This window comes from Phyllostomus hastatus, unplaced genomic scaffold, assembly GCF_019186645.2.
Source record: "Phyllostomus hastatus isolate PE091 unplaced genomic scaffold, TTU_PhHast_1.1 phas_scaffold_345, whole genome shotgun sequence".
Classification (NCBI taxonomy): Eukaryota; Metazoa; Chordata; class Mammalia; order Chiroptera; family Phyllostomidae; genus Phyllostomus; species Phyllostomus hastatus.
Genome location: NW_025334024.1, coordinates 15,888,971 through 16,033,149, shown reverse-complemented (window position 1 = coordinate 16,033,149; position 144,179 = coordinate 15,888,971). Strand labels below are relative to the sequence as shown.

At 35.4% G+C, this 144,179-nt stretch overlaps 1 protein-coding gene across 10 annotated transcripts; it reads left to right on the top strand.

Annotated features, from left to right (window-relative positions):
* Nucleotides 1–24,527: 24,527 nt before the first annotated feature.
* Nucleotides 24,528–142,539, top strand: NFAT5 (nuclear factor of activated T cells 5). Of its 10 annotated transcripts, none has more exons than XM_045818399.1 (16): nucleotides 24,941–24,983; nucleotides 26,653–26,737; nucleotides 77,367–77,492; nucleotides 91,651–91,712; nucleotides 92,166–92,305; nucleotides 97,413–97,605; nucleotides 100,119–100,309; nucleotides 102,006–102,178; nucleotides 116,139–116,273; nucleotides 116,400–116,452; nucleotides 121,871–122,003; nucleotides 125,952–126,032; nucleotides 133,674–133,822; nucleotides 134,549–137,054; nucleotides 137,917–138,160; nucleotides 138,825–142,539. In XM_045818399.1, the coding sequence occupies exons 5-15, from the start codon at nucleotides 92,166–92,168 to the stop codon at nucleotides 138,150–138,152; spliced, it is 3,990 nt and encodes a 1,329-aa protein (XP_045674355.1). In that variant the 5' UTR covers nucleotides 24,941–24,983; nucleotides 26,653–26,737; nucleotides 77,367–77,492; nucleotides 91,651–91,712; the 3' UTR covers nucleotides 138,153–138,160; nucleotides 138,825–142,539. The 10 variants fall into 10 exon arrangements, with proteins under 10 accessions (XP_045674347.1, XP_045674349.1, XP_045674346.1 ...); XM_045818397.1 differs by having other exon boundaries at nucleotides 125,949–126,032; XM_045818395.1 differs by having other exon boundaries at nucleotides 92,166–92,724; nucleotides 125,949–126,032.
* The last annotated feature ends 1,640 nt before the right edge of the window (nucleotides 142,540–144,179 follow it).

The window sequence follows — 144,179 nt, the reverse complement described above, 5'->3', positions numbered from 1 at the left end:
CTGGCTCCTAGTGGGTAGAGGCAGGGGTGCTGCTAAATATCTTCCAATGCATAAGACAGCCCCACAGCAAAGAATCATTTAGTCAAAATGTCAGCAGTATCAAGAAACTTCCCAAAACACTCTTTAACACGTTTGATCAGTCATAGCACCTCCTCCATACACTGCACAAATCTTTTTTTTGTGTTTCAGTTGTATTTTTTACCTTTCTTGAAATAATAATAGGCCAAAAATGTTGCATATTTTTTATCTTCAATGTTAAAATGGCTGCACAAAAATTCACTGATTTCGATAATTTTTTTAAGTGTACACTGATATGGCAATTGTCACAATACAGTCTAACAAAATTGTTTCAAATGAAGTTAAAGACAACTAAGTGCTACTAGAGCCATCGTACAGAAAAAACTAAACAAACTTTTTGGGTAATCCAATATAATTGGTACCAAAAAACTAGACTACAGAATAGAGCTTCCCAACCTGGAGGTCCCTGGAGATCATTTAAACACACTGAGAGCAACCTGTTAGTAGCTATGATTTGGGCTTGCCCAACATCCATCCCTCCTTTCTTCTGGAAACAGATCCCTGATTGGTCCAGAAAAGCCACTGAAACTAAGCTGAATTTTTCTAACTGTATCTTCCAACTGATGGAAAAGAGAATACCACCACTGATCACCACCCATCCTTTTCCACACTTTGGGGATTCAAATTGTAAAAATGGGACCCTAGAGCTGCCTTTGCTCCTTTCCTTTCCTGTGTGAGAATCCAGCCTGAAATAATGAAGCTAATTTGCAGAGAGAACCTCGAACAAAATCCTAGGTGGGGCACAGACCAGGTCTCCGAATCCTGCTAACCCTGGATCCAGGCATCCAATTCCAGTGTCCTGCAGTTCGATTACAGAAGCCATTAAATCCATATCTCTCTCCTTCTCTCCCTTTCTCCATCTCTTTCTTTCTCCTTCTCTCCCTCTCTCATTCTCTCCCCCTCTCATTCTTCCTTCTTTCTTAAAGTGCTTTAGATTCTATTTCCGTTACTTGCAACTAGAATTTGTGCTCGAGGGTCAGTTCAGTAGAAAACACCTGAGTCTGCATTCTTCTTTTACATTAGAAAATGACAATACTTTAAGCTTTATGGTAAAACAATGTAGATTATTATAATTTATATTACTATGATTTTTAATAAAGAATATCAGAGAACTGATGGTGCTTTGTAGACACTAAAGTGTGCCTACCTTGCACCATTTGAAAAGAAGCAGCCTAGGGGCAACTTTTTAATGTTTCATCTCTTAAATTTATAAGCTCTTCAGAGATTAGAGCAAATCTACACCAAGGGTTGCAAACCTCAATGCGACAGGGACCAGACGTGTAATAATGAGTGAAGTGGATGGGTGGGTGTGATTCAAGAGGGCGTAATGGGGACTGTGGCAAAGTGCTTGATTCATCTAAAAGAAGCTGCCAACACCCAGCCCCAGCCCATTGTTTCCGTGTGCAAATGTGCGCACAGAGTTGCCGGATCCTGCAGTTTTGAAGAGGTTCTGGACATTTGGAATGTTTAACGTGAGCTTCTAAATTTTGCACACTGGCTATGAGCCTCCTTTTCAGAAATGGGTGTATAGGTGGTATGGCCAACTGTCCCAATGTGCCTTGGACTAGGGGTTTCCATCCTAGGGGATGTGGCACTTTCACTGCAAACCAGGACAAGTGGGTCACCATACATGTAGGCCACACAGAACTCATGTGAGATCTCTGGCTTGCACACAGGGTCTCATTGCTCCCCAGTACAATACAGCAGGGTGGTTAAGCAAGGCACATAGGTTTTCCCATCCCCACAACCCAAGAAGGCACATGCCATTGTTATTGGCACTTTACAGAGAGTTGCAGGCTGCTACAATGAGTGCAAGGCAGAGATCTATTTATCCCGTGACCCAGTGATTCCCTCAGCTCCCCGTGTGGGCCTGGCTTTATGTGATCAATAAGTTCCAGGCCTCTTCCAACCGTCTTTCCATGGCTGTAGAATTTCTTCTCTTCTTGGAGAGGGTAGGGCTCTCTGGGCAGCCAGAAGATTAAGGAATTTTCCCCATAGCTCCTCTTCTTCAGGCTGAGAGAAAGGCTGCATTTATAATTACACTCCTTATAGTGAACTTGGACCTGGTCTACTTGCATGAATGTGGAAACCGAAAGGGCAGAGCGGGAAGTTGTGTGCTCGAAGTGTTAGTGCACAACACGGTGGTAGTAGAAGCTAACCTCCAGCGTCGTGTGTGCTAGCTTCGTGCTTGTGTCCTCTGTTAAGGAAGCGAAAGGGGACCAGTATTTGCTGACTGCCTGCTAGGTGCCAGACCCCATGCTGGGCACTCATATAGCCCTCCTAATACCCAACAAACTCCTGAGGGAAGGACTGGAGCCCCAAGCCTGTGCCCTTTCCAGGCCACCACCCTGCCAATCCAGGCATGCCAGGACGGCGTTCGAAATTGCCAGGTTGTCATTGCGAGAAGGGAGGGGCATGCGGCTCAGAATAGAGTGAAATAATAAGGGTCACAAATAGCCTCCGTCTGCACGATGCTCATCAGGTGTTGGTGGCTGTGTGGGTGGGTTACAGGGAGAGACAGGTCCACCCCCTCGTGAAATCGTTCTCTGATGAGATGATGCATGTTAAGTGAACTATAAACTTTTAAAGAGCACATTCCATACCCACTCATAAACATTAGCAACCATTCCCTTTGGGAAAGCTGGTATTCTTGAGGCAATAGAGCGTACTACCAGCCTAAAGGGGCCCCTGCTAGGATCTCAACCAGAAGTTTGAATTCTTGTAAGGGAGCCAGAATTAGAAAGAAAGTGAGGTTTGTGTTTTATTAATACCTGTAGTCTTTACACCTTAAGTGTCTCTGACCCATTTTAACGGAGCAGCAGAAAGACAGAAAAGACAGAATTACATTGTGGTTACCAGAGGAGGTGCCCCATCCCCACTCCTCCTGTCAGATCTGAGTTCAAATCCCGGCTCTACCACTTATTGATGGGTGATGTGGGAGACAGGCTACTAAACCTCTCTGGACCTCAAATTTCCCTCTGAGAATAAAGCTAACAAGGCCAGGGCACGGGGCTGCTGTAAGGGTTAAAAACAAGATGACACACACTCTCCATTTGACCCAGCAGTCCCACTCCTATGCAGTTACCCAGGAGAAACGCAAATGCATGTTCACACAAAAATCCATATGCAAATGTTTATAGCAGTTCTAGTCATAATTGCCCAAACTACAAATGGCCCTAATGTCCTTCAACTATGAATGAATGGACAAGTGGAGGTATAGTGGAATACAACTCATGAAGAAATGAGGCATAAACTACTGAGATGCACAGTAACACACACCACAATAACATGGATGCATCTCCAATGCAGTCAGCTAAGGGAAAGAGGGCAGACACAGAAGATTACTTACTGTGTGATTCCCTGTATACGACATTCTGGAAAAGGTGAAACTCTAAGGACAGAGAATGTATCAGTGGTTACTAGGGGCTGGAGATGGAAGTGTAGATGGGGTGACTAGAGGGTTGTGGATAACTACAAAGGGACATGAAAGAATTTTGGGGGGGATAATAGAACTATTCTGTTTGTTGACTGTGGAAGTGGCTACATGACTGGACACATTTGTCAGAACTTGCAGAACTGTCCATGAAAAGGGTAAATTTTCTTGTATGCCTCACTAAACCTGACTTTGCAACGTGAAAACAAAGGGAAAGGGCCTGACTTAGCACGCCCAGGGAGAAAGTGGCTATCGACTCCACTTCACTAATGTGTACTCTCTCCAGCATTTTCACTTTTTTTTTTTAAGATTTTTATTTATTTATTTTTAGAGAGGGAAGGGAAGGGAAGGAGAGAGAGAGAGAGAAACATCAATGTGCGGTTGCTGGGGGTTATGGCCTGCAACCCAGGCATGTGCCCTGACTGGGAATCGAACCTGCGATGCTTTGGTTCTCAGCCCTCGCTCAATCCACTGAGCTACGCCAGCCAGGGCGCATTTTCACTTTTGTGAAAAAAGCCTGAAACTTTTATAGACAAAGAAAGGTGGTGGTATGTGTGTACATGTATTTGAACTTTTTTGTATATGTATAAAGAAACTCTTAAAAGATGTCCAAGAAACTAATAACAGCAGTGGCCATGGGGTGGGGCCGGAACTGGGCAGTTGGGAGACCAGATAGGAGGAAGACTTTTCAATATAATGCATGTGTGAGATACATTCACATGGTTAAAAATGATATGATACATGTTATTTTATACATATTTATATATGATGTATATAATTTTTGAATCAACCTATAAAACATTAAGTTACCAAAAAAAATGAAAAAGGTTTAAAAGGAAGGGAAATGCTTAATCCCTAGGCGTGACTCTTCACTGGTGGAATCCGTGAGGGGGTGGCTTTCTGTGGCAGCCACGTTGCATGCATCTGCTTACTAGGCCTCGGCCCCACCCTCCCTGCTAGTAGACTGAAGGCAAGAGTTGGCTCCTTAAGAGGAAGGGCTCCTGTTCTCAAGAGAGAACAGAACCGAGAACGCCCTCTTTCTCCCCCAGATATCTCTCCTGATGGCAGAAACTCCTGTTAGTCTTCACCCCACAGTCGGAGCAGGACTTCATCCACAGATGCTCCTTGACGGAGAATTATAGGCCCAATGTGTAAAAGTCTGCTGTCAGACTCTTAGACTTTTCCCCGGACATCTTTTGGAGGAGGGAAAGCAGACCACTTATACGTCTCAGGTGCCTGGGCCATCTCAGTCAGGGCACTTGAAATGCAGGGCAGTGGGAAGACACCCACTCATTACAGCTTGGTCTGGTTGGAGGGCAGGGTAGACGGAGGTGAGAGCCCCAGGAAACACAGAGTGGTGCGGTCCTGCCACATTGGGGAGTACAGTCTTTGGCGTCATATCTGAACTCGAGTCTCACCCCGGCTTCTTCCTTGCTGTGAACCCTTGACCAAGTTTCCAAATTCTCTGTGATTCAGTTTCCTCATTTTCAAAATGGAAATGCTCCTAACCCCTGTGTTGTATAGGGAGCCATGAGGGTGAGAGGAGATCGTGTGGTAACCATGAACGACGCACCTTAGGAGCTCGGCACCCAGGACAGGAGTCCTTCTCAGCCGGATCTGCCCGGGGCCATCTCAAAACCACACATGTGCTTCCCGGGGGGAAAGGGTGACAGACAGAGAAGTGAGGTGGAACAATACCAAGAATGAAAGCAGGGCGGTGGGGCTGACTCACTGGGTGACTCATTTCCTTGCCCAGGGATGTTCTAAGCATCCATGGAGCTGCTTCTCACACTCCTCACACCCTCTGTTGCTTCCTTTTTGTGGCGAAGGCCGTGGAAGATGCGAGCACAATCTCAGACTTTCCCCTTTATGCCCAGGACCAAAGGAAAGGTCAGCAAGCTGCAAAGTCATTTTTCAATCCACAAAATAACAGTCCCCATATGATGTAATCATTTTAACAAAGAGCAGTTTTTGCCCTGAAACCCAGGACAGATTCTAAAGTCATCGTGCCCTTTTGCAGATCATCCCAGGGGTAGCAACACTCCACAGAACATTTGGAAAGCACCAAAAAAGAAAAAAAAGAGTAAAAAAGCTCAAAAACATTACCCAAAGTCCTATCATTTAGATTTATTCATGGTGATGTGTTTGGGATTTTTCCATTCTATTTTTTTCTCTGTATTTTTTTTTATTACACAGTCAAGTTTATATTGTTTGTATCAGCACTATTCAAAAGAAATATGTGAACCACAAACAGGAGCCAAATAGGTCATTTTAACTGTTTTGGGAGCCTCATTAAAGAAAAATGAAAACAAGTGAAATTATTTTAATAACACATTTTATTTAACCCAATAGATTCAAAATATTGTCATTTCATCATGTAGCAATATCAAAATTGTTAATAAAATATTTTGCATTCTTTTTCAGCCTTTGCATATTTTTCTATACTATAATGTATCTCAGTTCAGACTGGCCACATTTCAAGCACTCAGTAGCCAATGGGGCTGGCTGTTAGCTGCTGTATCGGGTAGCACAGCTTGACACAATTTCTATCTTGCTTTAGTTTTTGCTTAAATTGCATCTTAAATTAAAATTATTTCCTCGTGTCATAAGATTTCTTTGGAAAAAATAAGTTTTAGAGTTTGAATAACATGTATTTACTATCTAATTCCAAAGGTGATATATTGGTTTTGGTTTTGTTCTGTTTCTCCTCACTCAGGGACAATTTGTCTCAACCACTTGTTATAATTACTTCTAGACTGTTTTCTCGGCAGATAGTCCTATTGCACAAAAATTGGACACACTCTCTATGTTCTATTTTATAAGCTCTCTTTTCACTTAATGGTACATATGAACAAACACCAACACTAACAGTGACACGGTCACCTTTAAGCCTCTACAGAGAGCCAGGCGTGTCCAAGCACCTGTTCACTTCTCAGCAGTGGGAGAGGGCGTGTTTCCATCCCCATCTCTCAAAAGTGGAAGTGGAAGCTCCAAAAAAGTAAAGTGATTTTCATTATTGCAAAGTTGGGATTCAACCCAGATCTCCTGTTTTTTTTTTTTTATCTCCGGAGCCTTTCATTTTCACCATATGGTCCCCTTCTGGAGGGAAGCAGGCAGGGGATCTAAGATATGCCAAAGAAGCAATTTACAAATTAACTTTTGGAGTAGGATTCACAGTAAGTTGGGGCTGTCTCTACCCATAGGTTTGCCTAACTACCAACCTTTATAATGATCCAGGTACATCCTCTTTCCTCCGCACACTCATGCCCCCAAGGCTGCCACCTTCTTCTTGTCGGACCGCCCCCCCTCCCCCACCCCCCAGGTTTCTCCTTTACTTTAACTCCCAAGAAAGAATCCTGAGGGTTTAAGTCAGTTTCTCAACCTCAGCACTGTTGACATTTGGGCTAGTTTATTCTTTGTTTGGGGAGGTGGGGGGCTGCTGTTTTGTGCATTATAGATTATTAAGCAGTATCCCTGACCTCTGCTGAAGAAATGCTAGTAGCACTCTCCCTAACCCCAGCTGTGACAATCCAAAATATCAGCAGATGTTGCCACATGTCCCTGGGAGTGGGTACGGGGTGGGAAATATCACCCCTGGTTGAGAACCACTGTTCTAAGCGTTATCAGGCGGAGGGGGTCTTTCCTCTCAGTCATTTGATGTAACTCAAGACGAGGTATGGCAATTACTTTCTATATAGATGGTCATCCTCACAAAGATAGGAACGTTTTCTCTCTACCGCTGAGTCTCCAGTATCAGCATCTACTAAGCACTCAAGAAATGTATGTGCAATGAAGGAAACTAGTGCTTTTTTTGTTGTTATATTTTACATTAGGCTTTTCAAGACTAAGCTAAATGCACCCAGTACATGTCCCAGATGCCAGTGCCCTATACAGATCCTTTCCTTCTGGCATTCTATGCCTTTCTGATTCTGATATTCAATCTGTTATTTTCCTATGCCAAAGAGAATGATATGCAATTTTAGCATTTACATCACTAAGCATCACTTTACATTTGGATTGGGCACATATGTACTGTGCTGCATTGATAAATATTTCCATGAAGCCAAGGAAAGATAATTTTTAACATTTGCATCATATGCTGTCTTTTTAGCATATGGCATTATGTGCCATAATCAACTGTTTGTCTAATCTGGGGGACTTAGTCTGTTTCCAATTTTTCTCATTTTAAATAACACTGCAGTGAACATCTTTGTGTATATATACCTGCTGTACACGTAAAATAAAGAAAATCGATACTCCATCTATGGAATCCAAAGGAACAAATCCTTTCCTGCCAAACAAACACACAGACTCCTGTGCTGAATTTTACACCTGCAAACTGCTTCTCTGATTCAGAAAACAAATCTCCAGCACTAACTGAACTGCTAAAATTTCATCAAATTCAGCTCAAGTTGGCCTCCATCTTTGTGAATGTAACTGGAATAGTGGCTTTGTAGACAAACTGCAACTCTTTGAGCTTCAATTTCCTCATCCGTGAAACGGGAGTAATTTAAGAGTTTTTTCATGGATTAAATGAGATAATGCATGCAAAGTTCTTGGCACCTACTAAAAACCAATTAAAAGTTAAAAGGATAGTAAAATGTTGATGAATCTAGGTAGAATCTAGGTGATGGGCATATGTGTGCCCCTATGAAATTCTTTCAACTTGTCTATATGTTTGAAAGTTTTCATAATAAAATGTTGAAAAACTTCATAAATGTAATGTTAGTTGATACCACAATAGAAAGGGGCGAACCTTAGAGAAAGTCAGGCGCTAGGTAAACATTATACCAGGCTTGAAGTGTGAAATCTGTCCCTTGGGTGCCACATCAAATGTATTTAGATCTTCCAGTGTAGAGAAGTGTGACCAGAACTCGTGTGCGTGCTGGCAAAGACTGTTGGTTTTATGTTACCATCTGCTCTCTGAATATAAAACACAATATGGGGATAGGACATACTGTGGAAGTGATTAATTTTTTTTTTAATTTAGGAAATTGAAAAATTTATAGTTTGTTTGCAAAGTTACTTTGAAACATTTAGATTGAGGAAACACCTGCTTTTGAGACAATGCACTCGGGTTAGCATCCTTTCTCAGCTGCTTAGTTGTGTGACATTTGGGCAGGTCACCTCCTCCTCTTTGGACCTCAGTTTCCTCGCCTGTAAAATGGGGGTGATAGCAGGACCTCCCTCGCAGAGAGATGTGAGGACTGAGAGCACAGGAACGTGCTGAGTGCTGAGCTTGGCGCAGGGCGAAGGCTCTGTGCAGTGTCTTCCTTTCTAAGAGGCAGCACTTGCGGGTCCTTTTGCCGGTGAGTTATTCCGAATGCTGCTGTGGTAAGGTGGTTTTTCTGCTGGGAGGTCACAAGGGCTGAGGATCCTGAACTGCCCACATGCTGGTGTTGAAAAATTCAGCATATTGTTATTCCTGATTTCCTCCTATTCAGAGCCCCTGAACTGGTGACTGGCTTTGTGATTCACTGAGATCCCACCCAGATATTTCACTTTGACCTTAAATGTGTGAAAATTCCATTCCTGGCAAGTGGAGTACTTTACTTTGGGGAAGACAGCTGAACATATTTTGTGTTTTGAATCTCCTGATGTTGGTTAACATCAGAGGATCCAAAACACGCGCCCATCATCTGCAGAATACTGGCTTGCTATAACATATGAAATTCCACACCCCTGTGTTTCCTGATATTTACAGAATACACTCCTCTTTCCATCCTCCACAACTGGCAACAGGAAACACATCCAAAATCACACTCCCTGTTTTCTACAACAATAATGGTCATGGCTACTGTGGCTGTTCTCTTGGCATAGGAGCGAGGGAAAGGGGAGGGCTGCTGTTAGTCCCTATGGAGCCTTTGTGCCAAGTAAAAGAAGCCCCTGCTGCCTCCAGGCAGATGGAGCCCTGACCAGAGCACATCACTTGGGGACCATAGAGTAGATCCCATTCTCCCCCTGAGCAGAGTGCCCTTGTGCAGGGCACAGCCTTGTGGGCCCCAGGAACAGCATGGAGTTTGGACTTAGGTAGAGCGTGCTTTGGATATAGTCCCAGACATTTACTAGCTGTGACCCTGAGCCAATTACTTAACTTCTTTGAGCCTCAGTTTCCTCATTTGATTGTAATGCCAATTTCATATGATTATTTGAAGGGTTAAATGAGATAGAATATTTAAAACTGTATGTGTATGTTTACATAAACCTAAAAGAAAGTGTCTGAAAGGAGACACATTGAGCTATTAAATTTAGGGGCAAAATTACAAGGCCCCATTTGGGTTGTTTCTTTAAATACTTCTGCTTTGTTTGAGCTTGTTCTATTGCACCTTTATTCCATTAAAATAATAGTATTGGGGAATTATTTAAGATTTACATAAGGCATGCAAAAATAGTTCAAAGATTCCTTATTCCTTGTACTCCTTACCCACATTCCCCTATTGTTAACATCTATACAACCGTGGAATGTTTGTCAAAACTAAGAAACTGATATTGGTACATCACTACTATTATTCTGACTTCACTGGTTTTTCCATTAATGTCTTTTTTCTGTTCCAGGATCTCATCCTCCCCGCATTGCATTTAGATGTATCACTTTTGAGTTTTATACATATGCAATTTTAATGTTATATATATATATATATATATTTTATTGTGTTATATATTATATATTATAATATATTATATATAATGCTCCCCTATATTTGGGAGCAACAAAAGAATGTATGTAAGTATAAATTTATTTTCTTCTGTCATTCCCAATTGGAGGGGAAAGAGGAGGTTAAGAGGATAAAGAATGACTCTTTCATAAATAGCTGTGCAACTTTGAGCCCTTTGCTTGCCCTCTCTGTGCCCTAGTTTCCTCATCTATAAAATAAATGAGTAGGACAGGAGATTTCAAGCTCCCTCTCTCACAGTCCAGAGCCACAGCTTTTCAGGGGAGAAAAATGAGGAAGTCAAAGTAGGATACCAATTCACTTTTAAAACACAATTCTCAAAATATTAAAATATGCCTTAGCTCCAAGGAGTCCCTTTTGGCCTAGTTAAGGAAAGGAGTGAAGATCTGATTACATCTTCTAACTGGGGACTCCTTACTCCTGTAGCCACGAGGGATAAACATGTTTGGTGAGCTAACAGGTCTTTGCCATTTCTCTCTACTAGTATCTATCTTTGTTGTGAAGCCTAATGAAGAATTTGTACAAATTCTTAGAGAAATGAGAAACATAGTGAATCCAGATTCTCATTTTAGTTTATTATTTATGACCTCCAGATCTCTGGTGAGGAGAACAGGACCTAGGGGGGCTCCATTTTTTTTCCAGCTGCTTTAGTCTTAAATTCATGGCAACCTGCCCAAGCTGTGCCAGGTGAGTGAGCTTTAGATTGCCAGGTCTGAAATGGACACTACTCATGCATCAAAATCCAGCCTACAGTAGCTCTCCTGGAGAAACCTAATATCTCTATACTTTCACATCTGATTTCCTCAGACCATTGGCATGGACTTATTTATTCAGAACTGTGTCTGTGCAGGCAAGTTCTTTCCATGTATGGCTGAAAGAGCAGACAGTATTGTCCTCAGGGAAGCATTCCTCCTCTACCCCTTAAAGATTACGTTGGGTCCCTGGTAAATGCTTTTAAAGCATCCCACACGATGCCATCACAGAGAGAAGTCACACACTTGTCATTGTTTAAGTGATTTGTTAAAAGTTGATTAATGTTTTTCTTCCCTTATAGTTCTCAATGGGAGCGATTTTGTCCCCCAGAGGACATTTGGCAGTGTCTGAGGACGTTTTTGTTTGTTGCTCTGGGGAGTAGGTACCAGTGGTATTTGGTGACTAGAGAGCAGGGATGCTACTACACATCCTACAGCTCACAGGTCCGCTTCCACAACAAAGACTCACCCACCAGAACGTTTGTGATGCTAAGAGAGAAGCCCTGCTGTGGAGTGCAAGTTCTAGGAGGAAAGGGACTTTGTCTTGTTCACCACTGACCAGAGGCTTCCCGTAGAGTTGGCTACGGAAAAGCGTTTGGTACGTGTTGGTGACTGACAGACTGACACTTTTCTAGTCTGTCCTCTGGGGCTGGGTTGACATTGGGCTGAATTTTGTTTCCTAAGAGCTGAACCCTGAACTTATCACGTAGTCAATAAGTGATTATAAATAAATTAATGAATCCTTTCATCTATCCGTCCATTCATCCATCCATGAATAACCCGAACGGGTCCTCATGCAAAGAACACTTCAGTAGTGGTCTCCTGATACCAGTTTTGGTTTTACTACTACCCAGCTATGTGATCTTATGAACTCAGCATGTATTTTTTTTAGAGCAACATTGTCCAATAGAACTTTCTGCAATTATAGAAATGTATATCTGTGCAATCCAATATGGCAGCCACAAGCCATATGTGACGACTGAACACTTGAAATGTGGCTAGGGCTATTTTATTTTATTTAAATTTAAATAGCCACATGTGTCTAGTAGCAACTATATTGGACAGCATAATTCTAAATACTTTAGATTTTTATTTTCAGTATCATATCACATATTATATATTTTGTACCCATGTAAAAATAGTATTGTATAAGTTTTTATGTAAAGACTTGTCACTGTTTTCTGCAACTTGGTTCTTTGATTCATTCTGTTTCTGATATCTATTCACTTAGACCTAACTCATTAGTGCTTCATGGTGTGAACATTTTGTTTCATTCGCCATTCCCTACTGATGGACATCGTGATTGGCTTTGTTTCATTTTGTTTGTTTCTGATACAAACTATGCTGCAATGAACATCTTTGAGTGTCTCCGTAGGCTTCTCCTTGATAGCTCTCAAAAGTCAAATTTCTGGGTTCTAGTACATGCCTAAGTTTAATTTCATGAATTCCTGGCAAGATCATGCCCTAATTTTTTTCTGCAGGAAAATTAGAGGGATTCAGTGACTTCTAAGTTTTCCTTCCCCAGCCGTAAAACCCAATCATTCCAAGGCAAAGGAGGTGAGAATCAGACTTAAAACTTTTGGGCAATGATCTGGTATATGCCATGCTCAGTCAGATGCCGCAGAAACGGACACTTTCCAGGGTCATGTGTTTCCCTCTCTGGGTCCCTGGGAAGAGAAAACGTCATAAAACACTAGATCAAATTTTGGTTTAATCCTCCAAGTAATGAAGTGGATAAAAGTTTCTGACAATGGAAAACTCCAATTGTTCCGTTAAATTGAAATAAATCTGTCACTAGATGTGGAAACTCAAGCTTTGCTTGCTCAAATAGCTACAATAGTGAAAAGGTTTCCATGCTGTGCACAATTTTTCTAACTTCCCCCATGTGATTGTGATTTAGAGTCATTTTACCCACTCACACCTGCTGTTACCCAACTGTTAATATTCATGCACTGAATGATAAAATGGATTGTAAGAGGAACCCTAGCTAATCCCAGTAAAGACCACATTTCTACTAATTTTGAATGGATCCATTGTGTCTGGGTAGTAACTACAATTCAGGATATTAGTATATGCCCACATTTAGGCAAGTATACATTCTGTTCCTTAGAAGTTAAAGACACAATAGACTTTGACACCTTGTGCCTGACTCATTTCCCTGAGAGCATTTAAACCCACTTATCTGAGTGGAGGAATAGCGTTAGGACACTATGGGCTTCTCCATCACCTGTTTAGTTGTAGATACTCACTACTCGGGAGTATGGTAATAAGAACATACATAAAAGTACCTCAGATAGCTCAGTGTTGGTTCTATACTGGCATTAACTACTGCCAGATATTAGGGTTAAGTTTGCTGAAAACAAAACTTTAGAACAAGACAAAGCAATTCGGTGGTTTCCCTCCCATTATAGATTTGCTGATTACAAAATCTGTGGAAAATATAGAAAAGCAGAAGGAAGAATGAAAGGATGACCACTATTACTATTTTGGTGTAGTTGCTTCCCATTTTTAAAAGAAATTGTTTAACAATTTGAGAAGTTTTAAAAAATATAGGAAAGTACAAAGGGTAACAACAAGGAAAAAACCCCACACCCATATTCTCAGCATTAACTGAGAAATAACCATTAACGTTTTGTAATACTTGCAATCTTTGTTTTGTTTGTTTCTTTATTTAAAAAAAAGAAATATTGAAGATAAAGCTAATGGTTGATTTAACCACAATCCCTATCACGCTGCTGGAATTTTCCTTTCTAGTTCATCTGTGTATGGAGAGATGTATACATATTACACACACACATACACATTTTATATGTATAACAAAACATGAGTGGGATTTAGAATTTTTATTTTTATTTGTAGGGGTCTTTTTTATGTATGGTGTGTATGTGTTGTTCTGGTACACTGATACTGATACTCTATTGATTGTTTTGCATCTTAACATTCCCCTTGAGGAATGGGAATCTGAACAGAAAGGACTATAAAACCCCAGTTCGCTCATCTGTAAAAATGGGAACAGTAATAACACCTACCTCATAGAGTGGGTGGGATGATTAAATGAGATTGAAGGATAATATGAACGTTGAGAACTCTATGCCTGACACATGTGCTTCCTCCCGTTTCCCTCCAGCACAGGCTGCTCGCTTCATTTCCAACTACTTCTTATGTGACCTTGAGCCATGTGCCTGACCCCTTTGAGCGTCACCTTTTTCATATTTATGATTCAAATAATAATATAATAATAATAATACATATCTCTAGGTTGTAACAAATGTAACAAAAATGCATTTGTATGCAGAATATATTAAAGATGCTAACAAAGGACAAACAACTCAAAGGAACAAGTGGGCCAAGGAAACAAACAGAAGAACTTAAATGGTCAGTAAATACCTGAAAGGATGTCAAACTTACTGGTAATAGGAAACTGCAAACTCAAACAATGTGATACATACATGTTGTAAAAGTACAAAACAAGCATGGGATGACACATTTCACCGATTACAACAATTGCTGGTAACGTTTGTGTTACAGTATCATACTTTACAAAGCACTTTCTCACAGTTTAGCTCATTTTCTCCCTATAGCTCTGTGAATGACATTTTGCAGAGGAGACTGAGGTTTCAAAGTGATTAAGAGATGTATGCATTTAATAAGTGGCAGAGTGGACACTCAAAAGGAAATACTCTGCTTTTTTCCACTTGTCCTAGTAGTTTTTGAGCTCCACCAAAGCAGATAATGCCAACTTGTTCCCAGTTTAGAGTGAGAAACAATTAATGGGCCAAAATTTCTCAATTATAATTTTTTCTCTGATTTTTTTTCTTAAATGGATATGTCATGTTAGTCTGTGCTAGATGCTGGAATAGGATAATATCTGATGTAGCATGAAGATAATATGTTTTGTGACTTTAAGCTTATCAGCATTTCTACAGTGCTCTGCAGAGAGCGTGGATTTCCAGGTGTTGTGTCATGGGAATATATTTTTAAATTGTTGCATTGTGTTATGCTGAGTAAGCCCTGGAACCTGTAAGCCAAATACATTTTAGGTCCAAAATAATGGTAAAGAGCTACTAGGGACTTCTTTACTTTCTGCCGTTAAAAACATTGTTTCTCCTTAATGCTTAGCAAAGTAAAACTTACTGAGGGCTACAGCCAAAGGAAATAATTAAGAAAAGGCTATAAGCACAGATTAGCTACAAGGATGTTCCCCTCAATGGTATTTACAAAGATTTTCAAAGAAAATAAACTAAATGCCAAAAGTAAGGAATTGGTAATAAGAGTACTCCTCTGCCATCATACATTATCAAAAATATTTACTGATGTGTGCCGAGGTTCACAGTTGCATCAAGAATGCAGGATAATACTATACACAGTGTACCCAGTTTTTACATGTGTAATACAAATATGCATAGACAAATTCCAGAATGATATATAGTAAACAATCTTTTCTATATGATTTATGAATTTTTAAAATAATTCTCATTTATTAACCTCATATTTATATGTTCAGCTATTATTTTTAGTTTATACAATGAACACATAACACTTTGCAGTATAAAACCCCCACATAACTTATTTTTTATTAAAAAAAACCTCCACTCAGGCCTTTATAAAGCATTAGTAAACATGTTACCTGCTGTGTTCTTTCAAAGTAGAGAGCAAAGGAAGAGGAAATGGCATATACAGAATTTAATTTAGACATAAGAAGAATTTCCTGAAGGTAAAACCTTTAATCTGTTCAAATGGGAAGGGGCTTAGGTGAAACAATTAGGTGAAGGATGTGGTCAGGGTGCTGACTCCTGAGGCTGAGCTGAATGTACAATGCTGGAGAGGATTGAAAGGTGGAAAATAAAAGTCTTTCTAAAGCTGGCTTCCTGGGATACAAATTGCCTTGGTAATGACTCTGAGATGCAGTCAGTTAACAAGCATGCATTGGCAGAGTTCTGAGGAGAGAAAAAAAATAGGAATTCAGATTTCAATTATTTATTCATTCCTTCATCCTTTGCTCAATCATTATCAATTGCTCACTCCCAATCCAACATTTTGCCAAGTGTTGGGCTCTGCTCTTTACAAGTTTACAATTTAGTTGGCTAGATAAAAATCATGGATATGAAATCATTTGAGAAGGATTGGAAACCAGAAGGAAAAGCCAGGTGACTTCGTTTGATTAAGAAGCGATCAAAATAGTTGTGATTGGTAAGAATAGGCTTCCAGAAGATTGGAATTAAAGAGTTTAATAAAGTTTCAGGAAAGAGATAATAAATACAAAGATCTTTTGATTAATAATCTGATATCTCACATGTACCAGTTGTCATTTCATTTATGAGATACACGTCTGCTTCTCCAAAATTTAAGATTAAAAATGTGTTCCCTTCCCACAATATATTTAGCTCTTTTCCATTAAGAAAGGATTAGATAACTCACCCTGTCTGGAGCAGCTCAGTTCAAATGTCGTCCTGATAGACAAGGTTGTGGGTTCAATTCCCAGTTAGGCCACTTACTGGAATCAACCAATGACTGTATCAAGTGGAACAACAAATTAATGTTTCTCTCTCTCTTTCAACCCACCTTCCTCTCTCTAAAATCAATAAACTTTTAAAAAGTAAACAGAAAAAAAATGAGATAAAACAAGATAGAAAAAAGTTAGAATTATAGAACTTTAGAGAGGGAGGTTACTTTTGCTGTTTTGTAACTAGTAGCAGATACTGGAATCTATTCTACCTAACCTCTGTTCTCCCCCTCTTCCTTGTCAACTGACCCCCAATTGTGTTCAGAGCATCAGTGTACTCTTCTAAAAATACCCACACATTTCCCAACCTTCCTTTCAGATGGAGTGACCATGTGACCCAGTCCCGGCCAATGTGATTTAAGTAGAAACCACCAAGTGGGTCTTCCAGGGACCAGAGCTGTCCCTTAGGCCTTTTAGCTTGCCTTCTTCCTCGTGCCTAGAATGCAGACAGGATGCCTCGAAGTGACAGGCGTCTTGTAAGCATGAGCCCGAGAGCCACTTGGAAAGCTGGCAGAGGGGAAAGCAGTGTGCCTGCTGGCATCATGGGACTGCAGACTTGTCCTGGATTGCCTAATCTAGACTTCTCATATGAGAAAAATAAAACCTCTAAGCCACTGGTGTTTGTACTAGCAGCCAAACACAATGCCTGTCTGATAAATAATCTAACCCACTTATTTCACAGAGAGGAGACAGAGGCCTAAGAAAGCCAGGTTCCACAAACCTGGGCAGATGGTAAGATTGTATCAAATTAAGTCTTTCTCACTTTGCAGTGACAGAAAATCCAAACCTCTTAAGAAAAAAAGGGGAGGGGATTTATCAATTCAGATAATTGAAGTAGTCAGGCATGGCTTTCTCCAGAGACTTCAGTGATTTTTTTTTCCCCCAGGTTCTGGTTTTTCTCTCTCCCCATCTCTAGGCAATGCTTTTTTTGCTCCCTCCACGTCACACAGGCTCTTTTCTCTTTGTGGCAAGGTGGTGCCAGCAGCTCTAGCCTCATCCCACCCAGGATTCAGTCCAGAGGGAAAGCAGAAACTCCTTCCTGGAGGGAAGTCACACTGTTCAGGAAAAGTATGACTGCCTGCTGGGAGTTCCAAAAGTTGACATCCTTGAACTAGAACTCTGAACTCCTGGTGCTAAATCAGTCCAGGTTCTACTTCATCAAATAGCTACTGCTAGACTTAACATACATATATGTGACATTCATGCAAAATACCTATCTATCAGATATTTCCTTGGGTTGTGGGAATGGTTACATGCTCCTTTGGTAGCTTTTGACCACTGAGGTGTGTGAATACTGTAGGGAAAATACAAGGTTTATGTAGAAGAAATTAGAATTCATTGGGCACCATATCTAAAGATGGTCCCCAACACTGAAGACCAAGTCGCATTTGGGGCTTGGGGCTGACTGGACTGCTCATGAGTAGTGATACAGATTACATTTTTCTCTTTCCCTCTGGAGGGAAACCTACTGGAGCAACTCTCTATGGGCTTGCACCCAAGAAGGTATTTATTTAATAACTACAAAGGGCAGATGATCTACTTGTTCCTCATGATTCCCACTCATGTAGTCAGGGCTGAGTTCAGAGTTCCTTCAGCCTGTTTTGCACATATCTTTTTTTTTTTAATTTTATTTATTTCTTTTTAGAGAGAGAAGACAGAAGGGAGAAAGAGAGGGAGAGAAACATCTACGTGTGATAGAAATGTCAGTTGGTTGCCTCTCACATGCCCCCAGCTGGGGATGAGCCCTGCAACCCAGGCTTGTGTCCTAGCTGGAAATCAAACCCGCACGACCTTTTATTTGCAGGCTGGCGCTTAATCCACTGGACCACACCAGGGCTGCACCTGGTTTTTAAATGCTCTGGTCTTTGGTCCAGGTCTGAGAGAGTAAACCTCAATTCTATTATTATCTAAGTCTTCCATGAATGGAAGGTTCAAAGAATTGATCCTCTTTAAAGACATTGTGGCTGCTTTTTCTTTCTAGTAGCCCTTTTGCTTTTTTTGTGAAGAATTTTTGGCTTTTAGCATTCTTGAAATTCTTCCACATTTAGTTACTAGGAAAGTGAACTTTAATAGGCCTGCAGGCTAATGCTCAAGTTTGTTTGGAGTAAAAACTGGAAATGCATGTTCATGTAGACTCAGTTCTCATCAATTTATTCTTTCACTCAGTTTCAGCAAATTCTGTTTTCTTCGATTTCCTCCTATGGTAAAATGTAAATCTAGGCTAACATCTAATCTGGTTCGAGTTTTTGCTCTTCCAGGTAACCAAGTATAAAGTCTCTTGGGTGATTCATGTTTAGTGATGTTTGTTTCTCTGGTAGATTTTTTTTTGGCAGGTTAAGTTACTGGACTCCCAAGGATGAAGAGCCAATATTGGTAGATGTTTCAAACCTTTGTCCCACTATCTCCTTTTCTTGAATATTCTGACTTTTCTCTCTCCCTCACTCTCAACATTTAAGCAGTTTCTGAGTTCTTTCGATTCTCTTTCCACAATGACTTACATCTATCACTCCTTTCCATTTTTTCCAAGCTCTACTCGTTAGGGCCTTTTTCCAGGCTCTCAGCTGCCAGTGTATGCTCCACATTATTGCCTTAGTTACTTTCTTTAAAATATATGTCTGGGCAGGTCATTTCCCTCCTCAAGAAAACAAAAACAAAAAACAAACAAACAAAAACATTCAATGGCTCCCCAGTGTCGATAGGATAAAGAACAGAAGCCTTAGCACAACATTTGAATCCTTTCACCCCCACCCTTCATTTACCTTTCCAGTTTCTTCTTGCATCCTATTAATCTGATGTTTAATATGATGTATGATGTATCTAATGTTTAATTCCTATTAAGATATCAACAAATGGCTTTAGATAGTTTATTTCTTGCTGCCTAGGTGCTGAATTTATGTGCTCACAATCAATTATAAACTCTTTAAGGCAAGGATGTGTTTTATTTATTTTGACCTTCTTAGAGACTGTACAACCAAGTGTTTACAATATATTAGACACCATGAACTGTAATTCACTGTGATGATTGTTCTACCAACAGTTTGGTCAAAATGCAATGGAAACCCAGAAGAGAGGACAATTAATATTGCTTGGAAAGGTCTAGGATGAATTCACAGATGAAACATTATCTGAACTAGACTTTGAAGGATACAAATATCTGAATTTCTTCAGATAGAGAAACTGAATGAGTAAATATACACGTGTGTTCTCTTTAAGCCTCGTGTTTTAGAATTAGATTTTAACGCCTGGGGGCAGATCCCTTGCATGCCTCTTCCCTGTTTGGAGCTGAAACAAAAGCTTCTCAGGTGGAATATGTTATTTCTAACGTCAGCCTAGTTTATCCAATAACTTCAATTTAGCCCTTAAATTCTGGGGCTTAGTTGTGGATGACCAATTCAACTATTTTTTATCATTGCATACTTAACCAAAGTATTTAGCCATAATCCTCAGCATAGCTGAAAAAAGGACACTCCGTGTTTCTTTGACCATCCACTGCCAAAGTCCAATGAAGCTCAGGTATTTCTTAGGATATTTGTATCAACACATAATAGCTGTGATGCATCACAATGTAAATATTTGTATGTCAGGACTTTGCGCTGCAACTGTCTAACCTCTTTTAGTCACTGTAGGACATTGTGTTTGCAGTGAAGAGAAATCAGCTGTGGGGACAGTGGATGAAGAAGAAAGAGTGACGTGTGTTGAATGACATTCCTTCCTCTTCCCCTCTGTCAGCCCACTAAGAAAGCAAAAGGATAATTTACTTCTAGATACCTGTACAGAACTCTAGCATAAAACCTTTCACAATCTGTGTGTTTGCTTACAGGTTATTTCCTCTGTCAGGCTGAGAGTTGACATCTTAATACTCATATTTGTGATTTCTTTATATTTCCTGCATCTACTGTAGTTTCTAGAGCCCATTTGTGGAAAGAGGGAAGAATGGATTTGCTTCATGTAGAATTGGGTTATGTATCTTTTTTCCCACAGAAATCTTATGAGTTAAAGACATTCATTCCAAGGGAAAAGATGCATGTAGGTTGAAGTTTGCAAGAATTTGTGTACATGTTTGGAAACCTACAGACCTCAGGTTAAAATTCCCTGAATTAAGAGAGAGGGTAATAAGAAATTGTAAAATAATTCCTCATTCATATTCTTGGTTAAACTAATGTCACAGCTGAGGTGGGGCTACTAGACTCAATAAATATTATGATTAGATGTGGAAAGAGCATCTTACAAACCTAAGGGCGTGGATATCAAGGCCAGTGTGAATAAGGACTTACATACAGTTTACCTAAGCCTAAACTGCCTACTGTTGGGATGACCTAGAGACATCCTCCTTCCTTTCTTGGTTTAATGGGTTTAGGGATTTCTATTTTCTCATTAAAATTTCTCCTCCCTAATCCACCCTTTGAGCTTCTCAGGTATTCACCTCCTTTCTCACTGCTAAGTGCTCCAGATTCAAGCTGATTGCATGCTATCTCAGGACTTGGAATTATTCTAGATCTTGAGAGACAGAACTGGTCTCTAGAAGACTTCAGATGAGAACTCTGATTCAGACCAAGTTATAAAAACAGGAGTACTTCATCAAAATGAATGAGGCGCCTGATGATCAGATTAAGGCCCTTTGACAGACATAGGGAGTGAGAATGTTCTAAACCCGTTGGCAAAACTATCGAAACTAATTTCTCCTTCAGAAATATTTGCTAGAACATTTCTAAGGATAAAAACTGACACACAATCACATAAGACTTTGGTTATAATTTCAACACAAATTCAGTCACTGCAATTTCCCACCACTATCGAATCTCCATTATTATTGAGTGCTCCCAAGGTGGGGCAAAGATAATTTGCAGTCTGCACATTTTTTTTGTCCATGATTTGAATCTCTCTGGAAATTTTCCTTTCAGATTTTGTGTTTGTTTAGTAGGTTCTTTACAATATGCATGTGACTAAAATTATTTTAATAGCCTTAACTGTATTACAATGACAAAGATTCTGTAGATCTTGTGACAACACATTCCTCTGTTCTGTACAAGTTTATTTAATTCCTTTTCAGTGGTTGATATTTGAACCTCTTTCATTTATAGTGGATCGAGCCGCACAATTCACTAAGTGCCTAAACAGGTCCAGGAGGGCTTAAAGAACACACCACCAATATAAAAACTGCCAATCTGTTGTGTAATCTACACAACCTTGTGGCTAAATTCTGGGTTCTTGTGAAATTTTAATCAAGTAACTCCAGGATTGTAATATGATGACTGGGAAGTAATATAAAGAAATTCTACAGACTACTGAGTTTGCTTTATATCGTTTCATAATTCTATTGTAATTTCCAATGAGAGGAAATTTCCAAATTTTAGGGCTGAAAGTGTTACTTTTTATTGTGCACAGAGAAAGTTTTATGAAGACATATGTTTGGGGAACGGGGTAGTTTTTAAAATACAGTATGAGCCCTGGCAGGTGTAGCTCAGTGGATTGAGTGTGGGCCTGCAAATCAAGGGGTTGACAGTTCAATTCCCAGTTGGGGCACATGCTTGGGTTGCAGGCCAGGTTCCCAGTGGGGTATGAATAGGAGGCAACCACACATCAATGTTTCTCTCCTTCTTTCTCCCTCCCTTCCCTTCTCTCTATAAATAAATAAATAAATAAATAAATAAATAAATAAATAAATAAATAAAATCTTTTAAAAAAAGAATTCCTTAACTAAGATGATACAGAATGAAGATTAAATAAAAAAGAAAACATTTCTTTAAAAAAATAAAAATAAAATATAACATGAGACTATTTCAAATATCAGGTAAAAGGGAAAGTAACTGAGACATTAATGACTATAGAGGGAAATAACATTGGAACTAGGGTTAGAATGTAATTTACTAAAGATAAAATGATCAGATAGTTATTTTTAATAACCTTGAATATCATGTAGATCATATCACATTTTGTGATAAGAGCTGAGCAAACATTGTTTACTAATTAATTTGTGCTTTTAGTCACTGAAGTTTTAAGGACAAAATGAAAATCTAGGTTTTTATGCTGTTGCAGAACATGGCCATAAAAACTATCCATCCCAGCAGTTTTTGAAAAAATGGATCACTGTAAAAGGACATGGAGAGGGGGAATCACTGAGTTTTCAAATATCCATTTAGAGATGATCACTGCTTGTTACAAGAGCTGATGGGGTGGGGCCTGAACCCAGAGAATCATAGTCTAGGAGAATTCATAGTCCATGTCAAGTCACACTTTGGGAGATCCCTCTTCACTTTCCTCTTAGCTAAGTAGGGGAAATCTCATGAACATATACAGTAAAACAGTTGTAGTAGGGAAAAAAAGAGGAGAAAGATATTTTGCCAATTCATGACTACTTAATTAGGGTCAGGAGAGTATCTAGGGATTTCCTATATCCTAAATTTGTTAAATGATTACACAGGTGTGGGGAAAAGGGACATGCTCAGAGTGGTTCACCTAACTTTTCTTAGTATTGGGGTTCTGCCTAGCAATTTCCTCTCCTGGCATTATGTATTGACTCACAGAGGGGGTAGGTCTCTAAGAGGTGTGACTCCTACTTGGATTCAAAAGCCTTGGCCAGTTGGGCAATGTGAGATTTAAGTCTTTCTGTCTCAAATAATTGGGTCTCTGACCATTATGAAGGGAATTACCTCGGGTTTTATTACAGCAGCATACCATGGGCATAGATATTTGAAGGTAGCTTCCTGTTCTGTTTTGCCATCTTGGGTGGCTTAAAAAAGCTTTCTTACCTCTGACAGTAAGAAAATGTTGACAGGGTTGACTAATTACTACATAGAATGCAGTGAAGATAATTGGGCAACCTCAGTCAGATGTTCAGATAGAAAGACAGGTAGACTGTGAAGACACAAGTTTAAATTCTAGGTCTGTAGGTAAAGCTTTGTGAAGGTCCTTACACCAGGGCTTCTTTGCTGAGTTTCTCCCCCATCCCCAGCACAGCAAGACCAGATGAAGTGCCTGAATTGCTGGGGAAAAGGCTCTCTCAATCAACCAATCAATCTGTGTCTGTGTGTATTACAACAGATTTTTTTTTATGATTTGTAACTATCTTTGTAGATAATATAAAATCAAAACCAACTCAACTATCTTAAATCCCAGGTGGCTGCTGGCATCAATATTCTACATAAGATTAAAATTATTTCCCAATGTGCATACCCTGCACTCCAGTTGGTATGCTAATAGCTTGATTAAAATTTCTCAGAAGTCTTATTAGACTCAGGAAACAGTCTGCGGTGTAGGTGAGGATTTTCAGTTTTTGCAATGGAAACTTTTGGCCCCATGAACAGAATAGAATGGCAAATAATCAATTAAAGGTGTTCTTCCTCCATCCTTGCCTAGTCCAAAAGTAAAAAATGAAGAAGTGCTTGGAAAAGAGTGATGTTTAGGTTTTTTTCCCCCTTTTTTTTCATTCAGAAGAGCCAGGTGGATTCATATGATCCCATTTTTGTCCTCCATCTCCCACTCTGAATAAATCGGGCCACCCCAGAACAGTCAGATTTTTTTTTTTTTTTTAATTTTCACCCTCTAAAGGACGTTGCTGGGGTGGAGTGGGGGAAGGGCAAGGGGAGGAGAAAGGAGAGAAGATACTTTAATTAAAAACAACCAATAACTCAAGGTTTCTAGAATATGGAATGTCACTTCCTAATTAAGAAATGAACTTGACAGTCCTTTGGCCAACTCAATTTAGACATTGCTTTGAAAACCCCAAAGGGCTGGTGGCTGTCCAAGCAACGAGACTCTATCCCCCTACGAGACTCCAATCCACCCGCCGGCGGCGCCGGCCCTGAGGTCCTTTTCCTCTTCGCGCAGATATCTCAGATCCTCAGGTCTGTCTCTAGCGCTCAGCTCGGCCATGCGAGAGCCACCTCAGGCTCGCCATCAGGTCAGTGCAAATACATTTTCCTTCCCCAGGACCCCAGACGCGGACACCTCCCGCCTCCCTCCCTCCCAGCCTGCCGGACGGATTCGCAGCAGTCCTGGCTGAGACGCGACGGCAGGAAGCAAAGCCGCTGTTGATGCTGTTCCACGGCGCGCCTTCCCGCCCTCCGGTGGCCATCCGGCTCTTCCCCTCTTTGGGGCGCCCCCTCCACGCCTGCGCAGTGCGCGGTGGGAGGCGGAGCTCAGATTCCTGTCAGCAGCGGCGGTGGCGGCGACCGTCAGTTTTCTCTCAGGAGAAGCTCCAAACAGACCCGTTGGCTCTTCACCCGCCCTTTCCCCGCCCTGAACCCCCCTCCTGGCTCGCCAGGATTCAGTCCCTGCGGAGTTTCCCCTCCACCCCGCCGCTTTGGTCTTCGTCTGGTGGGAGTCACTGCCCTGGAGGAGGAGGCAGCGGCAGCCACCCTCACCCTCGCCTGCCGCCCCCGGTTCGGTGCCCGCGGTCTCGGAGAGGAGTGCCGCCGCCACCGCCGCCCCCCCCTCCCGCTGCCCTCGGGCCGGGCTGGGTTGAGCTGCGATGCCCTCGGACTTCATCTCATTGCTCAGCGCGGACCTAGACCTGGAATCGCCCAAGTCCCTGTACTCGCGAGGTGCGTCAGGCTGGGGGCAGTGGCGTGGGGGCGGGGAGGCAGGGCCCGGGGGAAATGGAGGGGTCCCCGTCTGGAGGGACAGCTGAGCTCGGATGGCCTGTTCTGGGGGGATGGGGCGAGTCCGACGGGGTTCGGAGACCTTGGAAGCGGCCCCTCCCCCGCGAGGGCTCAGGCGCTGGGGGGCCCAAATGCCATCGGCCCCCTCTCTGCGGCACCGGTCGCTCCCAGCGTCCCCGTGCCAGCCCGGCCCGCCACTCTCCTGTAGCGGCCAGCACCGGCCTCCCCTGCTGGGGGATCGCCCCAGACTGGGCCCCGCGCTGGGGCCGCCGCGCTGCGTGGGGCCGCGGCTCCGCTCACCAGGACCATCCTCCCCATTAAAGTTGCCCGCAAACAGGCGGCGTGGCCTGGAGCTGGCTCTGGGTGCAGGGTCACCGTGATCCCCACCTCCAGGCTGTTTGTGCGTCGTTGCTTTACCCCCCTCTCCCTCCGGCCTAGTCCACTCCCTCCCCTTGTTGGGACGGCCCCCCTTGACCAGGCGCTCTGCCTTTCCTCGTCATCTCTCTGCTGGAAGGGGCCCGAATTTTCTGCCTCTTCCCCCTTTCTACCTCTGTGGCATTCTCATTACTCACTTCTGCCTCGCATCTACAAAGACAGGGGTGCTCCCTGTTAGTTTTATCCCTCCCCTGTCCCAGGGGTGCCAGCTCAGGCACAGCCGCTGTCCTTTGAGAATTTTCTATTTCGTTGCTGTTCAAGGGCTCGGTTCAGGGAGGGGGCGCATTGGGCAGAGATTCCCATTTAAAAACTCTTTTGGCAAAAGCCCAAAGGGGGTTCCCAGGATTTAAAATATTAATACTTGAGCTAATCTCTACTGGGGTTGAATTCCTATACTGGACACCACAAGAATGTGTTAGAACAGGTTCCGTGTGCAAGGGGCATCACACCAAAATGCTCTGACGGCACTCTTCACCACTTCTTAAAGTACTGGGAGGGGACAAAAGGCAGAGCTGGGTTATTAATGATTTCACCGTATTTTAAAAATTGCGTGCCATTATCAACTTCCTTCCTGAGAAATTCAGTTTGGCTTCAGTTGTTGGTTTTATGTATGCATCGGATGATTGCACCCCCTTCACATTCATGTATTTGAATTGTTTAAGTGAATCCGAGTGAGATGGTTTACTCTGGAAGGTACTGGACTTTATAGACTGACGACTGAGTTTGTACACAGAGTCCTAGTTAGTAACTGTAGCCATTGTCTGTTGCTCTGATGACTTTAGTTGGCAGCCACCATCCTGTAAGATGTTTTGGGCAATGTTACCTGAAGTAGTTAGGAAATATTGTAGCTCTGAGAGTCAGAAGTCGGTGTCAAGAGATGATTCTTAGAGGAGGCAAATGTGGTACAATTGGGTACTAAAAATAGTCAAGACATTAACACCATTTGTGCAGTAATCATGAGATAATTTTCCATGAAACAAATGCTTTATGAAAATCTAAGTTTAGCATAGAGACCATTGTAGAGGCAATTCAACCTTCTTTCGCAAAGAATATACTCACAAATATGGGCTTTAGCTCTTAAAAATACATGACAGTTATGTAAGAGATGAATGCTATCCTTGGCTTAAAAAAAAGTCATTCAGCATAAAAAGTACTTAATGCTTTTTGTGTTTTTCAGATTCTCTGAAGTTACACCCATCACAGAATTTTCATAGAGCTGGACTATTGGAAGGTCAGCAGAGTGCCATTTTAAAGCATATTGTGTGAGTATGCAAAGGCTTTCTCTGAAATGGAGTTTAAATGAGAAAGTGTGAAACTTTGCAAACTCATACAATGTAGTTTTCCCCTAAAGAGCCTGATCCTTCTTTTAGAGCAGCTGAATGTTTCAGTGGATTTTGTTGCTGTGTTTGATGTGCTTGTTAGTTATTGTATCTGCTTTGAGAAGCCTTGAGTCCCCCCGCTTATTCCCCCCCCCCATCATTAAAAATTGTATGTTGAGTATTCTTCCTTGGAATTCCGGATTTTAACAAACAAACTGAATATGAAAGGGCTCAAACAAGACCATAAATATAACTAAAAGTGTGACACCAAACACATATTTAGTTTGAAAATTCACAACTTTTGTATGCTAAGCATTACAAAATGATATATTAATTATTTATTACAAAGGCATTGATGTCATTACTCTTGCATTGTTTTTAAAGATAAGGAAAGCCAAGTAATAGAGATGACGATTGAGCTATGCTTAGAAAAAGGTTTCAGAAAGTTCTGGAAATGTTAATAGAGTATGTGGAATAATTCAGACAATTTGATTACTTCAGAAAACTTTATTTCATGTTGTTTCTTTTAGCATTTTAAGACAAAATATCTCTTGTTTTTATAATTTTGAAGTGATTTCACATAGATTATTCTTGAATCTTACAATCCTGGAATTGGACAGCAAGGATATTCATTTCCCCATTGTAAAGATGGGTAACCTGAGGTTGAAATTAAGAGACGTGGCGGGGCGGAGTCACAGTAGCAGAAACAATGCTTTTTGTGTTTTAGTTGGTGCTCTTGACTTAAAGCCAAGCTACCACTGTAAAATATATAGGTAACCAGTGCCCTGTGGAGGGGGAAGGGGTGAGGCTCAGATTTTTAAATATTTTGTTATCCACTTAAAAAAGGCCCTAAATATTTGTTTGTGAGTGTAGGTATTTGCTTTCTATAAAGTAGTTTGGTATAGTGGAGAAAAATGTGGGTTTTGTAATTGAGCTTAAATTTGAGCACCAGTTTAGCTACTTATTAGCTCTGTGACCTTGGCAAATAATTTTGCCTCTTTAAACTTTAATATTTCTATAAAAATATATATAACCACTTAAATTTAGTGAGCTAATGTGGTAAAAATGCCTGGCTTAATAAATGTTTTCTTTTACTATCAGCTGAATTGTTTTAACTATAGAGAATATAAGAGTTTCTCAAATTATTGATTATATTTACAAGAAGGCTATAGATATACATTAGTGGAAAAATCAGCTACAATCTTAGATGAGAAAGTAGTAGAAGTGTGTCTTAGTGAAGTAGATATCTGACTTTTATTCATGATTTTCAATTTGTGACCATGTTGTGGAGTCATATTTGTGTGTACAAATCCATCCATTCTCTGGTCAAAAAAACCAGAGGCTGGAGAAAGATGAAAAAAAGTGTTAATTGTTTAAGCAAATATTTTTAACAAGTTGATGGAAATGTAGAAAACCACTTATTGTTTGTGCCTAAATATTTCTATTAATTTTTCACTTTGGTTAAGAAGATACTCAAATATTTAAAGTAAGGTCACCGTTTTATAGATGATATATAAAATGTGTAAGGTGATATATAAAATACATAAGTATCAAGTAAGTCATATACTTTTATATCTTTGATACAGGATATCATAAGAAAGTTTGCTTCTGTAATGAAAGTATTTAATCTATGCAACCAATTTTTTCAATGTTTTTAAAATATTCTTAACTTTTTAAAAACATTTTTAAATGCCCTTTTATTATGGACATTTTAAAGAATATGTAAAAATAGAGATAATAAAATAATGGATCCCCATGTACCCATCATCAAGCTTTAACAATTATCTATGGATGTTTAATTTTGTTCCTATTTTCTTCTCCCCTTCCCCAAGCTGTATTATTTTACAACAAATATCAGACATCATGTCATGACATACATAAATACTTCTGTATTATAGTGACATTTCTTATATTAATTTTTTACTTTTTAGATTCTATTTATTTATTTTTAGAGAGGAGAAGAGAGGGAGAGAAACATTAATGTGTGGTTGCTCTTCACATGCTCCTTACTGGGAACCTGGCCTGCAACAGCCATGTGCCTTACACTGGGAATAGAACTGGTGACCCTTTGGTTCACAGGCCCGCACTCAATCCACTGAGCTACACCAGTCAGGATTCCCCTTCTCTCTTTTCAAGGGGGAGTAGGAGGCTACTGCTTCTAGTGTATAGTATAATTTCTAATCTGTGTTGAAATTGTAGCCATGCAGTCAGATTTGGGTTCAAATCCTTGTTCTAACATTTGTGTGTGCCCTCAGCTTAGTCATTTTATTTATCTTTTTTGTGCTTCAATCTTCTCATCCTTAAATGGGAGCATAAATAGTATCTTCATTATAGGTTGTTGTTGGGGCAAATTCATGTAAAGCATTTAACCTAGCACATAGTAAGGTCTCCATAAATGTTAGCTGAATTAAAACATTTTAAGCAATAACCATCTATATAGTGCATACTTTTTCCAAATTTAAGTTCTTTCTTTAGGAAAATAAGGTAGGGAAACCAGTAATTGGGTGTTATTAAGCTTTAAAACAGATTTAAAGTCTCTCTACCATTTAATTAAATATCCTGCATTTCAGTGCTGGATATGGTTCTTCCTGCTACTCCCTTTTTTTTTTTTAAGATAGGAAATTAGTTTTTTTAAATTGAGGTATAGTTGACATATAACATTGTGTTAATTTAAGGTATACAATGTAATGATTAGATATTTATATATATTGGGAACTGGTCACCACACCACAATAAAGCTAGTTAACTAGGTTGCCATACATAGTTCTGCTACTGCTTTTTAAATTTAATGTGATGATTATCTGACAATGGAAAAAGAAGGGGTCTAGCTATTTAATGCAATCAAACATAGCCATTAAAATCATATTTCTGATGAAGCCATAATTATACATGAAGCTAGGGGTGGGCAGGGTGGAGGGGAGTGAAGGTGGAAAATGGGACAACGGTAATAGCATAATCAATAAAATATATTTAAAAAAAGAAAAAAAACCTACAGAAACCTAAAAAAAAACTTCTACTAAAATTAGTAAATAAAAGATACTACTACAATTATTTTAAAAATAATTTGCAAAAAAATCTTGGACAAAAGTATATGCTACTAGTATTCACTTTTTAATTCTATTTTTGCATTTCCCTACCTTTAAAGAAGATAGTTTGTGTATGTTAAAGAAATAAGATTGTGTACAGTTAGGGTGTTCAGATTTGAAGGGTAGTATTCTTCTTCGGGGTACTTAGAGAAAAAGTTCAACTACAGAGAAAAAGTTAACATTCCTTACACTTTCTATATTGAGAAATATTGATTATGGTATATATTGTGTACCATATAAAAAACTGAGATGAAAATTAAACTGTGAGGAACTATACAAATAAGATTAACCAAGAGGTCATTCTAGAAATATAGAAATGTAAGATAAGATCAATCAGATAACACAGGAAAAATAAGCAAATTGGAAAAATTGAGTAATAAAAAATGGATTAAAATTTTAAAATGCTTTTAATAGCATGAGTTAGGTTACATGATGGATCAAATTAAAGAACTGGTTAAGTAAGAACTAAATACCAATATTAATTAAACATTTAAGATTGGTATTTTTAAAAAGAAAATATGAAATATTACAATGAGGGTAAAATAAACTTTTTTATTATAATCCATCTATTTGATATGGTACCATGCATAATTATATTTTATAGCTCACAAATGGAAATCCTAAAAATAGTAGCAGTATCTTACTTGACTTTATGGAATATTTCTAAATTGCCATAGGCCTGATTTATTTCTTTTCCTAGGGTCTATGTTAGTAAGGTAGTTAGGCTATTAACTCTTACCTGATGAAATGTATAAAAATACCTTATTGAGAAGGATTTTTTGAAAATACTTAACATTAAAAATAAGCTGTTGGGTTCTTGTTTAGTATTATTAATTTCTATTGATCCATATCTAGTAAATTAAAAATACTGTTATGGAAATAATTATGAAAATGAAGTTTAAATATATGACAAAAGTCATACCTAGTTCATCCCAACTTCTTGCTTCTAGGATCCATCTCTGGTTTGCTACCATTTGTTTTTGTGTCTGTTCCTAAACTCCACTTTCATGATTTTTCTTCAATCCTATAATTCTATTGTTTATTACAGTAAGAGGATAGAAATTCATATTTAATCAGATGGTTCTTGACCTGCTCTTAATTGACTCTTGACTGCACTGTAATTATTCCAGGAGTCTCCCAGAACTTGAAAGTGCTAGTACAGAAAAACATTTTCTTATTGTAATCAATATAATATACAGGGTGGGGCAAAGTAGGTTTACAGTTGTTTGTATGGAAATAATACAATAATTAATAAATGATCATTTATTTGCCCCACTCTGTGTAAAACAGCCAATTTTATTAGAAAAAGTTAACTCATCAGATTGTTTTCTATTAAGAATTAACGGGTAATTAGAAAAAAGAAAAGATCAAATTAATCTGAGACATCAGTTGGGCCTGACTAGGTAGTGACAAGAGGATAGTCCTGTTAGCTTGAGAGTGTGGTAAAAGGCATTCTGCAGTAGAAATGTTGCTTATTAAACTTATTGTCTTTTCTTGTTAAGATTTTATTTCAGGTTAAATAAAAAAGATTTATGTCTCTTTTATATGCCATTTTAATAAAAAGGTTATAAAAGGTATATACCAATTATAAACATTTGAATGAAAATGTACTTGAATGAAAATGTAGAAATTTTCTTTATGGATTAACTGCAGACAATGATTTCAGCTTTCATCCATAACTAAAACCTGATGTGATAAAGGATCCATATTTTTTATGATTTGAACTGGAGATGTGATTTTTTTAGTTACTTTTATTTATAATAACTATTGAAAAATAGATTTTTTTATCTTGCTTTTAATATCATAGTCCCCCTCTTATCCTCAGTTTTACTTTCCATGGCTTAGGTCTGAAAATATTAAATGGAAAATTCCAAAAATAAACAATTCAAAAGATATTTTGAGACAGACCACATCCTCATAGTTTATTACAATATATTGTTATAATTGTTATTTTATTTTTAGTTATTGATCTCTTACTTTGCCTAATTTATATATTAAACTTTATCATAGGTATGAGTATATAGGAAAAAAACATAGTATATATAGTGTTTAGTACTCTCTGAGGTACTGGACATGCACTGGAGGTCTTGGAATGTCCCCCCCTTGGATAAGGGAAGAATACTGTATTTACTTGATAAGGAGGTGATGATTATTACCTCTGGCCAGCCATGAATGTTTATTGCATCTTTCCCATTCAAAAATGTTATGGTTAGTCTTTTAGTACATTTGGTACTTGGTTTTGAAGGTGAGACAAGAACAGAAGAGCTTCTAATAGTTAGCTAAGTTATTGATTATTCTTATCTTTATAAATTTAGCTCTAGTTTTAAAAATCTTCTTAAAGCAATCTTTGTAGGGCGTTTTAAAAGAAACAATGTTGGTAGTTAAAGAGAAGAAAGAATAATGAATTCAGTGTTAATATAATTGAAAACATTTTTGAGCAAGTATATGTATCAGCATTTTACAGATATTTTTCACATTTAATTTTCAGAAAACTCATATGAGATAGTATCAGTATCCATACTTCCTAAATGATCATACTGAGGTACAGGGGATTAACTAATTTTTCCAAGGTCACATAGCTAGTGGAGGAGTCTGGAATTTGAAACCTGACCATTTTACCCCAGAAGTTTGATCTTTCCTGGTTTTCTTACAGTACAAACATTTTTTAAAAATTTTATTTATTGATTCATTTTAGAGATAGAAAGGAAAGGTTTTATTTATTTGATGATTGATTTTAGAGTAAGAAAGGAAAGAGAGAAACATTGATTTGTGTTTCACTTATTTATGCATCACTGGTTGATTCTTGCATGTGCCCTGACTGGGAATCGAACCTGAAACTTTGGCATATTGAGACAGTGCTCTAACCAACTGAGCTACCTAGCCAGGCACAGTACAAACATTTTATGATTGGCATTTACACTTTGGGCCCTAATAAGTTTACACCACTGTTCATATGGTATAAAAAGAGAGTACTTTGTATAGGATTCTTTAGCTAAATAGCTTCCATAAAATCATAAGAAATTCTATAAGCAATATGTAAAAATCAGCAAAGAATATGATAATGACCCTTTTGGGCAATATTTTAACACTCAATTAGCAAATTTTTGCCTGGCTTTGATGGGTGTCTTTAAGATTTAGCTGAAACACATTGCTGGTTGAACCATCTCTGTCTTAACTGATGATGGTATTCCGAAGTGAAAAGTAAGGCAAGGGCAAGCAAGCCACCCCAAAAGGAGGATTACTTTAGAAATGGAGGATGCCATGGGACTCTCGATATCTTTGGCAGTAGTTTTATGGAAAGCATAGTAATCATTTTACCCTATTCTGCTCGTATATTTCAGAGCCTAAGTTTGTGAAGAAATGAGCAACAGAAAAAACACTACTAATAGAGCCTCAAGAGTTGGTTTTATTTCTCGATATGGTTGGTTTTTGCTTCTAAACTTCCTAATACTACTGTTAGGTATTAAAAAAGAGTTTTAATTCTAGTTTGGCCTTGAGACCTCATGGAAAATAGTGTAAGCATTCCTTTTCTTGTTACAGACTAAAAAAAAAGAATCTAGAGTGGTTAGTTAAATTAATAGATACTAGGGCCACCATGGATAGTGGAGAAAGCTAGAGATGTGATCTTAGTCACATTTTTTTTTTAAAAAGTCTTGTGTTTATCAGAAAATACAATTTTTCCCAACAGGGGTTTTTTTCCTCTGTGTTTGGGAGGATTTTGGGGGGAAGAAGTCAATCTTAATTTTTAAAAGAGTTTTGAAAAGTCTGTGCCCTACAGTACAGAATAACCAATTAATATGAGGTGAATGTGAAACTGCAAATAGACCTATTTGCTCTATATCATCTCAAGTCTTCTAACTAGGTATACTTTCCCTGGGACTTAAGTAGATTGAAGTAGGGTATGTGTGTAGGTACATGTAAGGATCACTCCTGTCAAACCCCAACCTACAACAACTATTAAATTAATCTTGTAATTTTTAACTGTCATATTCCAGGAACAAACTTCATTTTAAAAACATAACTCAATGGGAAGTAGGACTTATTTATAGATAGATTTTTAAATACCTATGTCTTTCTATCTGTTTCATGTGCAGAAACAATGCATGGAAATTTTTTAACTTTTAATTTCTGCCCTGGCTGGTATAGCTCAGTGGGTTGAGCGTGCACCTGCAAACCAAAGGATTGCCAGTTTAATTCCCAGTCTAGGGCACACTCCTGGGTTTTGGGCCAGGTCCTTTGTGGGGAGCACGTTAGATGCAACGACACATTGATGTTTCTCTCCCTGTCTTTCTCCCTCCTTTCCCCTCTCTCTGAAGGTAAATAGATAAAAATCTTTAAAAAAAATTTCTGCAGGGTCATTGGAGCAGTATAGCATCTAAAACACTACCAAAACTTGTATTATTCTACTGCTTTTGGAATAATTGTGTTGAGTTAAGAATACTTTTTAAACATTTTTTTTCTGGTAGGGATTAGCCTTTGAATTAAGAGATTTTTAAGTACAGAAGAGTTGGAATTTTTGTTTGGGAGTTTTTGGTCATTTTTCCCCTATGGTTAATATTCTTTTTTAAATTAAAACATTTTAGGTATAATTGACATATTAACATTGTATTAGTTTTAGATATGTAACATAATGCTTTGATATATGTATATATTGGGTGTGATTACCACAATAACTTTAGTTAACATCCATCACCATACATAGTTACAATATTTTTTCTTCTGTAAGAACTTTTAACATCTACTCTTTTAGCAATTTTCAAGTATACAGTATTGATAACTATAGACACCATGCTGTACATTACATTCTCAGAACTTATTTATCTTTTTTTAAGTTTTTTATATTTATTTATGTATTTATTTATTTTTAGAGGGAAGGGAGGGAGAAAGAGAGAGAGAGAGAGAAACATCAATGTGCAGTTGCTGGGGGTCATGGCCTGCAACCCAGGCATGTACCCTGACTGGGAATCGAACCTGCGACACTTTGGTTTGCAGCGCGCACTCAATCCACTGAGCTACGCCAGCCAGGGCTAGAACTTACTTATCTTATAACTAGAAATTTGTACCACTGACCACCTTCACTTATTTTGCCCCCCCCCCCACCCCGTACCTGTCCCCAGCACCCTGCTACTGGCAACCATCAGTCTGTTCTCTGTATCTATGAGATCAGTTCTTTGTTTTTTGTTTTTTTAGATTACATATACATATAAGTGAGATCATACATTATTTGCCTAACTTAGTTCCTTCTGTGGTATATCCATTTAACAGAAGACTATTTGGCCATAAAATGGAGCAAATTACTACTGATATGTATTACCACATGATGAACATTGAAAAGATGCTAAGTGAAAGAAGCCAATCACAAAAGACCACATATTGCATAATTCTATTTATATGAAATGTGCAGAGTAGGCAAAGAGATTAGTGGTTCCTGGGGATATGTTGAGGGTTGAGGGATTAGAGGGATGATAGTTAAAGGATTTGAGGGGTGTTTTGGCGGGAGGTGAAAAGGTGTTCTACATTTTAGTGCTGTGATTGTTGCACAACTCTGTGAATATACTAGAGCCAAGTGTCTAAATACTTAGAGTGAAATATTATTCCCTACCTTAGAAAGGAATGAAGTTCTGATACCTCTTATAACACATGTGAACACTGAAAACATATGCTAAATGAAATAAGCCAGGCACAGAAGGACAAATATTATATGATCCCATGGCTCCATGTGGTATCTAGAATTGAGACAGAAAGTTGAATAGCAGTTACCAGGGAAAATGGGGAAAGGGCAATGGGGAGTTATTGTTTAATGGGTACAGAGCTTAGGTTTTGGATTCTGAAGAAGTTCTAGAATGGATAGTGGTGATGGCCACACAGCATTGTGAATAAAGTTAATGCTATTGAATTGTACACTTTAAAAGGATACATTGTTAAATTTTATGTTATGTATATTTTTATCAGAAAAGTATATGTTAAAAACGTAGTTAATTTTAAGAGTCTGAGCTATATGAAGTGTTTTGTAAAGTTAATGAAACAGATAATTGTGTGGTGGCACATGGAACAGAGACTATTTTCATTCTTCCGTTTTAACAGAGTATATTTTAGTTGATTTATGTTTAGTCCTTTTATGGTTTTCTTCCATTTTTTTTCTTTTGCTTTCTACATGGGACCCAAAATCTTTAGCTTTAAATGTAACTTAAACACCATTAAGCATGTAACATCTTGGATAATAACAAATTTTTGATGAGCCAGTCTAGACTACAGATGACTTTGTGAAAAATTCATGAAGTAGACACATTAACTTCATTTAGATTGGCAAATTTTTTACTATTAGTACACATGGTTGATTCATTTTGTTGATTTCTAGAAAGCAAATGTTTATAGTATTTAATAGTAGCAAGAAGATTGTAGTTTTCCAATAAATGTCACAGAACTGTGGCAGTGAGCCAGGAAGAAGAAAAGCTGCATTAGTGAAGTGAGACAGACTTCTGTAGCTATGGAAACTGTAAACCCTACTAAGTCTCAAAAAGGTATGCTTTTTGTATTTCTGTTATTAATTAGACATTAGTAGATGTTAATGAGGACCCTGGATAACTGATTAAATATAGGTATAATGGTATTCATTAAAAGGCCTGGGTAAGAGGAATTGTTGGGCAGTTTAGTATTTGTTCGTGTGAACATCAAAGTATTTAATTTATCTCTAATTTGATTTACTGTGGCCTCAACTGCTAGAATATTTTCTATATAAAAGGATGTTTTGGCAGATTATTGCCACAGCTCAAGTTTTAAGTTTATCTAAGAATAAATGAGAGAATGTGAACAGAATTCAATTTAGTAAAATTAAATTAATCTTAACTGGTACTTATATGTTTATTGGTAAATGCATATTAATATGTGCACAAGCAAATTTTTTTGCTATATGTTATATTATTCCAATTGAAATCCCAACTTTTTTCATAGTAGCTGAATATTTATTATAGTATTTCTTTATCTTTTTTTATTATTATTCTGTTACAGTGGTCTCAATATCTCCCCCTTTACCCTTCTCTGCCCATCCTGCCACCCTCCGCCCCTGCTCCCACAGTCAATTCCCACACTGTTGTCTATGGCTGTGGGTCATTCATACATCTTCTTTGTTTAGTCCCTTCCCCTTCTTTTCACCATTGTCCTCCTCTCCCCCCACCTCTGGTCACTTTCAGACTGCTCCATGTTTCTAAGCCTGTGGTTCTATTTTGTTCATTAGTTTATTTTGTTCATTAGATTCCACTTATGGGTGAGACCATGTGGTATTTGTCTTATCACCGACTGGCTTATTTCACTTAGCATAATATTCTCCATTTCTATCCATGCTGTTGCAGAAGGTAGGAGTTCCTTCTTTCTGCTATGTCATATTCCATTGTGTAACTGTACCAGTTTTTTGATCCACTCATTTACTGATGGGCACTTAGGCTCTTTCCAGCGCTTCATTATTATAAATAGTGCTGCTATGAACATAGGGGTGTGTAAGTTCTTTTGAATTGGTTACTCAGTATTTTTAGGGTATACTCCCAGCAGCAGAATCTCTGGGCCAAAAGGCAGTTCTGTTTTTAGTTTTGTGCACAAGTAAATTTTATGAATAAATACCATTTTAGGTATAATTGGCAATATCAGTAATTTATGATAGTTTTTATATTGTAGAACAACTAGTGCTATTGGCAAGTAATAATTTCCTGATGGATACCCTGACTAGCCTATAAGCTTAATATTTTCCCCAATTATAGAAACCAACTTACTCCTAAGAATATTTAAGATTAGGTCTGTAGTCAGGGTTGTCTATACTTATTTAGTGGAATTATAATGGACTGTTTGAGGTGGCAAGCCTCAAAAGGGAGATGGTGGCTAATTCTAAAAAGAGGAAGGTAACCTAGAACTGAAACATAGCCATTGAGTAATTGTGTTCTCACCATTCTAGTTTGCTTATTTGTGTGTAAGTCAAAAGGTGCATTTTCCCTTAAATTTAGTTGTGTTTTGTTCTTATATACTTATACTAGGAACTGTTCCTTCAGCTTGCTTGGCTTTTTCATAAACATCAACTGTCAACCAGACATAGAAGCAAATGATATTTTAGAATCTCCCAAATCAAACAGATTTAGAAGTAAAATTTAGCAGTCCTTTATTGTATGAGGAAAATGAAACAGAAAAGCTCTTTTGGAAAAATCATTTAAGGTTGGACCCTATCATAGTGCCCAGAAAAGAGAATTTTGGAAATGCCAAATTGGTGAAGAAAAGGTTTAAGGACTTCTTCTATTGAGGACTTTTAATCTTCACCACTCTACTTCTGGAACACAGATTGACCAGAGCATTGGAGAGTCCTTTGTGTGTTGGATCTCTCCTTTTCCTCCTTCATTTTGGTAGAATGTTGTTCAGCTACTTGTCCATTAATTGTATATTGAAGAGAGATCATGGGCTGTAGTAAGCATAGCTCTTCATAAAGGGACTGGATGGTGAGAAAAGGATTTTAGTAATACAAATATGGATATGGTATACTAGGACAGATAAGCACTCCTCATTTGGATTATAAAAATTTTTAAAGGTAGATAAAACTTTAACTCAGAAATTCAAAGGATAAAATTTAATAAAAATAAGAGTAAAAAAGTTTCATCGGTTAAAACAGCTAGAAATAGACAAAGTAAAAAATCAATATCCCTAATTTTGGTATTTAACTAAAATTGAATAGAAACTTTAGGTCTAGAGTCTGTACCTCAGCTTGACTTACATTACCCCTTTGAGTCTTCAGGGTAAGGCTTTTGCAGGAAGTTATTTTTCATGATACTGCATTCCTTTGTTTTTCATTTTTCCTTTATTGTATATTTTGTCTTCCATCATAAGTGACTTTGTCACTCCAGGTTATCTAAAGAGCTCCTTACTCTGGCATTTATAGGACTTCTCAGTACAATTTTTAATGAATGCTCAGTACCAGGTACCTAAACACGAGTGTTCTGAATGAACCAATAAATTGACAAATCTTGTTTTAGACAGTTGGGCTATGGTGTACAATAAAGTGGTTTCCCAATAATTTTAGGTTTGAGCATTTATTAAAAAAAACTATTGGTCAAAATTCAGTATTTTTCAGGGAGAGGTTTTTCACAGTACACAGCAGTATTTTTTTCTTTGTATCATTGAAATAAAACGGTTGAATTTGAATTTGTAAATATGAGAAAATTGTCATTGACAGTTAACTTTGCCTTAGGATAGAACATTGTAAGGAGAAAATAAATTCTGAAGTGGTTTAGACAAAAATATATTTTAAGTTTAATGTCCTACAAATTTTAGGTTGTGTTCTCTATCTTTTTCTGGCTCATTTTCCCCTTGACAGGATACGAAAGTTTGTCCCACATAATTATTTTTTAGTTTTTTTTTTTAAAGATTTTATTTATTTTTAGGGAGGGAAGGGGGAGGGAGAGAGAGAGAGAGAGAGAGAGGGAGGGAGGGAGGGAGGGAGGGAGGGAGGGAGGGAGGGAGAAACATCAATGTGCGGTTGCTGGGGGTTATGGCCTGCAACTCAGGAATGTACCCTGTCTGGGAATCGAACCTGGGACACTTTGGTTCCCAGCCCACGCTCAATCCACTGAGCTATGCCAGCCAGGGCTTATTTTTCAGTTTTGCTAAACATTTTTTAAATGGCTACCTTTGGCCAAGGGTAAAAAGACATTGAGTCTCTCTTGCCTCAAAGGTGAATTGTTTTCTAAAATTGTTGTCTATTGCCTCACTCTATTGAATAGGATCACTAAGAAGTTATGTTGTGGGACCCTGTTCTCTGTTTTACAGCAGATCCAATTCCAAGGTCTAAGGTCCAACTATATGGGAACATTTACTGTCCCACTTTGTGGGGCCTTGGAGCAAGACTGCTTGGGTACAGGTTCTCGTTACATTTTTCACTAGTTGGGTAACAGCTTGGAAAAGTTAATTGACCTCTCCATGCCTCAGTTTCCTCATCTGTAAAATGCTATTGATAATAGAATTTACACGATAGGGTTGTGAGAATTGAATGAGTTAATATAAGTGAAGTGCTTAGAATGGTGCCTAGCATAAGCTACATAAGTTGCTGTTGTTATTTGTCTACATGTTTTTTTAAAGGTTCAAAAAACATAGTTTTATTCTCAGATCACTAGTGCCAAATAAAAAGTAGAAAACATCACATTTTAAATAAAGAAGAATAAACATCAGCATTAGTCTTTTGGGCATTCTGTGTTTGTGGCCATTTTCCTTTAAGTGTTTTTTTTTAAGATTTTATTTTTTTAGAGAGAGAGAGAGGGGAAGGGAGAGAGAAAGAAAGGGAGAGAAACTTTGAAGTACGAGAGAAACATCTATCGGTTGCCTCTTACATGTGCCCCAATTGGGGACCTGGTCCACAACCCAGGCATGTGCCATGATCGGGACTGGAACTGGCCACATTTCGCTTTGCGGGATGACACCCAACCCACTAAACCATACCAGTGAGCACCTTTGAGTGGTTTCTTGATTGTAGGAATAATAACAGTGCCACAGTTTCTCTGGGTTTAAAAACAACAATTTGTGCTAGTGCAAGAGCAACTAATGCTGTCGGCCACCTCTTTTTAACTAATGATTTGTACTGACAAGGATATCTGGTCACTAAGGCTCAGTTTTCTTACTCTGGGTGTATAAGATGAAGGGGAAAAGCTTAGTCAATTCCAGGCTGGCCACCTCAGGAAAATTATGTTCTGTTGTATCTTATTTACAATTCAGTTGATATAAGGGAAATTGTGTAGTAAGGGGAAAAATATAGAATTTGTAGTCAGAAAACATTGAAATGTCAGTTTCACATTTTGCTAGTTGTATTGTTTTCATCCTTTTATTCTCATTTCCTTTTGAACAGAGTTATGAAGTTTATATGAAATAATGGTTTTCATTATTTTCAACATTATTTGAACTTAAATTTCTAATTTGCTCTGGATATTTTAGAAAGAGTCCAATATATATTTCAAGGAAAGAAAGTTAATTTTTTGAGATAAGTCATTCTTTTTGGGTATTTAAAGTATTTTTAGTAATTTTTTTTAATTGAAAGTTTAATTTTTCAGATATAAAATTGGGCCATTGTGAAAAGTATAAAGCATATAAAGTAGAAAGGAAAATAATATGTAATCCTTCCACTGAGGGATAGCTATTATGCACATTTTGACATACAGTATATCATTCTGTACTTTCCGTCTTTTCTGTGTATATATGGACATTTCATATTTATTTTTCTAAAATAGGATCATATTGTGAATTTTGTAACCTGCTTTTTTTCTTAGTATGTTTTGAACACCACTCTAGGTTTATAAATGGAGCATAACTTAGCTTTATTTTTATTATAAAAATGTTAAATAATATCCAAACAATAAAGAATAAAGTAAAAATCACAAAATTACATTTCATAATATTTATTATATTTCTATGCATATGCATTTTACATAAATGGGATTATTTTTATATGATTCTATACCAGGGGTGTGAAACTCATTTTCACTGGGGGCCTCATCAGCCTCATGGTTGCCTTCAAAGAGCTGAATGTAATTTCAACTCCTTAATAGTTAAGGAGTAGTTACATTTGTTTATACAGTCCTAAAATTATTTTGGCCCTTTGAAGGCAACCACAAGGCCATTGTGGCCCCTGGTGAAAATGAGTTTCATGCCCCTGTTCTATGCTGTTTATAGCCTTCTTCCTTCATTCAACAATATTTTCTGTTTTCTATAACCCAAGTAGATCTATGTATGCCCTTATTTTTTGTGGTACATTGTATTTCCTAATATTGATGTACCATCATTGCTATTATTTATTTAATGTATTCTATTAATGACATTTAGGATGTTTCTCATTTTGTTTTTGTCAGCAATGCTGTATACAGCATTCTTATTGTATGCGTGTCTGGATACTTAAAATTTTTTTTTGTTACTTTAACTTATAGAAGTGTAATTACTGGGAAAAGCGAATACACAGAATTTTGGTACCTATTGCCTCCAAAAAGTTTTTACAAATTTATATTCATTAGCAACACCAACTTTTCTGAACTTTGTCAGTACAAAGTATTATCTTTACAAAACTATTACAATTTCATATTCTGTGCTATCTTATTTTAATTAACACCATTACAATTGAATACTTCTCATGTATATATTGGCCATTTGTGTATCTTTTTGAATTGTCTGTTCTTATCCTTTACTAATCGTTTTCTGCCCAGTTGATTCAAAAGTTCCCTAAGAAGGGAAATGACAACTAGTTTATTATGGGTAGTATGTGCTACTTAGTTGTCACTGATATTTTCCCATCAAAAATTATTATAGTATCTATAAGCTTATAATCATTTTAAACGCCAATGGTCCACAGTTCTTAAGTAGTTTCCATGTACTTTACAAGATTAAGATTAACTTGATGTTCTATTGGTTCCTCATAATGTTACTTAGCTTCAGGTTTTAAATGGCATTAATATTTATAAAGGTGACAATTTTACCTCTTCTAATCACTCTCCTCAACTCATCCTTCTTAAAAAAATACATTCTAGTTAAAAAGATAAAGTTGTTCATTTTTAATAACATATTGATCCTTTATTGTGAAACTAATGGCTGCAGATACTATATTCTTTAAAGCAAATAATGTATTTAACTGATATATTATAAAATCTGAAAGTCTTCAGCTGCTGTGATGTTAAAGATTAATTATTTGGGATTTTTAAAAGATTTTATTATTTTTAGAGAGAGGGGAAGAGTGGGAGAGAAACATTGATCGTTTGGCTGCCTCTTGTATGCCCCCAACTGGGGACCTGGCCTGCAACCCAGGCTTGTGCCCTGACTGGGAATTGAACTGGTGACCTTGCCGTTTGCAGGACAGTGCCCAACCCACTGAGCCACATCAGTCAGGGTGATTATTTGGAATTTTGGAAATTTTATGCCTCTCCCTTTTTTAAGGTATACATCATTGGTAGAGTGAATTTTCTTTTAGTTAATAATTTCGTGATTCTGTTAGATTGCTTCTTTGTTAGCCTCAGTTTTAGGTGCTTGCTATTTCAGAGACAGACTGAGATACTTGTGGTAAAATAATAATAATTTCCTCAGTAGTACCTTGTGTCATACTATTAGTATACTAAGTGATTAATTAATGTAAATCCCAAAGCTTAAGTAATTGTGCTGATCTAAGTATACTGCTAAGTTCTCAATTTCTTTAAAATGTTTATTTAGATTAGTTAGTGAAATTTTTAAGTAGAATAATTTACTTTTGGAGTATAGTAGTGTTTATACTTGGGAGTTTGAAACTGGGTACAGAGGCATATATATAAGAATAAGTTCCCATCCATTTTCTACTTGGGTAATTTAGGACTGTAATCCTTTTTAAAATTTAAAATTAATGATAATTTTATTTTTTGAAGAATCATGAAAAAACCAGATTTAAGTACATATTTTTGCCTGGTGCCAAAAATGAATAAACTAGTTTTAGGTGTTTAATGGGTTTTGAGTATTATAAATATGTACATATGCTTATTAAATATGAATAAATTAAACAACAAAATCTTAGGCAGAATTTTATTTTAACTGGTCAAAAAATTTTTTTAAAGATTGTATTTATTTATTTTTAGAGAGAGGGGAAGGGAGAGTGAAAGAGAGGGAGAGAAACATCAATGTGTGGTTGCTCATGTGGCCCCCAATGGGGACCTGGCCCACAGTAGTGCAGGCATGTGCCCTGACTGGGAATTGAACCTGTGATCCTTTGGTTCATAGCCCACGCTCAATCCACTGAACTACACCATCCAGGGCTTAACTGGTCAAATTTTAAAATGTGACTTTTACTGAGTTCCTGTATCTCTATCTTTCTAGACGATGTTATTGTGAAATATCTAAGAAGGAAATTAGAATGACATTTGCCATTGGAATAACTTTAATGCATCTCTAGTATTGCAGCACAGTTACATTTTAACGAAGTAATTTTGAGAATACTGATAAAAATGGTTATAATTGTAAAACAGGTGGGTGTATAGAATAGGGTGATGAAAAGGAAGAAAATGGTAAATTGAATTTTTGAGTTCATTATTACAAGAAACTATGCTATTTTTGTACAGTATAAGGATATATCAGGATTTTTAAAATATAAAATCCTGTGTTTTATAACCTGTTTTCATGTTAGAACATTTTTTGAGATGCTATTTTCAGCTGTAGCTGTTAATGGGCTGGATTTATCCCAGTCTTTCTGGTTGTCCAATAGCCTCTTAGCACTTGACTACTTTTGTAGGTTTGAGTAAATCTACTATGTGTTTGTTGAAACTGCCAAGGAGCTGGAATTAGAACTAGTCTACTTCTAGTATATATTCCAAATTTAATTTCATTTTGAGAAAATGAACTTTAATAACTTCTTAACAGTCTGACTTTATAAGTTATAATAAACAACAAATAGGATTATTTATATTACAGGACAGTGGGCAAGTAGATACTGTATTTTTTGGACTATAAGATGCACCCTCCCAAATTTGGGAGGAAATGGGGGTGCGCCTTATAGTCCAAATGTAGCTTACCTGGCTCGCTGTTGGGGGGCAGCGGTGGAGCAGGGTCACAGGTTATTAAATATTTTGCCACATTTTTTGCTTCACAAATTTTTTTTCCTCTTTTCCTCCTCTAAAACCTAGGTGCATCATATGGTCCGGTGCGTCTTGTACTCCTAAAAATACGGTAGCTTACACTAGTGTTATATTATTCTTTGCATACTACCTTGTGGAGCACTTTGGTATATATATTATTTCATTTAAAATTTTTGACACCTGGGAGGTATACTTATCATCTCCATCTTATAGATAATAAAATCAAAACCCCAAATGATTAAGAGACCTGCCCAAGTAAACACTGTTAATCAGTAGAAGAGGTAGGGTCTTTTTTTTTTTAAGCACATAATCTAACTTCTGATTATTCCTTTTTTTAAAAACCTTAATCAAGATCATTTATCTACTGTAACTGCAGATAAAATGGTAAAAGACAAAAATGTAATTTCTTTACCCTAAGGTTACCCTCTACTTGGGGAAATAGACCAGTAAATAATTAATTGACAATAGCATGCTAAGGGCTCTGAAAAGGTAAGTACAGATTGATGAGGTGGGGCATGGGAAGGTGCTGATGTGCCAGGGAATCAGAGGACTTTTGATAGAAGGTGACATCCAAACTCAGTTCTGAAATCATAAAAATTAGTCAAGTAAAGGTGAAGGGGCTGCATTGAAGGAAGAAAGTTCCAGGCAGAGGGAAAAGTATGTTGGAAGATTTGGATGTGAGCAAGAGCATAGTATGTTGGAGAATTGAAAGAAATTCAGTATGGCTTGATCCATAGAGCTAGAAATTGGGGAAAGAAGGGGAAGATAAGGGAGGGAAAAGGTATAACCATGAAAGATATGGTCAACCATACCAGGGCTGGATATGATAGGAGCCTGAATTAGCTCAGGGATACAAGAGCCTAAATTAATAGTAGTAGAGCAGAGAACCTCAGGTATCACAAAAAGCTGAATTGATATGATAGAAATATTATGTATAGTCAACAAATGGTATTTTATACAGTTATTATATGTCTCATGTTTTCTTTATATAGTAGAGGGCATATAATGCTAATAGTTAAAGACAGATACCTCTGCACTATTCACCATGTTAAACCTTGGAGATTGGCTTTGGCTATTAGATGTTTTTGCTACCATATTTAGCCTGCAGGGGGACTACTTTGGTATGTCTAGGTTAATCTTCCTCCAAGGTATTCTAAAGTAGATCTTGGACCTAAAGTTAATAAAGAATAGATAAGTGAGACTTACCCTTGCTAGACTTTAACCTCTGTTGTCTAGTGAAGAAGGTGTTAGGGAAAAGCCAGGGAGAAAGTAGGGATGGAGGGGTGGAAGTTATGACTTGATATAATGGTATTTAGTTATTAACTTAATATCTAAGCATAAATTTAAGTTAATACACTGAATATTAAAATACTTGAGAAGGTGGCCACTTACCATTCGTTCAATATATTTTGTTCCCCGTGCTTAAAGTATAAAGAGGCTCAGCGTTGTTAATAGAGCAGATACACACTTTGTAAGTGCTACTTTAAAATAATTGTTTCGCCCTGGGTGGTGTAACTTAGTGGATTGAGGGCCAGCCTGTGAACCCAAGGGTTGCTGATTCAATTCCCAGTCAGGGCTCATGCCTGCGTTGCAGGCCAGTCCCTAGTATGGGGCACATGAGAGGCAACCACACAATGATGTTTCTCTCCCTGTAAGTAAATTAAAAACAAATAATAATAATTGTTTCATACTAAAAATAAGGCAGCAGAAAATAATGAGTTTAGTTTTGTATATGTTGAAATGAAGATGCTTGTGGAATAATGAGTATCTGCTATGCACCAAGCACTGATCTGGGTCCTGAGGGTACAGAAGTAAAGAAAACAAAGTCTCTGCCATCACCAGTTTATATTCTGGTGGTTGGAAATAGACAAACAAATAATTATCAAATGTCAGAGGGTGAGAATAACTAATCCATAGAGACAGAAAGTAAGTTAGTGGTTGTTAGGCACTCAAGGGATGAGAGAGTCAGGAATGGCAGCTAATGTGTATAGGCTTTTTGGGAGGGTGGTTATAAACATGTTCCGGAATTAGGTAGTGGCGATGACTGCAAAATTTTGTGAGTGTACTCAAACTGCTGAATTGTACAGTTAAAAAGGGTTACCTTTCTGTTACGTGAATTATATTTCAGTAAAAAGAATGTCAGGGAGTGAAAAAAGCAAAGCAGGTTTAGGAAAAGAAAATAATAGGGAATACTATTTTATGTAGGGTAGTCAAAGTGTCTCAGAGAAGTGGTGCCTCATTTGTACAGAGACCTGAAGGAACTGAGGGAGTAAGCAAGCTATGGGGTTATCTAAGGAAAGAACTTTCTAGATGGAGGAATGGCAAGTAGAGAGAATTTGAGATTGTGAAGGTGCTTGGCATGTTCCAGAAACAGTAAGAAGGCCAGCGTGCCTAGAGCAGAGTGGGTAAGAAGGAGAGTTACAGTAGATAAAGTGAGAGAGGCATTGGGGTGCTTAAATCATGTAAGGACTTTGGGTTTTACTCTAAGATGGGAGCTCAGGAGTGATGTCATCTAAATTAGGTTTTAAGTGGATTATTCTGGTTACAGTGTAGATAATAAACTATAGGAATGAGATAGTAAATCAGTCAAAAGGCATTGCATTAGTCCAGGTGAGACAGATCAGGATGGTAGTAGTGGATGTAGCAAGAAGTGGTGGGATTTTGGATATATTTTGTCAGAAGAGCAGACAAGATTTGCTTATAGATTGGATGTGAAATGTGAGAGAAAAAGATGAGTGAAAAATGATACCAAAATTTTTGAATTGAACGACTAGAAGAAAGGATTTCTCATTTAATGAGATGCTAAAGATCTGATGGATGGGTAGGTAAGTAAATTAAGAGATTGGTTTTGGACATTTTAAGGATGAAATGTCTGTAAGTATTCAGATGGAGACACTGAGTAGGTATTTATAGCTGCAAATCTGGAACTAGAGGCAAACATTGATCGTCATCAACTTATGGATATCATTGGAGTAATGGTTGAAGTTGAAATTAGCAATCAGAAGAGAATGAGAAAGAAGATTGAGGATTCATTTCCCTGGGACAAAAACCAAAATATTTAAGGAGCATGCAAAAAGGAGTAGATTAAAGAGGTGTTAGTGAGGGAAGAAAAACAAACAAACAAACAGAAAGAAGATAGTGAAGAGAGGAGTTTTCCAGAAAGCAGTAGTCACTAGTGTCAAAAGTTGAAAGTAAATCAATTAGGATTTTATTGATAACAGAGAAATTTTAATGAAGTTGTAGAACAGGAAGCAAGTAGTAGTTGGCTGAATAATAAATGACTAGAGGAAGTGGCGGCAACAGGCAAGGACAACTTCTGTTGTACTAAGTGTGGTTGTAAAGGAAGCAGAAGGTGGAAACTAGGAATCTACAATAGGAATAGGAATCTTGTAGAGAGAGAGTTGAGGATAAAGGACAGGAAAGAAAGTTTTGGAAGAGCACAAAAGAAAAGAGTATTTAGTACACAGGGTTACTTATTGAGTCTGAGGAAAGAGGTAAGGATAATTTGTATCTGGGAAAGGATGAATGGGAAATTCATGCCTGTGTTCTCGTTGGAGAAATAAAGTCATTTGCCAAGCATGATAGATATAGGGTAGTGGGTAGTGGCTTTAAGAGAACCATTATGAGAAGTGTGTGTGTGTGTGTGTGTGTGTGTGCGCGCGCGCGCGTGTGTGTGTGTTGGTGCTGGTAGGGGAGCTGAGGAAGAATAAAGAAAAAAAAAGTTGCCTAAACTACTTTAAGGAAGATCATGAATTTATAGTGGTACTCATCTGTGTGTTTTTCTCCATAAAAACTTAGAAGTGATGCTATGTATGATGCCAGATAGGTACTGCAAATAGCAGCAGCAGGTGGCGAACACTTTGTAAAATGTGTTTGTCTAACCACCAAGCTGTATACCTGAAACTAATACCAAATAATATTGAATGTAAACTGATGCTGAAAAAATAAACAAAAAAACCCTTAGAAGCCATGGTTCAGGAATGTCAAAGATAAGTGGTTAAGGTCATTGAGGATTGAGCATGATTAGCAGGATGAGTATGACAGAAAAATAGGGTGAGGTAAAGGAATTATTCAAGAAACAACCTCATTTTTTCCTTGAAGTTATCTCTATTGGTCTTCTTCATTTTGTACTACTTTTCTCTGCTAATGCTGCCTTATGTTTAATTTATTAGAAATATATATTTTTGCGCTGGCTGGTGTGGCTCAGTGGCTTGAGTGCTGGCCTGCAAACCAAAGGGTACTGGTTTGATTCCCAGTCAAGGTACATGCCTGGGTTGCAGGCCAGCTCCCCAGTAGGGGGTGCACAAGAGGCAACCACACATTGATGTTTCTCTGACTTTGTTTCTCTTTCTCTCCATTCCCCTCTCTCTGTAAATAAGTAAATAAAATCTTTAACTATATATATATATATTCATTCCTACCTTGAATTTTAAAAATATGGAAAAGTATAAAACAAGGACAAATCACATGAGAAACCCTGCTACGTCTATATATGACCATTGTTAATATGTTGGTGATTATTCTTTCACACATTTCTGTGCATGTATACACATCTACTTACATTTTAAAATTTTTATTATTTTTTAATTACAGTTTACATTTAATATTCTGTATTAGGTTCAGGTGTATAGCATACTGGTTAGATAATCATATGAATATACTTTACAAATTGTTCCCCCTGTTATTTCCAGTACCCACCTGGGACCATACATAGTTATTACAATATTATTAACTATATTTCCTATGCTGTACTTTAACATCCCGATGACTGCTTTATAACTACCAATCTTCTCAATCCCTTTACCTTTTTCACCCAGTCCCCAACATCACTCCCCTCTGGCAACCATCAGTCTGTTTTCTGTATCTATGAGTCTGTTTCTGTTTTGTTTGTTCATTTACATTGTTTACATTCCACATGTAAGTGAAATCATAATTTACATGTTGTTTTCTGACTGATTTATTTAACTTAGCATAATACCCTGTTAGGTCCATCTGTACTGTCACAAATGATAAGATTTGGTTCTTTTTATTTTTAAATCCTCACTTGAGGACATATTTATTGGTTTTAGAGAGAGAGGAAGGTGGGAGGGGGAGATATGAAAGAGAAACATCAATTGGTTACCTCTACTACATGCACTGATTGGGGATGGAAGCCACAACTAGGTATGTTCTTTGACTGGGAATTGACTCACAACCTTTAAATGTATGGGATGATGCTCCAACCAACAAAGCCACCTGGGTAAGATTTTGTTTTTTTATATGGGCAAATATTATTCCACTATATATATATATATTACCACAACTTTTTTTTATCCACTCATCTGTTGATGGGCACTTGGGTTGCTTCCATAATTTGACTATTGTAAATAATATTGTGATGAACACAGGAGTGCATATATACTTTTAAAGTAGTGTTTTGAGTTTCTTCGCATATATATACCCAGAAGTGGAATTGCTAGGTCGTAAGGTAGTTCTATTTTTAATTTTTTGAGGAACCTTCATACTGTTTTTCATTGTGGCTGCACCAATCTCCATTCCCACCCATGCACAAAGGTTCCCTTTTCTTCACTTGGTTGTTGATTTGACAATAGCCATTCTGACAGGTATGAGGTATTATCTCATTGTGACTTTAGTTTGCATTTCTCTGATGATTAATCATACATTTTTGTATATACATATGTATTTGTACATTATGCATAAATGAGATTATATAGTACATCTTATTTTTTTATCTGCTTACTGATAGTAAATACAGGGTGGTGCAAAAGTAGGTTTACAGTTATTCATATGAAAAGTAATACAATAATTAATAAAAATAACACAAGAATAAACTCTGTGTTTTGCATACTCACAATTGTAAACCTACTTTTGCCCTACCCTGTATAGATCTAATATAATAGCTGCAAAGTATTCCATGGTTCAAATAACAAAATAAACTTAAATCAGTCAATTTTTTTATGATGGAATATTATTTTATTTTTTAACTGTTATAAACATCACTAGAACAAACATACAGTTATTTTTACTGTTATGGGTATTTCCCATGAATGAGTGTGCTAATATTTATGTAGCATTTTCTCTACTGTAAGCACTGATCTAAGCACGTAAGTATATCTTTTTTCTTAAATTTCTTCTATTAAATTTTAATTTGAATCCTTCGGACTTGCATCTTTCAGTGTTATCTTGAGAATGGAGTAACTAAATAAAACTACTTGATGTAATTAGATAAGACCACAACCAAACCATCCTATAATATAGTGTTGGGGTTAAGTGCTTAGGGCCTAAGCCTTAGGCTTTGTTGTTGGAAGGGAATCTGGATTCAAATTCTCTCCTGCTACTTATTTTAGTTGTAGGACTCTACACTTTAGTTTTCTAGTTTGTTAAATGAAAGGCATATAGAATATAAGACCTTTTTTATTGAGAAAAATTTATAACTAAGATGAAATAATAATTACTAAAATATTTTCAGCTAATTAAAATCTTTTTAATGTTGCTTTTCTCTTCTAGGATAAGGGAAGCTAGAGAAATCTTGGTTATCATTTTTGTTTAAATGCTCATAAATGAAATCTATGTTATTATAAATCAAAGATACTTAATGATAGAAGAAAATGTTCATTATGATTGTTAAATTTTTTAAAAGGAAGATATAAAACTATAACCCTACTTCTATTTTTTAAAAAGACTGGTAGGAAATAGATTAAAATGTTAGAATGACGATCTTTGAGAATTGGCATATGAAAGGACTTTATTTTCTCCTTTGCCTATCACTTTTATAACTCAGTAAAGCATAAAAATCTTAAAATAGAAATCTTCATATTTTAAAACATTCTTTTAAAATTATTTTTATTTTTATTTATTGGGGTAATATTGATTAATCAAATCACATAGGTGTCAGGGGTACAATTCTATAACACATCATGTATATATTGTATTGTGTGTTCACCATCCCAAGTCAAGTCTTGTTCCATCACCATTTATCCGCCCCCCCCTTTACCTTCCTCTACATTGGCCCACCCACCTATCCCTCTGGTAATCACTGTAAGTAGCAGAGTGAAAATTTGAATCCAGATCCTTTCCAACTACAAAGCCTAATCAAAGTCTGTCTGTGAGGTTTTTGTTTTGTTTTTTTGCTCAATCCCTTCACTCTTTTCTTCCAGCCCCCCAAACTCCTCCCCGCTGACTGTTGTCAGTCTGTTCTCTATCTATGAATCTATTTCTATTTCGTTAGTTAGTTTATTTTGTTCATTAGACTCCACATATGAGTGGAATCATATGGTACTTGTCTTTCTCTGACTGGCTTATTTCACTTAATGTTCTCTAGGTCCATCCATGCTGTCATAAAGGGTAAGGTTTCTTTCTTTTTTTTGTGGCCAAGTAGTATTCCATTGTGTAATTGTACCACTGCTTTTTTACCCATTCTTCTACTGATGGGCACTTGGTCTGCTTCCTCATCTTGGCAATTATAAATTACACAGCAATCAATGTAGGAGTACATATAATCTTTTGAATTAGTGTTTCGAGTTTCTTCAGATATATTCTCTGAAGTGGACTGGCTGCGTTATAAGGCAATTCCATTTCTAATTTTTGGAGGTAATTTGATGCTGCTTTCCACAGTGGCTGCCCCAGTCTGCATTCCCATTAACAACAGTGCACAAGAGTTCCTTTTCTTCCACATCCTTGCCAACTTGTTTGTTCATTTTTTTGATGATAGCCATTTTGACAGGTGTGAGGTGATATCTCATTTGGTTTTAATTTTCATTTCCGGATGATTAGTAATGTTGAGCATGTTTTCATATATGTATTGGCCATCTGTATGTCTCTTCGGAGAAGTGTCTATTCAGGTCCTTTGCCCATTTTTTTTAAATTGTGGGGGTTTTTTTGTGTTGAGTTTTGTAAGTTCCTTACAAATTTTGTATACTAACCCCTTATCAGATGTATCATTGATGAATATGTTCTCCTATTCAGTGGGTTGTCTTTTCATTTTGTTGATGGTTTCTTTTTAGTTTGATGTAGTCCCATTTGTTTATTTTTTCTTTGGGTTCCCTTGTTTGAGGAGCTATATCAGAAAAAATATCGCTCTGAGAAATGTCAGAGATTTTACTGCCTGGGTTTTTCTAGGAATTTTATGGTTTTGAGTCTAACAGTTTAAGTCTTTAATCCAGCTTGAGTTTATTTTTGTGTATGGTTTAAGAAGGTTGTCTAGTTTCATGTTTTTGCATGTATCTGTCCAGTTTTCCCAATGCCATTTATTAAATTGACTATCTTTACCCCATTGTATATTTTTGCCTCCTTTATCAAATGTTAATTGACTATACAGACATTGGTTTATTTCTGGCTCCTCTGTTCTCTTCCATTGATCTGTGTCTGTTTTTATCCAAGTACCATGCTATTTTAATTAAATATCAGGTAGTGTGATTCCTCCAACTTTGTTCTTGTGTCTGAAGAATTGTGTGGCTTTTGAGGTCTTTTGTAGTTCCAGATAAATTTTTTGTAATATTTGTTTTAGTTCTGTGAAATATGCCATTGGTATCTTGATAAGAATTGCGTTGGTTCTATAGCTTGGTTTGGGTAGTATGGACATTTTAATGATATTATTTCTTCCTATCCATGAATACTGTATATATTTTCATTTATTTGTATCTTCAGTTTCTTCAGTTTGTTATAGTTTTCCAAGTATGAGTCTTTAACATCCTTGGTTAAATTTATTCCAATGTATTTTACTTTCTATAAGGCAATTGTAAATGGGATTTTGTTTTTTAGTTTCCCTTTCTGATAGTTCATTATTGGCGTATAAAAATGCAACTGATTTCTGGGTACTTATTTTGTATCCTGATGGTGAATTCTATCTGTTCTAGTAGGTTTTTGGTGGACCTTTAGGGTTATCTATATGCAGTATCGTGTCATCTGCAAATAATGACAGTTTTACTTCTTTCTTTCCAATTTGGATGTCTTTTATTTCTTCTTGTCAGTTTGCTATGGCTAAGACTTCCAGTACTATATTGAATAAGAGTGGTAAAAGCAGACATCTGTATCTTATTCCTGATCTTAAGGGAAACATTTTTAGTTTTGCCTATTGAGTATGATGTTGGCTGTGGGTTTGTCATATATGGGCTTTATTACATTGACATATGTTCTCACTATTACCCCTTTGCTGAAAATTTTTATCATAATGGGTACTGGATTTTATCAAATTTTTTCCTGCATCTATTGATATGATCATGTGGTTTTTTTATCCTTCATTTTGTTTATGTGGTATATCACAAATTATTGGTTTGCAGATATTGTACCAATCTTGCATCCCCAGAATAAATCCCACTTGATCATGGTATATGGTCTTTTAAATGTATTTCTGGATCCAGTTTGGTAATATTTCATTGAGGATTTTAGCATCTATGTTTGTTAGGAATATTGGCCTATAATTTTCTCTTTTTTTGTAGTTTTTATCTGGTTTTAGAATTAGGATAATGCTGGACTTGTAAAATGAGCTTGGAAGTCGTCCTTCCTCTTGAATTTTTTGGAACATTTTGAGAAGGATAGGTGCTAGTTCTTGGTATGTTTGGTAAAATTCACCTGTGAAGCCATTCAGTCCAAGACTTTGGTTTGTTGAGAGTTTTATTATTGTTTTTATTTCATTACTTGTAATTGGTCTATTCAGATTTTCTGATTCTTCCATATTTAGTTTTGGAAAATTTTATGTTTCTAGGAATTTATCCATTTCATTCAGATTGTCCAATTTGTTGGCATACAGTGGTTTGTAATGTTTTCTTAAAATCCTTTGTATTTCTTTGTGTCAGTTATTCTCCTTTTTGATTTCTGATTTACTTATTTGGGTCCTCTTTTTTTTTTTTATGAGTCTGCTAAAGGTTTGTCAATCTTGCATATCATTTCAAAGAACCAGTTTTTGGTTTCATTGATCTTTTGTATTGATTTTTTAAGACTCCATTTCATTTATTTCTGCTCTGATCTTTATTATTTCCTTTTTGCTACTTGCTCTAGGTTTCGTTGTTCTTTTTCTAGTCCCTTTAAGTGTAAAGTTAGATTATTTTTTTCTACTTTTTTATTCTTCAGTTACACTTGTCCCCATTTTTATCCCATTACTTTCCCCTGCCCTACCCACTACCCACCTCCCTAAAGTTAGATTGTTTATTTGAGATGTTCTTGTTTCTTGAGGTAGGCCTGTAATACTATGAGTTTCCCTCTTAGGACTGCTTTCACTGTCCCCCATAGATTTTGGGTGGTTTTATTCTCATTTTTGTTTGTTTAAAGGGATCTTTTGATTTCTTCCTTCATCTCATCATTAACCCTTTCATTGTTTACTAACATGTTATTTAGCCTCCATATCTTTGTATGTTTTTCAGTTTTTTTTCTTGTGATTGCTTTCCAGTTTCATACTATTATAGTCAGAAAAGATGCTTGATAGGGTTTTAGTCTTCTTAAATTTATTGAAACTTCTTTTGTGTCCTAACATATAGTATATACTAGAAAGTGTTCTATGTCTACTTGTGAAGAATACATATTCTGTCTGCAGCCCTGGCTGGTGTGGCTCAGTGGATTGAGTTCTGGCCTGTGAAGCAAGGGGCTGCTGGTTTGGTTCCCAGTCAGGGCACATGCCTGGGCTGTGGGCCAGATCCCTGGGAGGGGGCACATGAGAGGCAACCACACATTGATGTTCCTCTCCCTCTCTTTCTCCCTCCCTTCCCTGCTAAAAATAAATAAATCTTTTTTAAAAAAGTATGTATTCTGCAGAACATTTTAGCTCTGAAACTTTTATGATACCATCTTTGAATTTTTACTCACAGATTTTAATTCTTAGTGTCTGTATTTATTGCAGCCCTCTAAGTCCTCTTCATGTTTTTCATTTATATCATGTGTTGCAGAATGTAGAACATATTTCTCTCTAAAAGTCCAATTCTGGATTATCATTTCTTCTATATATTCTAAATAAAAGAGAGGGAATGTAGGACTTCCAGTCAAGATGGTGACATAGGTAAACATGGCTCACTTCCTCGCACAACTACGTCAAAATTACAACTAAATTATAGAAGAACCATCACTCGAAACTGTCAGAAATCAAGTTGAATGGAAGTCTGATAACTATGGAATTAAAGAAATCACATCCATCCAGACTTGTATGAGGGTCAGAGTGGTATAGATATGAAACGGGCTGGTCCCATATCCACATGTGGTGGATTAGAACTCAGGAGGGGTATTTTAGGAGTGAGGCATCCCAGTCCCACACCAGGCTCCCCAGCTCAGGGTTCCAGTGCCAGGAACCCTGACACTATGCTAGGAACTGGGAACACAACTGACAATAAGAAACAGTCTCTGCCCTCTAACAGCTCCCAGTCCAGAGCATCAGGCAGATTTATACCTATAATGATAGAGAACTTGACTGGCTATCATGGAAACAGGGAAGAGGAAGATCTCAGAAGCCTACAGTAGGGAAGGCTTCCTGGAGGAAGGATGCACAGGCTGAGCTGGTTGTAATGTTAACCTTGAGAAGATGGGAGGCAAGGACATTCCAGACAGAGGCAACAACATAAGCAAAGTGGTAGGTAAAGAAATTACATCAGGGACATCAGGGTCTTTCAGGAATGGACAGTTGGGAGAGGTCATACACCATGTTCTGGAGCCTCGCTTTTACTCTGTAGGTCAGAAGTCCTCCCAGTGTGTTCAGAGTAACCCCAGTGTCTCTCACAGAAGCTTTAGGAGACTTCGTCAGCAGAAGGGTGGGTGGGGCTGGGAATTGGTTCAGACTCTGAACCCCAGCCCTAGGACAACCAAATTCCTTTGGAAGTTTTACTTAAGATATTTACAAGAAAACTTCCTGTCAGGATGGCGGTGTAGGTAAACATTGCTTACCTCCTCACACAGCAAAATTACAACCAAACTATAAATCAACCATCACTCAGAACTCTCAGAAATTGAGTTAAATGAAAGTCTGACAAGTACAGGATTAAAACAACCACATCCATCCAGACTGGTAGGAGGGGTGGGGACACAGAATGGGCTGGCCCCAGATCCATGTGTGATAGATAAAAATTCGGGAGGGCTATCTCGGAAGTGAGGAGTCCTAGCTCCATACCAGTCTTCCTAGCTCAGGGTTTCAGTGCCAGGAAGATAAGTCCCCATAACTTCTGGCAGCAAAAATCTGACCCTACATAGATATAATTTCTATATCTATGAACTATATAAATATAGTTTCTATATATATAACATCAGAAAATAGACTAGGCTAGGTAAACTCTTTAAAAGTCGGATTTTAAGTTCTTTGAAAGTATATACCTTCTTTTTTTTTTTTAAATAGGAAGTGTTTTGGTACTACATCTTTATTTCACCCTCTGGAAGATCAGGTACTTACCAGCCTTTGACTATTGTGTACAGTTTCTTTTTCATTAAATTTACTTTTGGAGAAGAATCCAGAAAGTTATGATCTTTATGGTTAAGAAAATTGAGACCACTGTTCTAGTCTTTAAGCTCTTACAAAGTTTATGAAAGACTCATCTTTTGTTTTCTCCTTCCCCCATTTCAAAAAAAGACATCAATCTTGCAACCCCTAGTGTGGAAATTGGAAACTCAGATACCTACAGGGACTCAGTGTAATGTTAATCAGTGAAATTGGCTGAATCCTACTTGCAGTAACCGAAAAGGACACTAAAAGAGGCAGCTTCACTTTTCCCTGTGGGTGTGTATATACTTAATGTTGCCAGATCCTGTTGACTCATCAAGAGGAGCCAGAAATCTGGATTTTTATATAAAATCCCATTATTAAATGTTGACATCCAGTTCAAAACATTGTTCAGACCAAACAGAGCACTTTTTAAAAAATTTCAGTTCATTTGGATATCTTTATTATACAGATATTTGATGTTGCTGAAATGAGCAAATCCTGGGTCTATGATTTAAAACACAATACTCATTCTTTATTGTACTGATTAAAGCTAAGTAAAATGGATATTATTTGCTTTCTTAAATTTATCTTAAACATATATTCATTCCTAGGATAAAACAAATGTTTGCATTTTTAAATTGAATTTGTTGGGGTAACATTGGCTAATAAACTTACATAAGATTCAGGTGTATAATTCTGTGGTACATCATCTGTATACTGGATTATGTTCACCACCCCAAATCAAGTCTTCTTCCATCACCATTTACCCCCCATTCCTTCTACCTCCCTCACAACCTCCTGCCTCCCTGGTAATCACCATACTGTTATCTGTATGAGTTGTTGTTATTGTTGTTATTATCATTATTTGCTTAATCCCTTCACCTTTTTCACCCAGCCCTACAAATCCACTGCCCCCACCAGCTGTCAGTGTATTCTCTATCTGTGAGTCTGTTTCCATTTCAAACAAAACAGTTGTGCAGTCCGGATATGTACCGTAGAAAGTATAAGACCTGTAGACAGGAAAACTGTATTTTGAAGTGAATTCAGAGCCATTTTGAAATGGACATGAGATTTCACCTGATTACCTTTTGAATAAAATAAATAATGCTCATGGAATATCTACTTAACACCTCATTGCTTGCACTTTTGGGAGCAAGAATTATGACTTTTATTTTTATTAGTAGCTGTAATAAATAGATATATAACTCAGTAAGTCCTAGCAACCCCTTATTCAATGCATGTAATTTAAGCAGATGTGGCTCCATCAGTAATAGAGCTTATAGGTTTATGGGAGAGACAATCATAGATTATAATCAGTGTGCATGTAAATTTATGGCATGTTTTAGGTTGGGGAAATAGCTGCAAGTACTGTGTTGTTAATGTGTGTTTAGCTCTTATTTACCTTCCCAACTATATTTTTAGTCTTCCTAGGACAATAATTATTATTATGGTATTTTTTTTTTACTTTGTCTCCTTTTTGTAAAAAGTAAACTCATTTGAATAATTAGAATTTAATTGTTTTCATTTTTTAACACATTAGAAATTCCTCTTCTGAGTCCTTTTGTACTGTTTCAGGCATCCATTCTTCTGCCTATCCATTCAATAAATGTTATCTTAACCTTATCAAAGGTGCCAAGGCTCTGAATGATCTGCTTTCTCCCCACTAACCTTATCTCATGCTAACACAGGGAAACCCTTAATTACTATATTTTAGCTATAATGTGCATCTTTCAGTTATTCAGATATGCTATGTCTTTTTCTGCCTAAGGACTTTTGCACATGCTGTTGCCTCAGATTGCTTTTCTTCTTTCTCTACTCTTTGAGTTGTTCTTCTTTCTTATCCTTAGGAACCACTCAGAGAGGCCTTCCCTGACTATCTTCTCTTAAAGTAGTTTTTACATGACTCTTTATTGCAAATTCCTTTTAGTTTTCTTCATAGCATTCATTTCACTTCAAGTTTTTAAAAATTATTTCCATGTTTTTCTCTTTCAGTAATTATAGGAAAACTCCTTAAGGACAGAGACCATTTTTCTCTTTCTTAATTTTGTATCCTTGGCTCACAGTAAATTACTTTTGAATAAATTAATCATCAGCATAATAATCATAGTGTATGCCTGCACTATGCTGGACAATGCATTCAAGCTGTGTTGTATATTTTATTGCTAGAACTCACAACTCTACAAGGTAGATAGATATTACTGCCATGTTATAAATGAGCCAATCAAGGAAGGCTTAGTGTGGTAACTTGCCCAAAGTCAGACAGAAAATACGTGATAGAACTGAAATGAAAGCCCAGTTCTCACTACTTTTGCCCTTTTACTATGACATGCTACCTACCTCTTATTTATTGTAAATAATATTGGTATTCTGACAGAAGGATCATATTGTTTGTACAGTGACTATAGACATTTCTAAGGAACCTTGTGGCTCTCTCCTTCCTCCCTTATTCCCTTTCATGCAAAAAAGATTACAATAATAATTGAAATGCCTGTTAATCATCTGCTATATATAGTGCATCATGATTTTGACTAGCTGATCAAGCCAAATGAGAATTCATGTACTTTTGTTTAATAATAATATTGACACCTTCTAGTATTAGAACTTTTATCCCAGTTTTAATTCCTTATTTCTTCTGTATGATATAATTGGCTCTTTAAACATGAGTAGGTACATAAGAGTTTCCTACCTATTATCTGCATACAGAGCACAGTTACAGGCAAATAGAAATAATTAAATTCTCTGCTAGAGCACTTTGAAGCCATCTCACTAAAGTCCCTTAATTTTTTACCTCTTCATCTCAAAAATTTGTTTGTGTTTTCTCATTTTCTATTTTCTGTGTGTCTCATGTCAGTGGAAGAAATGTCCAGTCTTTTTCTAAGGCACCCTCAGCCTCCTGGACTTGACTCCATGACATACTTTATCTTGCCTAAATATTTTCTGACTCTCCTTTTTCATTATTTTATTTTATGTTTTTGTTTCCTCATGGCAGTAGTTTTCACACTGTATTTAGCTATGATTTCTGTGGAGATACCTTTGCATACAATATCATTTCAAAAGACATTATACTTAAAAAGAAAGTTAGAAAATGAATTCTGTATAGTATAGTATAGTATAGTATAATCCTATAACAATGCCCTAGAAAACTATTGTGTTATATATATTGGTATACTTATCTCAGTTTCTTCACCATTCAGTTGTTCCTTAACCCTTTGTTAGCTTGTAAGCAGTCTAGGACATTCAGTTGTGATTTCATACTTGCCAAATTTGATTGTGTTTACAATTAAATCTATTCTGTATGTCCTCTCTTGGTTCTTCAAGCTGTTTTCATTACTGGATATTTTCCTTGTTCTATCAAGTATAAACAATTTTTTCTTCCACACAATAAAATAAAGTTTTTACTTTTCCTTGCCTCCTTAAGTACTTGTCTCCTTTTTGGTAGGCCTTTGTGAAATAGTAGCCTATGTTCTGCTTTTATACTGCATTTACTTTCCCCACTTCTGTTTGATCTTCCGCTTTGTGCCTCTAGCACTGTGCGTATCACTGTCTTGATAATTCTTTGGCAAAAGTGTTGAGGAGTACCTTTTGACACATCATATAAATGTATTCCTTCAAGTTTTCCCTTGTTTGAACTAAATGAGGCATTTTCACTTTTGGCAATCCAATCCCAAGACTTCTTTTTTTGATACTCATCAGGCTCTTCTCTGACTCTTTTCTAGCTTCTTTTCTCATTCTGACTCTTCTGCCTCTTCATTCTTTATACAATCTATCAGCAGTCTTTATGTGTTCCCACAGCTTCTGTTTTCTTGCTCATTCATACATTCATCAAACAAATGCCTTTCTGTGCTAGGCACCATGTAATTGCTGAAGAGACAGCGAAAGAGACACAGCCACTGTTTTTATGATGGGTATAGTGTAATAGGAAATATGGGTAGATAAACTCGCAGTTGTGGAACAGTGTGTGACAAATATTCTGGTAGAGGAAATGCATAGGAGGGTTACCTAAGAGTGGAGTGGTCAGAAAATGTTTCTTGGGAAGGAGTAACAGTTGAAACAGGCTTTGGGAAGGTCAGTGTTTGAGGCAGAAACTATAGCATTTCCAAAGAAATAAAGGTAAAGGAGTAAGTACATGGCTAAATAATTGAAAGTTATTGAGTCTTGAGAATGTGAAGGGAAAGGAGGGAATGGAGAGGGATAAAGCTACAGGGTCATAAAATAGGCACTCATATAAGTATTCATTCAGCAAATAATTAGTGCTCTGTTGCTACTTTATATCTACACTGCCACATAATTATGCAATTCAGTAGTCTAGTTTGCACTTTTCCTGCAATGACCAGTCAAAAGTAGGTTTTATAAGATATCTGAGTCTATGATAATTGGTTATCAATATAGACTAGTGTTTGATAGGTTTGTACTGGCTGTATTACTAGATCTGACTCAAAAGATTCAAAGACTCTTCTATAGATTAATCAAGACCATAGCATCCTGTCTCTAGTCTTTAATTATAATCATCATCACTAATGTATAACCTATTTGTATTCTCTAAGTGTTTAATATATATGCCATATTTCAACTAGATTTTTTGAGGCCATAGACTATTGTGTCTTCAGTTTACATTTTCCTTTGTGCCTAGAGTACAAAAGATACAGTTGTATGTGTCTTTGTGTAGAGATTATTTTAATGCTTTTACAAAATTATGACTCATTTCTTTAAACCTTGAGAGACTTAAGCCAGTGTCAATTACATAAGGTACATACAGTATTTATCGAGTATTTAATTAACCTGAAAAATCTTTAAATCTATTGAAGGTTGTGAAGTATAAAACACAATGATATTAGTTCTTCATCCTCTCTGAACAAAAATATATTAACATGGGTTAAAATTACGATAAAATAACTTGCTTTTAGCCAAAACTATAGCCAAGATAAAGTGACAAGGACAATTTACTGTCCTGCCTAAAACATCTAAAAAGCCAAATAAGATATATGAAATAAGCCCTGGCTGGTGTAGCTCAGTGGATTGAGCGCGGGCTGGGAACCAAAGTGTCCCAGGTTCGATTCTCAGCCAGGGCACATGCCTGGGTTGCAGGCCATAACCCCCAGCAACCACACATTGATGTTTCTCTCTCTCTCTCTCTCCCTCCCTTCCCTCTCTAAAAATAAGTAAATAAAATCTTAAAAAAAATATATATGAAATAATGTTACTCTTTACATTTAACATCATACAATGTAGGACAAAGATCCCTGAGGCAAAAAGAAACCAATGAGATGAGTCCTACAAATGCCCTGTCCTACTCCCTGGAGGACATTTCCAGGCTGGGATGCAGAAATGTGGAATCCAAGTAGAGCCTAGTGGTCTCTCTAAGGTACAGAGGTACAGCAAGGTGTCTGGGGAAGTCAAGATAGCTACAGTTCTTAGGGAAGGATATTGGAAAGGAGGGAAATATACACAGAGAACTGTGGAGATCTGCAGAGGATTTGAGTGTTGAGATGAATGATGATAATTACATGCATTCAAGAAAACTACCTAAGACTCAGAAAAAGGAAATTATCTGAAAGGATTAGGGGAAACAGTACTCAGATCTCACAGAGAAATGGGTATGGTGCCTGTTTGCACTAGCCAGGTAGAAAACCTCATAATTCAGGGGACATTGGGTAGTGTTAAGAAAGGTCTTATCTCAGCAGTAAGAAAAAATTAACCCTGGACTAAACATGCTCTGGGTCATGCCTAACAAAGCTTTGAAAAGCAAGAACTGAAAAGATCAAACTATTTTCAAGTAACTTAACCATATGCCAAAACACAAGCCCAAGAATATTTATAGGACTATAAAATGTCCAGCACACCACAAGGTAAAAATCCTTAGATATTTGTTTGTTTTGTTTTTCCTCACTAAGATTATGATAGTAAATTCTTGTTTTTTTGTGTAGAATCAGTCATGGTAAAAGATTTACTTATTCATTTATATATTTATTCATTAAGAACATCATTGAAGTACTGATTATGTGCCAGGCACAATAATAACATGGCAAATAAAATAGAGGGAATTCCTAACTTGAGTATTCTAATTGCATAGTCAGGAATGCTGGGAAAAGAATTTGTCTTTTCAGCCAGCTGTTCTGCTCAGGACCCAGCTTTAATCAGTCTTGGCTATATTAAACAAGTCATAACATAATTGGAACATAATTTCTTCTTTGTAAAATCTGAGGGTCATGCTGAATACTTCACCACTTCTACCTCTAAAATTCTATGTGTTTTTTTTTTATCCTCACTTGAGGACGTGCCTATTGATTTTAGAGAGAGGGGAAGGGAGGGAGAGAGTGGAAGAGAACCATTGATTGGTTGCCTACCATACATGCCCCATCCAGGGACCAAACCCACAACACATGTGCATTCACTGGGAATTGAACACATCTCTTTGCTCTACAGGGAGGTGCTCCAACCAAGTGAGCCGTGCTGACCAGGGCTAAAATTCTTTGCTTTTATGTGAATTTTAGACTAATCTCATGGACTATATTCATTCCATTCATACAATACTTGCCTTGCCCTTTTTATATTGATTCTATTCTTCTTCTTCTTCTTTTTTTTTTTTTCACATAACCTCTGTATCTTGGTATTGATTCCATTGGTTATTTATATACTTGCAGTCTACCTTACTGGATTGTAAGCTATTTGAAAACAAAGATACAGGACTTCTGGTCAAGATGACAGCATAGGTAAACACAGCTCACCTCCTTGCACAACCACATCAAAATTACAACTAAACTATAGAACAATCAAAACTCACAACCATCAGAGATCTAGTTGAATGAAAATTTGACAAGTACACAATTAAAGAAACCACATCCGTCCAGTCTGGGAAACCACAGAACCACCACACACATTGGACAGCCACAGACCATGTGGAGAACTACCACACTGCCCCTGCATAGCTGATCATCCACGGAGTGTGGAGATTGGTGGTCAGTGGTCACAGCCAATCCTTTCAGCTGACTGGCCTGGGTAAATCCCTCCCACTGACCTGCCAACAACAACCAAGGCTCAACAACAAGAGGAAGGTGTACTTGGCCCACATGAAGGGTATACCTCAAGTACCTAGCTTGGGTGATAGGGGAGGCTGTGCCACTGGACACTACAGGACACCTACTGCATTAGGCCAGGATATCAAGACAGGGAGTCATAGCAGCTCTACCTAATACATAGAAGCAAACACAGGGAGGCTGCAAAAATGAAGAGACAAAGAAACATGGCCCATGTGGAAAAACAGATCAAACCTCCAGAGAAAGAACTAAACAAAATGGAGATAATCAATCTATCAGGTGTAGAGTTCCAAACTCTGGTTATAAGGATGCTCAGGGAACTTAGTGAGGATCTCAACAGCATAAAAAAGATCCAGTCAAAAATTAAGGATATGATAATTGAAATAAAGAGCAATTTACAGGGCAACAAGAGTAGAGTGGATGAAGCTGAGAATCAAATCAATGATTTGGAACACAAGGAAGCAAAAAAACAATCAATCAGAGCAACAAGAAGAAAAAAGAATCCAAAAAAAAAACCCAAACAAACAAATGAGGATAGTATAAGCAGCCTCTGGGACAACTTCCAAAGCCCAGTATTCACAGGATGGGGTGCCAGAAGGAGAAGTGAAAGAGCAAGAAATTGGAAGTCTATTTGAAAAAATAATGAAAGAAAACTTCTCCAGTTTGGCAAAGGAAATAGACATGCAAGCCCAGGAAGCACAAAGAGTCCCAAACAAGATGGGTGCAAAGAGGCCCACTCCAAGACACATCATAATTAAAACACCAAAGGTTAAAGATAAAGAGAGAATCTTAAAAGCAGCAAGAGAAAAGCAGTTAGTTACCTACAGGGGAGTTCCCATAAGACTGTCAGCTGACTTCTCAAAAGAAACTTTGCAGGTTAGAATGGATTGGCAGGAAATATTCAAAGTCATGAAAAGCAGGGTCCTACAGCCAAGATTGCTCTACCCAGCAGAGCTATCATTTAGAATCAAAGGGCAGATAAAGAGCTTCCCAGACAAGGAAAAACTAAAGGGGTTCATTATCACCAAACCATTATTATATGAAATGTTAAAGGGGCTTATTTCTGTACTTGAACAATGATTAAAATAAAGTAAAAATTTTTTAAAAAGGGGCTGATTTAAGAAAAAGAAGATCATACTATGAACAATAAAATGGCAATAGATGCATACTTGTCAAAAATTAAACCTAAAAAACAAACTAAACAAACAGGAAGAACAGAGACAGAATCATAGATATGGATAGCGTTTTGATGGTTGCTAGGTGGGACTGGGGTTGGGGGGGGGGAATTGGTGAAGAGGTGAGGTGATTAAAAAGTACAAATAGATAGTTGCAGAATAACCATGGGAATATAAGGTACAGTATAGGAAATGGAGTAGCCAATGAACTTATACACACGACCCATGGACATGAGCAATGGTGTGGGGATTTCCTGAGGGAGTGGAGATGCTGGATGGAGAGGGGCAGTGGAGGGAAATCAGGACAACTGCAAAAACACAATAAAACATAATTAAAAAACAGATGCAGGTTACTTTATTATCTGCTCATATGCACACAAAATTAATTAGTGGTGACAAAGTTAGGCTTTTCTTTTATAAAGTAAATTCCTGGATTATCTTATGTATGGTCTATGAAATTAAAAATAACACTGAAATTAAGAACCACATCTATTTTTTTACTGTATTATTTTGCTTGGCACATAATGGACATTCAGTAATGTGTTTAATGAATAAATGAGCAAATCATTATTATCTTTTAAGATGAAAAACAAATTAGTATTCATAAAGTAATACTAATTGTACTTATTTTCATTGAAAGTATTCATACACTTATAACTACATTGTTATTTTAGTTTAAAAAGAAATGGCTGTTATATAGTCATGTAATATAGTTAACTGTTAAACAGTGGAAATGAGCTCTATTCAGTATTGGTTTTGTAAACACTCAACTAAATTATAAGTATGTATTCATTATATTAAGTGTTTCGTATAAAGGTTTAAAATAAATATACATGGAGAATTTTCTACTGCTTATGTTCCAGAAATGAACTTATTTTAGTGATAGTACAATTAAACATGAGTTTAATAAGAGTACAAAATTGTAGGACACTAGAACCTCCTTGTCTCTTTAGCAAGCAAGCAATCAGTCATCATAATTTAAGTCCATGTAATGGAATGTCTGTGACTCAGAATTTTGTCTGTTTTGTTACTGATATATTCAAAGGACCTAGGACATGCTTGATATACAGTAGGTAGTCAGAATATATTTGTTAAGTGAATAAATACATGAATGAGGGTATTTATTGAACTGTGCTTTTATTCTGTAGCAGGTACAATGTTGTCACCATACCACTAATATGTTATTACTTCTTTCATTAGTTAGCAGTGTTTCTGAAATAATATGAAACTTTCCTGAAGCTTAATTCACAATTTAGAATTATTAACCAGTCACTTTCCTTAGTATTTGATAAGCCTCATCAGCAAACATTGAGTGCCTATTAAAAGTAAGGTACTGCTAAACTTTAGTCATTCAAAGAACACATACCATAATTTCCTTTTTTTTTTTTTAGAGTTGCTAGGCACAAATTTATTGTCCTCCTTTTTTGGCTGTTTCTTTCTTCTTTTTTTTTTCCATAATTTTGGCCCTCGAGGAATTTTGAATTAATTGGAGCAATAGAAAATAGACATAAAGATGACATATGGTGATAAGTTGTCAAAGATACAGTACATATGAAAAATTAATGTTACATTCTGTGAAAAGTATGATGTTAACGTCATGTGCATTTTCATTCAACTTTAAAAATGCATAGAAAAATATGGAAAGGAAACATAAATATACTAGTTTTTTAAATATTTATCTTTGGATAGTGAAGTCATGATGAAATTTAATTTTTATTTCTTGCATAGCTGTATTTTAAAAGTAAGCAATGTTTTAAATAAATTAATAATTTTCCATCCCAGTTCTGGGACAGATTTTGTATACAAAACAAAAATAAAGCAGTCTGTGTGCTCAACATCATCAATTACTAGACCTCGCTCCATCAGTTTCCTAAACATGTTTAAATTCATATTCTTTTTGCCATTTTCATTGTACTACTAAAGTATCTGGTTTTGTTTCATTGATTGTAGACAGATATAGTAGCAAAAGTGAGAGGGAGGGCAACATAAATTGTTTTTTGATGGCCAGATATCGAAATATGAAGACATTAAATAAGCTTATTTCCCTTGATATGTTCATTTCTTTGGAAATTACAATTTAAAAAAGTAAAACTACTAGTTACAGAGCTGAATTTTTGATTATGTAGTAATTAACTATTACATTTTTAGTGAAATGTATACATATGCCTCTTCTAGAACAATCTCTAACTTATAAAACAGTTGTAAGTACAGTGCAAAGATTTCCTAAATTATTTTAGAGGATGTTGCTGACATGATGCACCATTACTTCTGAATATTTCATCATTTCCAATGAACAAGAATATTTGCTAACATAATCACAATATAACCACCAAATTTTAACATAACATCAATTGATTTTTTTCCATCTAATCCTCAGACTCCATTTAAGTTTTTTCAATTGTCCCAATAATATCCTGTATAGTGTACAGATCTGATTTAGAATTACATGTCCATTTGGTTGTCATGTCTTATTATTTCCTTCAGTCTGAAATAGTTTTTGGCCTTTCCTGGATGTTCATGGTTTTGATAATTTTGAAGATTGGAATTCAGTTATTTTGTGAAATGCTTCTTTTTTAATGCTTGGGATTATATGTTTCCTCATCATTATTCAAATTATGCATCTTTGACAAGAGTAGCACAAAAATAATGATGTATTCTTATTGCATCCTCTCAGGTGGCATACAATTTTGATTTGTGTCATTACTGATGATACTTTGATTACTTGATTAAGATGTTATATGTCAGACTTCTTTCTATTTCTTTTTGTAATTAGTAAATATTTTGTGGAGTTGTACTTTGAAACCACGTAAATATCTCATTCCTCATGACACTTAATACCCTCCTAATGCCAGGAGGGTTCTGACACTCAGCCCTGGGTCCTCCTCACCCATCTTGGACTCTGTCTGAACTCTACAGTTGTCACATATGTATTGTAAAAGTATTATTATAAGATCTTTGAAAATTATAAATCATTAACTTGTTAGTAGTTTATGTCATAGGTATGAGTAGAACATCTCTTTCCTTCTAGAACAGCCTGAATTTCTTCAGAAAATAATATAAATAAATAAAGAATGTGGATAATCAGAATGGTTAATTCAATAGTATACTCAATTCTGTATTTCATAAGTGTTAACAAGTTACCTAGAAAGTAAATGTGAAGTTTTTAAGTGAAAAGTAACACCTATTAGAAAAGAAAAAAAATGATGTGCTATGTTAAAATGATTATGGAGCTCAAGTTAGTTTTCTTATTCCCCAAGTTGATATAATTTATGCTGTTGTATATTAATTCATAATTACCTTGAAACACAAGATTGTTTTAGAAAATAATAATAAAAGAAATTCAGGAAGTAGTGATATGATTAAGTGAATGTGTGACAGCAAACTGGTAAATTGACTTAAACTTAGAAAAATTTGTTAGAGTATCACCTACCAGTTATTCTTGGACTTCATAACCTTTTAGAAACCAAATATCCAGTAGACCTGGAGCCAGTACATTTTTCCAGTGGAGATGCCAAGTATGATGACTGTCAAGCCTGAAGTGTTTTTGACAGAATGAATGTTGTCTCTCGTCAATGCAGAATTATGCTGGCACAGTGGAGGTGCCAGGCATTTTGTTTTAGAATGTCTAATGTGAAGCCATAGCCTTCTGATTCACCAACTTACTGAGCGAGTTAATAGAGAGATGCAAGAATAAGGCAATTAGTTACAAAACCATTGGCAAGGACTTTTTGGAAGTTTTTTTCACCCTGGCTGGTGTGGCTCAGTGGATTGAGCGCCAGCCTATGAACCAAAGGGCCCCTTGTTTGATTCCCAGTTAGGGCACATGCTTGGGTTGCAGGCTAAGTCCCCAGTAGGGGGCTCTCGAGAGGCAACCACACATTGATGTTTCTCTCTTTCTCTATCCCCCCTCCCTTTCCCTCTCTAAATATAAATAAATTTAAAAAAATCTTTTAAAAAATTAAAAAAGAAAGTTCTTTTCTGTTTATAAAGTATATTTTATTGATTTTGGCATTACAGTTGTCCCATTTTCCCCCTTTTCCCCCCCCTCTGCCTGGTTCCCCCTTCCCTCCAGTGATTCTCCCTCCCCCTGAGTTCATGTCCATGGGTTGTTCATGTAAATTCTTTGGCTTCTCCGTCACCTGTGCTGTTCTTAACATCCCCCATCTATTCTTTTCCTACCCATTTATGCTTTTAAATCCCTATACCTTTCCCCCCCATTCTCCTCCTCTCCCCTTCTAGCTGATAACCCTCCAAATGGTCTTCAAATCTATGATTCCATTCCTGTTCTAATTGTTTGCTTTTGTTTTTGTTTTTTAGATTCAGTTTTTGATAGTTACAAGTTTGTTGTCATTTTAATGTTCATTGTTTTGATCTTCTTTTTCCAAAATAAATCCCTTTAGCATTTCATATAATAAAGGCTTGGTGATGATGAACTCCTTTAGCTTCACTTTGTCTGCAGAGCACTTTATCTGCCCTTCAATTCTAAATGATAGCTTTGCCGGATAGCATAATCTAGGTTTAGGTCCTTGCTTTTCATCACTTTGAATACTTAGAGCCAGTCCCTTCTTGCCTGCAAAGTTTCTTTTGAGAAGTCAGCTAACAGTCTTACGGGAACTCCCCTGTAGGTAACTAACTGCTTTTCTCTTACTGCTTTTAAGATTCTCTCTTTATCTTTAACCCTTGGCATTTTAATTATGATGTGTCTTGGTCTGGACCTCTTTGGATCCAACTTGTTTGGGACTCTTTGTGCCTCCTGGACTTATGTGTCTATTTTCTTTGCCAAATTGGGGAAATTTTTTTCCATTATTTTTTCAGGTAAGCTTTCAATTTCTTGCTTTTCCTCTTCTCCTTCTGGCACCTTTATGATTTGGATATTGGCCTTTTTGGAGATGTCCCAGAGTCTTCTTAAACTCTCCTTGTTTTTTTGTTTGTTTGTTTGTTTGTTTGTTTTTTAATTCTTTTTTCTTCTTGTTCTTCTGGTTGAATGTTTATTTCTTCCTTACGTTCCAAATCATTGATTTGAGTCCCAGCTTCCTCCCCTTAACTTTGGTTTCTTGTGGATTTTTCTTTATTTCCCTTAGTAAAGCTTTCATTTCTTCCCTTATGCTTTTGCCATATTCAGTGAGAGCTTTGAGCATTCTGACCACCAGTGTTTTGAACTATGCGCCTGATAGGCTGCTGTCTCTGCATCACTTAGTTCTTTTTCTGGGGTTCTGTTTTGTTCCTTCATTTGCATCATATTTCTTTGTCTCCTGATTTTGGCAGCCTCCTTGTGTCTGTGTACTTGGTACAGCTGCTTTGATTCTGTTTTAGTGCACCTGTTAAGTCATGTGTGGCAGAGCCTTGGATATTTACCAGGGTGGGGGAACCCTGGCTGTGTGTGTGGTGGGGAGGAGTCAAAGGGGGCACAATGCTGTTGCTGGCTAACTTCTGGGGGCTTTCCTGGCCCTTGCCCCATATCCAGTCATTTCACCCACTTCTCGTATGCAACTGGGAGAGTGGTGTGGAGGAATGGGTGAAGAGGTGAGGGGGTTATGAAGTACAAATAGGTAGTTACAGAATAGCCATGGGGATGTAAAGTACAGTTTAAGAAATGGACTAGTGAAACAACTTATATGCACAACCCATGGACATGAACAATAGTGGGGGGAATTGCCTGAGGGAGTGGGGGATGTTCTGTGGAAAGGAGCAAAGACTGAAAAATTAGAACTGTAATTGAATAATCAATAAAATACAATTTTAAAAGGTGAAATCCCATTTTTAAAACAAGACACAACTATTTATAAGTGGACTTTTTAGTATTATAGTATTTGCATCTTATATCAGGGAGCATTATTTGAGTAACATCAGTGCTGAGCATTAATTCACTTTTGTTAATTTTTAAGCATTCCCAACATAGAGTGTCCTGTTTTCCACAAATATTTCCATTTAACTGCTTGCTTGACAATTGAGCAGAAACATCTTATTTACTGAGTTAAGTCTGTAGTATTAGTTGTGTACAGCTTTTATTTTGTTACCTGAAAATAAATAGTCTTCTGAAAAGTCAAAAGTAGGTGGGCTGGCTCTCTGACAATTTTGGTCTTTCTGACCCTAAAGCAGTTGAACATTGAATACTATCAGGTTAACAGTGGTGAGGTAGGGGTAAAAACTCCAAGAAGAAAAAGTAATTTACAGAGTTCTTCTTAACAGATCTTTTAATTTAAGCCTTATAATAACTCTGTGAGGCTATGCACTATCCATGTATAACTTTAATTTTTATTGTATTGATTGATTTGATTAGATTCTGTGTTTTAGTGAAAAGATTATCTGTGAGTCCACTGTCAGCCCAACTTTCATCTGCTCCTCCTCTGTACTATCTCCTTCTCTCCCTGTCAAAGGAAACCACTGTCCAAATTTTATCTTTATTTATCATTCTCTGTCTTTGTTTTTCACATGTGTTTCTCATTTTTTACTATTACTTGAACCTGAGATTCTTTATTGGTAAAACCTACCTCACAGGATTGTTTTGAAATTAAGTCGGAATATATATATTTTGAGCTTGCCCCTGTCCCAAAAGCACAGTAAATGATAGCTGTAATTGTATCATTAATGTTGTTACTTTGTTGAGAGAGAACAAGAAAAGCACATTTTTCTTAGCTGTTTTCTTCATTTATCTCCCTGGACTCTTCTGGGGGAAACTGAGGGAATATGAGCATTTGAGGTCTTTTCATCTTTTCCTGAAACTGAGTAACTGGCAGAATGAAGCAGTAGAAAATGGGATTTGGACAACCAGCAGTTAGGGAACAGAATTCCCACAAGAGGCAGTGGGGCGGTGGGGAGTCTGTGCAATTAAGTTTCCAATTTTTCCCTTCTCTTTCACTGCTTTGTGCCCACCCTCAGGATAGGATTTCTGTTAACTTTGAAGTTGATTCACTATACTGAGATTCATATCTCCTCATAGCCAGTGTGGAAGAATACAGGACCAAAGTAACCCAGAAATGATCAGTGACATAAATGGTGTTTAGTGATGACCAAACCAACCAGCCAGTCATCCCATTTTTATTTTAATTTTTAATTATGTTTTATTGATTATGCTGTTATAGTTGTCCTGATTTTCCCCCCTTCACAGCCATCTACCCAGCACCACCACTCCCTCAGGAAATCCCCACACCATTGCTCATGTCCATGGGTCGTGTGTATAAGTTCATTGGCTACTCCATTTCCTATACTGTACCTTATATTCCCATGGTTATTCTGCAACTATCTATTTGTACTTTTTAATCACCTCACCTCTTCACCAATTCCCCCCACCCCAGTCCCACCTAGCAACCATCAAAACGCTATCCATATCTATGATTCTGTCTCTGTTCTTCCTGTTTGTTTAGTTTGTTTTTTAGGTTTAATTTTTGACAAGTATGCATCTATTGCCATTTTATTGTTCATAGTATGATCTTCTTTTTCTTAAATCAGCCCCTTTTTAAAAAATTTTTACTTTATTTTAATCATTGTTCAAGTACAGAAATAAGCCCCTTTAACATTTCATATAATAATGGTTTGGTGATAATGAACCCCTTTAGTTTTTCCTTGTCTGGGAAGCTCTTTATCTGCCCTTTGATTCTAAATGATAGCTCTGCTGGGTAGAGCAATCTTGGCTGTAGGACCCTGCTTTTCATGACTTTGAATATTTCCTGCCAATCCATTCTAACCTGCAAAGTTTCTTTTGAGAAGTCAGCTGACAGTCTTATGGGAACTCCCCTGTAGGTAACTAACTGCTTTTCTCTTGCTGCTTTTAAGATTCTCTCTTTATCTTTAACCTTTGGTGTTTTAATTATGATGTGTCTTGGAGTGGGCCTCTTTGCACCCATCTTGTTTGGGACTCTTTGTGCTTCCTGGGCTTGCATGTCTATTTCCTTTGCCAAACTGGAGAAGTTTTCTTTCATTATTTTTTCAAATAGACTTCCAATTTCTTGCTCTTTCACTTCTCCTTCTGGCACCCCATCCTGTGAATACTGGGCTTTGGAAGTTGTCCCAGAGGCTGCTTATACTATCCTCATTTGTTTGTTTGGGTTTTTTTTTTTTTTGGATTCTTTTTTCTTCTTGTTGCTCTGATTGATTGTTTTTTTGCTTCCTTGTGTTCCAAATCATTGATTTGATTCTCAGCTTCATCCACTCTACTCTTGTTGCCCTGTAAATTGCTCTTTATTTCATTTATCATATCCTTAATTTTTGACTGGATCTTTTTTATGCTGTTGAGATCCTCACTAAGTTCCCTGAGCATCCTTATAACCAGAGTTTGGAACTCTACACCTGATAGATTGATTATCTCCATTTTGTTTAGTTCTTTCTCTGGAGGTTTGATCTGTTTTTCCACATGGGCCATGTTTCTTTGTCTCTTCATTTTTGCAGCCTCCCTGTGTTTGCTTCTATGTATTAGGTAGAGCTGCTATGACTCCCTGTCTTGATATCCTGGCCTAATGCAGTAGGTGTCCTGTAGTGTCCAGTGGCACAGCCTCCCCTATCACCCAAGCTAGGTACTTGAGGTATACCCTTCATGTGGGCCAAGTACACCCTCCTCTTGTTGTTGAGCCTTGGTTGTTGTTGGCAGGTCAGTGGGAGGGATTTACCCAGGCCAGTCAGCTGAAAGGATTGGCTGTGACCACTGACCACCAACCTCTGCCCTCTGTCATTCATCTCATTTTTACATTGCTTCACCCTCCCACCCCACATTGGGAAGCATTAGTTTACTTTTAATATCTGAAAATCATTTTATTTCTTCATTTCTTCCTTTTCCCTAATTGCCCTGAGCTCTGCACCATTACACCAAGATTAGACAAATTCTTACTCTTCTGAGCTTGTGCTCTTATTTTGGTAATTTCTTTATTATTCACTTATGTTAATAATTCATGTTAACAGAGTTACTTATAATAGCACACTTGCGCTAATTCTACTACATGGATACTTAAGCCGTTGTATTGAGATTTTGGTCAACTAAAATTCATAATGAACCATTAAGTTGATTAAATATCATTATTGCACAAATTATTAGCAACATTAATAGAAAAATTATACATATAAAACAATAGTTACCCTATGTTGGCAGACTGATAACAGAATTCCTTAGAAAACAAAAATAAAATAATTTCTAATTTTAAAAAAACGAGTGAGTGTACAGAAATGGAGATCACATGGAGGGGTTTAACATCAGGGGAGTGGGAGGAGGAGAGAGGGGGAAAAGGTGCAGAGAATAAGTAGCATAGACGGTAGGGAGACAATAGAGGGAGGGCAAGAATAGTATGGGAAATATAGAAACTAAAGAACTTATGATGCATGGACATGAACTAAAGGGGGGGATGTGGGTGGGAGGGGGAGGGCAGGGTGGAGGGGAATGGAAGGAGGGAAATGGGACAATATAATAGCATAATTGATAAAATATATTAAAAAACAATGAGTATATTTAATAAATAACTGGATGAGTAATTTTTACCAGCTATTATATTAATCCTTATTAAATACCACTTTATTCTTTTGGGCAAATATTCTAACTTTTCTCATGATATGAGATGATTATGACATACAATATATCCTTCTTAAGCCTGTGTCATTCGTAAATTCTCTACTTTTGTTGAAGTTATTAATATAGTAACCACCTCCCTCCAAATTGAACCCATGTATTTTCAGTGCTGTTGCCTAGAATCATCTATCTTACTAGGTTTACATTTCTTCACCTTGTTCATAAGAACTTTAAAAGCTTTTCATCAGACATTTTACTAATTTAGGGTGACTATGTCTGTAAAATTTTCCTGATCCTCTAGTAGAAAAGCCTTAAAAAGCTAGTTAGATTCATTTGTAGCTTGACCTTCTTCATAATTTTACTTTTTACAAATAGAAACTTTATCCATGTGTATTTATGACTACTTGTTCAGGAATTATTTTCATGGGCTAGTGGAGGCTGTGAAAGTGTTTAATTTGGATTGAATTTGAGACTAAATGACAATAGTACTAATAGCATAATACATATTCCTTAAATCTTTCATTTTATGAGAAGCAGATTTAAGAGTAAGGCCAGTATATGTGGTTGAGTTTATATAGTTACAACTCAGGGAATATCTTTGACATAATGGAGTAAAAGAAGAGTTTAAATGAGGATTTAAAGTCTTACAGAGGCTGTTTAAAATAGCAGACCCAACCCACTTCTGTCTGAAGTCAGAGCCTGTGATGGTAATGACTGTATTAACTGCTGCTGTCTTTGGAGAGAGATGATTAAACTTCTGACTTCTTTAATCTCGAAACACTTGAGTCAGTTAATCAAAAAATACCTTTGATGAGTAAATGAATCCAGTCTTTCTACCCCATCCACTTGATCTTTAATGTTACTTCATTTTTACAGTATTTTTTTCTATATGGGAAGGGCTGAGATATAGTAAGTTCTATATTTAGTTACTTTCCAATGTATTATTATTAACATTGCTTTTGTACCTCTAATGTAGACTTGATCTATACCCTTCTTTGGGAAAAGTAGAGTGTTTCAGTCAACAAGGGTTTGTTTTGATTTATTTATTTTAATTAATAGAGAAGTACAGAAATAGTCCCAACCAGTGAAACACTGTTCGTCTAGATGGAGCTATTAATAGGATAAATTTTTTTACCTTAATAAATGTATTCTATTTACATCAAAGTTAATCTTTATTTTCAAATTTCCCTTTTGTTTGGAAAGAAAGTGACTTGAGTGTATTTCTCTTTTATATATAAGAACTCTTGTTTTCAACATGGATTGAGAAAAATAATTGTGTTAAAATCAGTATTTGATGACATGGCATTTCTGTTTTAATTAGGTTCTCCCGATAGTTTTTGAAATATGGAAGTAATTTACTTAAGGCTTTTAGCAACATTTTAATAAGCTGAAAATTTTCAGCCCGGGCATATTATATAATCAGACATGTCAAATTTGCCAAATGCTTTGAAGATACAAATTTTAAGTATTATGTAATAGGGTTTTTAAAAAAAAACTTTTATGTTGATTCTTTACTAACAATGAAGATTATTTAATAGTACAACTTATAATTCTAGCTTTCGTTCACAACTTCTTCTTTATCCCTATCCACATCAAAGTTAATATATATACTTTTAAAAATTTAATATTTATTACATTTTTTCCAATACCATGTAGTCCCCTTATACCCTCCTTCCCCACCCCCCCAACAGTACCACACAATATACCTACTTTAATGGTTAACTTGGAGGATCAAAGTATTTATGAATTCAATAATCAGTTAACACAAAGTATTGTTTTTTACCAAGACTAAAGTGTCTTATATAGCTACCTATGTTATTTTAATCACTCATACAAATAATTAATAATCTACTTGTGCTCATATATTGTTGGAATGTTGGGTTTCTTGGAATATTAGTCAAGTCCCTTAAACTCTGTGCCATGGTTCTTTGGAAACTGGGCATGCGATTCTAATTGGTCTTTTGAAGTTCTTCCAATATTGATTCTACTATCTTTAGAGAATATGTTGAGAATTATGTCTGTCCAAAAACCATATAATAATAACTATAACAGAATTTTTAAACAGTAGATATAAATTTAGTTTTATGGATAATTAGTGTATTTTAAAATACATTAAAAATATATCATATTCTTAAATCTGGAATGCAAAAGTAATCATAATCTAATATAGGCAATAGCATTCTCTGACTTAAGAGTATTCTATATTTGCACCTTTCTAGAGTTAGAGATTTGTCAGAGTAAGAAGTATGTCCTTGAGCCATGACATTCATTTTTTAGCTTCATTAGGAGGGAAAAATGCATTATGATAGCAAATTAAAATATTTGCTAAAAGATGCTTTGTAAAATAGCAGGACTAATGGTCTACTTCAAGAAGGTAGTTTAAAGCTGATATATTATCTAATATAGTTATCTCAATATGTGAAATATGCTAAGTTACACTCATTATTATACAGGCAAATGTTGGCACATCTTAGGTTATTTGCCATTCTCTTATTCTGTCTAGTTTTATACAGTTTTAAAATTTAGTAACTTTCTCTGGAGATCATTTTAAACATAAAGGGTAAAACCCAGAAGAAAGCAGGGGGCAGAACTAATGGAAAATTTATTCTTCTGTTCAATAATATTATATGATAAAATAAAAAATATTTGCTAGCAATTTTTACAGCAGTAATTTTATGGAGTCTTTGTGTGTGTGTGAGTAATATAGTTCCCCTTGTGAGTGAAAAAGATGTACTTGTGCTCATATATTAAGTTATTGACTTACACTCTTATCACAATTTTTTCTCTTCCCTTCATCCACAGAATCTGTATATGATCTTCTCCCAAAGGAGTTACAGTTACCGCCATCTAGAGAAACATCTGTAGCATCAATGAGTCAGACAAGTGGTGGTGAGGCAGGCTCGCCTCCTCCAGCTGTAGTTGCTGCTGGTATGCATTTCATTTTACTTTATAAAGAAAACTAGGGTATTATCTGGCCAACATGAACAGTGCTGGTAAAGTTTATATCAAAAAGAGTGTGATTTGAGGCTTTGTTTTAGGTTTAATTTTTTAAAAGATACTTATTTATTTATTTTTAGAGAGGTGACATCAGTTGCCTCTCATACACCCCCAACTGGGAACCTGGCCTACAACCCAGGCATGTGCCCTGACTGGGAATTGAACCAGTGACCTTTAGGTTTACAGTCCGGTGCTCAGTCCACTGAGCCAAACCAGCCAGGTTGGAGGTTTTAAAATACAAACTTTTAAAACTTAAAAAATTCAATATAATTTTGTTGATACAATGATTATTTCTTAAAATTTCACATTGGCACATCTACTAATACCATGTCCTAAAATGTACCTTATTTTCAACTGTGGGAATGAGTTAAAGGTCTTCTGTTGGCTGCACATGAGAAGGTTAAATACCAAGCCATGGGTAGAAAATTGTATTTGTTAAATTATATTTAACAATTATTTTTAAAATTGGTTTAAAAAAGAAACAATATTTTACTTTGTATAATCTGGAAAAGGACTCATTCACTGAAGTCTCTTTTTTGTTTGTAGCATGTTTCTATAACCTTTTCCCTACTTTAAAAACTAATGTGACTTAATACTTATTGTAAACTCAGTTGAAAGTAATGGAAGATTTAAATGTAATATTTATATGACATTTTTATATCAAAAGTATGGAATTAACGTTTGAAATTTATTAAGCTTATTTTTACTCAGCTCTCAAATCATACACTTTATATAATTATAATTATGTAAAACTGTTTCAAATTTTGATTGAATTAGAATGAAAGATTGACAGACTAATAGAAAAAAGTCTTGATTGGTAATAAATTATAAGAATGCTTTCAAAAATACTACATTGCCCAACTGTGTTTTTCTTTTGGTTGGGTTTATAGACTGCTAAGTGTTTGGTTAAAAAAGAGGAAAAAATGATATACTCTGAAGTTTTATGTGTCCTAGTAATTAGAGGTTTCTTGTCTAATATGATACCTCTCATCTTTTCAAATGGTACTGAGACCATCAAAACATTGTTTTCAGTACATTCTTTTTGTTTCAAAAGAACAGTGAAGTGGAAGGTTTTGATTTAAATGAGGATATTGGTACTATAGTACAATTTCAGATATTTTTCTTATATATGTTTACCTATGGACCATTAACTTTGTGTACCAATCTTCCCCTGAGCTGTATATTGCAGTTTGCTGCCTTCCTAGTTGAGGGCAGGAAAATTTTAAACATGGCAAAGAAACTTATCAGCCCTGCTCACTGTTCATGTGTTGCCAGACATTTTCTAACAGATTCTGTGGATTTAATTGTGAGCTTTTTGGTAATGAAATTGGTAAGATGACCTGGTTTTGCTTTGTATCCACAGGGTTCCAAAATTTCCCTGAATATATTTTCTGAAATTTAAAGTTTTAATCTAGTTTAAAATTTATGTCAAACAATAAAATATGAAAACAGATATTTTAATGAAATATTTCACTTTAAATCCACAGGTAGAAATTGACTAACTGATTTATTTTGTATCTTTTGAGATTGTTTTTTAAAGACATGTTGAATCTGTATAGAACTAAAAGTCTGTTTCTTCTGTGCTTTTTAACATCTGTTGACAGTAGATCCAGAGTTTTGTTTTGTTTTTTTAAGCTGAAAAAATGTTAGCTAGGTTTGGGAAAAGAACAACACTTCCTTTTCATAACACCAAACTGAATTCCAGAAGTTTATATATATAAATATTGCAAGTTCTTGAATTTGGGTCCCTAATGGAATGTTGATCCTCTCTTCCTCCCTCTGTCCCTCTCTCCATATATTTGAGAAAATCCTCTCCAGGTAAATCAAATTGAAAAGTATCAGTTGAAAAATCCTGAAAATATGAGAATGAAACCAGGAAGTATTCTGAAGTAATAAATTCTTACTATATTGAGAAGTTGTTGACTTTGTAATGATGGTAAAGAGAGTAAGGAGGTAATCTTGACACTTTTCTTATATTCACACACAGAAAGTTTCCATGATCTAAAGCTATTGGAAATTTTTAAGTCATTTGAAATTTTTAAAATATAAATTTAGTTTTAGTAATCAACATAGTCTTATTCCATGGTTCTAATATCTTATTGGTAGAATAGAGCCTTTGTCATATAACATTCTAGGTAAGAGAGTTTAAATTATCAAATTATTGTAGGGAGATCAATTAGTACATATCATTAGAGTTGCTTTTTTTATTTGACCTATTAATATCCTTAGTGACATAACTGTCAAAGAGAGAGATTTAGAGTAAATTACTAGTTACTCAGTGTTTCCTGCCCCCAAAACTAGATTTCTTGGGAAAGGCACATTAATTTAGACTTTTGTGAGTTTTTTTTTAATCTGTAGCTTTGCTGTTTAAGTATTAAATGCATAAAAATGATGACTCTTGATGTAGTTAATTCTTCAGAGTTTTGAAGGAGCCGGATTGGCTGCTATCAGTTATGAGGGCCTGGTGGGAACAGACTTCTAGTTCTGCCATAAAGGTTTGTGTTTCACAAATTCTAAATCAATTTAAAATTTAAAATTTAAAGGCTTGGCATGTAGGTGTTTATGTTCATTCTTTATTATTTAATTATTAAAAATGTGTTTCTCAGATTCACCAAACTAGATATTTTTCCTGTACATATTACTGAATGAGTAAACATGGTGCTGCTAATCCACAATCCAGAATATTGGGTAAAAGAGTGTCTCTCAAATCTTTTCCTGCCTCTACACTATTTCCACTTTTAAATACTCCCAGCAATAACATCTTTCTATCTGGTAAGTCCAAGGGTTGAGGGTGGGAAAAGGAAGACTTCTCCTATACAACTCTTCCCCTTTCCGTGGGATCAGGTGTCAAAATCGGGGAGGTGTAGTTGAGAATCAGACAGTCTGAAATTTGTACTCATCCCCATTTTTTAAAGACCGCTGTTTTTGTCCTACTGGTAAGGTAATTAAGAGTTTGAAGTTCAATATGTGAATGAATAAAAGTTTTAGAAATGCAGAGTTTCTGAACAGTAATATTGTAGGTTCTCAGTAGTTAAGAGAGAAGCTGTTTTCCTAATACAAAAAGAGTTATCCAAATGAATTGTTGTTATTTTTTGGCAAAATAAGGAGTTGAACAAGAAGAAATATAAATTGTGAAAGGATGCTTTTTGGGGGGTGTGTGTGTGTGAGAGAGTGATTCTTCTAGTATATGTTATAAAGAACTAAAATGTAAGTATTTAGGAGAAATAAAATTATAGCAGAATTCGTGGGTTTTGAAAAGAGACCTGGCAGGTATTTTTCTTAAATAATAGCTTTATTGAGATATAATGCACATACCAATTAAATGTATTTTATAATTTTCTAATGTTTTTAAATTTTTTATTTACTTTTTAGACAGAAGATAAGGAAGGGTGAAAGAGAGGGAGAAAAACATCGATGTGCGAGAGAAACATAGATTGGTTGCCTCTCGCATGCCCTTAACCAGGGACCTAGCCTGCAACCCAGGCATGTGCCTTGGCTGGGAATTGAACCAGTGACTTTTCAGTTCGCAAGCCAGTGCTCAATCCACTGAGCCACACCAGCCAGGACCTTAATGGTTTAATTTAAATTAATAACTTTACATGAAATGATCCATACAATAAATTTTTCTGTTAGAAGAGGCATTAAATAGTGCTTTAAATTCTGTGACAGAGTCCCGGCCAGGCCCGCCGTCAGGGTGGCTGCAATGAGGAGAAATCCCAGGAATCATACTGACATGAAGATTCTTACTGCACTTGTATTTTTTTTATTAAAATTTGCATGGTTTCTAATAAAGGATTAAAACCTAAAAAAAAAATTCCGTGACAGAGTAATTAATAAATTTCAAATACCTAGTAGGTATTTTCTGTACTGAAAAAACTTAGTACTATTTACACAGTAGGAGAACACAATAAAAACTAAATTAATGTTGTATAATTTAAAAAGTTATGCTTTATTTCATTGTAGACATCTTAATCACCTAAATTAAAATTTTAGGAATTTCTAAACCATCCATACATTAAAACTACAAAAATTGAGTTGAAGAAAATATAAGTTGTCACTTTGAGTTCCATGTGATAGGAGTTGTACCAGGTAATTTGCATGTCATCATATCTCAGTCCTTCCAAACACAGTATAGTATACCTCTTTTCTTTTATTGGGGTCTAAGTTCTTTTCTCATTGCCATTGTTATTTAGGGAATTTAGTGTTGTGTGCTTTCACTTCAATTTAGGAAACAGAAGCTCCTAGAAGACACTGTGTAGGATATTGAGTTGAAAAAGCCATGCCCCTTCTCCTCAGTAAGTTTCAGGATCTACAAATGGGAGTATGATTTCTAGAGGAATTTTACTTTTTCACAGCCATAGAATTATATAGCTCATTGAATTTAAGCTATAACTTAAAAATTCTACTCTTAATTCTTTTTATTGAAATTACAAAGTAAATCTAAATATACACATTTATACATATAGAAATTATATATGTATGCATGTATGTATAAATTTATGCTAATATCTGCCTTATTAGAGTGAAAAGCATAAGCAATGTGGGACCATAACAGTTAATTCAGAAATAACTACCAATTCAAGAGGCTATCCATATTATCAACTTTAATTTACAAAAAGTACACATGGCCTGTTACTGATTTATTCCTTAAATTTTCCCTTTTTATTCTGTTTTTAGCAATAACGTTATGAATATTGACTTACTCAGTTTCTGATAGAATAAGCAAGTTTTTATATTGCTTGAGCCTATAGAATAGCATTTTTAAACTGTTCACAGATTCTTAACCATTCAGAGGCCAAACAAATACATAAAATTAACACAATTTCTGTTTTTATGTGTTTTGTACAATTTTGCATTATTAATGCACAGAAATGGACTTTTATACCATTAATACGATTGATAGTATCATCAGAAAAAAGTATTGCCATATGACTCAGTGATTTTAAATCTTTTGCATTTCATGGTATGCATACATGTAAACTAATTACTAAAATTCTGTGGCACACCAAAAATATATTTTTGCTGATCTGACAAAAATAGGTATAACTGATTGATTTACAAAAAATAATAATTACCTACTCTTTTTGCTTCACAGTGACTTTTAAAATCTCAGGCAGTTGCCTAACGTGTGTATATAGGATTTCTGGTACCAAGAATTAACCAATCAGATGCAACTTTATTATTTGACTTGACCAGTAAGATGTAACTCTATAATATGACCTATATATCTTTGATTCAAGATGAGGAAGGGAAGGAGAAAGAGAGGGAGAGAAACATCAATTGGTTTCTTTTTGTAGGCACCCTGACCTGGAACTGAACCCACAACCCCTTCAGTTTACAGAATGATGCCCAGCCAACTGAGCCATACTGACCAGGGCTATTGTTAATTTTTTTTTTTTTTTTACAGTATAAGGGAAAAGAGGTCAGTACCCCTGACTAAATAGTCAGGTATTACATGTTTTAAAAATTCTTGTGGCATACTTGTTGAAAATCACTGCCATAACTGTTTTATAACAATTAGTTGTATAAATAATACTAGCGATGTTGTATAAATAACGCTCCAGCTGGGACAGGAGTAAGAGGATAATGAGGTCTGTCCAGAAGGTATCCAGTCATGTAATGTGAAAAATAGAGACATTTATTGAAGAAGATACAAGATACAGGAAACATTTTATGTAGGGCAATGATGCCTTAGTCCCCTTCAAAGTAGGCCCCTTGGGACCTCACACAGTTCTCCCAGTTGCCATCAGCTGCCCCTCGTAATTTCCTGAATCTCATTGATGGTCTGAAATCTCTTTCCTTTCAAAGGTGATTTTAGTTTTGGGAAAAGCCAGAAGTTGTAGGATACCAAATCTGGGCTGTAGGGAGGCTGAGTCACCTGGGTGATTTGATATTTCACCAAAAAATACTGCATAGGATGTGATGCCTGAGTATGTTGTCGTGATGAAGTTGCCAGTCACCAGTTGGCCATAACTATGGCCTCCCAAATCATCTCAATAGTTTCCATGGAGGAATATTCAAGCTAATGCAAAATTTGATTTAGATTTGTTGCTGTACTTGCTCAGTCATTTTGCATGTGATGGTCACACATTACACATGTTCACTCAGTGGTGTCTACTGCCCCCATTGACTAGTATAGTGAAGTCATCATTGTTCATGTATGTAACATTCCAGTCCACTCTCCTTGGCTGCCAGGTTATATGGATGTCATGCAAACCATTCTCATTATATTAACAATGGATGGACTTTTCCTGGACAAACCTTGTACATTAGGATAGGATACAATAGACTTTACCTGTTTCTGTGACATTTTTTTCTCTTAAAATCATGCTTAGTAAAATGTTAACATCTGTTAAATATGACCAGAGGGTACATTGGTGTTTAGTTTTAAATATTTCATAATTTAAAAAACACCAGATGGAAGCTGATTAAAATACTCAAAAGCCCAATGCACTATGCTTTTTAAAAGTAACAAAGATATGGCATATAGTAGATACTGAATGAATTTTTTGACATAAATAAGGGTACATTAACTTTTCATCCAAAAATACAAGTATTGTATTTTTATTCATTGGCAGTGTTTACTTAGATCACTGATGTAAAATTCATTCTTCCCGTATTACTCCCTCATAACAAGGTATTGTCAATTAAAGTAAATCAGAAAACAGCCCTGGCTGATGTGGCTTAGTAGATTGAGTGCCAGCCTGTGAGCTGAAAGGTCACTGGTTCGATTCCCACAGTACATGCCTAGATTGTGTGTGGGTCAGGTCCCCAGTTGGGGGCACATTAGAGGCAACCAATTGATATATCTCTTGTACATTGATCTTTCTCCCTCCTTTCCCCTCTCTCTAAAAATAAAGAAATAAAATCTTTTTTAAAAAATCAGAATGAACGAGAAAGCACTTCAACATGCCAGGCCCATATGGCCATGATGTAGATCACACACACACATGCACATGTATTACAGTTTTATTGCTATTTATTTTGCACATATGAAATAAAATTAGTATTGACTTTGGAATTATAAAGACAATTTGAATTTGATTGCTATCATCATTCCTATCAAGTAGACAGAAACTTGTAGAAGTTAAATAAATTTCTAATAATATCATCCCTGTGACTAGAAGATAATACCAACTTTTCCTTAATGGGGCTGTAAACAGAAATATATAAAATACTTAACATTACCTGATAATTAGTGACCATTCAGCAAACATTGACCTTCCTCCCATGTGTTTCTCCTTTCATTTGTTAACATTTTAAAAATTAGACCTTATTTTTATAAGAATAATTTCCAACTTTGTTTTGCTTCTTTCTTTTCATTTTCACTGAGTCTGTTTTTGACCTTACTTTGAAGTTTTGCATATCAGTCGAGATATAGCCACACACGTGAGCCATAGGATTGATTTTCTGACTTATTTTACATCAGCACTCTCTCAGTGGGAACCCTTGTAGAAGGAACATTGACAGAGGATGAGTCTTAAAGAAAACAGCTCCCAAAGGGATGATTCTGTAAAGTTAACTAAGAGTTCTTAGAATTCTTATCACTTTTTTTAAAATGAAATGGTAAATTTGCATAATTAGTTATCAAAACTTCTGGTGGAGCAATTTATGACTTCTATTTTTTTTGCCTAGACAATTTATTCAGTGTAGAGTTGGATCTAATACACGCTCTAGTCCAGACCCAGGTGTAAAACCTGATTGACTAATGAAAGTAGAAGGTTTTAATCATACAAATACTACTTTTCCTTTTTTGGTTACCTCTAAAAAAGGAAGTCTGAAGAAGACATTGAACTAGTGTTGGCAGGATTACCTTTATTATTTATAAAGTATTTTTAAATGCATTATATGATAAAGCATTGAAGTGATATTCAAATAGCATTTTCAGAACTTTCCAGCTTTTAAGTTTATGTAGTGATCATCTCCACATTACCTTTCAAGTGGTACAAAAATTGTCCTTTTTGCTTTTTAACTTGTCCTTCCTGGGGTGTTTGACAATGTAATAAGTTTAGTTATAAGCTAGTATAATTATTTATATAACTTTTATAAACATGATTTATTCAGTTTCTGATAGAGTAAGCACATTTTTATATTACCTGCTTCTATAGAATAGCATTCCAAAACTGTTCACAGATTCTCAACCATTCTTTTGTGTTTAAATTATTTGAGGTGGAGGATTCTTTCTGGGCTTTAGTCTGTTCACCCAGTGTTAACAGTAATGCTCTAGTACTTAATGTACCTCTAGTACTTAAATGACTAGATGATGGAAAGCATCTTTCTTTCCCAGTAGGAGGGGATTTATAAAACAAATTCTAGCCCTGGCCACCTAGCTCAGTTGGTTAGAGCATCATCTGATACACCCAAGTTGTAGGTTTGATTCCTGGTCTGGGCACATATAAGAAACAACCCATAAATACATAAATAAGTAGAATAACAAAGTGATGTTTCTCTCTATCTTTCTCTCTCTCTCTAATTCAATAAAAAATTTTTAAATTCTGTAATGTGTGCCTAGTACATATTTTACATTGTGCTTAGATACTTTGGCTTGAATAGGACAAAATATATATTTAGAACATTGCTCTTATAAGTGTCAGGACACTTAGAAATTTTGTAAGAATTTTTCAGAAAACATTCTTTAATACATATGATATGAATATATTGACATACTAACAAAGGAAAAATAATTATTTTAGGAGAATTCAGATTAAAAATGGGAGAGTAATTATTGTGTAATATTAGAACCCTGACTGGCAATTTGATGGACTGGAGAAGAAAAATATGGTCTCCGATAAATCAGTAACAAACTTTTCACCTTTAGCAATAGTGCTAATTATTTTTAAAAATAGAGCCTCTGGGATCAGACATTTTATGCACAGTAGCATATATAATTTAAAAGTGTAAATTAGTAACTTTTTGAAGGGGGATGAGGAAGTATATGGAAGTTGGTCCAAGAAATGAAAAGATTCTTTTGATGCTAAAACATAAATATTTTTTACTGTTTGAGTGTAGCCTCTTCCACTCTTTAAGGGGACTTGGGTAAGAGGACAGCCTAAAACCACCTGTATGAGAGAACATTCTGGCTTATGGATTAGATTGCATTAGTAAACCAGAGAACAGTTTGGTGAATATGAGTTAACAAAAAGTTTGGATAAGAAATTTTCCCATTTGCATTTATTTGGTTGTGAATAATTTAATTTTAAAGGTTGTTTTAAAACACTGCTTATTGTAGCATGTAAACTTATGTTGGGTGGGAAAAGTACAAATGGGAACTTGAAACTGTTTTAAACATAAATTAAGTGATTGACCCTACAATTTTTGTTTTTTGTTCTTTTGGGGGGTTTTATAAAATAATCTGATTGCTTATTTTATATGCTGGGATGCTAGTTGTTTTTTCTATTAATACACTTAACTTGCATTCTAGCTTCGTCATTCAGAGACAGGCATCGTGTGGTGGGTTGTGTGACAGTGTCTGTCAATAGTGAAGACAAATAGTGCCAGAGACATTTAACCCATCCAATCTCACCCAGGGTATAGGTCGGTTTTCAGACTTCTTCATAAGTCTTTTTTTCTTTCTTTCTTCCTTCCTTCCTTTCTTTATGTTTCCTTTTTGTTTTTGTTTTTATTTTTTTGTTTCTAAATAGTGGATTGATACTGATTGAAACTTTTGGTAAAGTTTTAAACTTTACATTAAAACTGTAAGAAGAAGAAAAGTAGAAAATGAAGGTTGGCATGTAAGGTGTTGACAAAAGCAGGTTTGCAGCCACTTTGTGTGTCCTAGATTTTTCAATCCCTTGGCATCATTAATGTTGGCCTTATAATTTTTTTCTCTAAATATCTTTCTTCTTTGATGTGAAAATATATCCTTGTATCTGGTGACTTTTATCAGACAAGATACTTAGATCTGAAGCTATTGTTACCAGAAGGAAAAAATGAAATATTTAAAAACAGTAACTTTGGTTAAACAGTGTTTTTTTTTAGACCGGAAGTTGTTTCCAAACACCCTGTGTTGCTTTTTATGATCATTTTCTGAGCAGTCAGTGATTTACTCCTTCTCCGTTCCACTATTGGTTCACTCAGTACACTTGCAAAACTTTATGGCTTTTGTTTTCAATGGCTTTCTTAGGAAAATTGACTGATTTTTACACTGACGTTGAAAATCTAGGGAACATATTTTTATTTTGGAAGCTTAGTTAACTGTAATTTCTGTCATGTATTTTAAATCAGTAAAAGGTATTTGTTCCTTCTGAGAATTCTAAAGAATGTTTCTAATTTCAAAGCTTTCTATAAAAAGTTTGGTTAGTTCCATATAAAGTATCATCTCTTTTTTATGGTATGTTAAACACTAAAATGATACAGTAATTAAAATAATTTATACTTCACAAATCTATAGCTAATAATTCTTAATTTTAAAATACAGTTTAAGCAAGGAGTATATAAAATCTACATGGGTTTCTATATGTGGTACCATTTAAAAATCCATTTTTGTCTTTCTAATCAAATTAACAGTATTTGCAAATCCTGGGTTATCCATGTAGATATTGTCTGCCACTCTTTTTATTTCAACTGCTTTGACTATTTGTAATAAACCTTAACAAATCCATTTTCTTAAAAGAAGCCATATGTCCAACTTGAGTTCATCATCATTACTGGCATTTTATCTAGTAATTGGCTATTCTTAATAATAGAATTATTAGAACACTATAGATGTGATGTTTCTCTTCATTTATAAATTTTAGAAATAATCCATTCTTTTGAGAGTATAAATTCATGTTAGTAAATTGTAGAAATAGTTTATTTTTTTCCCTTTGGTTTGCTGTGCTCTCTGTGTTCACAGAAATTACTGTGGAAAAATAAAATTTTTCTAGGTTCAAAGATAACTTTTTCATGAAAATATAATAAAAATGTATTCATACATTACTTAGGTGAAAGAATAAGTTTAAAATTTTAAGAAAAACTTCAGTCTTTATGAAGGATTCATAAGGGATTTAAGAATAAATGCAATTATAAAGTTATAAAATAAATACATTATAATTAGTGAGATAATACAAGCAGTTACTAAAACATTTTTTGTTGGAGTTTTAATATTTTGATATGCAGCAATTAAACATAATATCTACATTCCTAATAGATAAAAATGGGGACTCAAAACCAAACAAAGGGGAGGTAATTAGGCATAATTTGTTTATAAGAACTTATAAATAAAAAAGAATATATACATGAAGCAGGATTGCATTAGCATTTTTTGTTCAACAAAATGTCAATTAAGTTTTTTCTTGCTATTTAATCATATAGTGACCTTAAGTATATTTATAACATTTCCAGGAATGTTCTTTAGTGCTTTTCTGGGAATGCTTAGAAATGACAAACTAATGTTTAAAAATCTAAAATGTTCTTGATATTGTTGTTATGCCTTTATTTTTAATAGCTAATATTAAAGATATTTTATTCTTAGTACATTTATAGGTTAGTGCCCAAGTAGGTAATTTAGCTTATATATAGTTTCAAGAAAGAAAATTATTAGAGCACTCTGTGTAGAAATGGTGAATGTTACCTCTAAATTCTTAAGTTACTTTTAAACCTTTTCCCACTATCAGATAATACTATTATGGTAATATATAGTTTAAGGATTTTGAATATTAAATCCTTTTTTTAATAAACATCATGTGTCCATTATGGACACATTAGTACATTTATTTGCAAATTTACTATAACTCAGCACCCATATCAAATATTGGCTTCTCATAAATTAATTTAATAACAAATAACATACAAGGCACGATATAAGTGTTGGAAAGGTCTCAGATGGGAAGAATACTGTCCATGCTTTCAAGGGGCTCATAGTCTTATCTTCCCTCCACCTCACCTGTCATTATTAATACACTTAGGTGATGTCTTGCTAACCAGAATATAACATCTTTATGTGAAAGATTTTAAACACCATTATAATCATCATCAGAGCAACAATGATACTGTGGTAAAGAGTTTTATAGTTTTAAAAAATTGTCTCATTTTTGTAGTCTTAAAATGAGTAGAATCTTTGTAGTTTAGGGCCAAAATGAGGTAGGCTTTAAAAACTAATAGTACCTTTTAATTAAAGGGTGCTTACTACTCCTGTCCTTTGACAGAATTTATGTTTTCAGTTTCATAGTTTTGTGCTAATGAACTTTTTTACTTAATAACTATGTCCAGGAATCTACAGGTAAAATATTAAAATTATGTGTTAGGTGTTAAGGAAAATGTGTAGAATATTTTAATTTATGTAGGGTATGAGATCACAGTTTGGCATACCTGTCCCAGAACAGACATTTTTGCATGAATATATAAATTGGGTTTTATAAACATGATTGTTTTGATAATATTTGCAAGATAAACTCATGTAGTATACCTCAAATAGCAATACATGGTTATATCTTGCAGATTAAATTTATAAACACCACATAAGTTGCTTTTGAGTGCCTAATTGCTTTTCACCTGTACTTTCCACCTGTCAAGGACAGGGATCCCTGCGATGTTCATATTCTACATTCTCATGTGCATGGTACTTAGATTCAAAGAGCATGGGTGGATGAAAACTGTTTATAGAAATACAAGTTCACAGCATTCCTGCTGCATGCTTTGTGTGTTCCACTACAAATATTGCATACTGCATACTTGTATTTCTTTGAAAATAAAGAACATGGGCTCATATACACATAAAAATTTAGTTTCATTTTTGCCAATAGTTGGAACAGATGGAGCAATATCAAACATAATACCTTTTCTATTTTTTTCTAAAATGAATTCTATTGTGTTTTTCAAAAAGCAAGGAAAAAACTTGTTATTTAAACCCAAAGTGGCTACAAATCAGCTCCTAAACTGTCACTGACATTAGCATCTAGATTTTGTAGTTTTTATAAATCTTTTAAAATATTTACTAAGAAAACATTGCATTAATGCATGATACAAAATTGATAAATTTTTCTTTAAATTGGAATGCAGTTTAAAGTGACTGAATTTTCCAATTTCAGCTACTGAATTTGACAAAGCTACAAACTGGAAAATGGAACTGGTATCTTCTAATTGTTGTAGGTTCTTTGACTTATGATAGTTGAGAATAATCTCTCCAAGGGGCATTAAGTAGATCACATTATTGATGATAATACTAATTATGGTGCTCTTTAGTCTTAAAAATAAGGAAAAATTATGAGTGAATTTAGTTCTTTTGAATGATCTAAGTATTTTGGTACATGTTTTCATTTAAAAAATAGATCTTTGGCACATGGCTTTTGATTATCTATGCATAGGCATTCTTACATTTCACTGTTTATATTTTATAGTTGATATGAATGTTACAATTTCAGTAATTGCATATCACAATTTTAAGTTTCATCATGCTACTTAAAACAGTGGCATACTTGGCTATAAAAATTAATTTTAGATTTAAACATACCTTTTAGTTGTGTGTTACCTGTTTATTTTTCAGCGAGCTGTTCTGCCAGTTGCCACATATTTGAAAGGATCTACTTAAATCTTTCTTGCCAAGCATAATAGATAAGTGGTTTTATAAAAGATCTTTTTATAGGAACTAATTCTGGTGATCTCCAGAGACTTTTCCTGCTTAATTCTTTGTTGTTAGATTCCAGCCAATAAAATTTACTATTACTCATATTAGGAAATTCCTTTAATAGTTCAAATCAAGCAGGCCCTTTAAAGAGAAAGGAAATGAACAGTGGTAACCAGTGGCTGAGTATAATTAAGTACTTTGTACAAGAAATCCATCCAATAATCAGTCTTTACTCTGCTTTTCATTCTGCCATTTAGGATGGATTTATTTATCTTAGAGATCATGGTATTGACCTGCCACTTTAACTTCTAGAGACCCTCAGTGGTTAACTGCTTATCTTCTGCAGCCCAGCATGTTCCAAATCAAACCTTTTTCACTTTTATTCTTCTAGATCATACTGACAAGAATCTTAGTGATGGTACCAGTTCCATTTGCCTCCAATTCAGTTGATTATATATATTTTTCTCTTTATTTCTCATTTTATAATTGATATCTGGAATAATCAGCAGCTCTTTTCTCATTTATTTTCTCATATTTTTATTCCAGGATTTGCCTCTGAAGCAGGGAGTGTCTGCATTAAAAATGACCTGTAGTTCTCTGCTTCATAGGTTAGAAACTTATTTTAATATTTTGTGGCTAAGCACAGTCCCACTTTTCAAATTCTATAATAAATTATTTAATTGGCTTTGAATGTGGACCACAAGCATATATTTTATATTGGGGCTTTCTTTATTATTTTAAATGATTAAAATTCAACCGAACATCCAGCTGAGGCAATAAAAACTTTATTCTTGCTTTACAGCTTAAAACATTAATTTAGATTTTTTTTTAAATCTATCAATTATAACACAAGTAACATTATGCTATTTGGGCATTTTTTAAAAAATGAATTTCTTAGGCCTTGTATTGCTTGAAGCATTTGTATTATAAAACTTAACCAAATTTCAACTATTCATTTTGGGGAAAAACAATCAGTTCACAAATTACATTTTCAATGGGACTGCTAGCCAGCATAGGTGAAAACATGTACAGTGTATTTACTTTTAAATTGTACACTGCAGATGCTTCTTCAGCTCCCTCCTCTTCCTCCATGGGCGGTGCTTGCAGCTCCTTTACCACCTCTTCCAGCCCTACCATTTATTCTACCTCAGTCACCGACAGCAAGGCTATGCAAGTGGAGAGCTGCTCCTCAGCCTTGGGGGTAAGTAACAGAGGGGTAAGTGAAAAGCAGTTAACCAGTAACACAGTTCAGCAGCATCCATCAACACCGAAGAGGCACACAGTCTTGTACATCTCACCACCACCTGAGGACTTGCTGGATAACAGTCGGATGTCCTGCCAGGATGAGGGGTGTGGATTGGAATCTGAGCAGAGCTGCAGTATGTGGATGGAGGATTCCCCCTCCAACTTCAGTAACATGAGCACCAGTTCCTACAATGATAACACTGAGGTACCTCGTAAATCACGAAAACGAAATCCAAAGCAGAGGCCGGGGGTCAAACGACGAGATTGTGAAGAATCTAATATGGATATATTTGATGCCGACAGTGCCAAAGCACCTCACTATGTGCTTTCTCAGCTTACCACGGACAACAAAGGCAACTCAAAAGCAGGAAATGGGTTGGTATTCACATTTTTTAAGTTCTATCACCATTATGCAAAACAAACAAACAAAATCATTCCTTAATTGCTCAGCTCAAGTTTGCATATAAAGCAAAGATACTAATTTTATCATTGAAATACCTGAAAATTTTAACTTAAAATTACTAAGTTTCACTAGAGAAAAAAAAATCAATAGATTTTAGCAATAGGTATCTTATTGTGGGTATGATTAAATAGTATAAAACAATAATCTGTTTTGAAATAACTTAAATTTCAAAGAGATTTATATTTTAAAAATAACTAGCATGTAATGTCCCTATAGCTAAAACAACTCAAAATGTTCACAAAGGACTGGTTTATTCTCTTTCACATTGTCTCTACATATGGTTCAATCCATTTCCATTTTTGTGAGGATTTTAGACTTTTTTTATTTCATGGAATAAGGAAAAACTAAATTGATGGCTTGATTTTCACAATTTAGATTTATGCATTTATTTTAAGCTTTGATACATCACATTGATTTGGGATTTTTAAAAATACATAATTTTTTCCCTGAAATTCTGGGTTATGTATTTGAAGGGTGATAGAACAGGATCATGGTACATGTTTGAGTTTTCATTCATTTCTGCCAGCTCACAATACTCACTAAATATATTTCTGTAACTATATTACAGAATATTTACTGCTATATAGTACAGAATACTGTGAATTATTTTTAACTTTTTAATCCCTTTAGTACTTTTATTGTAATATTTAATTGCTAGACTTTTTAATTAAAATTTCCTATAGTATATTAAATATAGTTTGATAAAATTTAACACACTGGATTTTGAGAGATTTTTTGGGGGGAGGCAAGGAATGGTCCTTCAGTTTGACCCATGATCTACAATTTCAGGTTGTCACAAAAAGTGATGGAGAATCTCTTGATTGGTTTACTACATGATGATATCATTGATATCTTTTTGAATAGTATAATGAGTATTTTTAATGTATATTAAGCTTGTCCTTAAATATCTTCTCAATACATTTTTAAAGTAATATCTACAAGTTAAGCTGTAATTACTCTATACTACTTGCTTCTCTAGTCTTATTTAAAACTCCTTTAGGGTGATGCAGTTCAGTGAAAATGCACATTTAACTATGTTTTATTTTCAGAAAGTCCAGATTAGGAAATTCTAAAAGAAAACAAAGTATACCCTTTTAAAAAATGTTGCCATTAGTGGATTCAAGAGTTACAGAATATATTTGCAAAACTGTTAACCTATATAAAAATGCTCAGAAACATAGTAGTACAGATCTAAAAGGCTCATGTATATCTATCATTAAGTACAGGTATATGTTTATTTGACCTTCAATAGGAAAAGATTTTTTTTTAAGTTCTAGAGACTTATTTTTATACTGAAATAAATGTAAAAGTTTCAAATAAAAAAATAAAATTTTTGACTTAATCAACACACATGGTTTTCAGTTGCTATTAAAGAGACATCTTGATCTACATCTTTTCTGCTTCTCCTTTTATATAATAGATATCTTTTTGTATGGTAGACCTTAGAAATGATTTGAGGTTACCCAGGGAAAGTATAATAATGTTTGTCAAGACAAAAATCTCTCATAAATAATTCATGGAACAAAAACTCATCAAGCAGAAGAAATGTTCAGCTTCTTAAGTAATGAAAAATATTTTATTTTAGCATATGGAAATGATGGAAGAAGTTTAAATTTTGAATTATTAAGAACTATATCAAGGAAAGGATAAAACCATACATAAATATATAGAAAATAGGCCTTTGAAGACAATTATTAAGATGATATCAAGCCAAAGTCCTAAATTCTTCAATGGGAGAAATGTTAAAAACATGAAAGATATTTAAAAATGTTTCGAGAGCTAAGGTATGAAGTCTTAAATGTAATGTGCTATAAACTTATAATTTATATAATGCTAAATTACAGAAAATATATTCTCAAATATATTGTAGTATAACAGTTCGTTGATCTGTAAAATGGGCATAGCATTTTTGTATAATTAAAATGTTATGTAAAAGTTTATTTAAAAAACAAAACCATTAAAAAAAAAACTACTCAGTATTTAAACATCCCTAGCCATATCATTCTTAAATTCTTCAACTAAGTGTCCTGAGAACTAGTAGCTTTATATCTCTTAGAGGTAGCCGTAGAAACTAAGATATTATGTTATCTGGATGTGAATCCTGTTTTAGGCATTTTATAGTGAAAATTATTTTTGTACTACAAACAACTGGAAGGATATGCAGTGCAAAGGACTTAGAATGTCATTTTAAGACTCCTGAATAGAATATGCCAAGAAAATTGGTTTTCTTTTTAGATGTCATTTAGAAGTAAAATCCATACAATTAAAGTGCTACTTTCTTATTTTCCTCTTAAGCTATTATGCCTTAAAAATTAGTAATTTGAATGACTAAGAATTAGTTGTTTTCAATAATTTTACATGTCTAGAGAGATAAATATTTATGTATTCTATTTTTACATTTAAACCTAGAGAATAGAGATAATTTTAAGGACTTTTTTAAAGTAGCATTTCATAGTTTACATTGCTATTCTTCCTTAAGTCCCAATGTGTATACTTTTTCAACTCACTGAATAGTCTTCATCCAAAATGAGATCTTTTTTCACTTAAATAATAAAACTCATTATCAACCGTTCTCATAAATATTAGCTTAAAAAATAGTATATGAATATAAAAACTATTATCTTGCCAAATTGATTGATATGCTAAATTTTCCTTATATTTTAAGCTAAAGTGTTCCTTTTTCTATTATAAAATTAATAGATATTAATTTTAAAATATTTGAAAAATACAGAAATAGAAGAAAATAAATAATCCATAATCTAGTCACTCAGTACAACTGCTGTTACTCCCTTTCAGTTCATATTTGAAAGATGTTTTTACATTAGTTTCAGTAAGTGGATATTTTTGCTTTCATTTAAAAATGAGTAAACAACAGAATATCATTATAGAATTTCATAAGAATGCACATTATATTCAGAGCAGATGTTTGCATTTCTATCCAGAATGATGAAAAGTAGAATTAATTGTCCAGCTTCAACTTGATACTTTTGTTCATAAAATCTGTTCTTCCAGGGTCTTTTAAATGATTTACTCAGGTAATCTGACTTAATTATGGAATGCCTTGGCCAGTTAGGATCCAGTACTTTCTCATCTTACTATTACAGAAGCTCCTTTTTTCCTCTCCTTTCTTTGTCCCTTTCTTCTTCCTATTTGCCTTTATCAACAAATTTTTTTTCAGCACCTACTCTTTAAGGATTGTGCAGGGAATATGAAGATGACTGAACCCTACTTTTTCTCAAAACTCTTCCTCTTATCCAGTCAGTCTTACTACATTCCTTTGTACCCCTTCTTTCCTCCATTCTTCTGCCCTTTTCTTAGCCATACGTTGTGCTCTCAGTGGAACCAGGACTGGTTTTGTTATTTGATAATTTGAGGCAACAGCTTGGTTAGAGCCAGTTTTAAGGCTGCTTAGCCACCATTGCTCCTCTATGTTTGAAGTCATAATATTCCTCCTGAGGCCTGTTTGTGTTTGGAGGAAATTTTGTCCACAGTCATCTCTTGGCTTCTGTACCATCAATGTGAGTGTAAACTTAGGACTGGGAGGGTTGTACAGAAAGCATCACAGGCCCTGACTCTATTTTTAAATGTGCATGGATAATTTCAAACTATTTGAAAACCAAGAATATTGTTTTCTATTTATATTTATCATATATTTGCAGTACTTCAGATTAAAGGTATTTACCGAAGTTTTACACCATTTGAAATATTTTTCTTTGAATCTGTGTTCCACATAGAAAAAGAATGATAAACAAAATAAATATTAGAAACACAGTTTTTAAAAATAAGTTAGATTGCCTTATCTGTAAAGCCCAGATTATAAAATTTTTATGTGCTAAGAGCTTTAATTATGGTGGGCTGGATTGGGAGTAAAAGGGAGAAAACTGTACTTGAACAATGATTAAAATAAAAAAAATTATTTAAAAAGCTTTAATTATTTAACTAATCACAAATAAAAATACTGTGAAAATCATACTTCTGGGAAAAATTGTTTGGAGTAAAGCTAATTACCAACAAACATTAAATCACTGATTTTTTAGATTACAATTTTTTCAGTTTGCTGTCCTGAGAAAACTATCAAAAGAATATTCTACATGTGTCTTTGGTGGTTTTTTAAGGCCTTTTGTTTGCTTGTTTCTTTTATTGCTATCCCTACTTTCTTTTTTGTTGTTGTTGTTGGCTTTGTAACGAATAGTGGTAGTTAATCTTGTAGTTTTGTATAACACTCACATATATATGTAATTTAAAAAATTTATTTTGACTGAAGTATAGTGTGGAAGGTTGGAAGTGGCATTAGCTATATTCTTTCCTGCTCTTTCCAGTTTATTGCATTCACTGTTCCTTCCTCCTACTACACATATGCATTCTTTGTCTTCCCTGTCTTTCTTTTACTTTTGCATCATTAGTTAAATTTTATTACAAAATTTAAAAGTATACTTTGTTATGGAATCTATCTTCCCTTAGACTATTATCGATTTTGTCAGTAAGATAATCAGTTGTTTTTAATGTTACTGCCAATTCTGTGTCCTCCTTTATCTTAGATGACTTTTGTAAAAAATAACACTTTTTAATACTTTTTCCATGTTGTGCTTTTACTTCTCAGAACATTGGAAAACCAAAAAGGAACTGGAGTAAAGAAAAGCCCTATGTTATGTGGACAGTATCCTGTTAAAAGTGAGGGAAAGGAGCTGAAGATAATTATACAACCTGAGACCCAGCATAGAGCTCGATACCTGACTGAGGGTAGCCGTGGCTCAGTAAAGGACAGAACACAGCAAGGTTTTCCTACAGTAAAGGTACTTTTTTATTTAGCAATATATAGAAGAATTTACTACAGTTTTACTTATTCATTATTTTGTTTTTAACCATCAAAAGCTGCTTGAAATAGGATAGACTTGCTAGCTATATGTAATAGAAATTAAGTAAAAGTCTGAACTATAAGCCAAATATTGTTACTTTAATATCATTTGAATTTTAGATTAAATGAAAGGAGAGATGAGAATGTGTTCTGATTTTAAAAATCTGGAAATTATGACTTATCTTTCTCTTATATTTGATATCAGTAATGGCCATATTAGAATATAAGTATAAAATTTCTTCCCAAATTTTATACTTAAGAAGAAATTTTAAAGTGAATTCAAAGACGTATTTCAGAAATTATTATGGACTTAGAAAATAAGGTATGTTTTTTAAAAGATTTTATTTTCAGAAAGAGGGGAAGTGGGAGAGAAAGAGAGGGAGAGAAACTTCATTGTGTGAGACATACACTGATGAGTTGCCTCTCACATGCCCCCAACTGGGGACCTGGGCCAGAACCAGGCATGTGCCCTGATGGGAATCAAACCTGCAGTCCTTTGGTTTGCAGGCTGGCACTCAGTCCACTGAGCCACACCAGCCAGAGTGAAAAGAAGGTTTTTGAAATGGCTAACATAATTAGGACTGTTCAACTCAGAAAAGCATTGGTTGATAGGTAACATAAGTCTTCAATTTAAGGACTAGGATATCAACTGAGTCTTTATCTTTTCAGAATTTAGACTAAAGAAAAAGGGAGCTTAAGTTTAGCACCTGGGATACCTTGTTACAAAGTATGTTTCTCTTTGAAGACAAACAAAAAAAAGGGGGTAGAGGATGTTTAACAAATGTTCTAACCCCATACCAAATAGAGAGGAATTTTGGCTAGTTACATAATAGATTCTTGATAAATAGTTTGTGTAAGTGTGTTATTTGAACAATATTTAGTTGGACTGCCTTTCATTTTATATTTGGGTGAAATAATGCTAGAAACTTGGAATCAGGAAATTTACTTGTGACCATTTATAAGGTTGGTTAATAGTCACATGTACTATATCATATCTACCCCTCTACCACTCACCACATCAACTCATCCTCAGTCCCTTAAACTTAAAACAAGTAACAGACAAGTGAGAAATTATGCTTTTTGTAAATATTTGTCTAACTAGACATGTTGATAGTTTGGTTAATATTTTTTACCTAATTGCTCTTAAAACTTTTTGCTATAGTTAAAGTACTATATCTAAGTACTCATCTGGTCACAAGTATTGTTAGATAATTACCTGTGATAGGGAGTGAATTGACTGACCTTGAAAGTTTATTTATTCAGCCAACTGGTGTGCCTCAGTGGGTTGAGCTTCCTCCTGCAAACCAAAAGGTGTCTGGTTTGATTCCCAGTCAGAACACATGCCTAAAGGTTTGTTTGCTAGATGCCTGGTTGGAGGTGTGCAAGAGGCAACCAATCATTGTTTCTCTCACTCATTTATGTTTCTCTCCCTCTTTCTCCCACCCTCTCTCTCTAAAAATAAATAAGTAAAATCTTTTTAAAAAAAAGTTTATTCATTCAACAAATACTGCACCCCTCTATATGCTAGACACTGTTCTAAGTACTGCTGACTGAGTTTGGGTAGATTGCTTATTTGCCTCATTATGATATCATATCACAGAGATATAGCTATACTGGGATAGAAAAGATGTATGAGTTTTTCCCAACTATTTTGGTATACATTGTACAAGTTACTTTGTGATTTTCTGCATTCTATATTAGCAGCTTCAATGTTTAATTATAAACCTTATCAAAAATCAGCATGGGAAACATTTGTTCCCAAATGCTATTTTAAATGTTTATTTATTCTTCAGCATACAAGTTATAATTTAATTTATGAAGACTTACTAGACACCTGTTATAATCCATATAGGTCCTGTTTCAATTTAGCAGTTTTTAAGACCATAATGTTTTGGTCTAGGACTTAATAGTGTCATATGTGTGTATCTAGTCTATGAAAATGAACACCATTTTTTAAAATGATTTATATAGCTATACTCCATACACTTTTCTACTCAAATAGCCTTAAAAGAGTAAAAATTTAGTATAGGTACTCATTAAATGATAACAATAATGATGTCACTAACACAGTGTAATGAATTTTCCATTAGTGGTTATGGTAAATCCTGAGTGACTCACATGCTCTTTTGGCAGTCCATACATTTATAAATACCTAAAGGACTGTGTATTCATTCTTATCTGTGTGTACATATTAATTATAAATGATAATTTATCATTAAACATCTAAAATTGAAATTAAATGTGATTATTGCAGAACTGAAACTTTATTTTCTGTAGAAATAGCCAATTTTCCTTTAAGAAAATATTTCACCTCTGTTTTTCTTGAGAATTTAAATTATTTCTCTATTGTAACCCAGTTATAAATATAAGACTTGGTATTAAATGTTTGATTTTACAATTAGATTATTTGAAAGGCTAATTAGTGTTTATGCTTATGTTATCTCACTTCAGCTGGAAGGCCATAATGAGCCAGTGGTATTGCAAGTGTTTGTGGGTAATGACTCTGGTCGAGTGAAACCACATGGATTTTATCAGGCCTGCAGGGTAACTGGGCGAAATACAACCCCCTGCAAAGAAGTGGACATTGAAGGCACTACTGTCATAGAAGTTGGCCTTGATCCAAGCAACAACATGACACTAGCGTAAGTAATTAGTAAAAATTTTATTGATTTATATATGGAAGTTTTTTAAAATTCCCAATGTATAGAAGATTGAGTATCTTATTTAAGTATTTTAAATATTACGAATTAAAAAATACATTTTCCCAGAATGATAATGTGTTAAAATGAACTCTTTTACCATTTGTCAAAGAATTTCTGTGGTGAAAGGCAGAAAAATAAAGCCAGATGAAATGCTGGCTTTTCAGAAAATGATACAGAATGATTTGTTGGGATTAATAATTTTAACATTAAAAATAAAAATTACAATTTGATTTGCTTTCCTCAATTCTGTTTTCTTACTGTAGTAGAAACTGTTTAATAGAGACCATTCATGGTACCTTGAACCATCTTGATGTGAAAAGCATATTGCTAGTCTAAATATACATTCTGTTCTTATTTTCTTATATTACAAAAAAATTATGTCCTGGGATAATATATTTTTCATCTTAAGTACTTTAACTGCCTGAAAAATACTAGAAGTGTTAATGATTTGAATTAAAATTCTTTTTCCTTAAGCATTTTGTTAAGGATCTTTAATGCTAAAATTGAACCATAACAGCACCAAATATATTGATACAGAATATACCTGTGTTGTAAGGTATACCTGTATTTGTATTGGATAGCTAAAGACTTTTCTCTTGTTGATTTTCAGTTTCCTTTTGAAATCTATTTTGTATAGGTTAGTAAGAGGTTAACCGGAAAAGAAAATTTTGAAAAAATATTTAGTAAAGATTTATTTTTAAATGTTTGAAAATTATAAAAATAAATAAATATAGTGGAATAAAGGAAGTAATTGATTATAAAAATAGTACCTAATCTTTGTAAGTTGAAAATATAGAATAATTAAAAAATAATAATCATAAAAAGCTAAAACTGTACCCCTCAAAATCCAACTTCCCAGAAGTAACCACTATTTTGATATTTATCTTTCCATCCTTTTTTCTGATAAAATTTAATATTGTACCCACTGTTTCATAACCTGCTTTTCACTTATCATGAGCATTTTTTCGTAACATTAAATATTATCCTATATCATACACTTTTTAAAACGATTTTTAAAATTTTTTTTATTTACTTTAGAGAGAGGGGAAGGAAGAAAGAGAGAGACATCAATATGGGAGAGGTTCAGTTGCCTCTTGCACACCCCTAGCTGGGAACCTGGCTCACAACCCAGGCATGTGCCCTGACTGGGAATTGAACCAGAGACCTCTTTGTTCGCAGGCTGGTACTCAATCCACTGAGCCACACCAGCCAGGGCTATTGTCTACTTTTTAATGGCTACATAGTATTCCATTCTTTGGGGGACAGTTGCTAATATTTTTAAAAGTAAAACCATTTTCCTCTATTTTAGTACCTGAATTAATTGCCAAAAGAAATAGGCTAAATTTATTTATTAAAAAATAGCAAAAGTATCTTTTGTTAATCATTACTTATATTCTGATTTTGAAATAGTGATTTTACATTTTTACTGTTTTTTTCCCTTTATAAATGAAAAGCTGACAAGATTAGGAATTAGGAATATTCAGAATTTACTCTTCCTTACCTTCTGAAATTGGAACCTTATATTACATATTCAAAAATTAATAAGGAAGTAACTTTTTTAAAAAATTGTTTTTATTAAAATTATATTTTATGTACAACAGAAAATATTAGTTAATGTATTTTTTCCTGTGTGTAGGGTGGACTGCGTAGGGATATTGAAATTGAGAAATGCTGATGTTGAAGCCAGAATAGGGATTGCTGGTTCCAAGAAAAAAAGCACTCGTGCCAGATTGGTTTTTCGAGTTAATATCACAAGGAAAGATGGCTCTACTTTGACTCTGCAAACACCCTCTTCTCCAATTTTATGTAGTAAGTAAGAAAATACAGAGATATTAAATATACAGAGGTTTTCTCTTTTATTTTCTATTAATCTTTCAGATATCTCTAAATTTCAGATGTTTCACATACTCCAGCTTTTTATCATATAAAATTTGAATAATTAAAAACTATAGTCAGATTTTCTAGACTAAAGGTGGGTAATTTTAAGTAAAATTCAGAAGACGTGTAGCATTTTGTAGTTTTCTGATGTCATCCTGTACTGATTTAAGAAGTAATTTGAACAGGGGAGGGAGGTGGGGAGGTCTGGGGTGGTGGGGAGGGTTGGGGTGAAAAGGCAGAAAAGTATACTTGAACAATAAAAAAAATGTTTAAAATAAGTAATTTGAATAGTTTACTAGAAGTAAATTGCAAAGTTAAAATATTTTCTCAACACCTTCATTGTGTGATAAATTGCTTTGATCCTAACTGTATTTTGTGTTGTAAACCTAAGAAACAGTAGGTAAAAGATAGGTACACTTCCTATGTTCATTGCAAGCATCATTTACAATAGTCAAGATAACGTAAGTGACCTGGGTGTCCATCAACAGATGAATGGATAAAGATGTACATGTACACAATGGAATATTAGCCATAACAAGGAAAGAAACTTGCTATTTGCAAGAATAGGAAGGGCCTAGAGGGTATTATGCTAAGTAAAGTAAATCAGTCAAAGAAAGACAAATACCATATGATTTCACTTATATGTGAAATCTAGAGAACAAAATAAATGAACAAAGTTGAAACAGACTCATAAATACAGAGAACAAAGTGATGATTGCCAGAGGTGAGGGAGCTGAAGTGGATGGATGAAAAGGAAAGAATAAGAGGTACAGGTTTCCAGTTATGAAATAAATAAGTCATAGGAATGTAAATACAGCATAGGGAATATAGTCAATAATATCATATCTGTGTTCAGTGACAGATGATTACTAGACTTATTGTGGTGATCACATCACAAGGTACATAGATGTGAAATCACTATGTTACACACTTGAAACTAACATCAAATTGTATGTCAGCTATACTTAAAGAAACAGTAAGGTAGAAGCAGAACTTTGTAAATATACAGCAGTTAGGGACCTGATTACAAATTAAAGTATTATACTTTAGTGTTGGGAAATGGGAAATGAAATTTTTATCTTGCTAACCTGAGCATAGAAAGTAAATGACATGTGTATTTAAATTCAATCATGTTGTCGAATGCAAATCACCACATATTCTGGTTTCCCTCTAATGAGTATTATTACAAATAACAGGTAAGAAAATATTTCCTTTATACAATGCTCAAGAAGATTTTCTTTAAGTGTAATTTTCTGTGGTATATTTTTCTTTGTAATTTATACCTGAATTTAAAAGAACAGAAGAGACCCATTCCATTCAGTTGAATTTCTTGTTGGATTGTTGTGACTATTATGACCTTGCTACCCCTTAGGACAATTAGAGAGCCTTTGTTATTTAATTATACTTTAGTTTTGTCAGATTATTTATCCTTGTAAATCTTGTTTTTCTTTCCTTTTAATTCATCTCAGAAATTATTGTAGTCATTAATTAGCTTAGCAAACACCTGATTATAAAAAGAAAGTACTAAAATATCTGTCTGATCTTAAGAGAACTCAAATGGATTTCTCTACTTTTCATTATTGTGAAAAATTTATTTTGGTACTAGTATTTCCTTGGGCTATTTAATCTGGGTAATGTTCAATTATAAATAGGCTGCTTTTAAAGATCATGGGTTCTGTGTTCATTCTATCACATTCAGTTAGGGATAGAATGAATACTCTACAGATGGTTTATTGAGTTTTAAAGCTTTTCTAATTGGGGTAGTTCAGTTCTGAATTTACTATAATTCGCAAGATGTCCCAACTTCAATAGTATGAGGATGGAATTCCAATTTTAGCACAGCAAAGGCAGTTCTTCTTTGAGTATGAATAACCATAGCTACGTTCTGAAGGCCAGAGCCAGGGGATGCTAGATAAAACTCAGACCATACTGCTTTAGCAGGGCCGGGGAATTGGGTGCCAACTTTGTACCGTCTTTCATTAGTTTGTTCATTTATTTCCTCATTTTCTATTCATTAAGGTGTTGTTAAAGTACAGATATCTAGGTAAAGATAATAGAAACCACAAAAGAAATAGGAAACATAATTTTCTTCCTTTTTAAAAGATTTTATTTATTTTTAGAGGGAAAGGAAGGGAGAAGGAGGGAGAGAAACATCAATGTGAGAGAGAGATATCAATTGATTGCCTCTCATATGTGCCCCTGACCAGGGATCGAATCTACCACCCAGGAGTGTGCCCTGACCTGGAATCAAACCCATGACCTTTTGCTTTGTGGGACAATGCCCAACCAACTGGGCCACACCAGTCAGGGCATGACTTTCTTTCCTTTTTAAGAAAATATTTGTTGATTTGAGAGAGAGAGAGAGAGAGAGAGAGAGAGAGAGAGAGAGAGAGAGAGGGGCTAGAGAGGCACAGAGAGAAATATCCATTTGTTGTCCTACTTATGTATGCATTCACTGGTTGCTTGTATGTGCCCTAACTGGAGATTGAACCTGCAACCTTGGACTAGCCAGACAACTTTCTAACTAAGTGAACTACCCAGCCAGGGTGAAAACATGATTTTCTGAAATTTTCATCTGTAAATATTATTGTCATTCGTTAATTATTAACATTAATGATAATTATATGCCCACATTGTCAAAAAAGTATATCTCCCTGGGAGGTCTGGGGTGGATTTGAAAGCCCTAAGAAGCAACAGCTTGCAGTAGAAGGCATATATAGCCAATAATAAAAATGACTATGTTCTGAACTTTCTATGCCAGGGATTTTCTTAACTACTTTAATAGGCATTATATCACTTAACCCTTACCATCACATTAACCCTTACACATCCATATATGTGTTCCATTCTATAGTTGATGAAACTGAGTCTTAGATTAAATTATTTCTTCAAGGTCACATAGCTTGTAAATAGTAAGACCAGAATTCCAAGCCTGTGCTCTTAGCCACTATACTATATTGCCACCACAATCATTTAAAGTACAGTGCTGAAAGACCAAGTTTGAACAATTCGTTTCATTATAGCCATAGCCTCTGGATGATTAGGACTATGGTTATAGTATTTTATGTTAGAGAACTGTTTCTTCTACCTAGGAAATTTATGTTGAATAATTTAAATTTTTTATGACTTTAGAAAGTAAATTTAAATTTGGGGATTTTACTTGAATATTTCTATTACCCCTTCTATTTCCTTTGTAGATGTCATTTATTGTAGAGGTGTGGGACATGTATTTTTATCCCTTTAGTTGACTGTTTGGTCCTTACCATCTGCTTAGAGAAACTGGATTAGATAAGCATCAGCAGTACTTCCTTTTTTAAAAAAGGGGTACCTTTTGGGGTATACTCCCCATGTCGTTTTTAAAAGAGGAAGTGTTAGAATAATAATTTGCAAATAAGCTTATGTAATAAAGAGCTTCCATATTTCTTATTAATTTAATATTTTCATAGAATTTCATGCAGACTTTTTTTCTTTAAACATTGTGTATTTAGCTTAAACCATTTCTAATAGTAATTTCTTTGAGTATCAATTAGATTTAATCCTTTAGGCAAGAGTCTAAGCCTCTTGATCTGTACACTTCTCCTGATGGATTAATGATTTGATTTTTTAAAGACATCTATCATCCTGCCCTGGCTGGTGTAGCTCAGTGGATTGAGTGCGGGCCTGTGAACCAAAGGGTTGCTGGTTTGATTCCAGGACCCCAGTGGGGGCATGCCAGAGGCAACCACACATTGATGTTTCTCTCTCTTTCTACTTCCCTTCCCCTCTCTCTAAAAATAGATAAATAAAATATTTTTTAAAAATCTATCATCCTATGTAATGAATGTTATCATTCTGTGTTCAAAATGTAATATTCTTTGATCGTTAGAGGTTTTCATTGAATATACTACCCAAAGGTATGTAGGTTGGTCAGACAATCTTACTTTATTAACTAGAAACAAAATGAAATTGCTTTTTAATTGTTTTTAATTGTTACTCTAGATCAATAGGAAAATGTATTAACTAATATTTTCACAGCAATACTTTATTTCTACATTGCATCTATGTTTTATAAAGAACTTTCATGTATGGTGAGGTCTTAGGAAGTTAACAAATGTTTCCCTTGTAATTGGAATTAGACACATAGGAGTTAAAGATATTGAGATGAAAATATTAACTTTATTACTGATAAAACTGACAGAAAAAAGACTGGACTTCTTTATAAATCTATCCACTCCGTCAGAGCAGCCCTCCACATTTGTAGGCTTCTAACCAACTGACAGCAAACAGTCTAAAATTTATGCTTTATGCAGGTATAGAGATGAGTTGTTTCACTTTTTATAAAACAAGAAAGGGAAGGAATCTTGATTGTTTAAGGTAGGACATGGTAGATGAAAGAGATATCTAATTTTTATTTGCCCATTGTTTTGAGCTTGTGTCTACTACAGAATATAAGGATTTTATTTTGTTTAACTATAACATAATAGTGTATATTACTTCTTAGATTTTATAGCTTATAAGTTATAATTAATTAGCAGGCTATTGGCATATAGACATTTAATTGATTATTTTAAATTTATAAACAATCAGATTCATGCATGCTTTCTTTTTTATAGTAGTTTACTGAGTTATAATTTGCATGCCATATAATTCAGAATTTTGAACTGTAAAATTAAGAGGTTTTTATTATATTCACAAAGTTGTGCAACCATCACCATTGTCTAATTTTATAACATTTTTATCACCACCTCAAGAAGAAACCCTGTACCTATTAGCAGTCACTCTCCATACTCCTGTCACCCAAGTCCTTGGCAACCATTATTCTACTTTCTGTCTCTCTGGATTTGCCTCTTCCCGACATTTCATATAAATGAAATCATACAATATGTGGCCTTTGTATCTGACTTCTTTTACTTAATGTAATATTATACTTCCAAGGTCTATCAATATTGTATCATATATCAGTCCTTCATTCCTTTTTACAACTAAATGATATTCAGTTGTTTGGAGATGCCATATTTTGTTTATCCATTAATTTGTTGATGGACATAGATGTTTTTTCCACCTTTTGGTTGTTATGAATAATGCTGCTATGAACATGTGTGTACAAGTTCTTTTGTGGACCTATGTTTTCATTTCTCTAGGGTATATACCTTGGAGTAGAATTGTTGGATCATATGGTAGTTTCTTGCTCAACATTTCCCTGAAATCCATCTTAGGACTCATAGAAAACAGGTTTTTTTGTTGTTATTTTTTAAGATTTTATTTATTTATTTTTAGAGAGGGAAGGGAGGGAGAAAGAGAGAGAGAGAGAGAGAAACATCAATGTGTGGTTGCTGGGGGCCATGGCCTGCAACCCAGGCATATGCCCTGGCTGGGAATCAAACCTGCGATGCTTTGGTTTGCAGCCCACGCTCAATCCACTGAGCTACGCCAGCCAGGGCAGAAAACAGTTTTTTAAATCACCATTTTCTATACTTTTACTCCCTGTTTTAATACCATTTTTCCAAAAATGTTGAAAGGAACAGTTATTTTGATCAGTTTCAATTTGAACGTTTGTTCTCTGTTCCTCAATCATTTTCTTTGACCTATTTTTAAAAGACAGTGTGCTATGTTACTAAAATTTTTCATATTTGTGGAATCAGTCAACAAATTTTGGAAGGTAGTAAAATTGTTCAGGTGAGGTTTTGTTTTTCTGTAATTGTGCTTTTTGAGGCTACAGTTTAATTCGTAGAAATAGTACAGTCTTCTAACAAAATAATGCCTCATTGTCAGTCAGTCCTTATTCAGTATAAATGCAGTGCTTCTCAGTCCTAGCTATATGTTCAAGTCTCATTGCATTAAAAAAAAAAAAAAGACATGCCGCTTAATCTCCAAAAGTGAGTCTTACGAATGTTTTGGAAACTTCATGATTAACTTAATGGATAGTTACAGTGTGCCCAACTCTGGAAATAAAGACATGATAGCTCAAGGAGCTTACAAGTCCAGTGGGCTAGGGTGAAAACTGACAAACTCCCTATTATACTATGAAATCATATAAAGGTGTATATAAGGTACAGTGGAAACATAGAAAAGAAGAATCTCTAATCCAGACTACTTGAAGATAGTAAAATTTTACCTGTGTCTTAAAGGACAAATAGGATAAACCCAGAAGGATAAGACTTAGATGAGGGTCATTTTGGGTAGAAGGAAGGGTATATAAATATATTCAATGAATATATGACCATAAATATATGGTCAGGATGGTGGCATAGGCAGACATGGATCACCTCTTCACACAACCACATCAAAATTACAACTATAGAACAACCATTATTCAGAACTGTCAGAAATTGAGGGGAATGGAGTCTTACAACTATGGAATTAAAGAAATCACATCCTTCCAAACTGGTAGGAGGGGCTCAGAGGTGGAACAGGCTTGTCCATTACCTACATGTAGTGGATAAAAATTTGGGGGGAAAATCTTCGGGAGTAAGGAGTCCCAGTTCCACACCAGGCCCCCCAGCCTAGGGGTTCCAGTGCCGGGAAGATAAGTTCCCACAACTTCTGGGTGCAAAAAATAGCAGGGATCGAGTTGCTGGAAAAAAACTGCTGGATCCCCAAGCAGTTGTTCTTAAAAAACCCACACACAGATTCACTTACTCAGGCTCACTCCCTCTGATCTCCAGCCGAGGGTAGCAGCTTGAAAGCACCAGTGGTGTACAGGCAGAAACTGAAATGTCTGGCATCAGGGCAAGCAGAGGCCATTATCCCTTTTCTAAACCCTCCCCCACAGAGTTGGCAGGCTGGTGCCATACTTGAGACTCCACCAACCTGGCTAACACTGTTTGACCTGCCTTGGAGATCCCCAGAGACTCCACCCACCCAACTACAGGCCCACCCAAGCTGCTTTTCTGTATAAATGGCTGGTCTTGGCTTATGCTTCACAACTTCTTAAATCCTCTGAAGCAACAGCTGGCCTCAGTGAGCCCAAGGCCCAGCACTAGCAGCAGCCAGCCTAGATTCACAGCTTGGCTTCACCTGGGTATCTTCAAGCCCAGCATAAGTAGCAGCCATCTCAGATTGCTTTTATAGCTCAGGCAGAGTGGCCCCAAGCAAAACACAGGTGGGGGCTGACATTGGTCTGCACCACCCAGGAACCCCAGGGTCAGTACAACCAGTGTACAGCTACAGACGACATGGAGCAACACTACACTGCCTTTGCACAGCTGATCCTCCACAGAGGGCAGAGGTTGGTGTTAAGTGGTCACAGCCAATCCTTGTAGTTGACTGACATGGGTAAATCCCTCCCATTGATCTGCCACCAGCAACCAAGGCTCAACTATAAGAGGAGGGTGTACTCCCACACAAATGGCATACCTCAAGTACCCAGCATGGGTGATAGGGGAGGCTGTGCCACTGAACCCTACTGGGAAACTTACTACATTAGGCCACATTACCAAGGCACAGAATCAAAGCAGCTCTACCTAACACATAGAAACAAACACAGGGAGGCTGCAAAAATGAAGAGACAAAGAAACATGGGCCACATGAAAGAACAGACCAAAATTCCAGAAAAAGAACTAAATGAAATGGAAATGAGCAATCTGTCAGATGCAGAGTTCAAAATGCTGGTTACAGGGATGCTCAAGGAACTTAGTGAGGACCTCAACAGCAGAAAAAAAGGTCCACTCAGAAACAAAGGGTATACTAATTAAAATAGAGAACAATTTATAAGGCAACAACAGTAGAGTGGATGAAGCTGGGAATCAAATCAATGATATGGAACATGAGGAAGCAAAAAACAATCAGAGCAACAAGAAGAAAAAAAAGAATTTAAAAAATGAGTATAGTATAAGCAGCCTCTGGGACAACTTCAAGAGCCCCAACGTTTGCATGATAGGGGTGCCAGAGGAGAAGAGAAAGAATAAGAAATTGGAAATTTATTTGAGAAAATAATGAAAGAAAACTTTCCTAATTTGACAAAGGTAATAGAAACGCAAGTCCAGAAAGCACAGAGAGTCACCAACCAAGATGGATGCAAAGAGGCCCACTCCAAGACACATCATAATTAAAATGCCAAGGGTTAAAGATAAAGAGAGAATCTTAAGAGCAGCAAGAAAAAAGCAGGCAGTTACCTACAGGGGAGTTCCCATAAGACAATCAGCTGATTTCTCAAAAGAAACTTTGCAGGCAAGAAGGGACTGGCTGTAAGTATTAAAAGTGATGAAAAGCAAGGACCTAAACCTAGAATACTCTATCCAGCAAAGCTATCATTTAGAATTGAAGGGCAGATAAAGTGCTTTGCAGACAAAGTGAAGCTAAAGGAGTTCATCATCACCAAGGTCTTATTATATGAAATGCTAAAGGAACTTTTTTAAGAAAAAGAAGTCCAAAACTATGAATAATAGAAGGGCAAAAAAAAAAAACAAACCACCACAAATCTATCAACAATTGAATCTAAAAAACAAACTAAGCAAACAAGAACAGAGGCAGAATCATGGATGCAGAGAGCATTTTGATGGTTGCCAGATGGGAGGGGGTATAGGGAAATGGCTGAAGAGCTGAGGGGATTCAGAAGAAGAATTATTTACAGAATAGCCATGGGAATGTAAAGTGCAGGGTAGGAAATGGAGTAGCTACAGAACTTATAGCATGACCAATGGGCATGAACAATGGGGAGTGCTCAGTGGAAGGGACCAGAGGGGGAAAATCAGGACAACTATAATAGCATAATCAATAAAATTTTAAAAAATAAAGTAGAAAACTTTAAAAAAGGTATACTCTTAGAAAGAGTTTGCTTCTTTTAAGGGAATTAAAAACAGTTTGATGTGATTGGAACAAAAAGATATCCATGAAGTGGTAAGATTTGAGACTAATAGAGCTAGGCAGGATTTCCTTCATAAAGAGGAAATCTTATGTGTTGAGCTAAAGAATTTGAATTTTATCCTGACTATTTTAAGGAGTCCAAGGCTTGAACTTAGTAAGCTTTGGAGTGGAGTGTATGAGGCAAGAGGAAAAGTAAACATACAAATAATACATAGTGAAAGAAAAGACCCCCAAAATCTTTATTTAAAAAAGTAAAAATAAGAATGTCTGTTCCATTATAAGTTTATCGTTTGTGTTTATTTCCATAAATAAAACCTTTTTGGCTGGTTTGAAAAGTTGGAGTAGAATGAGAGGTGAAAAGGAAATAGGTTAATAAGCAGGGTTAGAATTGGAATGGGAGGTAGAAGGAAACAGGAAGATGAGAGTGAGGTAGTAAATGAAGAGGGGCCAAAAGGTGATAGAGGTGGAAGGGAGGAGAGGAAACAGATATTTGATATTCTATCTAGAGACACTCAATGGAAAAAGGCTTAATGCCAGAATTCATGTTGTGCCTTGTGACCTGCTTCTGCTTGTTGGTCTAACAGTGGCCATAGGATACATTGCTTGTCTTTGTGTTTGTTTTTAAGAGGATGGGAGAACCATCCCCTTTTATATATTTTTTAAATTATTTTTTAATTTATTGATTTTTAAAGAGAGAGGGAGAGAAACAGCTGTTCGTTGTTCCACTTATTTCTGCATTCATTGGTTGATTCTTGTATGTGCTCTGACCCCAGGGATTGAACCCACAACCCTGACATATGAGGTTAATGCTCTAACCAACTGAGCTCTGCTTATTGGTTAATAACCAACAAGAGGCCTGCTAGGGCCTCTTTTACATTCTTGACATCTTTAGATTTCTTCAGACAATAAAAGTATATATGTTTTCTGTTTTGATATATTGTTTATATTATTTAGTTATACTATATCAAATTAGGAATATGAATCTTCATACTTTTTTGCTGTTTACTATCTTGGAATAATTTTTGTTACAGTTTACATTCAATATTATTTTATATTAGGTATACAGCACAGTGGTCAATCCTACACTTCCCAAAGTACTCTGCCCAATATTTCTAATACTCACCTGGCACCATACATAGTTATTATAATATTATTGACTATATTCCCTGTGTTGTAGTTTACATCCCCATGACTGTTTTATTACTACCAATTCGTACTTCTTAACCCCTTTACCTTTTTCATCCAGTCCCCTAACCTTGCTCCCTTTTGGTAATCATCAGTCTCTTCTCTGTATCTCTGAGTCTGTTTCAATTTCGTTGGTTCATTTATTTTGTTCTTTAGAGTTCACATGTAAGTGAAATCATCTAGTATTTGTCTTTAACTGATTTATTTTACTTAGCCTAGGTCCTCTGCCCACTTTTTAATTGGATTGTTTGTTTTTTAGATGTTGAGTTGTATGAATTCTTCATAAATTTTGTATATTAACCCTTTATCAAACATATCATTGACCAATTTCTTCTTCCATTCAGTAGGTTGTGTTTTTGTTGTATTGATGATTTTCTTTACTCTTCAAAAATTTTTTAGTTTGATATAGTCCCATTTGTTTGTTTCTTTTGTCTCCCTTGTTCAATCATAGCTTTCTTCAATAAAGTATATTAGATTTTATCTTATAATGCTTATTGTATTAAATATGACTGAATTTAATAAGTTTCTACTTCCCTTATGTCTGTATCACAACTTTAAGGAAAAAAATACATTGAGTAAACTTTTTCTCTTCACAGACATTATTAAAAAGCTTTACTAGTTCTTTTGACAGGTTGAAATATTTGTTTTGCTGGTTTTCGGTATTCAGATATTCATTAATTTTTTTTCAGCTCTGCCTTTTTTTAATCCTTACCCAAGGCCATGCTTATTGATTTTAGAGAGAGAGAAAAGGACAGGGGAGAGAGAGGGGAAAGGTTGGGGGAGAGAGAGGGAGCAAAGCATCAATTGGTTGCCTCTGGTACATGCCTTGACTGGATACTGAACCCATGACCTAGGCATGTGCTCTGAATAGGTTTCAAACCTGCAACCTTTCAGTTTCTGGTTTACGGGATGGTGCCCCAACCAACTGTGCCACACCAGCCAAGGCTCAGCTTTGTTTCTGAGACCATAATTTGAAAGCATCTAAAAACACACTGTTTTTATAATACCAGAAAAGTGGTTAGTTGTGTTTTTTTTGTTAAAATTTTTTAAGTAGTGTGATCACTTTCAAGAGTCAGCTTACTAATTACTTAAAGATAAAACTAAAACAGTTAATGCTTAAATAATCCTGACTTTAGTTCTGTTTAGTGTGAAGTCTGTCCTATTAGGTAAGCATTAAACTTTTTAAATAAAAACAACCATTTAAGGTCAAAACTTTAAAGTTAAATTATCTTGGACAGTAATAGACTAGCTCTTTGTGTAATGTAAATATAAATATATAGGAGGTAAATATACATTAAACCTTCAGAGGATTCTTATTTTGCCATCTCAGGCCTTTAATACATAAGAAGAAAAAATGAGCTAGGAAAAAAATTTCTGATAATAATCAGTGAAATGGAATTTCCACATACTATTTGAAAATGGAGGGAAAGGTTATAGACTCTCCACTCATTTTGTTAATACAATATATCATATAATTTTGTATCTCTTGTTTGCTAATAAAAAATATTTACCATATTTTGAATGTCCCTTAAAAACATATGTAGTTCCTTTATTACTCCAAAAAGTTATAAATTAGTTCAGTGAATTAATTATTTAAAAAGGATATGTAATTGCCAGTGTCTGACCAATAACTGTTTCCATTGTGTTCATACATTAACCCTGTGGGTTCTAGACAGTATATATGTACACATATTCATAATTTCTTTAAACTCTCAGGCATTGCTGAAAATGTCATTTGCCATTTAAATATTTAATAAGGGTAGGATACTTGTTTGTATCAGTAAGGGAGGCTAAATGATGCTGCAGTAACAAGCAATCAAAAAAAATCTCAGTGGCTTAAAATAGTTTTTACTTCTCTCTGACTTTATGATGATATTAGCTGTGTTCAGGAAGCACCTCCATTCTCTTCACTCTGGGATCCAGGCTGAAGAAGCTGCTAGTACTTGGGATATTGCCATTTTTGTAGTGGAAGAAAAAAGAGATGGTTGAACCATGTGAGGCTCTTAAAACTTTTGTTTGGAACTAGCACATTACTTCGGTTCATATTTCATTATTCAAACAAGTCACGTGGCTAATCCCCATGTGAGCAGAGCAAGAATTACAGCCTTTCCACTAGAGAAAGAGGAGCAGTGAATATTTTTACAATAACAGTTTCCCACATTACTTGTAAAGATAAATTAACTACTACATATGTAAGTATCTAAGGATTAAAAACTTAGAATATCTCATTAATTTAGATGTTGAAACAAGTGATATATGTTTACCTTTGTAGTGTATATGTTATAAGGGTTTACTAAAACAACAAATAGTGTAATTTTATTAACCAGTGTTACCCCAATAAATTTAATTAAAAAAAAAAACAACCAGCCCTGGTCAGGTGGCTCTGTTGACTGGAGCATTGATCATCCTGCTCACCAAAAAGTTGCAGGTTCGATTCCCAGTCAGGGCACATATAGGAGGCAACCAACTAATGTTTCTCTCTCTCTCTCTCTTTCTCTTTCCTCCTCCTCCTCCTCTCCCCCCTCCCTCTGTCTCTCCCCGCCTCCCTCTCCCTCTCTCTCTCCTTCTCCCTCTCTCACACTCTCTCACACTCTCTTGCACTCTCTCCCCCACCCCATACTACCCATTCCTCTCTCTAAAATCAATAAACTAATCCTTAGGTAAAGGTTAAAAAAATAATTAATTTTAAAAACCATAGTGTAACTATCTATGTCAAAGTGCTTAACCTTAAGGGGAACAGCTTTTTGAGAACTTAAAAGATATTTACTGCCTTGGCTAGTGTGGCTCAGTAGATTAAACATCGGCCTGCACTGAAAGGTTGCTAGTTCAGTTCCCAGTCAGGGTACATGACTGGGTTGTGGGCTGGGTGTCCTGTTGAGCGCGTGTAAGAGGCAATTGATCGATGTTTCTCTCCCTCTCTTTCTCTGTCCCCTGCCCTCTCTCTGAAAATAAATAAGTAAAGTCTTTTTTAAAAAGGTATTTACTGACATACACTAGTATCCTAGAAAGTATTCTGGTAGAAAACTAGTACTTAAGTGTCATTAAGGAAGAATGTTTTGGGAGTCACATATATTGGGGAGACTGTAAACTATACTAATATTTTGGATACTTAGTGTGCATCAGAGTATGAAATGCTTGGATAAATTCATTTAGCTTTGCTTAACCCAGTATTTCCATGATATACTTGTTTGGAACCTAATTACTAAGCAACACCTATTAAGTTTTCTTAAGGAAACCCTAACATGAAGAAGTTGGTAAGCTGATTACAATTTATTCATTAGATCTGGCACTTCAGTGCTTGTCAACCTCTTTGTTAATTTTAATAGTGGTTTATAGTCTTTGTAATTGAAAATCAAGGGTATTTTCTTTTTAACCTCGGTATTCCAGTTCAGGGAAATTTCCCTGGTAGAATTATTCTGAATTGGATACAGTGTGTGTTCAGGTATTCTTTTGGTGTAGGTCTTCTGACTTCTGGGTCTAGATCCTTAAAGGAACCCCAGTACAACCCAGAGGTACTCATTGCCTCAGAAATCTTACAGTGGCATAGCACGTTTTTTAAGGTTAGGATTGTGGGACAAGCATGTTTTTAAATTGAAGTTGTAAAAAATGTTTTTAAGACAAAAACAAGACCAAGTCCATATTTTAAAACTTTCTTATTTCTGTAATGAGAAAACAAAGATGACATATAATAAATTAAAACCTTATCTTAGACATAAATCCATTCCCATAAAACCTTATAAGAATTATTAAAAATTAATAGGGGCTTTTCTATTTTTTCTCTTCTCTGTTAGGGTAAAAGTTAAGTTGTAGAATAAAAGAAGTCAAATGTAGAGGTCAACAAAGACAACAATTGAGGATTGGTTTTAGCTAAAAAAATAAATGTTGGTGGTTCATTTTATGGAACGCTTATGTATACCCACAGCTCAGCCAGCAGGAGTGCCAGAAATTTTAAAGAAAAGCTTGCATAGCTGTTCAGTGAAAGGAGAGGAAGAAGTATTTTTAATTGGCAAGAACTTTCTGAAAGGAACTAAAGTGATTTTCCAAGAAAATATTTCTGGTAAGTAGGCATAATACTGGTATAAAGATTGTTGCATATTTCACTTTGTTATAAAGATACAGTCATAACTGCAAAGTAAAAATTTTTTTCAAAATTTTAGTAAGCCATTGTTTTTATTTCAATCAGATGAAAACTCTTGGAAGTCAGAAGCTGAAATTGACATGGAATTATTTCATCAGGTATAATTTAAGCCTTTTTATAGTTTGATGGTTTACTCTGAGAAATTCAATTTTGTTCCGAAATTTTCTTGAATCAACAGATTAATTTTTTCTTTATATGGATTGATGTAAGTCATTTCAAGTTTCTTTGTTGAATTTCTTTAACTGAAATAGAACTATTCCACTGATGCCAGAAGTGAGAATTCTCTATTTTAAAAAATTTAAGAGCATTAGCAAATTGTCATTGCTAATAATTAATGAAACATTTCTATTATTTATTTGCTCTGGGAATTTGGATTATCTCAAATCTTAACCTATTATTAGTTAAATCAAAGGAAATTTATTTATTGAATGCCTGCTATGTTCCAACTGTTTTATGTTTGTTAGTTACCTTTTTGTACTCAAAAGCACAATGTGTTAGATTTGTATTAAAGAGTGTGTATTTGTAGGCCCTCACTATGGATTGTTTTTTAGATAACAAGGAAAAGGGGCTTGAAAACAAGAATAAAGAACTGACTTAAGGATTAATATGCAGATCAGATAGGACAAAACAAATGTTGAGACTAGCAGAAGAGGATAAATTTACATGCAAATCAGAGAGAAAACATGCAGAACAATAGTGTGTTTAGGTGTGGTTCATAGAGACTAGAGAAGTAGGGACACAATAATGTGTAAAGTGCTCAAAGCCTAAAATTTAACATAAAATGCAGATAGGAATCAAAAAGCAAATGAAAATAAGCAAAAAAGATAGAAAAGGGCCCTGGCTGGCGTAGCTCAGTGGATTGAGTGCGGACTGGGAACCAAAGTGTCCCAGGTTCGATTCCCAGCCAGGGTACATTCCTGGGTTGCAGGCCATAACCCCCAGCAACCGCACATTGATGTTTCTCTCTCTTTCTCTCTCTCTCTCCCTCCCTCCCTCCCTTCCCTCTCTAAAAATAAATAAATAAAATCTTAAAAAAAAAAAGATAGAAAAGGCAAAAAAATTGAGAATCTCTACCTAGTTTTTAAAAATAGTTCTGAATTCCTTTGTATTTTATTTATTTTTATTCCTTTGTTTTAAGAAAAATCTAATACAATTTTTAAATATCATACATCCAATATGTTATGTCCAATATATTGCCGAACTCAAAGCAAAGGGCATAGTACTTCCTAAGACTGCTCTCCCTTCAGACATCAGCCACAAGGTCAGTGGTCCCTTGGCCACTCTCACTTTTGAACAGTTGGCTTCAAATTCAGCGGTTCTCACTCTCCTCTCAGACTTGCTAGAACAATTCACAGAATTCAGGAAAGAACTTTAACTATTTTAGCTTTGTTACAGCAAAAGGACACAAATCAGGAACGGCTGGAGAGGTTCCATAGAACAAGGTCTAAAAGAGTCCCAAAGATAAAGCCCTTCTCTTTTACCTCTTTTCTTCCTCTTTTCTTCCTTCCTTCCTTCTTTCTTTACTTTTGAGGCATGAGGTAGTTATATTTTTTAAAAGAACTTTTCTTCAGGGCATTATGCCAGCTATAATAATCATAAAAATAAGATATGTGGTGGAATGGAAAGGAGTTATATCCTTATTTGGTAGCTATACCTAGAGATCCTGGGGGTTTTTGCAAACAAATATGTAAACAAATTAAATTACAATACGATCTTTCATTGATTCTGTGGTTCTACTGTTCATTTTAAAATTTTTATCTTTTGCAAAGAGAACTTTCTGGAGTTTTTTTTTCCCTAAGGGGATTTCTGGGAAGTATTTAGAGTAGAATTTTATCTGAGGAATAAAGAATTGATCCTAGAGATTATATTAAAGAAAAAACACAAAAATTAAACATTTAGAGGGATGGATGATCAGAAAACCTATTAAAAGAAATGAGACTTACTGGGTATAAAGAAATATCAGGCCTATACAGAAAAGTTGAAAGGGCCTCTATAATATTAAAAAATGTTCAGAAGATGGTATAGTAGAAAAGACCATTTGAAGATAACTTTGCAAATTGCAGTTATTAATAATTGTGGTAGCTATTTATTTGCAAGCCCAAAATCAACTCATTGAGTATTAAACTTTTTCCATTATACAAAAATTGAGATTAATGAAGTTGGAGAAAACAGTTCTTTGTTTAACATTTGGCTCTTTTAGTCAAGGCCATAATATGTGATAGGCATATTGCCATTATATCTACTACCATTTTAACAATTTTAGATAAGTTCTATAGGCCATTTTTTGCTCATTACACACACACACACACACACACACACACACACACACACACAGGGGTGGGCAAAAAGTTGACAGTTCTATGTGAAATAGTTTATTCTTGTATTGTGTATTAATTATTGTATTATTTATTTTCATTACAACTGTAACCCTAATTTTGCCACCCTGTGTGTGTATATGTTGGTTTTGAAAGAAAGCAAGAGAAAAGATGCCTACACCAAAATACATCATAATTAAAATGCCAAAGGTTAAAGGTAAAGAGAGAATCTTAAAAGTAGCAAGAGAAAAGCTGATTTCTCAAAAGAATCTTTGCAGGCTAGAAGAGATTGGCAAGAAATATTCAAAGTCATAAAAAGCAAAGACCTACACCAAGATTACTTACCAAGCAAAGATATCATTTAGAATCAAAGAGCAGGTAAAAGAGCTTCAGGGGCGGGGTGGGGGGAGCTAAAGGAGTTCATCATCACCAAGCTATTATTATATGAAATGTTAAAGGGACTTATTTAAGAAGAAAAAGATCAGACCTATGAACAATAAAATGGCAATAAATATATATCAACAAATGAATCTAAAAAACAAACTAAGCAAACAAGCAGAACAGAAGCATAGATACAGAGAACATTTTGATGGTTGCCAGAGGGTGTAGTTCTTGGGGAATGGGTGAAAAGGTGAAGGGATTAAGGAGTACAAATTGGTAGTTAAGTTACAGAATAGTTGTAGAGATGTGAAATACAGTATAGGAAGTGGATTAGCCAAAGAACCTATATGCATGGTCCATGGGCATAAGCAATGGTGTGGGGATTGATTACCTGAGGAAATGAGGATATTGGGTGGAGGAGGGCAAAGGGGGGAAAATTGGGATAACCATAGTAACATAATCAATAAAATAGAATTTTTTTAAAAAAGGAAAGAGAGCTAACAGCTTGAAATGTGGAGGTGATTTTAAAAGGGAACTAGAAACTAAAAATCGGGTGTATTAAAAAGAACCAGGCAGAGGTATATTTGATTTAAGAATAACTTGTTTTTAAAAGCATGAAACAAGCATTAGTGTATTAAAAATAGAAAATTGTATAGATTATTGTTTCTCAACCTTTAGTTTTCTAGGTTCTTTCTATTGCATTTTTTGGAGTGTAAGAATAGAAACATGTGAAGAAGCTTTTGGAATTTTCAGTATAAATATGGAAAACATGTTCTTGATAGAAATACCAAAAAGATCCTCAAAGTCTGTGTGAATAACTAAACTAAACAAAGGCTTGGGAGTTCAGACGTTATGTTTTTAAATTGTTTTATTTAGGAATGATAAATTATCTCTCAGGAGAGTGAAAAAATCTAGCACCACTGCTTGTAAATTCTGAAAAAGTTTATCCCTTGGGGAAAAAGAAAATTGTTATTTTTGAATCTAAGAAGATTTTTCAAAGAAATTAAGATTCATATGTTCTCCTTTTACCCCAGAGGACATTGTACCTGCTTCAAAAGCCTCTAATCCTTTGCTTGTTTTATCTGTACTGTACTCCTAGCTCAGTAATAGTTAACTGCTCTTAATTTGTAAGTCATATTTAAAAACAACTTTCTATCACCATTCACAATTTACTTAGTTTTTAATCCAAATCGCTTGTAAAATAGATTCAGACTGAGGAAATATGAAGAATTGGTATCAAAATACATTTCTTTGGTTTTTAAAAGGTTTCAAAGTAGATTTGCTTAAGTAACTGACTTTTTGACACTAATTCTGTTACTCATTACCAAAACCAAGTTTTTATTCAGAAGAATAATTTGTTTATAGAAATTGCCAAATAATTTTAAAATGGGAGGATACGTCACATGTCCATCTGTTCAGCAGTCTTTTATACTGCTTTGTGTTGTAGTTGCAGTGTTTAATCCAAAGAGTAAAAACGAGGATAGGCCAGATTTAAAAACATTTTCTTAGAAGTTGGGTTAGTGCAGTTACATTTTTTGATGACATATGATATAGAGTATGTGCTGTCAGATATTTTTTGTTTATAATGTGACTATTTCAAGATGGCTTAGACACAAATTAAGTGTTCAAAAATTGGAACCTTGATCTTGGCCTTATTTGCCACATGTTCTATTAAACCGAGTCAACCAACTATAGTCTAAATAAAAAATGTTATCAAACCCACTTCACCCTCAACTGTCACCATTGGCCTCCTGCATATCAACATCCTAAAGTACAAAAGCATAATCACCATCCCTTGATGTTCCTTCCTATTACTATATTATACCAGGGAAGAATACAGGAAGTCTAATGTGGTTTATAGTGTCTTACAAGAAGATGTAGTACCCTTGAGTAAGTGCTGGTGAAGCATTTATGAACTCTTCCCTTTTCTTATAAGGATGCTTCTCCCACTTCTCTGACAAAAAATAATTTTGATTTACTGGGGTTTGGGTAAACTGAACCCTATTTGGCTAAAAGAGAACTAAAGTGATTAGCAAGCAGTGACCTGCCTTGTGAAATACATCTCACCTAAAGTTGTACAGAACATATGGTAACTGATACTGTGCTTGGTGAGCATATTTTTTTCCTCAAAATTTATTCATTTTTTTTATTCAACAAATATAGTTGTGTGTATTTTGAGTAAGGTACTTAACAGGATAGATAGACTGAAGAACAAAATGTCTAGGTTTTCATGGAACTTAACATTCTTGAGGTTGTAGAGAGACAAAAATAAATAAATAATCACGGTAATTTCAGGTGGTAAGTCCTGTTTTAGAAATAAACAAGATTATGTAATTAAGACTGGGAGAGGTGCTACCTTCCTTCCCAAGGATAGTCAGAGAAGGCTTCTCTGAGGAAGTAACATTTGAATAAGACCTGAAAATGGTTAAGAAAGTAGACATTTGGACAGGTGAAGGAAAAATATTCCAATAGGAGAGAACAGTGAGTTGTAAAGGCTCTGTGGTAAAAATTAGTATGTTAAAAGAATGGACTGAGGAGGTCAGTGTGGCTAGAGTATAAACAATCTGGGGAGAATGGGAATGAGATAAAGTTGTCAGGGCGGGAAACTTATAAGCCATTGTAAAACATTTGGATTTTATCTTAAAGTAGTTTTAAGGTTAATATCCTGATGCCTGTGAATCTGAGCTTTAAAATATTTTTTTCTAGTAGGACTGTTAAACTTTATAGCTAACAGGAAATGTACTTAATTATAATTTTTATTTCAAAATTTGTATTTAAATGTTGCTTCTTTTCTGACTCTTATAATTTTCTTTCCATTAGAATCATCTTATTGTGAAGGTTCCCCCATATCATGACCAACATATAACATTGCCAGTATCGGTGGGAATATATGTAGTGACCAATGCTGGAAGATCTCATGATGTTCAGCCATTCACTTACACTCCAGACCCAGGTATGTTGAAATAAAAAATTCTGAACTATAAAATGAAGGATTAATTTTGGAAGGCTATGAAAAAGACCAGCCAATGAAAAAGAAAAAGTTGTATACTAAGATGAATTGATACTAGTATTTTTTGGAGATAGCATTATTTCCTAAGAAGATGGCCACCATACTGCTTTTACTTTTATGTTTAAAGGGTATCATTTCTGCCTTATGCTCTAAAGTCAGACTCTCCATAGTTATCATACAGGTTACTCTTTAGTAAGAATTACCATTCACTGAGTACCTCTAAAGTGCAGAAAGGTGAAAGTGACAACTTCAGGAAACTGCTAATAGCTTAGTGTGGCTGGCTTTTTTGCAGGATGCATTTTGGGAGAGGTGAGAGATAAGCTTGGAGAGATAAGTGATAAAGTTACAAATACAGAGTTCTGTGCCTGTAACATTTCCTGATCTTTATAATCAAAATATCAAAGACTACTGGTGAATAAATATTTTAAATATAATTTTAAGCATTTAGGTAAAACAGATGCTTTAGAAACCAGAGCAATAAGAGCAATTGAAATGTTAAAAGTTTGGAAGATCTTTAGATCTTCTGGGTAAGAAGTATATTATGAGTTGTTTGCCTGCATTCATTTAGTTGCGTGAAGAAGAAGAAAAGCCTTTTTCTGGCAGAAGTAGGGAGAACATTTTGGAAATGGAAACTCTTCACATGTTCCCATTGACCTAGGCTTGATTTCTGCCATGCTTACCATTGGTTCACTTCATTCCAGGCTCAGATATTTTCGGAATTTGCAGTTCTTCGGTATCTGTAAGTTATTCCCAAATAGTTCAGGATTCAGTAAGGTGTGAAGTGAAAAAAGATGGCAGGGAAAGAAATCTCTGGCAACAAAAAATGATGGAAACAGTAGCTAGGACTGTTTACTAGTCTACTGCTGTAACAGTAGACTAATTATAACTAGTCGTGATAAATTACTTTCTATCACTTAGTTGGACCAGTTTCCTTTTTTCATTTTTAAATCATGTCTGAATTTCACAACATTGACTATTTTCCACTAGTTTGCACAGAAGTATGGTATAATGTAGCACTAATGAAATCTTCTTAGTATTTGTCTCAGAATAAAAGATCACAAGTAGAAATTTCAGACAGAAAAAGGACAAGTTTAGAAATAATATACTGGCTTCAACAAAAGTAGGGAAGAGAAAACTGGCCTAAACTCAAAAACCAAATATTTTATAGTTTCCATTCTAGGAAACTCTCAAAAATCCAAGAAACTTTGATTTAAAACTAATGGTACTTGATACCCCAATAAATTCAATTAAAAAAATTAATGGTGGTTAAAGCATTTTAGTAACTGCTAGTTACTAAATATTGACACTGAATATTTTGTGTAAGAAGGTACTTACTTGTGTGGGGAGAAAGATGACGTAATCAACACAAAAGAACTTTTTCCTAAGGAGCGTCTGTGTCATTTGTGTGGGAAGGGAAAAGAGAAGTTAAGTGTATGTATATGTCAGGAAATAGCCATACAGTTTTTGCTGCCTTGAAAATCTGAGGTTTTGTTGTTGTTTGTTTTTATTGATTAATTATAAAGAACTTCAGGACTTTGATGTGCTAGAATCAACACTGAGAATCCTCATTTCTGAATAAGTGCTGATTATTAATTTCCTTTTGATAAATTGCTAAATAAAACAGATTTAAGTCTTCTGCTTTAAAGCCTATACCAATTGGCTAGATTTAGCCACATTTAGGTACTTATTAATACAGGTTTATTCTTTTAAATATCTTTTATATTTTGTATATCATAGATAACATTTACTCTCAGAAACCCTTAATTGAATACATAGTGTGCAAACTTTGTAATGAGATCAAATGTTCAGCTTCTACCTTTATGATATAGCTAATTAAAGAATCTTCCTATAATTTCACTTTTTTGTATTATGTAAAATGTAATTTCAGGTGTACATGTGAGAGAGAATATAATTTTAGGACGACTTGGCTAGGGAGAATTTGCACTATCTCATTGTGATAAATTAGTTGCTATACACCTGGAGAGCCTTGGTATGTACCAGCCAGTGTTTCCAAGCTCTGTCTATGCTATAGGCCTAAGACCGCACACATAGAGTAGTTGTGCAGAAAATTTGGGGATCTTGAGTACATGGTCTAAAAGTAGAATTGGAGCAAGGGCTCAAGTGAACATAAACTGGTATGCACCTCTGACCCTCAGTCACAAGCCCTTCTGAAGCCCTCTGGGGCTATACTGCCAAAGTACATCACATGTGCATGCTCTCAGGCATTTAGATACTTAGCAGAGCCATAAAACCTTTGTTTCATTGTCATTTACTCACTGAAGCTTTCCTTAATCATTAAAGCACCTTTATTTTGTTTTATTTTATTTTATTTTATTTTATTTTATTTTATTTTATTTTATTTACATCAGTCAATTAAGACATAGAAATCACATTAGGTTTTTTTGCAGTGACTCTTCAGCAGTGATTCCTTTTAAGAAATGGAGGATATAATACTTACATTTTTTGTTGTTCAAAAACAAAATGACTAGAATTTGATTTAAAAGTAGAAATTTAAATTTTTTTCAAATATTTTCTGTTTTTAAATCTGTGATTGTTAGAGTTAATGTTATACTTAAAATTGTCTATGGATTTTTTTCTTTTTTCTTTTTTTTTCTTTTTCTAAGTATATTTTATTGATTATGCTATTACAGTTGTCCTGATTTTTGCCCCTTTGCCTCCCCTCTACTCAGCCACCCCCTCCCTCAGAGGATTTCTTTTTCATTAAATTCTCTGTATATCATTTGTTGAACCTCTTGTACAGCATGTTAAGGTAAATAACTTCATTGTTAGGAGATGTATATATTTTGTCTCTTTATTCACAAGTAACTATCTTTTTGTAGTCCCTTTATATAACTATCATTTTACACTGCCATATCAAGAATAAGAAATTGAAAATAAGCTGACTTAATTCCCATTTTGAATAAGATAAGGTATATAAAATAAAAACATTAAAAAATTAAAATTAAAATCTTCTTAAATAAGTTTATCATATAGTCATTTTAGGCAAGAACCTATTTATTTGGAATTTATTTAACTCTATTAACAAGAACTGATCTCAGCCCTGACCAGCATGGCTCATTTGGCTGAGCGTCATCCTGAAAAGCAAAAGGTCGCTGTTTCGATTCCTAGTCAGGGCACATGTCTGCATTTTGGGCCTGGTCCCCTCTTGGGGCATGTGCAAGAGGTGCCCCAACACACCAGTCAGTGTGTTTCTCTCTCACATCAATGTTTCTCTCCCTCTCTTTCTCCCTATATCTAAAAATAAATAAATAAAATCTTAAAAAAAAACAAAAGAACTAATCTCAGTTCTTAGGCCCATTAAATTTAAAGTTATCATAGTAGATTTAGTTGGTATGATTAGATATAATAGCACAGCAATTCTCCATTAATAATAGCAAAGATTTTTTCAATGCTTTGCAAAAAGAATAATCACAATGCTATGTAGATGCCATATTTTTACCAGTTTTTTAAAATGTAGCTATATTAATTGACTAATATTTCTGAATTCATATTTTAATATATTTATATAGCTGAATTATGAATTTTACTCATGCTGATGTTACATAGCTTATTTGATAAGCTTAAAAATTCTCCTATCACTCTTCTACTCATCAGATATTGTCAATGTGTATACTGTAGTAAGAATTATTTTTAAGCTGCTGTTGGTTTTGTTTTGATAAATGAGAATATACTTTTGCCCAATTGGAGATGGTGAATTTTAGAGCATAGCCTGGTAATTTCAAAACTCATTTCAACTTAGAATTGCTACTAAACAAATAATTTAATGATTCTTTGTGAGAAAATATTCCAATTAAAGGATTTTAAAATATACATTTTGTTAAGATGAATAAGTTTAAATAAATACATTAATCTTTTTTTTTTTAATAGCAGTAGCTGGTGCTTTGAATGTAAATGTGAAGAAGGAAATATCTAGTCCAGCAAGACCTTGCTCTTTTGAAGAGGCCATGAAAGGTACCAAGTTGATTCCTCTCAAAAATTGTAAAATAAGTGATCCCATATATTTTATTTAGCAGACTTTACTATTTTGTTTTCTCTTATGTACATGGAACACTTAGCAGGGTATTTTCCATGCTGTAAAATAAATATTTGTTTGACTTCACTGAATGCAGAGGTTTGTTTCCCAACTTGATATTTCCCATCGTTCACCATATAAACACCTTATTTTTTAACATGTTGGAGTGGAGGAGTTTTTTTTTTCTGTTTTCTATTCCCCAATATTAAAAATTTTATAAGGATATATAAAGCACAATAATGTATGTCAAAAATGGGACTATAGGCTTTTTGCTAATAATATGGTTAGCACTTAACATTGAGACTGAAGAGACCAAAATGTGAACTACCAGCATTTGAAAAAGTTTTAGGTTCTTTCTCTGATATCTTTATTTACTCCCCTGCCAATCCCAAGAGATAATGAAGATATCTTCAGAATGTTATAATGTGGTAGATTCTTTTCTTAACTGATTTCCAATACAACTATAACACTCACTGATATTTTTGTGTCATTATAAATGAAGATGTCGATTACATAAAGGCCACTGATTTATTTCTATAACTCTAGCTTTTACTTACATTATTCTGCCATAAAATTCATGAGTTTAATTAAATTATAAAATTAAAAATACTTAAGTTTTTTAAGGATCACAATATGCTTAATAAATTTTATCAAATACAGTGGATTTTTTCTTATTGTCTGTACTAAAATTTAGCATTCATGTATATAATGTATTCAATATAGCTTGCTATTATAATTTCTGACCATGAACCTTTCCAAGTAGATTAGTGAGAAATTATGCACTGCCAAGATTATCTGAATCAACTACAAGAAAATTTACAAATCTGCACCATAGATAACCATGGCTAACGTATATTGGACATATATTAAGTGCTAGGCAATATGCTACACTCTTTTACCAGCATTATTTCATTTCAACTTCCAAACTATGAGTTAGGTAATTTATTATTCTTATTTTATAGATGAGGAAGCCAAGGTTCCAAAGAGGTTGAATAATTTGCCCAAGGTCATTTGCTGGTATTAAAATGAATAAACTAAGCTTCAGAGTATAAAGTAACACCTCTAAGTAAAAATAATTCAAACTATGTTCATTGGATAAATAATGCCATAATTAATTAATCCTTAAAGTCCAGAACATTTATGGTGTATTCTTTGACAACTTTGTGCTTTTCTTCAAAAATTCCTTTATGATCTTTTCTTAGAGTATCAGGCTGATAGAACACTTATGTAATCCAATGTGAAATTTTTCATACATGAATTGAAACAGGGGTGTCCAACCTTTTGGCATCTCTGGGCCACACTGGAAGAAGAAGAGTTGTCTTGGGCCACACATTAAATACATTGCAACATGTAATCACCAAAGAAATCTCATAATGTTTTAAGTAAATTCACAATTTTGTGTTGGGTGGCATTCATAGCCATCCTGGGATGCATAAGGTCCATAGGCTGCAGGTTGGATACCCCTGAAAGGTTGAAAGGTTTTAAACACTGTTTAATTTTTAGTAACAAAATTATTTGGTCAGTTGATCAAAATCTTACAAGCCTAAAAAATGGATAAGAAACAAACACACGTGCACATATTATCCTTTTTCAAAATTCAGACCTCCTTGTTTTGACAATTTTATCAACTGAAATCATGATAAAAATAATTTTTGAGGAGATATAAAATTGCCCTGGCCCAGTGGCTCGGTTGGTTGGAGCATTATCCCATACATTAGAAAGGTCGTGGGTTTAATTCCTAGTCAGGGCACACTTGTGGGTTTTGGGTTCAATCCATGGTCAAGGCACATATGGGAGGCAACTTATTGATACTTCTCTCTCTCTCTCTCTCTCTCTCTCTCTCTCTCTCTCTCTCTCCCTCTCTCCCTCTCTCCCTCTCTCCCTCTCTCCCTCTCTCCCTCTCTCCCTCTCTCCCTCTCTCCCTCTCTCCCTCTCTCCCTCTCTCCCCCCGTCTCCCTCCCTCCCTTCCCCTAATCCCCTTCCTCTCTCTCTAAAACCAATAAAAACATTATTCTCAGGTGAGGATTTAAAAAAAGATATAAAATTAAATTGAGAGGGTATAAGAAGACTAAGCGGTAATGGGAAAATATAATAAAGATTATATATTAAAAATTAAATTGAATATCCAGGTATTTTATCAGTTTAAATTTTTCATTTGTTTTCATAAACACAACATCATTAATTAGAAATAATTCATCAATTTAAAAAACAATAGCTTTTAGAATCAGGAATTTTCCTTGACAAATGGCTTATTTTTATGATTCCTTGAAATCATAGCTTTAATATAATGTTAAAGTACCATTTGGGAGATTTAATTAGCTATACTTTAGTAATAAAGACTGAGCAACATAAATGACTTTTAAATTTGTGTTATGGCATTAATCAAGTAACATCCTTGTAAATAGCCATCAATTACAGTAAGATTTAGACTTTGATAGTAAAATAATGGTATTATGGTCATATATTGGAAGCTTTTACTCTGAAGTAAGTTTCTAACTCCTTGGAGAGAGTTTGGAAGAGTGGAGAGTAGGGAAGATAACTGTACAGGGACTCAGTGAGATAGTAAGTCTAGAGCTAAAGCTTCATGATTCATTTTTCAGTTTTACCCAACTAGGTATATATCCCTAACACAGGGAATATAAATAAAATGACAAGATAAAGTATATGTGTAAACTATTAATAATAGTTTCTTCAGAATATTTCCAGAAAGTTTTCTGTATCTGTATAGGTGCAAGTAGATGTGAATGATAGACCACTCTAAGTCTCTATGATACAGGTTTAGAATCCAGGGGTAAAGTGTTGATGTGCATTCCTTCAGTTTCAGCTTTGTAAGGAATGGTTAACTGGATTAGTGTAAAAAATAGTTGAGAGCATATCCTTTTCTCTAACTGGTTAGGACTTTGGGAAAGGTTTAGGAATTTAGAGGAACCATAGAGATAATCTTGTTCAATCTCATTTTACAAGTAAATAAACCAAGGCCTAAAGAAATTTAAGTGATTTGCTCAAGTTCATATAGCTAGTAACTGACAGAAGTTGCAAGTTAAATTTCCCTCAAAACTCTATATTTTTCACTCTATTATTTCCTCCCCTATAAATCTTAATTCATATTTAACCATACATACCTGTATTTTACCTAAATGCTGCTTACTGATAACACACTTACTAAAGATTATTCTGAGTTTCAAAAGTTATTATTTGACACGGATGGAAGAGAACGCTGTTTAAAAGTTGTTTGGCATAGTGTATAAATATCAATATTCTTATTTTTAAAATATTTTATTTATTTATTTTTAGAGAAGAAGGGAGAAAGAGGAGGAGAAACACTGATCGGCCTCTCGCACACCCCCCAACCAGGGGACCTGGCCTGCAACCCAGGCACGTGCCCTGACAGGGAATCAAACTGGCGACCTTTCAGTTTGCAGGACAATGCCAAGCCCACTGAGTCACACCAGTCAGGGCAGTACCAATATTCTTTACAAATTCAAATTGATATTGGAATGGTTAAATATGTCTCTTATTTACCTTCTAGACTTTCAGAATTGGCTTAAAAGTTTTTCCCCAACCCCTAGGTTATTTGTATTTTACTTGTTTGTATTTTTTTCCTCTTTCATTAACATGTGATTTTCACATAGCAGGGATTTATGCATCGTATTCATCATCATGGGATCCCCAAAACCTAGAATAATACCGGAACTTTGTAGAGACTCAATAAATAGCTAGCAAAAATGTAAGAAGAAAAGACAGGGTGACATTTCTCAAGCCATTTAATATTCAGACCTTATTTACAGGTCTATTAAGATACAGTTAAGGGTTCTGGGACAAGAAAGTATAGACTCACTTTTCCCTATTCCTTCTAAATCTGCTAAATACCTTAGAAATAATTCAGCAATCATAAAAGGACTTTGAAATATAGAGAGAAGAAAATGGACTGGCTAGGGACCTCACATCTTGAAGAATGATACCAACTTGCCTGGGTTTTCTTTTTGTCTTCATTTATCTGAATTAGGCACCAGAGAGGTCTGCAACTCAGAACTGGCAATAGGCATGGGCAAAAAGTAAATCAATCAATGAATAAGCAGAGCCTACTCTCTTTGGCCATAAGGCCAGGAAAGGGGAAGCCCACAGAGACTTGTTGGGATGACTCATACTTAGGGACCTCAGCTGACCCAACCCCCACCTATATTGTAATAGCAATAACACAACTTGGGAGGGTCAACCCACCCCATGCATCATACCTGCCAAGTAGCAGTAGGCCCAGTCTGCCAACAGTGGAACTCAGAAGGGCCACAAACATAATGCCAGCAACAATGGAACCCAGGAAGGCCACATATATGCTGGGTCAGTCTAATTGCAGCAATGGCAATGACAGAACTCAGGAGGGCAACCCATCCCTTGCCCCACATCAGGCTGCAGCACACATGCCCCTCCACCTGCATTGGTGGTCCCAGCAGACCTTGTGTCTCCCCATCATACCACTAAGAGCAGACAGAGACCCAGAACTAGCAGCTCCTAGCCCTCCATCCAAGAGCAGAAAAGATTCAGGCCAAGTGTACCCCAACCCTCCACCCTGTGACAGAAGGCAATTCAGTGGTAGAAGGTGAACCAGACCCAAACCTCCATCTAGTGGCATGAAGTTGCCCAGACTCTGTAGTCTTGACCTTCTACCCATTGGTAGAAAGCAGACCACTCAAGTGCTTCCCACCCCCAGCAGCATCAACAGTGATAGAACGAGAAGCCAGTTAGTACCAGGAGACTACAGAATATACCAGAAGAAATACTTATCCTCCTGTAGGTCCAGCATTCCTCATCCCCACCTAGTAACACCAGGCAGCACCTTTCACTCTTGCAGGCAGCACCAACAGGATTCCAGCTGGAGTTCATGCAGAGCTAGAACAGAAAGCAGACCAGACTAGGGCTCAGAAAACTAAATTGTCAGTGGCTGTAGAAAGACTTGTATCTTTGTGTGAGCATTAGACAAAATGTTCTTACTTTTCTATACCAATAGACATACCTGTTTGTCAGTGGTCTCCTTAGGAGGAATAAAAGACTCTTGCCCAACTTACTCCACCTTTTCTTATTTTTCAGAAGGGAAAAAAAGCTATGATAAGGATCTTTCTGTGAATAAACTTTTAGGAAAATTATGTATAGACCAAGTTAAGTAGTAACTATAGGTGATACATTTATTTGTCACTGGATATTTATATTCAGTTTCTAATTGAACTATAATATAAACTTGTCTTTAAATATTGGAAATTTTTAGACCAGAAATACTATTAATGAAAATATGTAACACTGCATTGTAAAATTAACCAAAACAATCCACAGCAAACTAAAATGACTACAATAAAGGTAAAGAAAGATTAATTCATTAATTTCTTCATCTATTTAAAAAATATTCATTGATTACTTACTATACATCAGGCAACAACAAAATCTCTGCCTTTGTGGAGCTCATATTCTAATAGAATTCAAAAGCAAAAATAGCAGCTAAATATTACAGGATCAACTTAAGACAACACTAAGTCTTTCAAACTGTCCTGTGAGACAAGCCACAAATACTTTAAAATGCCTGATGTGTGCATGATCTGGTTTTCTCTCAGTAAAAGTTAGATTATGAGTTGAATTATATTGGTATTGGTAGAATCTAGGTGAAAATAGGTCCAGAGAACTCATGAATAAATGATGTATTTCTCAGAGTAATAAATCATATAATACCCAAAGCTAAATTTAAGATCACTTGCCCCTCCCTCAATATAATTGGTTTCCACAGGAATTGTTTCTAGCCAATTGTCTATGAGACAAGTTGAAATAAGTTTAAATATTTTTAAATCAGAATATTTACAAATGTAGCAGTCCTACTTATATACCACATACCATTTAAAATTCCTCTTTGTAGCCAAGATTTCTTCTCAATATCAAGTTAAGAAATTTAACAGCTATCCCTTCTGGGGAACCTATATTTCCACAGGGTCTCAAAGTAGTGGAAAACTTTTAGATTAGAATTTGGGTTGTGCTCAGTTCAGAAGACTATCATTAGTGATATCATTAGGCTTCACTAAGTCCACCAGTGGTAGACTCAAATAGATGAAAAAGAATCAAGGGGAGCCCTTTCTGGTATGGTTCAGTGGATTGAGAGCTGGTCTGCAAACCAAAAGGTTGCTGGTTTGATTCCCAGTCAGGGCACATGCATGGGTTGGAGACTAAGTCCCCACTTGGGGGTATGCGATGTAGCTCTCACACATTGATGTTTCTCTCTCTCTTCCTCCCTCCCCTCCCCTCTCTCTAAAAATAAATAAATAAATTTTTTTTAAAAGAATCAAGGGGAAAAAGTAGATATAATGAAGTGCTAGAACATACCTCATCTACTATATATTGCCTCTCCTTGGTGTAAATCTCTAACTACTGAAAATAGGGATAGAAGAAAGTGGAAAATACTTGTTGGCTTTACTTTGGGAATTTAATTGGTAAACTAAAATAGTCCTTATGATTTCATTCATATGTGGAATCTAATGAACAAACTGAACTCACAAGAAAAATAAAGACAGACTTGTAGATAGAAAGCAGGCTGACAGCGTTGGGGAGGCTACAGGTAGCATAACTGAGCAAAAAAGAGAAAGAACTCATGGATATGGACAATAGTGTGTTGATTGTGGGGGGAGGGGTGAGTACAGATAAAAGAGTATGGGGAAATAAATGGTGATGGAAGAAAATAAAATAGTCCTTAAGTTTCTGAAAAGAAAAAAATTTTAAGTTCTATCTAAAAGGGAAAAGTGTTCATGTGTCAACTTGGTAAATTCAAGTTTTTCTAAGACATTAATTTAGAAAAGCAAATTTTATTTGACTACATGGTGGCATTTTCTAATGAGAAGCTTGATTTTGCTGAGAAATTTTCAGACAACCCTGTGGCCTTTAAAAAGGTTTGACTTTATACCACCAGGCAGCCAGCCATAGGCTAAAAGGAGAGCTGTAATTGAATAGCTTTAATCTCATGGAGATTTCCAAGTTGTATGTTATAATATATCCTGGTTATGCTGAGAAGTGTAATTCAGGACCCCTTTGAAGGCTGCTGGGAGGTATAGCTTGGTAACAGAACTGCTTAAGCTCATTGATATTTAACCCACAGTCTCAGCCTTATACACGGAATCCTCAGACCAATGCTACTTCAGAAAAAAAAAGAATACATTTTAATATACCAGTTTTGTATCTCATGCTGCTACTTAGCATCAAAAAACTGTGCCCTGGCTGGTGTAGCAGAGTTGGAGTGTTACCCTGTAACCAAAAGTTTGCGGGTTCAATCCCTGGTCAGGGCACATGTGTAGGTTGTGGGTTCGTTCCCTGGTCCAAGGGCTTATAATCCCTGGTCTGGGCATGTAAGGGAGGCAACCAATAGATGCTTCTTTCTCTCCCTTCCTCTCTCTCCCCCTCTCTAAAAGCAATGAAAAAATTTCTTTGGATGAGGATAAGAAAAAGAAAATTAACATTTGAATAATGGCAAATAGTCATCACACTATAGAATGAAGTAGTTGATGACTTTAATGATTTTAAATTTTTCTTTCTTTTTTTTGTGTGTGCATGTGTAGCGATGAAAACTACTGGATGTAACTTAGATAAGGTAAATATTCTTCCTAATGCTCTGATCACTCCACTCATATCAAGCAGTATGATTAAGAGTGAAGATGTTACTCCAATGGAAGTAACAGCAGAGAAAAGATCTTCCCCTATCTTTAAGGTACGCCACATTGACTAGTGACCTATTTCTTAACCTCATATATAAAAGTTGCTATGTTTTAAGTGGTTTGAATTCTTTTTCCCATGTTTATGCTTTTTACTTTTTCTGTTTCTTTCACATTTGTTTCTCTTTGAATGCACTTAATGATTTTTGCTTTTCAGAATAAATGCTTTTATACTCGAGTAAAATAACATGCAAAGTGACTTCCAATATCCATTTTTGACAAGGGAGGAATTAATACATTAGCTAGACTTGTGGGGTGGGAGGATATTAATGAAAGTACTGGTTTAGCATTTTTGAAATTAGAGACATTTTTTTATTTCTTTTCTTTCTCACTCCTTTCCTGTAATTCTCTTCCCCTTTCCACTTGTTTTCCCCCATAATGTTACCAGTAAACCACAAAATGGAGGTTTTTTTAAGCTTCCTATTGATTCATGAACCATAGAATTAATGTTCTTACTGTCTTATACATATCAATAGCTGATTATTCTTTTGCTTTCTTGTTTGACTGTCTTTGCTTATAATATGTATTTTAAAAATCTTTTGACAATCAAATATGCTGTCACCATGACTCATAGTCTTATATTTGTTTTCCAAATAAGACATAGAATGGGAAATTGGTTCTGCATATGCATATGTTTTTAAAATAATGTTAATTTTTAAAGTACCATATGAGTTCATTTAATATTTATATGTACATATTATTTGGGGATTTTTATTTTTTAGACTACAAAGACAGTTGGATCAACTCAACAAACATTAGAAAATATCTCTAACATAGCAGGAAATGGGTCTTTTGCATCACCATCATCTTCCCACTTACCCTCTGAAAATGAAAAGCAGCAGCAGATTCAGCCCAAGGCATACAACCCAGAGACCCTGACAACTATCCAAACACAGGACATTTCACAGCCTGGTACCTTTCCAGCAGTTTCTGCTTCTAGTCAGCTGCCTAATAGTGATGCACTACTGCAACAGGCTACACAGTTTCAGACAAGAGAAACTCAGTCTAGAGAGGTATTACAGTCGGATGGTACAGTGGTTAATTTGCAACACCTGACCGAGGCATCGCAGCAGCAGCAGCAGTCACCACTACAAGAACAAGCACAGACTTTACAGCAGCAGATTTCATCAAATATTTTCCCATCACCAAGTAGTGTGAGTCAGCTACAGAACACAATTCAGCAATTGCAAGCAGGAAATTTTACCAGCAGTACTGCTAGTGGCAGCAGTGGAAATGTTGACTTGGTCCAACAAGTTTTAGAGGCACAACAACAGTTATCTTCAGTTTTATTTTCTGCTCCAGATGGTGAGAATGTTCAAGAACAGCTTAGTGCAGATATTTTTCAACAAGTCAGTCAAATTCAAAATAGTGTAAGCCCTGGAATATTTTCCTCAACAGAGCCAACAGTCCATACCAGACCAGATAATTTAATAGCTGGAAGAGCTGAAAGTGTTCACCCACAGACTGAAAATACATTATCTAATCAACAGCAGCAACAACAGCAACAGCAAGTGATGGAGTCATCAGCTGCAATGGTGATGGAGATGCAACAGAGTATCTGCCAGGCAGCTGCCCAGATTCAGTCAGAGTTATTTCCTTCAACTGCTTCAGCAAATGGAAACCTTCAGCAGTCTCCAGTTTTCCAGCAGACTTCTCATATGATGAGTGCATTATCAACCAATGAGGACATGCAAATGCAGTGTGAATTGTTTTCTTCTCCTCCTGCAGTTTCTGGAAATGAAACTACAACAACCACCACACAGCAGGTTGCAACCCCTGGTACCACCATGTTTCAGACATCAAGTTCAGGAGATGGAGAAGAAACAGGTACACAAGCAAAACAGATTCAGAACAGTGTCTTTCAGACCATGGTCCAAATGCAACATAGTGGGGACAGTCAATCTCAAGTTAACATTTTTTCATCTACAAAAAGTATGATGAGTGTTCAAAATAGTGGTACCCAGCAACAAGGTAATGGTTTATTCCAGCAAGGTAATGAGATGATGTCACTCCAATCTGGGAATTTTTTGCAGCAGTCTTCTCATTCACAGGCTCAACTTTTTCATCCTCAAAATCCTATCACTGATGCTCAGAACCTTTCCCAGGAAACTCAAGGTTCTATTTTTCACAGTCCAAGTCCTATTGTCCACAGTCAGACTTCTACAACCTCCACTGAACAGATGCAGCCTCCAATGTTTCACTCTCAAAGTACCATGGCTGTCCTACAGGGCTCTTCTGTTCCTCAAGACCAGCAGTCAGCCAACATATTTCTTTCCCAGAGTCCAATGAATAATCTCCAAACTAATGCAGTAGCTCAAGAAGAACAGATTTCATTTTTTGCAGCTCAGAACTCAATTTCTCCACTTCAGTCAACGTCAAACACCGAGCAGCAAGCTGCTTTCCAGCAGCAGCCTCCAATATCACACATTCAGACCCCTATGCTTTCTCAAGAGCAGGCACAGCCCTCCCAGCAAGGTCTGTTTCAGCCTCAGGTGTCCCTGGGTTCCCTTTCTCCTAATCCAATGCCTCAAAACCAACAGGGGACAATCTTCCAGTCACAGCACTCAATCGTTGCCATCCAGAGTAACTCTCCATCTCAAGAGCAGCAGCAGCAGCAGCAACAGCAGCAGCAGCAGCAGCAGCAACAGCCACAACAGCAACCTCAGAGCATTTTATTCAGTAATCAGAATACCATGGCTACAATGGCATCTCAGAAGCAACCACCACCAAACATGATATTCAACCCAAGTCAAAATCCAATGGCTAATCAGGAGCAACAGAACCAGTCAATTTTTCACCAACAAAATAATATGGCCCCCATGAATCAAGAGCAGCAGCCTATGCAATTTCAGAACCAGCCCACAGTTTCTTCACTTCAGAACCCAGGTTCTGCTCAATCTGAATCGCCACAGACCTCCTTGTTCCATAGCTCTCCTCAGATTCAGTTGGTCCAGGGATCACCCAGTTCTCAAGAGCAGCAAGTAACTCTCTTCCTCTCTCCAGCATCCATGTCTGCATTGCAGACCAGTATAAACCAACAAGACATGCAACAGTCTCCTCTTTATTCCCCTCAGAACAACATGCCTGGAATCCAAGGAGCCACATCTTCACCTCAACCACAAGCTACTTTATTTCACAACACTACAGGAGGCACAATGAACCAACTACAAAATTCTCCTGGTTCATCTCAGCAGACTTCAGGAATGTTCTTATTTGGCATTCAAAATAGTAAGAAACTCTAATTTTTCATTTATTAAATGTTGCCAGTTGAAATGGTCAGACTATTATTATTACTAGAAGGAAGCAAAATGCAGTGATTTTAAGAACATAGATTGTAGTTAGAACTAAGTTCAAGTTCCAGTTATACTACATACAGACTGTGAGTCTTAGACAAGTTATTTGACCAGCATGAATCTCAATTTCCACATCTAAAATGGTGGTAATACTACATATTTGACAAGGATATTGGGAGGGTTAAATATGGTTATGTATATAAATATATGTGTTTGCCACTTTTAAGCTATGAAATTAAAGGAAAACTAAGAATGACAGAAAAATATCAGCCAACTAAGTAGTTTTGAAGGAGGTAGAGACCCATCTTTAATATTTGTGTACCAAGGAAATTTTATAGGGCTTAATATGATAACTAGACAAAGTTGTATTTGCATACTGCTTAGACTCTGAGAGTCTAAAACTGTTAAATGCAGGGGTGTCCAACCTGCAGCTCATGGGCCACATGCATCCCAGGATGGCTGTGAATACAGCCCAACACAAAATTTTAAATTTACTTAATGAGATTTTTTTCTGATTATGTGTCACAGTGTATTTAATATGTGGCCCAAGACAACTCCCCTTCTTCCAGTGTGACCCAGAGATGCCAGAAAGTTGGACACCCCTGGGAAGAAACCAAAGAAGAATATCAGTACTTTTCAGTGAAAACCATTTGGGGGTTGGAGGTGCATCAGGTGCCTCACTTTTAGTTCTATGCTGAGTGAACACAATAATGACTTAGCCTCAGCAACTAATAAATATCTTGTGAATCTTAACAGAAAGTAATCAGGTAGCTTCTCTATTTTAAATGTCTCTGCAGACTGTAATCAGCTTTTAACTTCTGGACCAGCTGCTTTGCCAGATCAGTTGATGGCTATAAGTCAGCCTGGCCAACCACAAAATGAGGGCCAGCCACCTGTGACAACACTTCTTTCTCAGCAAATGCCAGAGAATTCTCCACTGGCATCCTCTATAAATACCAACCAGAACATTGAAAAGATGGATTTGCTTGTTTCATTGCAAAACCAAGGGAACAATTTGACTGGCTCCTTTTAACTGGATATGTAAGTATTGCATTTTGGCTTCTTTCTTATTGAAAAGTATCAGTGAATTGTATTCTTAGCAGATTTGAGTTAAGTAATAGCACTGTTTAGACTCTAATCTTTTTCTTAAGATTGTACTTACTTATTTTTAGAGAGAGGGGAGAGAGGGAGAAAGAGAAGAGAAACATCGACTGGTTGCCACTTGCATGCCCCCACCTGATGACCTAGTCAGCAACCCAGGCATGTGCCCTGACCAGGAATCGAACCAGCAACCTTTCGTTTCAAAGGCCAATGCTCAATCCATTGAGCTACACTAGCCAGGGCAACTCTAATCTTTTAAAATATGGTGTTCTCACAAGATGGTACTTTTTTACTCTAGGTTACTTGATGAGTGATAGCTTATGGTCATATTGTTAATGCTGGATATGCCTTCTGGCTCTAAACTTCTTTGCCTTGGAATGACAAATTCCCATGTATTATATATTGGATATAATTAAGTCTCATTTTTCCATTCCTCAAGAAATAAATATTAAGCCAGAAAGTTCTTTGGAAGAATAAATATGATAGAGTATCATTTATAGTACTGTAACATACTCTGGGATCATTCCAGGTAAGAGGATCTTTATAAATGCTTCCCCTTCCTAGTTATATTAAATGTGTTCCCTTTTTTTTTTTTTTTTTTTAGAAATTCTATGAAGAAAATCCTGATTCCAAGATGTCCCAAGATCTTGTGATTCCATGAGGATTGAACTGTTACTTTAAAAAAAAAATGAAATATAAAAACTGTGATTGAGTAAATGTATAGGTTTTACTCTGGCTGCAAAAGAGCACACCTATGCTGCCTGTTGCAGTGATTAGCCACCATTGTTAACATCTTCATATTTTGTATTCCTAATAACAATGATGACTGAGAATCTGTTTGAGTTTCTAGCTGACAGAATTAATTGTTGCTATTTTCCTAGGCACTTTTTCTTTAAAAGTACCGTTTAAATTTAAAGCCAGACTGTTCAGTTATCATTGCTATTAGAAAATAATTCATATTGTCATATTTACTTTTGTTCTTCATTATTTTCTTCCCTGTATTGTTCTAGTCAAGTAACAGCTTTTGAAAAAGGAAAATTCAAATAATAACTAAGGCTGTGATTTTTCAATATAAAGAACACAGCTATTGGCCAAACTGAAGGAATCCTTTTCGAGTTTCATAGAAAAACTGAAGAGGTAACATTCTGACAAGTAAGCTGTATTAAGAGCTCTCCACAGTTAAGAGGCTTCTTTATCACAAAGGCAGACAACACAAATTGGGAACAGCTGGAATGCTATGCATTTTGTTTTTCAGATTGTTGTTAATTCTCTTTCTGCTAAACAGTTCAGGCATAACTGCATAGAAAAATAGTTATCTTGCTCTATGAAAAAGCAAAGGGGATAATATATGGTAAATTATATTCCGACATCCTCCTGCAATAGTTTCAACGGACAGCAGTTTGAATCTGTTTTCTTTTTAATCTAGTCTTGGGTTGATTGTTCCCTTTTAATATTCATCTATATTATTCCCCTTTTTCACTTTATTTTAAACAGTTGGTAATATATTCCTAGTTTGTGACCCTGTAATGACTTAGAGGAAAAGGCCACTTTCATCTGGGGTAGCCCAGCAACTCCTGCAGCACAGGTGGGGGCTGCCTTTTCAGGAATAAGGAGAACTGATTCCTGAGAAACAAGAAACAATGCATTTCCTCCCATGAACGGTGCTGTTCTGAAGTCTTCAAAATTTTCCCTCTAATAGGAAACATGTAAATTTTAATTTAAAGGAAAGGCAAAGTAAAATTTCTTAAAACATCACTTCTCCCTGAGCTGCAGTGAATGTAATTCACTTGTCACCTCAGTGATTTACAGTTTGAAGTGGTCACTTATCTGATGGTTCCCACAAGCCTTAGGCTTTACAGGGTCATGTCATTGACTTAAAATGAAGAATTAACTTGTGTTACATCTATTGAGAGCAAAATAACTCACTCCAAAACTTGCAGTTGCAGCATTAGTTACATGGTTTTGGGTGTTCTCACCACCCATGGGATGCCTGCTTCTCACTACAGCCTGTTGTCTGGACACATGCTTATGTTGTACTTTTCTTTTGGCATGTAGAAAGCTGTTAATACAGTTTAAGGCCAAATTGTGTGTGGCTTCTATATGTAGCTAAGATGTTTTGGTATTCTTGTCCGTTTCATTTATTTTTTTAAGTGTACAAAAATAGCCTGTTAATTGTTTGTTGAAAGCTACTTTTCTGTTTGTTTTTTCTATCCTATACATATAGTTGAACTTAGTGGAATTGTGGTCTTGGTTTTGTTTATACAGCCAGATTTTTCCCCTTTTTGTGATGATCTTCCTTGGTTCTTTGAATGTGCTGTCCTTCTAATTTGTTTTTTCTCTTTGTTCTCATATATTCTTCCCTCTGCCCTCAACCTTTCTTTCTCTCTCTCTCTGATTGAGAGGCATTGAATTACGTTTTCAGTAGTACAGGCTTCTTGCCGATATGAAGGGAACTTTTCAGAAAGAGACCTACTCTGGGTCATTTAATTTTGAATACAGTTTTCAATCGTTCAAGTTTTGGATGGTTTATATCTAATGTGTGTTTCATTTTTTTGGAAAGCTATATTTTGTATTTAGGAAATGGTATACTATTTTGCTATTTGTACTGAGTGAGTACATTGGCATAAATATAGAAATTTATATATATACATATATATAAACTATTCTTTTTTGCCACACATTTTTGTGGTAATTTTGTGAGTTTGTCTGATGTTCTACCACAACGTGGCGTCTGATAACAGTGAGGGGGGGTTTGTTATGTCTTTATTGAGTATTTAAGTATCTTTTGAAACAAATGACTTGTTCATCAGTGGCCATTCCATCAGGCAGTTCCTTGATGTTCTTGGTGGGCTAAAGGCAGCTTACTGTCTGTTTGCTGGATCTTTCACTCAGCAAAATGTTGGAGTAAGTAACCCATCTAGGCAGTTGTGTTAAATGGTGTTTCATGAGAATGAGCCATTCAGCCTTCACTCACTATATATTTAATATTTTATTATTGTTTTTATTATTAATTGGCTTTCTGTGTTCTATGCCTTTTATTTATAAAGACACTAAAAAACATGTTTGTAATTTTAATAACATTTTCCCCATCTTGTAATATCCAGAGCTACTTTATAAATTCTCTGAACCGAAAGCATTTTCCTCATTATATCTCTTCTCTCTCCACCCCTATCAGGAAAATTACCCAATATAGTTCAGGTTATAAGAAAGACCAGCCACACAATCCAGTGCTTCAATTTTAAAATGTAAAACTCCAACTACAGAGAGTTGATGAATGTCAGAAAGCTTACCCAGCAGGTATAAAAATAAGTAGAAATAAAATACCGTAAGTTCATTTCTGAGTTTTCTGAATTTTTTTCTGAGATTATACAGGAGACTTAGAAAGTCTATTTGTTCACCAAGTTCTAATTAGAATGTTAATATTGCTCTGTGGATGAAGTGGTGGCAAGAAGACTGACTGTGTGCTGACTTCTGTTGTTTAGCAAGAGGTTTGTCATTGTAAAATGCTGATTGCCAATGCCAAGTCACCAGGGACCAATTTTCTGTTTTATAATATCTAAGTTTAGAACAGAACATACACCTGAACTGTAATGGTTTGATTGGATGAAAGCAGAAAACCCAATTTTTATTTTCATAAATTTTGTGGTTATTTGTATAAGGGCTGTGCTATGCTACCATACTACCGTATTCTTACTCAATAATGATGTTGTTATTTTTTTTAACATTGTTATATGTTCCTTGCCCCTAAAGGTCAATATTAAGTACAGCATTCTGAATATACAATTTGGTTACAAAAACTATTTGTCTTCTCATTGAAGAATTAGCTTAGTTATCAGTGGTTGATACTTGTGCTAATAATGCAGTTTCCAGATTACCATTACAAATACAGCTATATATAGGGAGAGACCCCATCAGCCAGCAAAGGCCTCGGAAACAACAATTTATTAAATTTATTTATGGCAGAAGGACCTAAATAAGTTTTGAACCACATTTTATTCCTTTATATTGTTACATTCAATCATTCTTTTAGCAACTCACATTAATGCTTGGAGCTTATCTCTGTGTCTGTGTGAGTGTGTGTTTTATTCCTATTGTCATTCCATTGTATAGCCACACCAACATGGGAGAAGATAACTTAGAAGTCATATTTTGCTTTTGAGCTTTATCATGTTACCTTTGTAATTAGAGTATCGTGTTGCCATATAACTAATGCAAATCTGTTTTTACCAGTTTCCCTAGAAAGGTTTTTAAAGGGCTTTGTTTATTATAGAAGCAGTATTAATGAGAGATCTGCCTTCCTTCTTTTCCCTCCTATTTTGCTTTTTGCAGGTGGGGATGATAATGCTCTATAGTATATATGCTATAGTTGGGAATTTCATTATAGTGCATTTCTGGCCCATCAGAACCCCATTTAATTTGCCTAGGAAAATAGTGCCCAAGGAAATAAGAAGTAAGTTATATTTGAGTCCCTTTAGAACTAAAGTAATAATTCCTTTAGATTATTTAAGCCATTATAGATGCTTGTTTTAGAAAAGTAAAATCAGTTTAAATGCATCAGTAATTAAAAAGCAGAATTAAATGCTTTGATAATCAAGGTCTCAAATTCCACAAGGTTGATAAATATTCACTAAGAGTAACTGCAGAATTTTTCATTTTTCTGGTGAAATTTTTTGTTCTAGTAACTGTTTCCTAGTTGTTTTTTGAAATAACTGGAAGTTATATAAGACCTGTTAGCTTTACTTAGCTTCGTGATCACAGGTTTCATCCCCAACTGGACAACCATGTTGTATCCGCATGCCTCTGGTTATATGGAGGGACTTAATGGAAGAGAGACTGAATGGTTCAGAAGCTTTTGAGAGTAATAACTCAGAGTATATGCCCTAGTAAGTGATTTAGTAAAATCTTATATAATGTATAAAAAGAGGTTTTCTCCTCTGCTTACTTGTATCACTAGAGCTAAATTGTGGAGATAATGTTCATAATGTAATAAATATCAAATTAATACCTACAGTGTCATTTGTGAATTATCCCAGGGCTCTAATTACTTCTTTAATCCCCATTGATTTTCATGCCATTCTAGCCTCACTTATTAATAAATTTCTATTTTTACTCTACTTTCTCTTTCAGGAAAATTTTTTAAATTAATATTTTATATCAAGATTAAATGGAAAAGTGCCTTTTACCATGATAGTGCACCTTTTACGTAATTTCCGTTTTGCTATTGCCAAAAACATGTAAATTATTTTAAGAGGTCCCAACCTTCAAATTTTCCATTTAACCATTCTTTTCTCCATTTCTTTCTTTTCTTTTTGAAAATTTAATTGGATTTATTAAGCAGTTCATGAATCAGGCAGCATCTCATCTAGCAACTAGAAGGGCACTTGAAAGGGTTGTGCAACATGGAAGGTTTTTATAGCTCCATTTCTTAATCATCATAGGAAATAACTTCATAAGTATCTAACTCCCTTTGGCCTAAGAGTAACAGAAAAAGTAGGTTACCAGAATTGTTCCTTTGAGGGAGGGTAAGTAAAAGATTACAGAATTATACTGTTTAGGCTTTATATTTATAACTAAATTTGTCTTTATCTCAACCAACTAATGATAGGTCTTAACCTGAATGCTAATGAAAATTTTACTACCTGTGCAACTCCATACATACAAATGTGTGTAGTTAAATTTCAGGAAGGAAGTGTTTAAAGCATCTTCTATGATCTTAATTAGATGAATGAAAATAAATCACTAACACGAAGTTTAAGTAAAACCTGGTAATGTCAGTTTTTCTAACTAGACAGAGCCAAGTAACTAATTATAGTGCACTTTTTGCCCATTAGACCCTCAGTAATCTACCTATGAAAAGTAGTGTTAAAGGAAATGAAAAAGTTATATCTGAGTCCCTCCAGAACCAGGATAATGCCTTTCTGTAACCAGATATAGTTGAATTGTGTCCCTCTGGTTTTTG

Coding starts and splice junctions, on each gene's coding strand:
- NFAT5 (XM_045818390.1), top strand. CDS start 24,911: ATGCCCTCGGACTTCATCTCATTGCTCAGCGCGGACCTAGACCTGGAA. Junction 102,179..116,138: donor CTCTTCTCCAATTTTATGTA/GTAAGTAAGAAA, acceptor GTATACCCACAG/CTCAGCCAGCAGGAGTGCCA. Junction 116,274..116,399: donor TTTCCAAGAAAATATTTCTG/GTAAGTAGGCAT, acceptor TATTTCAATCAG/ATGAAAACTCTTGGAAGTCA.